The 144,179-nt window shown below is 45.5% G+C and overlaps 1 long non-coding RNA gene across 1 annotated transcript; it reads left to right on the forward strand.

Moving 5' to 3' along the window:
- Window positions 1-18,562: 18,562 nt before the first annotated feature.
- On the forward strand, window positions 18,563-79,985 carry LOC134970176 (uncharacterized). Its single transcript, XR_010189712.1, has 2 exons — window positions 18,563-18,846; window positions 79,128-79,985. It is a non-coding gene; the product is annotated as an uncharacterized LOC134970176 (long non-coding RNA).
- Window positions 79,986-144,179: the final 64,194 nt, after the last annotated feature.

The following is a 144,179-nucleotide window of genomic DNA, read 5'->3' on the forward strand; positions in this document are numbered from 1 at the left end:
GATCCCTGAAGTTTGGGTGTAACTTCTAATGTGCCACACATATGATGCAACCCCCTGGTCCTGACCATTGCAAGAGCGTTATAAGTCACTTATTGGCTAACGATGCTGTATCGGCACAGCGAACACACATATACAATGGACGGCCCGTTCTCCTGATATCAAGAGAATGGGCTGAAGATTGTATAGGTGTATACCCATCTTAAGTTGGTTCCAATTTCATCACAACAGAGCTATGTACATTCTTGACATAAAGGTTCAGTAAATAATACTTGTTTGACTTCAGACCCCTCATTTTATTAAACCACTCTGAAATATTTCTATAGGATATTGTTAAATTACATTCTTTAGGCAGCAAAAATATTAGGATTACACATATTTTTTTTAGCTTGCTGTTCAGTTTATTTTGAGGAGTAGGTGGGTGATAGCCAGGCCCAGGAATACATGTTCTGACTTTAAGACTGTTCGAGACATTAATAATCCTTGACCTTAACAGACCCAGCAATTGTAACAATGAACAAACTGCTTTGTCTCTTTCATGGCCTTTCCTAAAAGGAAATATATTTTTAGAATATGACATTCTTTGTGAAAACTGTTCATACATTGAGTGATTCACAATAGGATCTACTGTATGATACCATAAATTCCAATGTGTTAAAAAAAATGACAACATAAGTACTGCACACACATTTGTGTAAATGTTTACAAACTTTGACAGAATTTAAGACAGCGATCTCATCAACAAAATTAGATGTTTATTTTAGTATAAAGTATTGTTGTAGCTATAGGTAGAAGCTTAGTAATTACTATTTCTCCTTTGTCTGTTTCATCATGTTGCTATTATATGACTTCTAATTCTGAAGAGTTTCCACAGTGTCATGTGACTACCTCGGCAACCACATGGCATATGATGTAGTGAGCGGAGATGCTTTGGTACGTCCCTTTGGTCTCTGTATACCCCTCCTACTCCCCCTGTCACATTAACATAGTAGCTATTTGGTCTTAGAGAGACTCCACTACCCAAGAGCAGTTCATTTACTAAAATTCTAAAGGCTCTCTTCAAGTTATGCACAGGTCCGTGGTATACAGGACTGGAGTAACACTTGCCAATGAGGGAGCAATGAATGATGCAATGTAGTTTGCAATACAAGGATTGATAGATTGGCAGACAATGGTGACATACAGGAGATAAAAGCAGATGGGGCCGATTGAATTGTTTTGGACATCTAAAAATACCATCTAAACGGGACTGTTTAGACACCCAAACAATTGTCACTATTTAATTGTTGTTTGGGTGCACATGCATATCGCACATGTCGCGCCCAAACAGACCGGGTTTAGCCACCTAAAACAGCTAAACCCGTCTAAACTCCTGCTTTGGGCATCGAAACTCCCATTTGGATGCCCAAAATGCAGAGTTTGCTCACATTTTTTCTTGTACTTCAAGAGGCTGCAAGAAAAAAATGGGTCCTCTGCGGCTACTGGGCACCCGAGCAGCAGAACAATTGAAATGCTGCCATCAGATGTCATCTAGTGGTGGCAGCGAAAACAACAATTGAATCACCCCGAAATGTCAGCCTCGTGGCTACTGGCTGTCTAAACGGAGCAACAATGAAATCACTCCGTATTGTGCCCCCTAGTGGTAGCCACGGGGTAAAATAATTGAATCGGCCCCTAAGATTCACTTGAAGACAGACAGAAGAACAGAAGGATAAAGCAGTAATCATGATCTAAGACCCAATAATTGTAATATCTTATTGCTACTATATGTGGTAATAAGAAATGAGTTACTTGTAGTATAAAAAAAATGGATATGGGGACAGGGGCGTATTAATGGTCACATCACTACTATATCAAGAACCTCTGCAGCCAGGATGTAGTCCCGGGCTGCAGGGCTAAGTGTTTAATGCTGAGGACCGGGAGCCTAACTTCCAGCACCCCAGCACCTACCAAGTGCTGAGAGGGAAAGTGTGTACAGAGCTGCCTGCTGGGGGAACTGGGAAAACCAGCTCCCAATTTAGCGATTTTAGCAGTTGATCCTCAATGCACTGCGGGAGACTACCAGCACTTCACAGGCTGAAGGAGGGGGAACCCTGCCCAGCACTGTGCACCAGGCACTATGTGTGAGTACTGGGGACTGGGAGAGTAGCTCCTGGTACAGCCAGCAGAATGGTTGAAGTCCCAGCATTGGGACTGTACTGTGTGTCTAAATAAAATGTATAAATGAATAGTGAAAGGTATACGCAGCACTAAGGCTGGAAAAACAGATCCTGAGCTGCAATACTGCAGTATGTAAAGCCTGATGATGAGCACTAGGAGCAGATTGTATGTATTTTACAAGGTATTTAAACTGTATTTTAAAGCTTCCCTGGTGGTCTAGAAGGATCCGTAGCCCTCTGTGGGCTGATGGTTCCCTCTGTCCCCCTCCCAGGGAATCAGTATGGCTTCTTCTGCAGCCCAATGCCTGAAAGTGTTATGAGCAGGTGCAGAGGGAGCTAGCCAACACATCTAGCTAATTATTTCCCTGGAGCCTTAAAAAGCTTCAACATGGTGGCCAGAAGACTGCTGGCTGGGGATCTGGTCTATCTGTCTATTGAGCCCAAATTTGTCCATAGAAGGTAGGGAGGACCCCCTAGCAGAATACCAGAAGGAACATCCCCCTTCTCTAGACATTCTGGCACCTGGGTGGTGATAAGTACATCAGGTGGCCTCAGGCACAGAGGAATGACCACTCCCCATTGTCCATTACAGACAATGTTATATATGTGCCTATCCAAGGAATGCACTTACTGTATCTTGATTTGGTAAAAAGTTAAACCACAGGACGGGCTAACCCCCTGTGGTATTGGATATTGGAACCAGATGAACAGAGGACACATGAGACCTTTGTGTGTGTATCCTCTGTGACATCAAGAAGGATTGTACCTCTGCTGTAACATCTGTATGCTCTGAATAGTCCCTAGCACCTTTGGTGATGGGACTTATTCTTTTTAAAGACTTTTGAGCAATAAAGAGCTCACCTTAAGACGTGGTATCATGTGACCACCAGGATAGCGTGAAATGCTATTCCATTCAACGGAGTGGGTGGAGTCAGTAACAGACAGTTGCTGACAGTAAGAGGGAATCACAACCTGAAAGTGATTGCAGCCCTGTTCAATAAAAAGCAACATATAAAGCTTAGAAACATAAAAGGATGGTAAGAATTGCATATACAGTACAGTAAAGTAAGAGGCAGGAAAAAATAATTTTATTTGCAGAAACCAAGATTTAACCTGTAAATGTAAGGCAGTTTCAAACCATCATGCTCTTTTGGAAACAGTATATATTGTTTTGGTGTAAAGTTGTCACAATGTTGCTGATCATTAACGTCGACATTGACCGAATGTTGACATCGGAAATGTTGACTTTGTCATGTCACCTAGGGTTAGTTTACAGTTAGGATTAGTGTTAGGATTCGGGTTAGGTTTAGCATTAAGTTTACCATTAAGGCTAGGGACATACTGTAGGGGTCTATTTATTATTAAATATTTGCAACAAATTCCCAGAAAACACCTGTTTTGGGAGGATAGCTGCAATTATTTAGTACCACCCTAATATACAGTATTACAGAGATATATCTGTTGTGATCCCTCCATTCCCAACAGCAGTTGCAGTCCCCATAGGTTTCTATGGGGGATACGATGCTGTCAGATTTATGAAGAGTTTGACCCCCGCAGCTAATGCCATCTGAAGATGGCATTTGCCTGGTGCAGCCTATGGGCTACAGACTGCAAAACAGCCATCAGAGGTGTCCTCCGGAACCCTCCCCAGCAATGGCCGCTGCGCATGCGTGGTCAGTACACTATGTATGTGCAGCAGACCGGATACCACTCCAAGCACATCGCAGGGACTGGACTCTGTAATACATGCCGGCAGAAAAATCACAAACTGCAATGGAATTTTGGGCACTGAAATCGCTCCCAGATCGCATTGAGTATGTGATAAATTAAATAGACCCCATAATGAGAAAAAAAACAGCATGTCATCAATCTAGAAATGTCGTCATTAGAGTATATACAGTGTCACCAGTAACACTTCTCTTACAGGGTACTACTATCCAGTACTACTGTATTAAGGCGATTTACATCAAAATCTTGACTACAGTATATGACTAGGAAACACTTGTCAGACGTTTTCTGAAAGACGTTTTGTGCAGATAAGAGGAACCTCAGTTTACATTTACCTGAGAAAGAGAGAAAAAGCTTGTGTCAGGGAGTGAAGCCATTTAAAGTAAACCTTTGGAAAGGGGAGAAGTCATTTGGAGAAAACCTGTGACAGGGAGAGAGGTTTATGTAACTGAGTAACTGTTCCAATTCAAATTATATATGACAGGTGACAAGTACTGAAAAGTACAGTCAGGAGCCAGAAGTTTACCCTTTTCCCCAACTCACACACTCTAATTAAATATACCCAAAGTTTAGGTAGAGACAGACAGTTTTAAGATCAATAGACCATTTTTACATATGTATCCCTTGATGATCGATAGCTCACTAGTCAAAATCCCTTCTTTCAACCACCCAAATGAACTTTAATAGAGGAGGGGACCCGTGTGCAGGCTCCGATTGGGCCCCCTCCTTTCTGGTGGTGCAGTAGACTCTGGCATTGTGCAAGAGTCTACTGCCCATGTGCAGGTCTTCAGAAACAAGGGCATCTCCATAACGCATGCACAAATTGACCGGAAAATGGCCTCTGCGGGTATTTCTCAAATAATTTCTGCAGTTCTGCAGACAGCACCAGGCTGACAGAGTGGTAAGTATAATTAAATGGGTGCAGGGTGTATGGTGTGGGCCCCCCTGTATCTGGGGGCCTGTTTGCACTGCACACCTTGCACCCATTATAGATATGACAGTGCAAACAACCCATTTAATAATTTCCTATTGAAAGTATCAGCATGGGGCAATAATTAACATTAAGTAGAATATTCTGAGAAAGATACAATCCCACAGCAGTGGCCCCAAAATTAAACAAGGGGGGAGTTTCCTGATTAATCATTCCTTGGTGAAAGAGTTTTGATCACCAGTCAATAAATACAGTGATATTAGTGAATATAGAATAATGGGTGGCAGCCAGGGGCACTAAGAGAAAGGGGTGGTCCTAAATACTCCTGCCTGTTGGAGAGGCCAGGGCCAGTTGCTGAAGTGTCAAACATTATCCTTCATTTTTGGAGAAGGCATGGCCATGCTTCCTAGAATTTACCCAGGCCTAACACCCCCGCCGCTGCCGTAACCAGGCCACTTGGTTTTCTCAATGGCCCTGGGTAGAGATCAGATCCTATCCCCCTTCCCCAAGCTTTAAAATCACCATACACTATTCCGCAAACGAGAAAAAAATAAAAATGAACTAGAAGCTGACACTTCCCTTTCCGTCACACTACTTAAAAAACAGGTAACTCTGGGGAGTCTCTCTTTGGTTATTATCTGTTCATCACTAAGGGGTCTATTTAAGCTTTGGATGGAGATAAAGTGGACGGAGATAAAATACCAGTCAATCAGCTCCTAACTGCCATGTCACAGGCTGTGTTTGAAAAATGACAGTTAGTAACTGATTGGCTGGCACTTTAACTCCGTCCACTTTATCTCCACCCAAGGCTTAGTAAATAGACCCCATACTGTAGGATCACCAAACCAGGAAGTACATATTGGTGTGTATGAAAGTACTTGCTGCATATATGCGCTCATGTAATTCAATGGGGTACACAAATGGGGTACCATTCTTTTCAGTAGACCAGAAATGTATAACACACCCACTTTTTAGCTGTTTGTACAATATCATTTTGTACATCAAAAATATTGAATAATTACTTTACTATGCCATGTCCTGGAAACTATTGTACATAACATACTTGGATTAGAGACAGGTACTGTACCAACCTTTAATTTGATTTGTGTAGTTGCCTTCCCTTATATTTTGTGCAACCAACATAAAGCAGAAAAATAATGCCTTGGCAGTGAATGGGGTTAAACACACCCAGGTAACAATGATATGGAGACTTGATAAGCATCTAATGTTCTAAGTTGCAAAAAAGAAAAAAAAAGGTGTGATTAATTTAACAAGCTACTAGACCGTAATATGATAAAAGTATTTTAAATTGTGCTTGCTATCCCAAATTCGTGTGTTAATTGATCTCTTCATCCACAGTGTTTTGCATAGTTGATAAGACTAACTAAACATATAAGATCTTAAGCTTGTGAAGGTGAGAAGAAATCAACGTAAATGACTTGTAATGCCCTTGTGTAGATATTATCTGTATTGTCCTACAACACCAAGCTACAGAGGGCATGATCAGAGATGTGTAAAAACAGCAGGTACTATGCCACAAGTTAAGCACATCATTATTTTCATCACAATAACTGGTAAATTGGCTGTCGGATAACAACTCTTGCATAATTCAAGAATTGCCTTATTAGAAAAAAGCTAAACTATCTAATTTGTTATGTGATACCACGGGCTCTATGGGAGCCAATGGATGTTGTAGATTAGGAGGTGGAGCCACAACATGCAAGAAAAGAGACAAGCCAGCATCAGAATAGTGAGTCACTGGTTGCAAACGTGCAGTGGAGTTACAGAGATGCTGAGGAGCAGAGCAGGAGAGCAGGCTGCGGTACCACAGATCTGAAGAGAGAGACTGAACTTGCGACAATGCTGAAGTGGTGCAAAGTGATAAGCACCACTGTATACCCACTGATAGTGAAAGCACCATTCCCAACAGGAACCGTTGCACAGCACCAGAAGAGTGAGGCAAAGGTCCGGGGACAGTGTGTCAGTTACAGGGAACTGTAGCTAAGGTCCATGGAGCTGTATGAGTAAAAGCTGTAAAAGGAAGATATCCCTACTGAGAACTGTTTAAGCACTACTGAGAGATAATAAGTCACTCTTTAGAGAGCCTGAGAATTTCTGAGAGATACAGGGAATTATTGGAAGCAATTGAGAACTATTGGAAATATATTGAGATATTGAAACTATTTTGGGAAACATAATGAAAGTACAGAAAAGCCAATTGAAGTTTTTCTGAACAGGTGTCTATATATCTTTTTCAATTTCCCAGCGCAGCCACAACTTCCCCTTTGTTTATGTCATTAGTTAGACCAAGCAGCAATACTTGGTTTTTGCTGGTTTGCAGCAGGTGTTAATTGAATTAAATCACATTCAACCTTATACTAGCACAGAGACGGGAGATGCTTCATTGCTAAAAATGTGCAGACAGCATGATATATGTGTCTTGTCTGAGTTTCTACTGACTCAGTGACTAAGTCTGTGTAAATAGAGGAAGCCATTTTGTGAGAGAAACATAAGCTGTTTAAAAAGCACTTTCGGCCTGAGTTACTGATGCTGTAAAGTGCTGAAGATAACTGTGCTATTAAAGGTGAACTGTCTTGATTAAGCCTTATCATTGGAAAACCAAAGCTATTGTTTCTCTGGAATCAATTACTCCGATTTGAGACTAAAATGATCTTTCTCCTGGATAGCCTGCACCCCAACGGATTGAATGAATCCAACAGCTACATATCCTTCTTCACATGATTTGTCTAGTAGGATAGTGCTATTGCAGACGATATTTACTTATCATATCGATCTAGAAGCGTACTTACTTTCCCCAAATTACCAGCTTCTCAAATTTTAGACACCAATTCAGAATATCCATACTGTCTGTGATCATAGAGTGCAAGGTTTCGTATTCATGAAGACTAACAACTATCCGAAATGGGAGGGGGGGGGGGGACATACACACCTCCTGCAATATATGCTTATTATCTTTTGTCTTGATGTTGGTCCATTTACTTTTACCAACAATGAAATGAGTACAACGATCTTATTTGATATAATTAAAGTGGAACTCATGTTCCACAACATTTAATCATAACACCACTTCACTTTTGGAACATATCAACTCAAGCACCATTAAAGTCAAGATATTCACTATTTCCCTTTTCACACCTTATTTTAAATTTGATCACACACTGGTTTTGCACATAGCACTATTCCTTCACCTAATCACTCTTATACACTATCTATTCCTCCCCCTTTTCTTCCTATATAATTTTTTCCTGCTTACAATGAGAGGGTCTTCATATATTCTGCATCCATTCTCTTCTTTATCATCCCTCATCACCACTCTATTACTCATCATCACCATATTTATAATTTTCACTACACTGAAATATTTTATTGTGACAAAAAATTAATTGTTCTCTAGACTGTCACGTTGATACATTACAACAGGGCTGGCCAAACCGGTCCTCGAGATCTACCAACAGTACACATTTTCCAGACTACCTAGCTGGTGCACAGGTGTAGTCATTACTAATTAAGATGTGCTGCATTCATTCCTAACTGACAATTCTACAGATCTCCAGGAGGCCTGGAAAACATGAACTGTTGGTAGATCTCGAGGACCGGTTTGGCCAGCCCTGCATTACAAGGTACACTTAACCCTATCAATTAGAACATTTGATTGGCTCTTTTCGGATAATTTTGGATCATCATTATCATGATATGCCGTGTGTCCATGTATATTCATGAAAATAATTCAATATACATATATATACATAATAAAGAATACAGTTAATTATGTTATGTAAACTATAGATTCTTAACAGCTTTTTAATGTATAATTCCTTATATGGTCTAATGTAATATGAAGGGCACTTACCAATTACATACATCTAATTATGCACATTTAAAATATAGAATATGGATAGATTTCTAATGTATACAAACTTCTCTTTTTTGGCACTACTGATGAATTTTATTGGGCATTTCTTACATTGAATGTATACACTTACCTGATATAATTGATCCGAGCAACCCTGTATGATCAGTGACTGGAATATATGGTATGATGGGATATCGATTAATTTCCATAACTAAAAAAAATAAGAATTTACTTACCGATAATAAGAATTTACTTACCGATAATTCTATTTCTCATAGTCCGTAGTGGATGCTGGGGACTCCAAAAGGACCATGGGGAATAGCGGCTCCGCAGGAGACTGGGCACAAAAGTAAAAGCTTTAGGACTACCTGGTGTGCACTGGCTCCTCCCCCTATGACCCTCCTCCAAGCCTCAGTTAGGATACTGTGCCGGGACGAGCGTACACAATAAGGAAGGATTTTGAATCCCGGGTAAGACTCATACCAGCCACACCAATCACACCGTATAACTTGTGATCTGAACCCAGTTAACAGCATGATAACAGAGGAGCCTCTGAAAAGATGGCTCACAACAAATAATAACCCGATTTTTGTAACAATAACTATGTACAAGTATTGCAGACAATCCGCACTTGGGATGGGCGCCCAGCATCCACTACGGACTATGAGAAATAGAATTATCGGTAAGTAAATTCTTATTTTCTCTGACGTCCTAGTGGATGCTGGGGACTCCGAAAGGACCATGGGGATTATACCAAAGCTCCCAAACGGGCGGGAGAGTGCGGATGACTCTGCAGCACCGAATGAGAGAACTCCAGGTCCTCCTCAGTCAGGGTATCAAATTTGTAGAATTTAGCAAACGTGTTTGCCCCTGACCAAGTAGCTGCTCGGCAAAGTTGTAAAGCCGAGACCCCTCGGGCAGCCGCCCAAGATGAGCCCTCTTTCCGTGTGGAATGGGCTTTTACAGATTTTGGCTGTGGCAGGCCTGCCACAGAATGTGCAAGCTGAATTGTACTACAAATCCAACGAGCAATCGTCTGCTTAGAAGCAGGAGCACCCAGCTTGTTGGGTGCATACAGGATAAACAGCGAGTCAGATTTTCTGACTCCAGCCGTCCTGGAAACATATATTTTCAGGGCCCTGACTACGTCCAGCAACTTGGAATCCTCCAAGTCCCTAGTAGCCGCAGGTACCACAATAGGCTGGTTTAAGTGAAACGCTAAAACCACCTTAGGGAGAAATTGAGGACGAGTCCTCAATTCTGCCCTGTCCGTATGAAAAATTAGGTAAGGGCTTTTATAGGATAAAGCCGCCAATTCTGAGACACGCCTGGCTGAAGCCAGGGCTAACAGCATTACCACTTTCCATGTGAGATATTTTAAGTCCACAGTGGTGAGTGGTTCAAACCAATGTGATTTTAGGAACCCCAAAACTACATTGAGATCCCAAGGTGCCACTGGAGGCACAAAAGGAGGCTGTATATGCAGTACCCCCTTGACAAACGTCTGAACTTCAGGAACTGCAGCTAGTTCTTTTTGGAAGAATATCGAGAGGGCCGAAATTTGAACCTTAATGGACCCTAATTTTAGGCCCATAGATAGTCCTGTTTGCAGGAAATGCAGGAAACGACCCAGTTGAAATTCCTCTGTAGGGGCCTTCCTGGCCTCACACCACGCAACATATTTACGCCAAATACGGTGATAATGTTGCACAGTTACATCCTTCCTGGCTTTGATCAGGGTAGGGATGACTTCATCCGGAATGCCTTTTTCCTTCAGGATCCGGCGTTCAACCGCCATGCCGTCAAACGCAGCCGCGGTAAGTCTTGGAACAGACAGGGTCCCTGCTGGAGCAGGTCCTTTCTTAGAGGTAGAGGCCACGGGTCCTCCGTGAGCATCTCTTGAAGTTCCGGGTACCAAGTCCTTCTTGGCCAATCCGGAGCCACGAGTATAGTCCTTACTCCTCTCCTTCTTATGATTCTCAGTACCTTGGGTATGAGAGGCAGAGGAGGGAACACATACACTGACTGGTACACCCACGGTGTTACCAGAGCGTCCACAGCTATTGCCTGAGGGTCCCTTGACCTGGCGCAATATCTGTCCAGTTTTTTGTTGAGGCGGGATGCCATCATGTCCACCTTTGGTTTTTCCCAACGGTTCACAATCATGTGGAAGACTTCTGGGTGAAGTCCCCACTCGCCCGGGTGGAGGTCGTGTCTGCTGAGGAAGTCTGCTTCCCAGTTGTCCACTCCCGGAATGAACACTGCTGACAGTGCTATCACATGATTTTCCGCCCAGCGAAGAATCCTTGCAACTTCCATCATTGCCCTCCTGCTTCTTGTGCCGCCCTGTCTGTTTACGTGGGCGACTGCCGTGATGTTGTCCGACTGGATCAACACCGGCTGACCCTGAAGCAGAGGCCTTGCCTGACTTAGGGCATTGTAAATGGCCCTTAGTTCCAGGATATTTATGTGAAGTGACGTTTCCATGCTTGACCACAAGCCCTGGAAATTTCTTCCCTGTGTGACTGCTCCCCAGCCTCTCAGGCTGGCATCCGTGGTCACCAGGACCCAGTCCTGAATGCCGAATCTGCGGCCCTCTAGAAGATGAGCACTCTGCAACCACCACAGGAGAGACACCCTTGTCCTTGGAGACAGGGTTATCCGCTGATGCATTTGAAGATGCGATCCGGACCATTTGTCCAGCAGATCCCACTGAAAAGTTCTTGCGTGGAATCTGCCGAATGGAATCGCTTCGTAAGAAGCCACCTTTTTTCCCAGGACCCTTGTGCATTGATGCACTGACACTTGGCCTGGTTTTAGGAGGTTCCTGACTAGGTCGGATAACTCCCTGGCTTTCTCCTCCGGGAGTAACACCTTTTTCTGGACTGTGTCCAGAATCATCCCTAGGAACAGCAGACGTGTCGTCGGAATCAGCTGCGATTTTGGAATATTTAGAATCCACCCGTGCTGTCGTAGTACTACTTGAGATAGTGCTACTCCGACCTCTAACTGTTCTCTGGACCTTGCCCTTATCAGGAGATCATCCAAGTGAGGAATAATTAAGACGCCTTTTCTTCGAAGAAGAATCATCATTTCGGCCATTACCTTGGTAAAGACCCGGGGTGCCGTAGACAATCCAAACGGCAGAGTCTGAAACTGATAGTGACAGTTCTGTACCACAAACCTGAGGTACCCTTGGTGAGAAGGGCAAATTGGGACATGGAGGTAAGCATCCTTGATGTCCAGAGACACCATATAGTCCCCTTCTTCCAGGTTCGCTATCACTGCTCTGAGTGACTCCATCTTGAATTTGAACCTTTGTATGTAAGTGTTCAAGGATTTCAGATTTAAAATAGGTCTCACCGAGCCGTCCGGCTTCGGTACCACAAACAGCGTGGAATAATACCCCTTTCCCTGTTGTAGGAGGGGTACCTTGATTATCACCTGCTGGGAATACAGCTTGTGAATGGCTTCCAATACCGCCTCCCTGTCGGAGGGAGACGTTGGTAAAGCAGACTTCAGGAACCGGCGAGGGGGAGACGTCTCGAATTCCAATTTGTACCCCTGAGATACTACCTGCAGGATCCAGGGGTCCACTTGCGAGTGAGCCCACTGCGCGCTGAAAATCTTGAGACGGGCCCCCACCGTGCCTGAGTCCGCTTGTAAGGCCCCAGCGTCATGCTGAGGACTTGGCAGAAGCGGGGGAGGGCTTCTGTTCCTGGGAAGAGGCTTGCTGCTGCAGTCTTTTTCCCCTTCCTCTGCCCCGGGGCAGATATGAGTGGCAGTTTTTTATCGGGGGAAACCCACGCTTCATCACACACCTCATTTAATTCATCTGATTCAGGAAAAACTACGGGTAGTTTTTTCACACCCCACATAATACCCTTTTTTGTGGTACTTGTAGTATCAGAAATGTTCAAAACCTCCTTCATTGCCGTGATCATGTAACGTGTGGCCCTACTGGAAAATACGTTTGTTTCCTCACCGTCGACACTGGAGTCAGTGTCCGTGTCTGGGTCTGTGTCGACCATCTAAGGTAACGGGCGCTTTAGAGCCCCTGACGGTGTTTGAGACGCCTGTACAGGTAATAACTGATTTGCCGGCTGTCTCATGTCGTCAACAGTCTTTTGTAAAGTGCTGACACTATCACGTAATTCCTTCCATAAGACCATCCAGTCAGGTGTCGACTCCCTAGGGGGTGACATCACTATTACAGGCAATTGCTCCGCCTCCATACCATTTTCCTCCTCATACATGTCGACACAACGTACCGACACACAGCACACACACAGGGAATGCTCTGATAGAGGACAGGACCCCACTAGCCCTTTGGGGAGACAGAGGGAGAGTTTGCCAGCACACACCAGAGCGCTATATATATACAGGGATAACCTTATATAAGTGTTTTTCCCTTATATAGCTGCTGTATAGATTTATCTGCCAAATTAGTGCCCCCCCTCTCTTGTTTTACCCTGTTTCTGTAGTGCAGGACTGCAGGGGAGAGTCAGGGAGCTTCCCTCCAACGGAGCTGTGAGGAAAAATGGCGCCAGTGTGCTGAGGAGATAGGCTCCGCCCCCTTCTCGGCGGCCTTTCTCCCGCTTTTTTAAGGAAAAATAGGCAGGGGTTAAATGCATCCATATAGCCCAGGAGCTATATGTGATGTATTTTTTGCCATATAAGGTGTTTTTATTGCGTCTCAGGGCGCCCCCCCCCAGCGCCCTGCACCCTCAGTGACCGGAGTGTGAAGTGTGCTGAGAGCAATGGCGCACAGCTGCGGTGCTGTGCGCTACCTTATTGAAGACAGGACGTCTTCTGCCGCCGATTTTCCGGACCTCTTCAGTCTTCTGGCTCTGTAAGGGGGCCGGCGGCGCGGCTCTGGGACCCATCCATGGCTGGGCCTGTGATCGTCCCTCTGGAGCTAATGTCCAGTAGCCTAAGAAGCCCAATCCACTCTGCACGCAGGTGAGTTCGCTTCTTCTCCCCTTAGTCCCTCGGTGCAGTGAACCTGTTGCCAGCAGGATTCACTGAAAATAAAAAACCTATACTTAAACTTTTTACTAAGCAGCTCAGGAGAGCCACCTAGTGAGCACCCTTCTCGTTCGGGCACAAAAATCTAACTGAGGCTTGGAGGAGGGTCATAGGGGGAGGAGCCAGTGCACACCAGGTAGTCCTAAAGCATTTACTTTTGTGCCCAGTCTCCTGCAGAGCCGCTATTCCCCATGGTCCTTTCGGAGTCCCCAGCATCCACTAGGACGTCAGAGAAAATTCTATTTCTCATAGTCCGTAGTGGATGCTGGGGACTCCGAAAGGACCATGCTGGGGACTCCGAAAGGACCATGGGGAATAGCGGCTCCGCAGGAGACTGGGCACAAAAGTAAAAGCTTTAGGACTACCTGGTGTGCACTGGCTCCTCCCCCTATGACCCTCCTCCAAGCCTCAGTTAGGATACTGTGCCCGGACGAGCGTACATAATAAGGAAGGATTTTGAATCCCGGGTAAGACTCATACCAGCCACACCAATCACACCGTACAACTTGTGATTTGAACCTAGTTAACAGCATGATAACAGAGGAGCCTCTGAAAAGATGGCTCACAACAATAATAACCCGATTTTTGTAACAATAACTATGTACAAGTATTGCAGACAATCCGCACTTGGGATGGGCGCCCAGCATCCACTACGGACTATGAGAAATAGAATTATCGGTAAGTAAATTCTTATTTTCTCTAACGTCCTAGTGGATGCTGGGGACTCCGAAAGGACCATGGGGATTATACCAAAGCTCCCAAACGGGCGGGAGAGTGCGGATGACTCTGCAGCACCGAATGAGAGAACTCCAGGTCCTCCTCAGCCAGGGTATCAAATTTGTAGAATTTTGCAAACGTATTTGCCCCTGACCTAGTAGCTGCTCAGCAAAGTTGTAAAGCCGAGACCCCTCGGGCAGCCGCCCAAGATGAGCCCACTTTCCGTGTGGAATGGGCTTTTACAGATGTTGGCTGTGGCAGGCCTGCCACAGAATGTGCAAGCTGAATTGTACTACAAATCCAACGAGCAATCGTCTGCTTAGAAGCAGGGGCACCCAGCTTGTTGGGTGCATACAGGATAAACAGCGAGTCAGATTTTCTGACTCCAGCCGTCCTGGAAACATATATTTCCAGGGCCCTGACTACGTCCAGCAACTTGGAATCCTCCAAGTCCCTAGTAGCCGCAGGCACCACAATAGGCTGGTTTAAGTGAAATGCTGAAACCACCTTAGGGAGAAATTGAGGACGAGTCCTCAATTCTGCCCTGTCCGTATGAAAAATTAGGCAAGGGCTTTTATAGGATAAAGCCGCCAATTCTGAGACACGCCTGGCTGAAGCCAGGGCTAACAGCATTACCACTTTCCATGTGAGATATTTTAAGTCCACAGTGGTGAGTGGTTCAAACCAATGTGATTTTAGGAATCCCAAAACTACATTGAGATCCCAAGGTGCCACTGGAGGCACAAAAGGAGGCTGTATATGCAGTACCCCCTTGACAAACGTCTGAACTTCAGGAACTGAAGCTAGTTCTTTTTGGAAGAATATTGACAGGGCCGAAATTTGAACCTTAATGGACCCTAATTTGAGGCCCATAGACAGTCCTGTTTGCAGGAAATGCAGGAATCGACCCAGTTGAAATTCCTCTGTAGGGGCCTTCCTGGCCTCACACCACGCAACATATTTACGCCAAATGCGGTGATAATGTTGCACAGTTACATCCTTCCTGGCTTTGATCAGGGTAGGGATAACTTCATCCGGAATGCCTTTTTCCTTCAGGATCCGGCGTTCAACCGCTATGCCGTCAAACGCAGCCGCGGTAAGTCTTGGAACAGACATGGTCCCTGCTGGAGCAGGTCCTTTCTTAGAGGTAGAGGCCACGGGTCTTCCGTGAGCATCTCTTGAATTTCCGGGTACCAAGTCCTTCTTGGCCAATCCGGAGCCACGAGTATAGTCTTTACACCTCTCCTTCTTATGATTCTCAGTACCTTGGGTATGAGAGGCAGAGGAGGGAACACATATACTGACTGGTACACCCACGGTGTTACCAGAGCGTCCACAGCTATTGCCTGAGGGTCCCTTGACCTGGCGCAATATCTGTCCAGTTTTTTGTTGAGGCGGGACGCCATCATGTCCACCTTTGGTTTTTCCCAACGGTTCACAATCATGTGGAAGACTTCTGGGTGAAGTCCCCACTCCCCCGGGTGAAGATCGTGTCTGCTGAGGAAGTCTGCTTCCCAGTTGTCCACTCCCGGAATGAACACTGCTGACAGTGCTATCACATGATTTTCCGCCCAGCGAAGAATCCTTGCAACTTCCGTCATTGCCCTCCTGCTTCTTGTGCCGCCCTGTCTGTTTACGTGGGCGACTGCCGTGATGTTGTCCGACTGGATCAACACCGGCTGACCCTGAAGCAGAGGCCTTGCCTGACTTAGGGCATTGTAAATGGCCCTTAGTTCCAGGATATTTATGTGAAGTGACGTTTCCATGCTTGACCACAAGCCCTGGAAATTTTTTCCCTGTGTGACTGCTCCCCAGCCTCTCAGGCTGGCATCCGTGGTCACCAGGACCCAATCCTGAATGCCGAATCTGCGGCCCTCTAGGAGATGAGCACTCTGTAACCACCACAGGAGAGACACCCTTGTCCTTGGAGACAGGGTTATCCGCTGATGCATTTGAAGATGCGATCCGGACCATTTGTCCAGCAGATCCCACTGAAAAGTTCTTGCGTGGAATCTGCCGAATGGAATCGCTTCGTAAGAAGCCACCATCTTTCCCAGGACCCTTGTGCATTGATGCACTGACACTTGGCCTGGTCTTAGGAGGTTCCTGATTTGGTCGGATAACTCCCTGGCTTTCTCCTCCGGGGGAAACACCTTTTTCTGTACTGTGTCCAGAATCATCCCTAGGAACAGCAGACGTGTCGTCGGAATCAGCTGCGATTTTGGAATATTTAGAATCCATCCGTGCTGTCGTAGTACTACTTGAGATAGTGCTACTCCGACCTCTAACTGTTCTCTGGACCTTGCCCTTATCAGGAGATCGTCCAAGTAAGGGATAATTATGACGCCTTTTCTTCGAAGAAGAATCATCATTTCGGCCATTACCTTGGTAAAGACCCGGGGTGCCGTGGACAATCCAAACGGCAGCGTCTGAAACTGATAGTGACAGTTCTGTACCACAAACCTGAGGTACCCTTGGTGAGAAGGGCAAATTGGGACATGGAGGTAAGCATCCTTGATGTCCAGAGACACCATATAGTCCCCTTCTTCCAGGTTCGCTATCACTGCTCTGAGTGACTCCATCTTGAACTTGAACCTTTTTATGTAAGTGTTCAAGGATTTCAGATTTAAAATGGGTCTCACCGAGCCGTCTGGCTTCGGTACCACAAACAGCGTGGAATAATACCCCTTTCCCTGTTGTAGGAGGGGTACCTTGATTATCACCTGCTGGGAATACAGCTTGTGAATGGCTTCCAATACCGCCTCCCTGTCGGGGGGAGACGTTGGTAAAGCAGACTTCAGGAACCGGCGAGGGGGAGACGTCTCGAATTCCAATTTTTGTACCCCTGAGATACTACCTGCAGGATCCAGGGGTCCACTTGCGAGTGAGCCCACTGCGCGCTGAAATTCTTGAGACGGGCCCCCACCGTGCCTGAGTCCGCTTGTAAGGCCCCAGCGTCATGCTGAGGACTTGGCAGAAGCGGGGGAGGGCTTCTGTTCGTGGGAAGAGGCTGTCTGCTGCAGTCTTTTTCCCCTTCCTCTGCCCCGGGGCAGATATGAGTGGCCTTTTGCCCGCTTGCCCTTATGGGGACGAAAGGACTGAGCCTAAAAAGACGGTATCTTTTTCTGCTGAGAGGTGGCCTGGGGTAAAAAGGTGGATTTCCCAGCCGTTGCCGTGGCCACCAGGTCCGATAGACCGACCCCAAATAACTCCTCCCCTTTATACGGCAATACTTCCATATGCCGTGTGGAATCCGCATCACCTGACCACTGTCGCGTCCATAACCCTCTTCTGGCAGAAATGGACATCGCACTTACTCTTGATGCCAGAGTGCAAATATCCCTCTGTGCATCTCGCATATATAGAAATGCATCCTTTAAATGCTCTATAGTCAATAATATATTGTCCCTGTCCAGGGTATCAATATTTTCAGTCAGGGAATCCGACCAAGCCACCCCAGCACTGCACATCCAGGCTGAGGCGATTGCTGGTCGCAGTATAATACCAGTATGTGTGTATATACTTTTTAGTCATCCATACCAAACCCTTTGTGGGGAATAATTGCCATTTTCTATACTCTTGGTGCATAAGCAATTAGGAAATAACACTTCAAACACAAGGACAAACAAAAAAAATACAATTTGTTACATTGTGTTATTAATTAAACTCTGGTTTGTGCAAAATCGCAACCAAAATGAGGTTTTAAAATACACAAATCACACATATATTGTAGTGCAAAGCATGCAGTTTATAACAGTCTTCTTAAAATCCACAGTCTGATTAAAATAATACAAAGAAGATACATAAGACACATATCCTGTGTCAGATGTACCCTCTTTGTATTATTATAATCATTGTAGTCCGCATGTACTACATTTGGGAGGCACTGACAGCTAGTGCCTCCTGTAACCAGTGGGAACGGGACAAAGCGGGGGGCGGGGCCATGTGCTGGGCTGTAAAAGCCCATTACAAAAAGAGTGGAAAGCGGCACTTATACAAGTGCCTCGCTAGCAGGGAAAGCACGCCCCTGCTAGCGAGGCACCTGTGATTGGACAGCGGATCCAGTGCTGGATCCGCTGGTCCAATCACATAGACGCGGCGTGGAGAAGTGGCGGCGGGACACGTCAGGCACTGCTCCAGCTGCAGCGCGCCGGGATGCCGAGGAGACAGAGTGCATGCGGCGCTGACTATGAGCGGCTCCCCCCTCCCTGCCTCCTTACTCACAGCACTGTTCTTGCAGCGGTACATGGAGAAGGGGGGGAGAGCAGAAGACAGCACCGCGAGAGCCAGGTGCAGAGAGCTGGGAGTGCTTTATGCAGCGGGCGGCGCTAACTCCCTTCCTCCACTGCTCTCTCCCAGGGAGCAGCACTGACACCTCTGCGGAAGGCACATATGCCCAGGCCAGGACCCAGGTGAGGGGGGGGTGAGTGAATGAAAGTAACGTGGGAAGGGGGGCAGCTCACACCCACAGATCACCAGAGACCCCCCCCCCCTCCCCCCATGACAGGGCTGCAGGGAGTAGTAGTGGAAGGGGGGGGGGGGGGGGGGGGGGCACTGTACACCAGCTAGTGTCGGGCTGGCTTTGGAGCCTGCTGCTTGATGGTGAGAGGTTATTTTTATAAAAAAAGGGGCGTGGTCACATATCCGTGATTAAGCCACGCCCCTGACTGTGCCAAGTCTCCTGCGATCTGACTGCTACTTTGTTGACACTGGCACCTGCAGTGTGAGCTGGCACCTCCAGCCTGGAGGTACCTACTGTGGTAATGTGTGTGTGCCTCAGTGTGTCTGTGTGTCTCAGTAAAAGTGCGAGTGCCTCAGTGTAAGTGTCAGTGTGCGTGTCTCAGTATGAGTGTGTGCGCCTTAGTGTGAGTGTCAGTGTGTGTGTCTCAGTATGAGTGTGTGTGCCTCAGTGTGAGTGTCAGTGTGCGTGTCTCAGTATGAGTGTGTGTGCCTCAGTGTGAGTGTCAGTGTGCGTGTCTCAGTATCAGGGCCGGCTCTAGGCACGTTCGACTAGAGCGGCCGCGCGGGGCGCCACCCTTAATGGGCGCCGCGCGCTGGCGCCGCCATAGTCTTACCTGGAGCCGGCCCTGTACACTGCTGGCAGCTCTCCCCACCGTCCCCGGCCTTTCAAAACTGTGCGCTGCGCGGCGCCGGCGTCTGACGTCAGACGCCGCGCAGCGCGCACCAAGCAGCCGGGAACAGTCGGTGGCCCTCAGGCTCAACAGCAGCACGTCCCCTCCCAGCGTCGCCGCAGGTATGTTGGGATCGTCGGGGCCGGGCACTGGCACTGTGTGTGGGGGCACTGGCACTATGTGGGGGCATTGGCACTGTGTGGGGGCATATCTGCACTGTGGGGGCACTGGCACTGTGTGGGGGCATATCTGCACTGTGGGGGCACTGGCACAGTGTGGGGGCATATCTGTCGCTGTGGGGTCATATCTGCACTGTGGGGGCATTTATGAATCTTGCACTGTGGGGGCATTGGCACTATGTGGGGGCATTGGCACTGTGTGGGGGCATATCTGCACTGTGGGGGCACTGGCACTGTGTGGGGGCATATCTGCACTGTGGGGGCACTGGCACTGTGTGGGGGCATATCTGCACTGTGGGGGCACTGGCACAGTGTGGGGGCATATCTGTCGCTGTGGGGTCATATCTGCACTGTGGGGGCATTTATGAATCTTGCACTGTGGGGGCATTTATGTATCTGGCACTGTGGGGGCATTTATCTGGCACTGTGGGGGGCATTCATTTATCTGGCAGTGCGGGGGGGGCATTTATCTGTGCACTGTGAGGGGGCATTAATGTATCTGGCACTGTGGGGGCATTTCTGGCACTGTGGGGGCATATCTGCGCTGTGGGGGCATGTATGTATCTGCACTGTGGGGGCATGTATGTATCTGGCACTGTGGGGGCATGTATGTATCTGGCACTGTGGGGGCATGTATGTATCTGGCACTGTGGGGGTATTTATGTATCTGGCACTGTGGGGGTATATCTGCACTGTGGGGGCACTTATTTATCTGGCACTGTGGGGGGCATTTATTTATCTGGCACTGTGGGGGCATATCTGGCACTGGGGCATATCTGGCACTGGGGCATATCTGGCACTGTGGGGGCATATCTGGCACTGTGGGGGCATATCTGGCACTGGGGGCATTAATGTATCTGACACTGTGGGGGGAAATAATGCATCTGGCACTGGGGGCATTTATGCATCTGGCAATGTGTGGGCATTTATGTATCTGGCACTGGGGGCATTTATGTATCTGGCCCTGTGGGGGCATATCTGGCACTGTGGGGGCAATTTTATATATGGCACTGTGGGGACAATTTTATATATGGCACTGTGGGGACATATCTGGCACTGTGTGGGCATTTTTATATCTGGCACTGTGTGGGCACTTATGTATCTGGCACTCTGTGGCCATTTATGTAGCTGGCACTGCTGGGGGGGGCATGTCGCGTGTAGCTGGCACTGCTGGGGGGCATGTCGCGTGTAGCTGGCACTGCTGGGGGGCATGTCGCGTGTAGCTGGCACTGCTGGGGGGCATGTCGCGTGTAGCTGGCACTGCTGGGGGGGCATGTCGCGTGTAGCTGGCACTGCTGGGGGGCATGTCGCGTGTAGCTGGCACTGCTGGGGGGCATGTCGCGTGTAGCTGGCACTGCTGGGGGGCATGTCGCGTGTAGCTGGCACTGCTGGGGGGCATGTCGCGTGTAGCTGGCACTGCTGGGGGGCATGTCGCGTGTAGCTGGCACTGCTGGGGGGCATGTCGCGTGTAGCTGGCACTGCTGGGGGGCATGTCGCGTGTAGCTGGCACTGCTGGGGGGCATGTCGCGTGTAGCTGGCACTGCTGCGGGGCATGTCGCGTGTAGCTGGCACTGCTGGGGGGCATGTCGCGTGTAGCTGGCACTGCTGGGGTGCTTGTCGCGTGTAGCTGGCACTGCTGGGGGGCTTGTCGCGTGTAGCTGGCACTGCTGGGGGGCTTGTCGCGTGTAGCTGGCACTGCTGGGGGGCTTGTCGCGTGTAGCTGGCACTGCTGGGGGGCTTGTCGCGTGTAGCTGGCACTGCTGGGGGCCGTGTCATGTAGTGTTCCCGCTAGGCGTCTGTGGCTAGGCAATGTGTCTCAGTGCTGTGCCTGGCGCAAAGTGTATAGGAGGTTCTACCTGGTGCAGTGTGTATTAGCTGCACTACTGTGTGGTGTAATGCAAATTGCCACTATTATGTGGCCACGTACCTTCCCCACGAAGTAACTCCCCTTAATTTTTGCTGCGCGCCTTCGGCGCGCACTGTCCATTCTTTGACATATAGGTATGGGAACAACAAGCAGTATGTACATCATTTTGCCCTCCTAACTTAAAAATGTGCCCTCCCTGTGATCAGCACCATGCCCTAAAAAGTGAACACTATCATGTGTAGCTGGCACTGCTGCGGGGCATGTCATGTGTAGCTGGCACTGCTGCGGGGCATGTCATGTGTAGCTAGCACTGCTGCGGGGCATGTCGTGTATCTGGCACTATACTGGAGACATTGTGTGTAAGGAACACTACTGTGGCTATGTGTAAGGCTGCTAATTGTGTGAAAATATGTTTATAGTTTGATGATATGAAGTTATGAGACCACGCCCACTTTTCCAGAGGCCACACCCACTTTTCCGGAAGCGCGCGCGCCTTCGGCGCGCGCATGGGGGGGGGGGGGGGGCGCTTTTACATTTTCTCGCTCAGGGTGCTAGTAGGCCTGGAGCCGGCCCTGCTCAGTATGAGTGTGTGCGCCTCAGTGTGAGTGTCAGTGTGCGTGTCTCAGTATGAGTGTGTGTCTCAGTATGAGTGTGTGCGCCTCAGTGTGAGTGTCAGTGTGCGTGTCTCAGTATGAGTGTGTGTCTCAGTATGAGTGTGTGTGCCTCAGTGTGAGTGTCAGTGTGCGTGTCTCAGTATGAGTGTGTGCACCTCAGTGTGAGTGTCAGTGTGCGTGTCTCAGTATGAGTGTGTGTCTCAGTATGAGTGTCTGTGCCTCAGTGTGAGTGTCAGTGTGCGTGTCTCAGTATGAGTGTGTGCGCCTCAGTGTGAATGTCAGTGTGCGTGTCTCAGTATGAGTGTGTGTCTCAGTATGAGTGTGTGTGCCTCAGTGTGAGTGACAGTGTGCGTGTCTCAGTATGAGTGTGCGCGCCTCAGTGTGAGTGTCAGTGTGCGTGTCTCAGTATGAGTGTGTCTCAGTATGAGTGTGTGTGCCTCAGTGTGAGTGTCAGTGTGCGTGTCTCAGTATGAGTGTGTGTCTCAGTATGAGTGTGTGCCTCAGTGTGAGTGTCAGTGTGCGTGTCTCAGTATGAGTGTGTGTCTCAGTATGAGTGTGTGTGCCTCAGTGTGAGTGTCAGTGTGCGTGTCTCAGTATGAGTGTGTGCACCTCAGTGTGAGTGTCAGTGTGCGTGTCTCAGTATGAGTGTGTGTCTCAGTATGAGTGTCTGTGCCTCAGTGTGAGTGTCAGTGTGCGTGTCTCAGTATGAGTGTGTGCGCCTCAGTGTGAATGTCAGTGTGCCTGTCTCAGTATGAGTGTGTGTCTCAGTATGAGTGTGTGTGCCTCAGTGTGAGTGACAGTGTGCGTGTCTCAGTATGAGTGTGTGCGCCTCAGTGTGAGTGTCAGTGTGCGTGTCTCAGTATGAGTGTGTCTCAGTATGAGTGTGTGTGCCTCAGTGTGAGTGTCAGTGTGCGTGTCTCAGTATGAGTGTGTGCCTCAGTATGAGTGTGTGTGCCTAAGTGTGAGTGACAGTGTGCGTGTCTGTACCTCAGTGTGAGTGACAGTGTGCGTGTCTCAGTATGAATGTGGGCACCTCAGTGTGAGTGTCAGTGTGTGTGTCTCAGTATGAGTGTGTGCGCCTCAGTGTGAGTGTCAGTGTGCGTGTCTCATTATGAGTGTCAGTGTGTGTGTCTCAGTATGAGTGTGTGTGCCTCAGTGTGAGTGACAGTGTGTGTGTCTCATTATGAGTGTCAGTGTGTGTGTCTCAGTATGAGTGTGTGTGCCTCAGTGTGAGTGACAGTGTGTGTGTCTCATTATGAGTGTCAGTGTGTGTGTCTCAGTATGAATGACAGTGTGCGTGTCTCAGTGTGAGTGTCAGTGTGCGTGTCTCAGTATGAGTGTGTGCGCCTCAGTGTGAGTGACAGTGTGTGTGTCTCATTATGAGTGTCAGTGTGCGTGTCTCAGTATGAGTGTGTGTGCCTCAGTGTGAGTGACAGTGTGTGTGTCTCAGTATGAGTGTCAGTGTGCATGTCTCAGTATGAGTGTGTGTCTCAGTATAAGTGTCTGTGCCTCAGTGTGAGTGACAGTGTGCATGTCTCAGTATGAGTGTGTGTGCCTCAGTGTGAGTGTGTGTGCCTCAGTACAGTGTGAGTGCTTGTCAGTGTGACATTGTGGACAGAAAAGCATAAATTGAATGTCTGCAACAGGATCCCCACCCTGAGCCTCTGAAAATATCTCAAACAGATGCAAATGGATGGTTATATCATGAAGTACTGATATAAAGCCAACTACCTAATTTATAAGCCCAACAGAGCAGATGTATAATACGGGTTGGTGGTGCTCCCCAGAGCCAAATAAACAGAGAGAATACACTTAGAAGAAAGAATGCTCTTTTTTGGGGGGCACGCTTGAAAATGTCCGCAGGGTTGTAAATGCACACTTAGAAAAAATTAAAACATAACTTTTATTATTCCATCTTAAAAAGAGTACAGTTCCCCAAAATACTTAGACATACCAAACATTGAATTAAATCAAACGTAAAAGTGACCTTTAATGTATACACAATTTGTTGATCACATAATCCGATAATCACTACTCTAGTCATAAATGACAATACCAATTAATGTTTTACGCCAAAAAGATCTGAAATGTTTACAAATGACTGAAACTGCACATGTAATATAGGAGCAATTCCAACTGGGACCTCATTCATTATCCGCATAACACTCGGTCAAAAGCATAAATACAAAAAACAAGTTAATTGGCATTAATGATCCTTAATCATATTGCTCCCTAACCGTCAATTATTGTGATATTTGAAAAAGATCACATAAATATAAAATAATGTAAAGTTAGAGTAACCCAATATGGAAAAAACACAATTGTCACCTCAATTAGTAAAGTATTGAGGTCCTTTAGAATAACAGTATAGGCTTGTATTAGAGAGAACAGTATTCATTCACCTCAATTGATCAAGCATGAGCGTCCCAGGAGCAACAATGGTGGTCATTCCGAGTTGTTCGCTCGTTGACGATTTTCGCTATATAGCGATTTTCCGCTTACTGCGCATGCGCAATGTCCGCAGTGCGACTGCGCCAAGTAAATTTGCTATGCAGTTAGGTATTTTACTCACGGCATTACGAGGTCTTTTCTTTGTTCTGGTGATCGTAATGTGATTGACAGGAAGTGGGTGTTTCTGGGCGGAAACTGGCCGTTTTAAGGGTGTGTGTGAAAAAATGCTGCAGTTTCTGGGAAAAACGCGGGAGTGGCTGGAGAAACGGGGGAGTGTCTGGGCGAACACTGGGTGTGTTTGTGACGTCAAACCAGGAACGAAACTGACTGAACTGATCGCAGTGGCAGAGTAAGTCTGGAGCTACTCAGAAACTGCTAAGAAATTTCTACTCGCAATTTTGCGAATCTTTCGTTCGCAATTTTGCTATACTAAGATACACTCCCAGAGGGCGGCAGCTTAGCGTGTGCAATGCTGCTAAAAGCAGCTAGCGAGCGAACAACTCGGAATGAGGGCCAATATACTGTACGCTTGTGATAAAGATAACAGAAACGCTGATGTGTTCTAATTGCTAAAACGTTTGTTGCTTATGTAAGTGGTAGCAACACTGTTATTTTATGATTGCCACATTGTTAGAATTTTTTGTTGAAGAAAGCGATTGATACAATTTGATTCAGCAGATTGTGCAGTAACATAGTTATTTGCATAGGTATTTCCAGTTAAAACAGGAATACATAATTGTGTACCTGCACTGTATAATGTACTGTAAATAAAAAAAATAAGACAGACAGAACACTTCTGCTGTTGGTGTTAGATGCCGATCGTAACCCTGATGCCAAAGGACAGTGCAGGGAGACTACAACAAATTCGCCAATGAGAGAGTGCTGAAAAATAGGAAAAAATATTGAGCTAATATGTGAGGTAAATTACCGAGAGTGTAGTACAGTATATAGTGATAGAGGGTCCCTTCTGCTGTCTGCGTTAGGGGGAACGGGTCACCCTGATACTAAAAAGCTTTTCCGTGTGCCCTTCACGATCGCTGATAAGAGCAGGACCAGAAAAAAATGTGTGCATTTACATCCCTGTGGACATTTTCAAACGTGCCCCCCAAAAAGTGTATTTTCAGTGTGACATTGTGTGAGCTCACCCGTGCTGTTCCACGGACCCCGGGATGTACTGTTTATGTTGTATTTTATATTGTGCTATACCTAGTGTCACCTTCTCCGTGTAACCCACTACTGTCATCCTCTCCACAGCATCACCCTCTCTCTGGCACCCACTTCTGTCACCCTCTCCCTGTCTCCCAATGCTGTCAGTGTCACCTTCTCTCTGGCACCCACTTCTGTCACCCTCTCCCTGGTGTCACCCTCTCCCTGTCTCCCAATGCTGTCAGTGTCACCTTCTCTCTGGCACCCACTTCTGTCACCCTCTCCCTGGTGTCACCCTCTCCCTGTCTCCCAATGCTGTCAGTGTCACCTTCTCTCTGGCACCCACTTCTGTCACCCTCTCCCTGTTTCCCTAATGCTGTCAGTGTCACCTTCTCTCTGACACCCACTTCTGTCACCCTCTCCCTGGTGTCACCCACTCTGTCACCCAATGCTGTCAGCATCACCTTCTCTGTGTCACCCAATGCTGTCATCCTTTCCCTGGTGTCACCCTCTCTGTCTCCCAATGCTGTCAGTGTCACCTTCTCTCTGTGACCCACTGCTGTCACCCTCTCCCTGGCATCACCCTCCCCCTTAATATTTATTTTTTATATTACAAAATTTACAATATATTAGCCGCCTGCTCATCACAAGTTTGGCAGTGGCTGCATCGCACTGAGATGCAAATTAGCGGCAGGGGGGCCAGGATGGTTGATGGCGGCAATTTTGTAGTAGATTGGCATAGGCAGCAGCCATTAGCAGCAGCAGCAGTGGGTATTGGCTTGTGGGGCAGTAGCAGACATCAGCTCAGCGGTGGTAGGGGTCATCGGTGGGCCTCAGCGTACATTATGGCTGCAGTGCCTCACCAGCCACTGACCTCACCGCACGCCACTGCTTTTTAGGATATTTTCCAGCTTCCTATCAGCTGGTTCCTTGAGGGCGGCCGTATCAGGAGACGGTAACGCCACTTGTTTTGATAAGCGTGTGAGCGCCTTATCTACCCTAGGGGGTGTTTCCCAACGTGCCCTAACCTCTGGCGGGAAAGGGTATAATGCCAATAATTTTTTAGAAATTAGCAGTTTTTTATCGGGGGAAACCCACGCTTCATCACACACCTCATTTAATTCATCTGATTCAGGAAAAACTACGGGTAGTTTTTTCACACCCCACATAATACCCTTTTTTGTGGTACTTGTAGTATCAGAAATGTTCAAAACCTCCTTCATTGCCGTGATCATGTAACGTGTGGCCCTACTGGAAAATACGTTTGTTTCCTCACCGTCGACACTGGAGTCAGTGTCCGTGTCAGTGTCTGTATCGACCTGAGGTAACGGGCGTTTTAGAGCCCCTGACGGTGTTTGAGACGCCTGTACAGGTATTAACTGATTTGCCGGCTGTCTCATGTCGTCAACAGTCTTTTGTAAAGTGCTGACGCTATCACGTAATTCTTTCCATAAGACCATCCAGTCAGGTGTCGACTCCCTAGGGGGTGACATCACTAACACAGGCAATTGCTCCGCCTCCACACCATTTTCCTCCTCATACATGTCGACACAACGTACCGACACACAGCACACACACAGGGAATGCTCTGACAGAGGACAGGACCCCACTAGCCCTTTGGGGAGACAGAGGGAGAGTTTGCCAGCACACACCAGAGCGCTATATATATATATATAGGGATAACCTTATATAAGTGTTTTTCCCTGATATAGCTGCTGTATATATTTATCTGCCAAATTAGTGCCCCCCCTCTCTTGTTTTACCCTGTTTCTGTAGTTCAGGACTGCAGGGGAGAGTCAGGGAGCCTTCCTCCAACGGAGCTGTGAGGAAAAAATGGCGCCAGTGTGCTGAGGAGATAGGCTCCGCCCCCTTCTTGGCGGCCTTTCTCCCGCTTTTTTATGGAAAAATTGGCAGGGGTTAAATGCATCTATATAGCCCAGGAGCTATATGTGATGTATTTTTTGCCAAAAAAGGTGTTTTTATTGCGTCTCAGGGCGCCCCCCCCCCAGCGCCCTGCACCCTCAGTGACCGGAGTGTGAAGTGTGCTGAGAGCAATGGCGCACAGCTGCGGTGCTGTGCGCTACCTTATTGAAGACAGGATGTCTTCTGCCGCCGATTTTCCGGACCTCTTCAGTCTTCTGGCTCTGTAAGGGGGCCGGCGGCGCGGCTCTGGGACCCATCCATGGCTGGGCCTGTGATCGTCCCTCTGGAGCTAATGTCCAGTAGCCTAAGAAGCCCAATCCACTCTGCACGCAGGTGAGTTCGCTTCTTCTCCCCTTAGTCCCTCGGTGCAGTGAGCCTGTTGCCAGCAGGTCTCACTGAAAATAAAAAACCTACTTTAAACTTTTACTCTAAGCAGCTCAGGAGAGCCCCTTAGTATGCACCCTTCTCGTTCGGGCACAAAAATCTAACTGAGGCTTGGAGGAGGGTCATAGGGGGAGGAGCCAGTGCACACCAGGTAGTCCTAAAGCTTTTACTTTTGTGCCCAGTCTCCTGCGGAGCCGCTATTCCCCATGGTCCTTTCGGAGTCCCCAGCATGGTCCTTTCGGAGTCCCCAGCATCCACTAGGACGTTAGAGAAATATATTTTTTATTATTCATTTATTTTGGAGATACTTACCTGCTGGGATTGATTCGATACTTATGTATAACAAACTTTTTGGAATAAATTGAATTCATAATCACAATTATCCATTTATATTTGATTACAAGGGATCTGTATATTATACAGGTTACAGGGTAATATCAGCACCGAACGGGCATACTCATAACAATATCATGGGTAAAAGCATTCAATATCTAAAGTGAGTAATACCTGAGCTTCCCACACATACATGAATCTTTATGGTCAATGACATTGTAGGATTAACCTCCAGTACTAATGTGTAATATATAACGAACGATCATGATTTTAGATACACAGATGAAGGGGTACTGGCATCTAGTGGCATGCAGGAACACGGCGCTGCTAGTAGCCGTTACCATGGGAACCAAAACATGCTACGATTGGCTACATGAATCACATGACCAAGGAAGCTTCACTATGATTGGCCAATAACCTCACGTGATTACCTGATCCATACTGATTGGGTGACGGGGAGAGCTTAAATTTTACTCCAGGAGAGGCAATCGGGTTCAGCCCTGACGAAGCTGTCAGAGTACGGCGGAACACGCGTGTGGGCAGTGTGTGTCCGCGTGCTCTCTATGCCCTCGTTCTAAGAAAAGCAATTGAATGTTTAGTCAGTCTTGATTTACATGTATAGTTAATTCCAAAAATCGGAGCACAGACAAGCAGGCAGATGATCCTTTCTAATTATAGAGATCTGTATCCCTATCCTCTGGTCTAGGCAGACATTTAGTGACAGTTTGATTAACACTATATTAATGTTTCAGCCGTTCTGCTATTACATCATAGAGAGATAGTAACTGCACCAATTTAATCTAGGTCCGCTATGTGTCCAAGGCAGTCAATTGATGGCGATATAAGGCACCTGTAATATAGATACAATATTTTGACATTATATCATATAGGTACAGCAGTTGCACTAATCTAGGGAATGTGCGATGTTTATCTATATTAGTATATGAGGCACCTGTGGTACTGAGCAATTGATACAAAAACAATAAATGTTTCAATAGAATCTCTGAAACCACCCAGGAGCTGCAAAGATACATTTGTGTTACAGTCTGATAAACACAGATGGTATCCGTTCACATGGTCGACCATGTTATGGTCGACAGTCATTAGGTCGACCACTATTGGTCGACATTGATATGGTCGACATGGACACATGGTCGACACATGAAAAGGTCGACATGAGTTTTTTAACTTTTTTTTCTTTTGGGAACTTTTCCATACTTTATGATCCACATGGACTACGATTGGAACGGTAAAGTGTGCCGAGCGAAGCGGTAGCGGAGCGAAGGCACCATGCCCGAAGCATGGCGAGCGAAGCGGTGCACTAATTGGGGTTCCCAGTCACTTTACGCAAAAAACGACACCAAAAAAAGTTAAAAAACTCATGTCGACCTTTTCATGTGTCGACCATTTTCATGTGTTGACCATGTGTCCATGTCGACCATGTCAATGTCGACCAATAGTGGTCGACCTAATGACTGTCGACCATAACATGGTCGACTATTCATACCGGAACCAACACAGATACAGTATATGAGGTATTTGTGGTTTAGAGCAATTGATACAAAAACAACTAATGTTTCAATGAGAATCCCTGAAGTCACTCAGGAACTATGAGGACATATTTATGATACAATTTAACAAATATAAACACAGTATATACCTCAATATTACGTACAGCCACACTGAGTCTGCACTGGAAAATGTTACAATCTAGAGTATACAGTGCAGATTAAATTTATACGTTTATCCCGAATTGTGATGACATATTTGGGGACACGTAAAAATTATAAATATTTAACTCCTATTTTTGGAGGCATCTGGCCTTTTAGGGTTACGTGTACAGTGTGACTATCTGACTTCCGCAGTAATATTATTTAAATGCTATTAATATATTAATATCTGCGGAATAAGGGAGACACTCATCTTTTACCACATACTGTATATCAGAATTAGAGTTATATTGAATCGTACTAATAAATTCTGATACTGTATTAACATTAGTAAAATTAAATTGATGAATATTACTACTGAACTATACATGATGTCTGACATGGATATTCTATATATCTGCAGGGAGTCTTATATAAGCCACATATATAATTATTAAAATCTATTTGGGATATATGAATAAAATTGAGTGATATCCTTAATAGTTACAACAATTATACTAGTACTGGTACAGTAAATGTGACTCTTTCTGGATATTTATTTTCATTATTCTGAGGTGTTGGATACCAACATTCTGATTAGTTTACCACGGTAACAATCAGATATCAGATATCAATAGCATATCAATATTTCTGAAATAAGGGAGATATTCACCCCTCATGGTACATTAAATGTCAATCCTGTACCCATACTAAACTTAATTAAATCTTGATTTGCACCTATCTCGTCTGGAAATAAGACGATATATTAATAATATTGAGAAATCCACAACACCTGCAGAGTGTATTATCAGTACCATCAGTATTACTATAAGTGGCTTATAGGACACATTGGAGATGCAATACTGACAACTAGATAAATTGACAGACTGACTGTGAAAAAGAACGATACCATATGTGTTTGGGCATTTAGAATAAGACACGCTGACACATATTTTAATCTCGAATCACCTTTATTCCAATTACACTTTTTGTATTTTATGTATATGTCAAGATTTTAACCTCTATGTTTCGCTCATACTCGTAGTTTGTGTGTCTATTATTCTCACACTTTTTAATTTTATAATAATAAAAGTTAAATTTTATGAAATTTCAAGTGGGTGTGACAACCAGGTCACCTTCCCTCTCGTGCATCGACAATACAGCCCTTTCTTTTTCTTCCATTCTCTGGAATCAAGAAAGATCAGCATTAGATGCTAATCCATTATTTTTGCCTATTGTGGATCACAAATACATGCATATTGGGGGTCATTCCGACCCGATCGCTCGCTGCAGTTTATTGCAGTGCAGCGATTAGGTCGGAATTGCGCATGCGCTGGCGCAGCAGTGCGCCTGCACATGCGGGATGGCCAAAGGCCGTCGTTCAGTAGCGATCACCTCTGCCTGATTTAAGCCACCGTTTAGGGGGCGTTAATCCACCATTTAGGGGTCACGGTCCGGCCAATGCAGGTGTGGCTGGACCGTTGGGGGCAGGCCGCGGCGACTGCGTGACGTCTCATGCAGTCGCTGCGGCCAGTGGCAGCGATGATCAACTCCCGGCCAGCCGCAGGAGCTGCGCTGGCCGGGAGTTACTCCACAAATACAAAAGCATTGCCACTGTGCGATGCTTTTGTATTTGTGCGGGGGTGGGACTGACATGCGGGCCAGACTAGCCCTGTGCTGGGCATCCCCCCACATGTCAGGGAAGATGATTGTCGCTGTGCTAAATTTAGCACAGCTACAATCAACTCGGAATGACCCCCATTATGGGGTAGTGGGGTAGATGTTTGACCAGGCGTTATGGGGTAAAGTGGTATCAGTGCACGTTATATGATTACATGGCTTCTCTGCCATTTATTATTGTGGCAATGTGCGGTAAATGAAAGGGGCGCTGTGCAACTCTGTCATTATCAGCACTGCTATGTACAAGATAGAGCCCTGATGTGCCTGGCAATGTATGAACAGTCAGTGGCACTGATCTTTCCAACAGTGGCAGCTATCGATATCGACAGCTGCAGCTGTCATTGCCCCATTCACAGCCACTGTACCTGGCTGTTGTGGCTGCTGAGTTCTGGGCTGCATGAGAGATCTCATGATGGTTGCAAGATCTCTTGCATGTTCAATGGAGCTGACTGGGCAGTGAGACACAGCGCGTGAGCACTAGGATGATGCACTGTGGGGGTCTGACATGGATCACCAGAGGAGGGAGTTTTTACTCCCCCACTCCGGTAGCTAAGATGTTAATACAGCTCATCGGCATTGGTTCCTGCTTTGTCTTGGTGAATTGGTGGGTAAGCCTTTAAATTTGGCCATGATTATGCGAAAAGCCTCATATTGCAAAATGTATAATTATTCGAATTAGTAATGTTTAAATAGTGTACCGGCACTTGTTCTCTTAGTGTGTGCCACTATGGAAACTATACCAAAATTAGTCAATTAGAGTCGGTGGTCCTGAAACACCCCTGTCCCCTCTTATATAAAGGGGCCCTGTTCTTTGCAGGCTATGTCCTCTCTTATTGTTGGCCAAGTCACTATGTTGTGACCCCCAGGCATTGGCTGGCCACATCCCTTAAGCATGGGCCCCTACCACTACATTCCTTGGTGGGCCCCAATCCAACACTGACTGTGGGTTCACAGGGAAATGTGCATGGTGGTTAGTGTAAAATAATACTTTATTTAATGAAAGCTTTGCTCTACAGGTGTAGCTATGCTCCTCTAGCCTGTATCTCACCGTATTCGTGGACAGACAGGCATGGCAAATGTGTCTGCCATTAGGACATGTGTGTGTGTCTAAGTACACACAATGGGTATACGGCCTAATTCACACCTAATCACAGCAGCAAAATTGTTCTCTAATGGACAAAACCATGTGAACTGCAGGTGGAGCAGATATAACATGTGCAAAGAGAATTAAATTTGGGTGGGCGTGTTCAAACTTAAATCTAAATTGCAGTGTAAAAATAAAGCAGCCAGTATTTATCCTGCACAGAAACAAAATAACCCACCCAAATCTAACTCTCTCTGCACATGTTATATGTGCCTCACCTGCAGTGCACCTGGTTTTGCCCATTAGAGAACAATTTTGCTGCTGCGATCAGCACCCATGTGTAATCACAGTCCAGTGAGAACTGGTTGATGGAATTGGGGGTTATGCAGATTTGGATGCAAGTGTAGACTAGACAAACCTGTTTGACACACACACACATATATATATATATATATATATATATATATATATACACAGCCAATGAATCGGTGTTACGCACACCAGTGCTAACAGGAGTATACCGGTGTATGAACAGAGAGGGAAGCGAAGCAAACGAACTCACAGACAGTATAACATAACATACACAGGAGGTGATGGAATAACTAATAAACACAAAGTGAACGGAGAAGCCCAAAGGCTCAGGAATTGAGTGTCTCCCTAGTGTCAGGAATGCTCAGATGGAATAGAGCGGACAATGAAGCGATGTGTAGTGATTTAACATGTGGAGCACCTGAAATGATGTTGCTAAGAGCAACAGAAAAAACCCCAAAGGGTTACCAATGGGTTTGGGAATAAACTCCTTGGTCAGAGATAGAAATATAGACACAAGGAAAGTATCCACAATCCTAACCCCCACTTGCAGGGCACAGGTTCAGCTTACTGCACCTAAACTGACACCTGGACGCCCTGCACAGTGAGGAGGATTAAGCAGGCAGGTCTGAGAGTACAGCCGCAAACCTGCTGGGTTCACAGAATAGCAAAAGAACCCCAGCAGGTCAAACAACTGACTCCAGTCTTACTGCTAGGTCCGGATTGGCAGAATGAAGTACCGAATCTCAAGGCCTATTCGCAGTAAGCAACAAGTAAATACAAAGTCACACAGTACTAGCTAACTCTCTGGAACTGACTAACAAACAAAGATTCAGCAGCATTTGCCTAGCCTGAGAGGATGGTTTATATAGCAGGTGCTGTCCACGCCCCACTCAGACCTCACAGACTGTGAGCACAAAACCAGCGCCGGATTCCCTGCCGTGCACAGAGCCTGTAACCACTACACAGTAAAAACCCGGACCGGAGTATAAGCTGCGCTCAGGTTACTTCGCTAACACTTGCCTCCCGGTTGCCATGGCGACATGGCAGCACAGAGCAGGAGATCCTAACAGTACCCCCCCTCTGACGAGGGGTCAAAGAACCCCTACCACCGGGTTTATCTGGGAACTGCGAGAAGAAGGAGCGTATCAGTCTGGGGGCATGAAGATCACAACTGCGCACCCACGACCGCTCCTCCAGGCCATACCCCTTCCAGTGCACCAAAAATGACAGCCGACCCCGAACCATCTTGGAGTCAAGAACCCTTTCAACCACAAACTCCCTCTGACCCCGTATCAGAAGAGGAGAAGGTCTTCCACTGGAAGAAGGATTACTAACCGCCCGTTTTAAAAGGGAACAATGAAATGTTTTATTGATACCCAATGAACGGGGCAGATCTAACTGAAATGCCACCGGATTGATAACCCTGGTGATCTTATAAGGGCCTATGAACCGGGGCCAAACTTATGAGATGGCTGTCTCAACTTCAAATTCTTGGTGGACAACCAGACGAAGTCTCCTAATTTGAAGCTGCAGGGTCTTCTCCGCTTATCAAAAACCCTTTTGGTCACTAATGACACAGACACAAGGGTTTCTTCACTTTCCTCCAAATACCCCTAAGGACCGAAACAACAGAGGAACCACCAGGCGTGGAATCCAGGGGGTCAAAAGCATTGGCCTTAGGATGATGCCCATACACACAAAGGAAGGGAGAGATCCCTGTAGCAGAGTGAGCCGCGTTGTTATAGGCAAACTCCGCCATGGACAGATGAGCAACCCAGTCAGTATGACACTTGGAGACATAACACCTGAGGAACTGCTCCAAGGACTGGTTCACCCTCTAAGTCTGCCCATTAGACTGTGGATGGTAGCCTGACGACAAGCTCACAGAAATCTGGAGATCAGAACAAAATGCCCTCCAGAATTTGGCCACAAACTGGGATCCACGGTCAGAGACCACATCAAGTGGCAACCCGTGGAGGCGCACAACATGCTGCATAAATAACTCAGACAGGCGTCTGGCCGATAGCAACCCAACCAGTGGAACGAAATGCGCCATCTTCGAAAACCTGTCAACGACAACCCAAATGGCTGTCATCCCCGAGGATTTGGGCAAGTCCACCACAAAATCCATGGAAATGTGGGTCCATGGCTTAGACGGAATAGAGAGTGGATGTAATGGGCCGACAGGAACCCCTCTAGGAGTTTTATTTCGGGCACAAACGTCACATGCCCGAACCCACTGATCCACATCCTTAGCCACCGAGGGACACCACACCACCCTAGACAGCAACTCCCGAGTTCTGGCAATACCCGGATGCCCTGCCGACCTCTTGCATTGGAATTCCAGGAACACTCGCTGTCTTAACCTAGGAGGCACAAACAAGAGACCTACCGGAAGGTCTGGAGGAGCCTGCTCCTGTGCTCTAAGGACTAATGACAAGAGGTCCTGGGTAATGCCCACTTTAATACATGATGGGGACACAATGGGCAATGGCTCCTCGGTGGTCTCTTGAACTGGAGCAAAACTCAGCGAGAGTGCATCAGCCTTGATGTTTTTTGACCCAGGACGATATGTTATCAAAAAATTAAAGCAAGCAAAAAACAAAGCCCATCGTGCCTGCCTGGCATTGAGCCGCTTCGCTGACTCTAAATATGCCAGATTCTTATGGTCGGTGAGAATTGAGACCACAAACTTAGCCCCCTCAAGCCAGTGTCTCCACTCCCCGAGTGCATCCTTTATAGCCAACAATTCCCGGTTACCCACATCATAATTCATCTCGGCAGACGAAAATTTACGAGAAAAGTAAGCACAGGGATGAAGGCGATTATCAGACACCCCCATCTGAGAGAGCACTGCCCCAATACCTATCTCAGAGGCATCCACTTCTACCACAAAAGGACGCTCTGGATCTGGGTGTCGCAGCACCTTGGCCGAGACAAATGCCCTTTTGAGACGGGCAAAGGCCGCTTTGGCCTCACAAGACCAGTGAGCAACATCCGCCCCTTTCTTAGTGAGTGCCACCAAGGGCGCCACTATAGACGAAAATCCAGCGATAAACCGTTTATAAAAATTCGCAAAGCCCAGAAAACGCTGAAGCGCCTTCAAACTAGTGGGCTGCACCCAATCCAGGACTGCCTGTACCTTAGAACCCTCCATTTGGAAACCTTCTGAGGAGATAATATACCCTAGAAATGCGATTTGCTGGACTTCAAACTCGCACTTCTCCAGCTTCGCCCCAAGCTGGTGGTCTCTGAGTTTCTGGAGGACTAAGCGTACATGCTTCCGATGTTCCTCCAGGGAATGAGAGAAGATTAGGATGTCATCTAGATAAACAACTAAGAATCTATCCAAATATTCCCTGAGCACATCGTTCATGAATTCCTGGAAGACTGCCGGGGCATTAGAGAGCCCAAAAGGCATCACCAAATATTCATAATGCCCTGAGTGGGTATTAAAGGCAGTCTTCCATTCATCCCCCTCTCTTATTCGGATTAGATTGTAAGCACCGCGTAGGTCAATCTTAGAAAAAATGGTGGCAGTACGAAGCTGGTCAAACAAAACCGAAATGAGAGGCAGTGGGTACGAGTTTTTAATCGTGATACGGTTCAATACCCTGAAGTCGATGCAGGGTCGCAACGAACCGTCCTTTTTACCCACGAAAAAGAACCCCGACCCAACTGGGGACTGTGAGGGTCTGATAAATCCCTTAGCCAAGTTCTCCTGAATGTACTCTGCCATAGCCTGAGTCTCAGGACGTGACAGGGAGTACAACCTGCTCTTGGGAAGCTTAGCATCCGGCAACAAATCAATGGCACAGTCATAGGGGCGATGGAGAGGTAGTACCTCCGCAACTTTTTTGGAGAACACATCCGCAAAATCTGCATAACATCCTGGCAATCCTGGCAAACTTAGCTGCGAGAGCCTGACTGGAAGGCTCAAGCAACTCCTGAAACAATCACTACCCCAACTAAGAATCTCCCCAGAGACCCAGTCAAATTGAGGGTTATGGGCCCTTAACCAGGGTAACCCCAAAACCAATGGGGCAAAAGAACAGAAAGTCACATAAAAAGACAATTTTTCAGAGTGTGTGGCTCCAATAAACAAAGGAATTTGGCTGGTGCAGGAGGTAATTTTACCCTGGGACAATGGTTCCCCGTTTAAACCACAGATCTCAATCTCTGATGCCAAAGGTACTGAGGGAACAGAGTGTTCCAGGGCGAATTGACGGTCCATGAAAACCCCATCAGCCCCACTGTCAACAAAGGCCTCAGTCTTGACAGTTTGACCGAGGATCTCCAAAGTCAACGGAATGAGAAAAGTCTTTTTAGGAAATTCTGACTTCTGGCCTGACAGGATATTTCCCATCACCCTCAGGCCCTGAAGTTTTCCGTTTTTTCTGGGCATGATACTACAACATGACCTTTATTCCCACAGTACAAACACAAACCCTGCTATCTCCTCCGCGTCTTCTCACGCGAGGAGAGGCGGGTAGCCCCAATCTGCATAGGCTCCTCGGAATATTCCTCAGAGTCTGAGGTTCCCTTGGGAAAAAAGGAAACTGCGGTCTCCCTTTCAAGCCTACGCTCTCTCAGCCGTCTATCCACCCGGATGGATAACTGCATGAGCTGATCTAAGCTATCAGGCGAGGGATATTGTACCAGTTGGTCCTTTATCTGGTCAGAAAGGCCCCTTCGGTACTGGTTTCTCAGGGCTGGGTCATTCCACTGGGTATCATGAGCCAACCTCCGAAACTCCGTACTATAAACCTCAGCTGGCCGTCGCCCTTGCTTAAGAACCGTAATCTGAGCCTCGGCTGAAGCCATCTTGTCAGGGTCATCATACAAAATGCCCAGTGCCGTAAAAAAAGCATCAACACTTTTAAGCGACGGACAGTCAGGCTGTAACCCATATGCCCAGACCTGTGGGTCTCCTTGTAGCAAGGAAATCACCATGCCCACCCGCTGAATCTCCGACCCAGAAGACTCGGGCCTAAGCCTGAAATATAGCTTACAGCTCTCCTTGAAACAAAAGAACTGCGAGCGATCTCCAGAAAAACGATCCGGGAGATTTACTTTCGGCTCCTTAACCCCTGAACTTGCCACTGCTGCTGCGGGAGCTCCGCTAGCGGCCTGCGGGGTGTTCATTTTAATGGACATCTCATTAAATTGTCGAGTCAGGACCTGCACCTGATCGACCACCTGTTGCAAAGTATTTTGAGGGGTATGCTCCATATTCCCACAAAATTTCAACAGGAGTAAGGCTGCTGAATATGTTACGCACACCAGTGCTAACAGGAGTATACCGGTGTATGAACAGAGAGGGAAGCGAAGCAAACGAACTCACAGACAGTATAACATAACATACACAGGAGGTGATGGAATAACTAATAAACACAAAGTGAACGGAGAAGCCCAAAGGCTCAGGAATTGGGTGTCTCCCTAGTGTCAGGAATGCTCAGATGGAATAGAGCGGACAATTAAGCGATGTGTAGTGATTTAACATGTGGAGCACCTGAAATGATGTTGCTAAGAGCAACAGAAAAAACCCCAAAGGGTTACCAACGGGTGTGGGAATAAACTCCTTGGTCAAAGATAGAAATATAGACACAAGGAGAGTATCCACAATCCTAACCCCCACTTGCAGGGCACAGGTTCAGCTTACTGCCACTAAACTGACACCTGGACGCCCTGCACAGTGAGAAGGATTAAGCATGCAGGTCTGAGAGTACAGCCGCAAACCTGCTGGGTTCACAGAATAGCAAAAGAACCCCAGCAGGTCAAACAACTGACTCCAGTCTTACTGCTAGGTCCGGATTGGCAGAATGAAGTACCGAATCCTAAGGCCTATTCGCAGTAAGCAACAAGTAAATACAAAGTCACACAGTACTAGCTAACTCTCTGGAACTGACTAACAAACAAAGATTCAGCAGCATTTGCCTAGCCTGAGAGGATGGTTTATATAGCAGGTGCTGTCCACGCCCCACTCAGACCTCACAGACTGTGAGCACAAAACCAGCGCCGGATTCCCTGCCGTGCACAGAGCCTGTAACCACTACACAGTAAAAACCCGGACCGGAGTATAAGCTGCGCTCAGGTTACTTCGCTAACACTTGCCTCCCGGTTGCCATGGCGACGTGGCAGCACAGAGCAGGAGATCCTAACAATCGGTACTCACTCCAAATAATGTTTAATGCCCTGGTGCCATCCGGAACATATTCATGTATATCATATACCCAGCAAGCGGCGGCACTCAGAGACTGGTCTCAGCAGGTAAAGTGCATAAGTGCAAGAAAGTGCTTTAATGAAATCACTTCATATCCTCCAACGTTTCAGGGCCACAACACCCCTTTTTCAAGGTGATACAAATTCAAATGTGACAACACATACCTTTATAAAGAAGACCCGCGAACGGGACGAGCTCCCGGCCCTGAGGGTGAACCACGCCTCCTGCCTGGCCCTGCAGTGCTGTGTGATGATGTACTTCCCCCCCCCGAGGTTGTGGTGACACCGGCTTCCTGGAAACCAGGGTTGGTAACGTCGCCATGGCAACCTGCGCTTCCTAGCAGCCAGGCGCCTAGCGGAACCATTATTCGGGGCTGGAATAATATGAAATAAACAATTTATGTGACACCCTTAATGTTGTAAACACTGAATTAATGGCCCTCATTCCGAGTTGTTCGCTCGGTATTTTTCATCGCATCGCAATGAAAATCCGCTTAGTACGCATGCGCAATGTTCGCACTGCGACTGCGCCAAGTAACTTTGCTATGTAGAAAGTAATTTTACTCACGGCTTTTTCATCGCTCCGGCGAACGTAATGTGATTGACAGGAAATGGGTGTTACTGGGCGGAAACACAGCGTTTCAGGGGCGTGTGGCTGAAAACGCTACCGTTTCCGGAAAAAACGCAGGAGTGGCCGGAGAAACGGTGGGAGTGCCTGGGCGAACGCTGGGTGTGTTTGTGACGTCAACCAGGAACGACAAGCACTGAACTGATCGCACAGGCAGAGTAAGTCTGGAGCTACTCTGAAACTGCTAAGTAGTTAGTAATCGCAATATTGCGAATACATCGGTCGCAATTTTAAGAAGCTAAGATTCACTCCCAGTAGGCGGCGGCTTAGCGTGTGTAACTCTGCTAAATTCGCCTTGCGACCGATCAACTCGGAATGAGGGCCCATATACACTACACCAACGTGTAATGCTGTAAACAGAGAATCAACATACAAAAAAAATCAATGTATAATAGATAAAAACAGTTGCTTACTGTAGCTGCGCCTGCCTTGTATATACAACAGCTTTTATATCAATAGTTTACAAATAACTTAATGTCTAGAGGACAACTGGACAGTCATACTGAATCCTTTTCCCAGCCTGGAAGCTATTACTAGGTAAAACTACAAATTAATAACATCTATGTCAAAAGGCACTAACGTCCCCTCACAATTAACCCCTATCCTTGTATCTTCTGGGTCATAAATAGATCTATTGGAACGTATTCCATTGGATTTTATCATTAAACCCTGCCGGTTTAAGGGTAAAAATCCATCTGGCCTCTTTACGTAAGAGTTGACCTCCTCGGTCTCCCCCTCTCAGAATTTTAGGAACATGGTCAATAATTTGAAATCTTAGGTCATTCAGACCATGTTTCAACTCTGCATAATGCCTTGCCACCGGTTGGTCTGACATTTTACCTGACAGGGCACTTTTTACTGCTGATCTATGCATAGCATGTCTCTCCCTAGTATTTCGTACTGTCTTGCCCACATATTGTAAATGGCATGAGCAGGTAATTACATACACAATATGCGACGTGGTGCAAGAGAGAACATGATTAATTTTAAAAGATCTGCCTGTCGTACTTGAAGTGAAGGAAGACCCCGTTTGTAAGTCGTTGCAAGTCTTACAACCCAGGCAGCAATAGCAGCCCGGTGGTTTAGACAAAACAATTGTGCATGAAGATGCCTCAAATCCAGTGATATCCGTATGTACCACATGATCTTTGATGCTTTTACCTTTGGTAAAGCAAGTGAGAGGACATCTGTTTTTGAATGTCGGTAAACTTTTATCTGTAGCCACTATAGGCCATAACGCCTTAAGCGCTCAAGGAACAACTGGGCTGGTTATATTGTATTTGGTGACAAAAGGTATAATTTGCTGATCTGTTTTAATTCTAGGTTCTAACAAGCCTACCCTGGGCATGGCCATTACTTCCAATTTACTCCGCATTAATTCGGTGCGGTTGTAACCTCGTGCGGTAAAGCATTCCACCACTAAAGAAAGTGCTTCATCCATCTTGTTGCCGTCACTGGTAATCCTGGCAGCCCTTATGAGCTGAGATCGTGGGAGACCCTTCTTTAAAGCCCTTGGATGATGACTGTTATGGTGCAAAAGTGTGTTTTTATCTGTGGGTTTATAATAAACCTCCGTGTATATTTTGTTATTTTTTATACACACCTTCATGTCCAAATAATTAATGGACTCTGAATCACTCTGAGCTGTGATTCTGATGGATGAGGGTCTATTGTTGATCTCAGTTACCAACCTGTCAAATCTATCCTGGCCCCCCGTCCAGAGGATAAAGATATCGTCAATATATCTGGAATAGTACAAGATATATTGACTGACTTCAGAAGTATTAAAAAACATTTCCTGCTCCTCCTGCAACATAAAGACATTAGCAAAGGATGGGGAGACATTGCTCCTCATCGCACATCCGCTTGTTTGGCAAAAAAATCTGCCATCAAAAAGAAAATAGTTTCTAACCAGAGTGAGCTCTAACAACTGTAAAAACAAATCAATGTCTATTGTAGTCATATTCTCACTAATCAAAAACGATCTCATTGCTGCTAGTCCAAGTCCATGAGGTATACTAGTGTAGAGGCTACAAATGTCTATTGTGCAAATTAGCGTGCCAGCTGGAATGTCCTTCACTGTCATGAGGCGTGTTAAAAACGAGGTAGTATCCTTGATGAACTTTGGTTGTTTCAAGATCAGCGGCTGTAATATGCCATCCAGAAAAATCGAAATGAGCTGATAAAGTGACTGCTGTGCAGAGATTATAGGCCTGCCTGGTGGCCTACTAATACTCTTATGGATCTTGGGTACGGTGAAAAAAACTGGTACCTTGGGGTGCTCTTGTTTCAGTGCCTGACATAGTTTATCCGAAATTTTCTTAGATCTTAATGCTTGATCAAGGATGGAATCTATTTCTGTTTTAAAGCTTATTGTTGGGTCAGTAGACAATGGTTGATATACTGATGCATCGGATAGCTGAGTATAAATCTCTGCTTTGTAATCAGTTAGATTTTGAATAACTATCCCGCCCCCCTTATCGGCGGGGTGGATTACTATATCCTGATATGATCCCAGTTGTTTTAAAGCTGTAAATTCGGATTTAGAGAGATTAGAATTGACACTAGTGTATGCCATGGCATACTTGCTGACGGATTCGTCCATTTGTCGTCTCACAGTTTTTATAGATGGATTATTGGACTGTGGGTCAAAAGTGGATCTGTGCCTAAAGTGCTGGTGCGGATCAGTGGTAACTTTCACCTCCTGGTTTTGAAAAAATTCTTGCAATCGCATCTTGCGGGCAAATCTGTGCAATTCCGTCTGCCATTCAAAACCATCAAAACTGTTGGTAGGTGTAAAGGAAAGTCCGTTATTAAGCACTTTGATTTCTAGGTTACTTGTCTGTCAGACAGATTAAAAATTAAGTCCTCTTCCTGATGGCAGCATTTCTCTATCCTGTTGATCTGGTTTCCCCTGCGGGTGGGCGTCCTCTTGTTTTTACGGGTTCCATTGGAACCGGGGAGGTCCCTAAAGGGATCGAGCTATTGCTGTCAGAGGGAACTTCTGATTCTGCCACTGCAAACTCATTATCGCTATTTGATGTGGCAGAATCTTTATGCCGCAGCTCTTGGCGATTGCGCCAGCTATGTTTAGCCCTATGGTTGTATGGCCTGTGGTTACCAGGCTCACCTCCGGAACCCCAGCGATACACTTTATTGTTTTCATAGTCTTCCTTAACGATCTGGTGTTTGTTGCGTTTGAATTTAATCAGTTCTTTCCTGTGGTTCTCACATTGGGTTTGTAATTTATGTAAAAGATGCTGGCTAGTTTCCAACATTAAAGTGTCCTTGTGCTCAGTCTCCAACTCTTGTATCCTTTCTCTGGTCACCTTTAGCTCGCGCCCCAATTCCTCTATTACTAGTAACACCAAGTTGAAGCTGCATTTATTTAAAATGCCCATCCACTTGGTACAGAACTCCGGATAGAAACAGCCAATCGTTGGCACGTTGCATATTCTAAACTGGCGTGGGATCATCTTGTCCCGAAAATAGTCCGATAGCGAGATGCCATGCATCAAATAATCTGTTTCTCGTCTCTTTAATTTATGCAATTGATGGTAAATATCATCCATGCTGAGACCTTTCTCAGTTTCTGCCAGTTCCTCAGTGAACAGCAATCTTGCTGCGTCAGCTTCAGTGAAGCTGTACATGTCAGCTGTGTTAGTGGTCATGGTGCTGATAGCGTCACGCAGGTTCACAGCGTTTAATAAAGAAATAAAAGTGTCCCAGTGTCTTAAAGTGTATAAGTGAGTGCAAAAGTGCTCGTGCTCAGTCCTTGGTACTTCACCTCTCATAAAGCGTAGGCTGTGCCAGATGATAAATGAACGTATTCAATTTATAAACCTTTTCAAATCCTGAGCGGTGCCTTATTCCAAATGAGGGACGCAGTCAGCCGACCGGGTCCTTCCAAACACATACAGCCAATGAATCGGCACTCACTCCAAATAATGTTTAATGCCCTGGTGCCATCCCGAACATATTCATGTATATCGTATACCCAGCAAGCGGCGGCACTCAGAGTCTGGTCTCAGCAGGTAAAGTGCATAAGTGCTTTAATGAAATCACTTTATATCCTCCAACGTTTCGGGGCCACAACGCCCCTTTTTCAAGGTGATACAAATTCAAATGTGACAACACAAACATTTATAAAGAAGAAAGACCCGCGAACGTGACGAGCTCCCGGCCCTGAGGGCGAACCACGCCTGGAAGCTATTACTAGGTAAAACTACAAATTAATAACATCTATGTCAAAAGGCACTAACGTCCCCTCACAATTAACCGCTATCCTTGTGTCACATAAATTGTTTATTTCGTATATTATTCCAGCCCCAGATAATGGTTCCGCCAGGTAGTGCCGTAACTAGGCATTTTAGCGCTGTGTGCATGAAACGGCATTGGTGCCCCCTCGTGTAAAACACGTGCAGTACGCGCCTTAGGCGCGTGCAAAAATTTTAGGGGTGTGGCTTCATAGGGAAGGGGTATGGCCACAAAATAATACCAATTCATACTACGGTGCACAGTAGTCTCCATTATTCAAATTACGCTACACAGTAGCGCCACTACACCAGGTAGAGCCCCTTTTACACATTACGGCAGACAGGCCCCGTTTTTACACATTGCGGCAGACAGCGTCCCCTTTTTACAAAATACAGCAGACAGTCCCCCTTTTTACACATTACGGCAGACAGCATCCCCTTTTTACAAATTACGGCAGACAGCGTCCCCTTTTTACACATTAAGGCAGACAGCGTCCCCTTTTTTACACATTACGGCAGACAGCGTCCCCTTTTTACACATTACGGCAGACAGCGTCCCCTTTTTTACACATTACGGCAGACAGCATCCCCTTTTTACACATTACGGCAGACAGTGTTCCCCTTTTTACACATTACGGCAGACAGCGTCCCCTTTTTACACAGTACGGCAGACAGCGTCCCCTTTTTACACATTACGGCAGACAGCATCCCTGGCAGGCACCCCTCCTCCCCCCACACGCTGATTGTTGGCCTCAGTAGTCAGTACTGCTGGAGGTGAGGCCAACAATCAGCATGTGGGGGGAGGGGGCGCCTGCCAGGACAGTGCTGCTGGAGGTGAGGCCAACACTGGCAGGCGCACTGATTCATTCACCAAGTGACGATTGACACACCCCCCCCCGAAGGCACCACTCCTCTCTGTGTGGCCGCTGGGGAGCTGGCTGGAAGTGAAATCCAGTTCACGCGGTCCACTGCGCTGCGGCTGCCTGTCTCCTAGTCCTTAGGCTTAGCCGGTCAGGCAGTGGCATAGCCCGCTCAGTCTCCCAGCCTCCGCGTGCTGCTGCCTGCTGGTCACATGCACAGTGCAGGAGGAGGGAGGGGGGGCTACTGCTGGCGTGATCCGGCTCTGGTCCCAGCGGCAGCGGTCAAATCAGCCCGCTGGGGCCGGGCCGGCACAAATGAAAAAAAAAAAACTGCGACTGAGTTGTGACACAGCGCACTATGCGCTCCCACCACAAGTGCGCTGTGTGCAAGGCACACTTAGCACACACCAAGTTACGGCTCTGCCGCCAGGTGCCTGGTTGCTAGGGAATGCAGGTTTCCACGGCGACGTTACCAACCATGGTTTCCAGGAAGCCGGCGTCACCACAACCCCGGGGCGGAAGTACGTCATCACACAGCACTGCAGGGCCAGGCCGGAGGCGTGGTTCACCCTTAGGGCTGGGAGCTCGTCCCGTTCGCGGATCTTTCTTCTTTATAAAGGTATGTGTTGTCACATTTGAATTTGTATCACCTTGAAAAAGGGGCGTTGTGGCCCCGAAACGTTGGAGGATATAAAGTGATTTCATTAAAGCACTTTTTTGCACTTATGCACTTTACCTGCTGAGACCAGACTCTGAGTGCCGCTGCTTGCTGGGTATACGATATACATATATATATATATATATATATATATATATATATATAGGGAAAATGAAGTTGTCTGCACTCACAATTCAAGACAATTATTGCTGGGGTGTCACTCAATATTTCATTAGATCAAAGAAGCATTCCTTTTTCCATGAATATATAGAATTCCTGTATAGAGTGCACTCACCAGACGGATTCTGTAGCCAACAGGGTTTTAATAGGACATCATGTACAATATCATACCGACGTTTCGGTCCTTATTAGGACCTTTGTCAAGGTTCAATAGATACCCATACAGCTTATCTATATATAGCCATCACCTTAATTACAAAGTATGTAAAAAACCCCGACACAGAACATATATAACATACACACAAACAAACAAACATACACTTAGTATAGTGTTTAATCAGGCCCACTTACATTCACTGGTATACCTCTCATCCATCCCCTGTATTAACCGGGAGGACCGTTGCTCATTGCTTCCCGCCTCGCCCGTTGTCGCTGCTGAACCGCACGCTGGGGGAGGCGGAAGTGTTAGCAGCACTGTTTGGAGCGCACCCACGTGTTCCCGTCACGTGGTGCACTCAACATCCAATAACGTCTATGATGGTACTTGCACGTTACTTACGCGTCATCACGTCTAGCGTGTATCTCATCGCGTCATGTGACACACTCGTCGCCCGGTGACGCCGTCACCTAGCATCCAGAATAGTATATTTACATAATAAACTACATGGCAACCAAGAGCCGGTATACCCATCTTCGATACTTATTGCACATTGTAAGCGGGACTGAAGGCCACTAGATAAAACGATTGGAGAACATAATCCGCATTGAGAACCATATACAACACATCAATCACTAGACATAGTATGGATCATGCACAGAGATAGGTAAACACAGGCCGGAACACACCAACTATTGAATCCAAACAAAAAATAATAAAAAATAAAAAATGCAAAAAATAAAAAATAATAAATAATAATCATAGGCTCTATTCCACAGCGGGGCCTTAAGTCCAACAGAAGATGTCCACAGCCAAATTTTATAGAAAGATGCTGTAATGAACTGCATCATTGAGACCCTTTGGTAGACAGTATCTAATCTCTGTATCCAATATGCCTCACGGCGTAGAAGAATCTTGGCACGATCACCACCCCTAGAGAGCGGTGGTATTCTGTCTATCACCATATATCGTAAAGCCGTCAATTGGTGTTGATGTTGTACAAAATGACGTGCTACTGGTTTATCCGATCCACCAGCTTTTAATGCCAATCTGATATTTGAACGATGGTTGGTAATTCTTTCGCGGAATGACCTGATCGTCTTACCCACGTATACAAGTGAGCATGGGCATATCAGAATATAAATCACATAATCAGATGTGCACGTCAATCGGTATTGTATTGATATCCGTCTACCATCATGAGGGTGTGGAAAGCTGTCTCCTGTTAACATACTTCTACAGGTTGTACAATTCGGGCACTTATAGCATCCCAATTTCCTACTGGGTAGCCAGTTATCTATTTCTTTGCCAACCGACTGTTCAGGGCGCATGAGCATATTCCGTAGGTTCGGTCCCCGTCTGTATGCAATCAACGGTTGCTTAGGAAGCGCCTCCTTAAGTACACCATCAGTAGCCACAATGCCCCAATTTTTCTTAATGGCAGATCGTGTGGCAAAACTGCCAGTATCATATGTGGTAAGGAACACAAAAGAATTTTTGCTGTTTTCCGGCACGGATCTCTTGCCAACCTTATGGCGATGTTCAGCCAATTTCAGGCATCGTTCGATAACGTCAGGGTGATATCCCCTATCCAGGAAGCGATGTTGCATTTCTGTAAGTTGGTCTTTAAGGATCTCTGTATCCGAATTATTTCTCATCCCTCTGATAAACTGGGAAATTGGTAAACTCTCTTTAAGTGGCTTTGGACCGCGATGGGGAGTAACATAGCCCCGGCGTATGCAAATCTGTATATGGATGAATACGAACAACATTACATATTACCGATGTTTGGGGGTAGTATCGGTTACTATAAACGCTATATCGACGATATATTTCTATTATGGTCTGGTGATAGAACTGCACTGGAGAGTATGGTATCGCACCTCAATTAACTAGATACACCGATTAGATTTACTATGGAGTGTGACTCTAAAAGTATTAACTTCTTGAATGTTACCGTGTTCGCCACAGATAGGGGTTATGGATTTAAATTGTATAGGAAGGTCATAGACCGGAACACACTGTTACATTACAGCAGTTACCATCCAAAGCCACTTAAAGAGAGTTTACCAATTTCCCAGTTTATCAGAGTGATGAGGAATAATTCGGATACAGAGATCCTTAAAGACCAACTTACAGAAATGCAACATCGCTTCCTGGATAGGGGATATCACCCTGACGTTATCGAACGATGCCTGAAATTGGCTGAACATCGCCATAAGGTTGGCAAGAGATCTGTGCCGGAAAACAGCAAAAATTCTTTTGTGTTCCTTACCACATATGATACTGGCAGTTTTGCCACACGATCTGCCATTAAGAAAAATTGGGGCATTGTGGCTACTGTTGGGTGTACTTAAGGAGGCGCTTCCTAAGCAACCGTTGATTGCATACAGACGGGGACCGAACCTACGGAATATGCTCATGCGCCCTGAACAGTCGGTTGGCAAAGAAATAGATAACTGGCTACCCAGTAGGAAATTGGGATGCTATAAGTGCCCGAATTGTACAACCTGTAGAAGTATGTTAACAGGAGACAGCTTTCCACACCCTCATGATGGTAGATGGATATCAATACAATACCGATTGACGTGCACATCTGATTATGTGATTTATATTCTGATATGCCCATGCTCACTTGTATACGTGGGTAAGATGATCAGGTCATTCCGCGAAAGAATTACCAACCATCGTTCAAATATCAGATTGGCATTAAAAGCTGGTGGATCGGATAAACCAGTAGCACGTCATTTTGTACAACATCAACACCAATTGACGGCTTTACGATATATGGTGATAGACAGAATACCACCGCTCTCTAGGGGTGGTGATCGTGCCAAGATTCTTCTACGCCGTGAGGCATATTGGATACAGAGATTAGATACTGTCTACCCAAAGGGTCTCAATGATGCAGTTCATTACAGCATCTTTCTATAAAATTTGGCTGTGGACATCTTCTGTTGGACTTAAGGCCCCGCTGTGGAATAGAGCCTATGATTATTATTTTTTATTTTTTATTTTTTGCATTTTTTTATTTTTTGTATTTTTTTATTTTTTATTAATTTTTGTTTGGATTCAATAGTTGGTGTGTTCCGGCCTGTGTTTACCTATCTCTGTGCATGATCCATACTATGTCTAGTGATTGATGTGTTGTATATGGTTCTCAATGCGGATTATGTTCTCCAATCGTTTTATCTAGTGGCCTTCAGTCCCGCTTACAATGTGCAATAAGTATCGAAGATGGGTATACCGGCTCTTGGTTGCCATGTAGTTTATTATGTAAATATACTATTCTGGTTGCTAGGTGACGGCGTCACCGGGCGACGAGTGTGTCACATGACGCGATGAGATACACGCTAGACGTGATGACGCGTACGTAACGTGCAAGTACCATCATAGACTTTATTGGATGTTGAGTGCACCACGTGACGGGAACACGTGGGTGCGCTCCAAACAGTGCTGCTAGCACTTCCGCCTCCCCCAGCGTGCGGTTCAGCAGCGACAACAGGCGAGGCGGGAAGCAATGAGCAACGGTCCTCCCGGTTAATACACGGGATAGATGAGAGGTATACCTGTGAATGTAAGTGGGCCTGATTAAACACTATACTAAGTGTATGTTTGTTTGTTTGTGTGTATGTTATATATGTTCTGTGTCGGGTTTTTTTTACATACTTTGTAATTAAGGTGATGGCTATATATAGATAAGCTGTATGGGTATCTATTGAACCTTGACAAAGGTCCTAATAAGGACCGAAACGTCGGTATGATATTGTACATGATGTCCTATTAAAACCCTGTTGGCTACAGAATCCGTCTGGTGAGTGCACTCTATACAGGAATTATATATATATATATATATATTTATATACATTCGATTCAATTAAGCAGCAATGCCACATTGGCGAACTGTGGCCTAATACACTATGAATCATTACTGAAACTGAACTTGCTATTTTCTCAAAACTGCTACCGCTAAAAATCACATGTGAAGAGCTTCCCAGAAACACAAAAACTGAGAACCTTCAACAGTTGCAGCTGACCCATGCCTACTCAGAATAATGCAATTGCAGTCGCACCAGGCGTCATGTTTTCATCACAGTGATCGCAGCTGATGTCGATGCATGCTCCCACAAACACCATGTTCCCTCCCACAAACGGTCACTTCCTGCCAATCACTTTGTGGTCACACTTCACTGGGCTTGCGATTCAAACACACGCAATGCGCTCACACCGCATGCGCATTCTGACGATAATTTCACACAATTTCTGTTTTGCAATTTAGCGATCTTTGCTGAAATTGGACTCTGTGTCATAAATTGCCATATACAATGTGTGCCAGAGTTTTGCATGTTCATAAATGACACAGTGTTCTGTGACTGATCCAATGTCCCCACAGAATTATAATTCAAAGTAAAAAACAATACCATACTTTCGAAAATACTTCTGCAATGACCAAAGGTACCAGCTGATAGATGGAATAAAACTTCAAAGTAACCGTACGCTGAATCTCGAGGCAATTTTCAAGTTCTATAAGATGATAATTAATTTGCAAGCAGGGGCTGTACTTACAGGTTGCAAATTAGTCACCATGTCTGTTGCTGCACTTGTAACAAACCTACTTATAATTCTAGATGTAAGGAACATTTTTGAGGAGCTGTAGAAGTGTAATTACACACAGCAGTTCTTAAATCTGCCACCTCTCAGCTGCTTGTTTTATTATAATCTTCCGTAATTATATGGCACCAACATATTCAGCAGCACTGTACAATCAGAGCAGTTATTATGTTCTTACTGTTTATTTTAAATACTAAATACTTTCAACTGTTTAGATTTTCTGCAGCATATAAACAGAAAGTGAGTTTATAGATCACTGAGAGTGAAGTAAGGCAGACATCTACAGTATTTTGTCTTGGTTTTACAGTACACTGTACAGAAAATATTTATTATAGACTGCAGCTAAGCATTGTTTTTTATGTTATGTTCTTGCTCAGAGGCAGTTTATGAAACTCAATGTCGACCAAATGGAGTCGTCCTATTGATTGTTGACCTAATTAAGGTCGACCTAATGATCCACACCCTATCTAACACAGTCCCTAGTCATAGTAAGATCATTCATGATGCAACATACTGTAGGTTCCTGCCTAGGGCTCATTGGGCACTGAAAGGCCCAAATTGGCCTAACACTATTTTGCATTATTTGTAGAAGATAGGGGGAATTCTAAAAGCAAAATATTACAAGAGCTCACGTGATTACATGTCCCATTCAGCTTAATCTAGTACTGGGGCTGATTGTGAGCCCGGTTGGGACGAGGCTGTGTCTTTTTCTGCAGTTGCGTTTGTGTACCTCCATGTGTCCGAATGTGCAAGGGTGAGAGAGACGCTGAAATACCACTTGGTACGTCTGTAGACACACCATCTGTCACACCATCGAAACTGCAGTTTCTTCATATGAGAGTATAGCCTGCTTTGTGAGCATCTGTGTACATAACTGCTTTCAGCGACATGCCTGTGACACTCCCATAAGATGCAGCATCTCAGTGCATCTTTGTAGCTGCCCCTTGTAACCTGCCAGTCGGCGTCCAGAAGTTTCCCTGGTATTTCTGCTACCGTGCAGCCAAATCTGTACTGCAACTCTGTACATGGGATGCAGTCAATTTACCTCCAATCAAAATCCCAATGGTCGAAATCCCGACAGCAATTGACCGACGTTCAAAATCCCGACAAGGTCAAAATCCCGACATGGACAAAATACCGACATTTAAAATACAGACAAAGTCAAAATACCGACATGTAAAATGCCAAGAGGTGAAAATGCCGAAATTAGTTTTTCATGATTTTTTCATTGAAACCGACTTGTTCATACTTTACCATCCCAGTGGACCTGGAGGGGGAATATAACAGTGTGCCGAGCGCAGCAAGGCACCGTGCCCATAGCGCGAGCCATGCAAGGGGACGCGGTACACTTATATGGTGTCCATGTCGACCTGTGTCGACACACAAAAAAACAATATAAGCACATGTCGGTATTTTGACCTGTCGGCATTTTACATGTCGGTATTTTGACCTTGTCGGGATTTTGACCGTCGGTCAATTGTTGTCGGGATTTCGACCGTCAGGATTTTGATTGGAGGTATTTCATACCGATCCCCTGTACATGTGTACTATGAGCATTGTGCTCCCATGGACAAACTATGAAAGTCCAAAGATGTTGGTACACGCTGCCGCTACCTACGTCCTCATAGACCACCTGAACCCTGGGAAGTCAGAAGTGCAAATGCCATTTTCTGACCTTGTGTGTCTCACTGCACAGTAAAGGCCCATGGCTTACCATCTGAAGACAGCAGAGAATGTCAGTGACCTGTTTTGCTGTTAGGGCAAAGTGTTGCTACTCGTTATTGGAAGTGCTGAACATCAGACTATTCCTTTCTGAAGGGACGCGGTTATGTGACCACTGGTAGGGAGACCGCCGGTCACAATACTGACGCCGGGATCCCAAACACTGAATAGCCATGCCGACCAACAGGGACTATTCCTACTCCTGGGTTTTTTAAAGTGGTAATCATTTACATGGCAAGACCAGGCTGATTTTGCCATGTAAATAATTGCCACTTTAAAGAAATAGGAGAAATCTCCCAAAATCTCTCACTTTCTGATTCTCACACCTTATTACATTCCCCCCCATACTTTAAATTATTATTGAAGTAGAGGTCCAGGTGGGAGGGGCGGGGGCATGGCACTATGAATCACATCATTGCGGTCCCACCCCCCAATATTTTGCCGCAACACCCTGCATTAAAGTAAGTTTTGCCTTAATGACCTGATTCAAAGTGAATCTCATCTTCATATCACCCACCCACGCCACCGGAAGTGGTGGGATGTGAGAATTCGTGAGTCTCCCTGAAAGCCCAGGAGAGAGGCGAGTATGATGCATTCCCAGCTGGATGAACATGGCTACATAAAGTTTTGCACAGTAGTTCCTCCCACAGAAGTAAAGTGAGAAATTGCGTATAAGTGGCAAAGACAATTACATTTGCATTGGATGACAGGGAATAACTAGATATCAGGGGGCCCAAAAGCAAAATTTTTATGTTGTCCATAAAGTTTTTAAGGGGAGATGTAGCAAACTTTGTAGAGAGATTAAGTGGAAAGACAAAGAACTAACCATTCAGTTTCTAACTATCATTTTACAGGTTGTGTTTTAAAAATGACAGGAGCTGATGGATTGATTGATTGATTGACTGATTGATTGATTGATTGATTGATTGATTGATTGCTATGTTATCTTATTTATCTCTCCAAGCTTTGGTAAATCTCCCCCTTAGAGGGGAACTCTCTTCAATCACTTACCTTATAAGCCTGTCCTCCCATCTCTTTATGCTATATGCTAATCTGTTGTGCTCTGTGCTTCCTGCTCTGAGAGGTAGGGAACCTCGGAGCTCCCTTCCCCAATACATGGTGGAGCATGAAATTAGGGTGCTGCATATTCTCTGTGCTGTCAGCAGTGGCAAATTTCCCATTAGGCACATGAGGCACTTGCCTAGGGGCGGCATCTGTTGGGGGGCGGCACTTGGTCGCTTGTGTTGGTGCTATCAGCCCACAAAGTACCAGTAACTGTAGAATATTTTCACTGTAATGTACCATATGCCAGCTTGAATGGAGTGTAAATGGGTAGGACATGCACATACTGCCCCTGTAAGCTGTCCTACTTAGTAAATATGTACACATAATTAAAAATGAAAAAAATGCCATAGTTAATTGATTTTTCTTTATTATTCTATTAAATTGGCTATCATCACATGAGGGGCTATAATTATTATAACCAATCAATGAAAATAATAAAATCAGGCAGGCGGGGGATGGCCGTTACTGTTGTGCCTAGGGGTGCCCTCACCCCTAAATCTGCCCCTGGCTGTCAGCAGTAGGCGTTCATAAGTTCCCTGCTGCTTGTAGACACTGGGGGTAATTCCAAGTTGATCGCAGCAGGATTTTTGTTAGCAATTGGGCAAAACCATGTGCACTGCAGGGAGGCAGATATAACATGTGCAGAGAGAGTTAGATCTGGGTGTGGTGTGTTCAATCTGCAATCTAATTTGCAGTGTAAAAATAAAGCAGCCAGTATTTACCCTGCACAGAAACAAAATAACCCACCCAAATCTAACTCTATCTGCACATGTTATATCCGCCCCCCCCCCCCCTGCAGTGCACATGGTTTTGCCCAATTGCTATCAAAAATCCTGCTGCGATCAACTTGAAATTACCCCCACTATTCAGCACTCTGATGGAGAGCAAGGCCTGAAACAGCACAGCTAGTAGCTGCTGGGCCCAGGAGCCACAGCTCCCTCTGCTGTTCATGTTATATCCGTGGTGCACATCCATATATCGAAAGGGGAACAAATGTCCCTTTCTGATGTTTCTTGTTCCTCTTTCCATTTCCCTTTCACACAGAATTACAGTTTCAGTTTTCATGATATTAGCTTGTCTGCACACTTGCACGGATGTGATACGTTATACCGGCAGATGGGATGTCAGCTGTCAATATCCCGACAGCGGCATCCCGTCCGCCAGAATGCAGGCAGCGAGCGAGCGCTCCCCACAGGATCTACTCCCACTGTATGGGTGTCGTGGACACCTACGAGTGGGAATAGCCCTGATGCCCCAGGATTCCGGCTGGCGGCATTAATTTGTCTTGCCTTACTGAAAAGGTCCTGTGAATAATATCTCTTCCTTTAAAAACAAAAGCTTGTTTTTGCACCTGTCATACCTTTTCTGGCTCTAAGTGGTCTATTCATGAAGCAGTGAAAAGTGTGGAGAAGTGAGCCAGTGCAGAAGTTGCCCATGGCAACCAATCAGCTGCTCTGTATAATTTTATAGTATACAAATTATAAATGTTACTTCAATGTTGACTGGTTGCCATGGGAAACTTCTCCACTGGCTCACTTCTCCACTCTTTTCACTGCTTCATGAATAGACCCCCAAATGACTCTTCACTTTCCTTGGTTTATTGAAGAACTTCAAAGAGAATTCCAAAAGTGTGAATAACAGTATTCTGTCCCATTCATTACACTTCCTCTGTGTGTCTGAGTGGTTGACTAAAACTTTATTAACAGATTTGAGAGTGTTAAACATCAGATAATGGGGTTTATTCATGAAGCAGTGAAAAGAGTGGAGAAGTGAGCTTGTGAAGAAGTTGCCCATGGCAACCAATCATCTGCTCTGTACAGTTGTATAGTATGCAAATTATAAATGTTACTTCAATGCTGATTGGTTGCCATGGGCAACTTCTCCACTGGCTGATTTCTCCACACTTTTCACTGCTTCATGAATAAACCCCAATGTGAAGTATATTTTATGTCACCCAGTAAGCAGCTGGCATTTTGTTGTCTCGCAACTGGCGCGCCGACATCTGTGATGCTTGTATAAAAAAAAAAGGTTTGTGCCGAGTACCTTTCTTTTAATCAACACAATATAAAATCAATGTAGAGTTCCTTCCTCTTGACAAAGCACTGCTGTACAGCAAAAAGGAAATCCTTTCCAGCCCGAAACTCTAAGGTTGACATCAGTGACCTAACAAATGACAAGGGAAACACTAAGCTATTATACCTTTGTATGGAATCACACGGGAACGCTCAAGGTTGAGGTTGCATAAAGCAAAACATTTCTTTAAAGATGAGGTGTGCTTTTTTAACATATATCATTGTGGCATGGCATAAGAAGAATGTTGCTACCAATTCCTTTTTACTTTTAATTCTGGAAATTGAACTACCAGCCTAGGACGCATCAGGAGGCTGTGCTTATTAATTTTATGTGCGACACAGGTATATCTGTGTGCCAGTGACGTGCGGTGAGGTCAATGGCTGGTGAGGCACTGGCTAATAACAGGGTCGGATTTACACCAACGTACAGTGTATGAACCAGATGGTTCTGTGGGCATTATACAAAGGTGCAACAGTATCTACTGTATATAAAAGTTGTGCCTAGGGAGTCCAATCACGGGCCGTTTTTCAATCCCGGGATTCGGGATTGAAAAAGGTCAATTCCGGTATTCCCGGGGTACCTGGGATTGGCTAGGGGAAAAAAAGAAATAAGATATACTCTCCCTCCTCAGGTCCGGCTGTCGGCGAGTCTGGGCGGCGGTGCTGTCAGCAAGGCTGAGCGGAAGGCAGCGGTTGACCTTTAACATCACATCACACTTTGCAGTGCTCACAGCCGGGGGCAGGGTGAACTGGGCAGCGTCTGAGCCGCATGCAGTACCAGCTCAGACGCTGCCCGGCATTAAAATAAAGTATTGGTTCGAATCCCGGGATTGGAAGCTCCAATCCAGGGATTCAATCCAGACCAACTTTAGGCGAAAATTCCGGGATCCCGCAGATCCCGGTCCCGGGATTAGCCACCCTAGTTATGCCACTCTCACTTTACAGATGTTATACATGTAGTAGATTTATAAAATCGAGGAGAGTAATGTAATGTAATGAAATTAAACTATAACCATTTTATTATGATTTTTTCCTAACTGTCCTGTGGCATACGCAGCTGGATCTGCGTTCATCTGTGCACATGCTGAGTGCCACCCAGCACTGGGCAAGATCACCCAGCATGTGTGCGGCCACCTCCCGATGCGTCCGCAGTTTAATTGTGGACGCATCATATCTGGGGTTGAACCCTGGCAGCGCAGCCAGGATGCGCTGTCAGATGGTCAGCGGGTATTTTTTGTATCAGAGCTCCTTTTTACACATTACAGCAGGTAGAATCCCTTATTTACACATTAGGCAGGCAGAGTCCTCTTTTTTACACATTAGACAGGCAGTCCCCCTTTTTACACATTAGGCAGGCAGAGTCCTCCATTTTACCCATTAGGCAGGCAGAGTCCCCCTTTTTTACACATTACAGCAGCAGAGTCCCCCTTTTTTACACATTAGGCAGGCACAGTCCCTCTTTTTACACATAAGGCTGGTTGAGTCCCCCTTTTTACCCATTATGCAGGCAGAGTCCCACTTTTTTACACATTACAGCTGCAGTCCTTTTTTTTACACATAAGGCAGGCAGAGTACCTCTTTTTACACACAAGGCAGGCAGAGTCCCCCTTTTTACCCATTAGGCAGGCAGAGTCCTGCTTTTTTACACATTACAGCAGCAGAGTCCCCCTTTTTTACACATTACAGAAGCAGAGTACCCCTTTTTTACACATTACAGCAGCAGAGTCCCCCTTTTTTTCCACATTAGGCAGCAGGGTCCCCGTTTTTTACACATTAGGCAGGCTGAGTCCCCCTTTTTAACCATTAACCAGGCAGAGTCCCGCTATTTTACACATTAGGCAGGCTGACTCCCCCTTTTTACACAAAAGGCAAAGTACCCAATTTTACACATTAGGCAGGAGGAAGGGAGGGGGAGAGAGGGAGGGGGAGAGAGAGAGGAAGAGAGAAAGCGAGAGAGAGAATCTTAATGAGTGAATTCTACTTACATATAACCAGCTGCCAGGCGTCTCCTCTTCTCCTTCTCACCATATGCTGTGCTTTTTGCACTTTCTGCGCAGGGCATTGTGGGGATCCTAGCACGCGAGTGGGGTCGAAGCTGCAGCGCTGCCCGGCTACCTATATGAGAGGTAGCCGGGCAATGCATCGGGGTACCGGCCGGTGTAGGCGGGGGTACGTGGGTTGGACATGTACCGGGAGCTGGCGGCTTCACTCCCGAGTACCTTGCAGCAGCGGTGGTGGCGGAGATAGGCGGCGGCGGGAGGCCGGAGATAGGCGGCGGCAGTAAGTAGAGAGATAGCGGTCGTACGGGTGGGGGGGGGGTGATGCCAGATGGTGCGCCCTCAGTGCATCTGTGCTGTGGACAGGGCACCAATTGCACACACCTAGCTATGGCCCTGGTGACAGGTTACAGTCACAGCTCAGTGCTACAGCCGCTGTCCAATCACATCTGCTTTCCTGACAGGGGCATGCCTTAATGTGGACTGAAGGCACGTCCCTGTCACTGAGAGGCAGATGTGCTAGTGCTGCTTTTCCCCACTTTTTTCAATGGGCTTTTCCAGCCAGTAGCTTGGCCCCACCTCTTGCCCACCTCCAGCCTTAGCTAGCTTTCTATTATCAGCGTGAGGCACGGCTCTCGCTGCCTCCCATCCACTCTTGCTTGTGCTTTCTCTGCAAAAATAGTATAGAAAAATACAAAGCAGAAATTTATAACACAGAATCTGTGTTATAAATAGCTTCTTTATATTATTTTAATCATTATGACAGGGTAGGCACCGCCTCCCCTGCCTCCCCTGACTGAACGTCCCTGCTGTGTGCGACTGAGTCTGTTTATGCAGCACAGCGGAACTTTCAACTTGCCATGGAAAAAAGCTGTGGGAACTGCATCATAGTACTTCATATGCACACAGATATACAAGTGTCGCACATCAAATTAATCAGCATAGTCTCCTGGTGCATCTTAGTCAGTGTTGTGGTTTAGATGCATTTTCGGCAAAAAGACCCCCAACGCTAGCAGAGTCTTGCAGGACCTGGCACCGAGAGGGGCTGTTTGTCGTGGCTGCAGCAATGATGTATGAGTACACATCTGTGAAGAGAAAGCTCATATCATTCTGACTATACCCTGAGGAACATCATTCAGGGGGAGTCTAAAATTACATAATAAAATCTGTTTTCCTAGGTGGAGGGGGCGTGACCATGTTAGAGGGATGTGACTAGTGCTTTAGAATATCCCATCTTCCTCCAATGTATACTGTGCATAGGACTGTCTTCATGTTGTTTTGAACTAATAGGCTACACAAGGCAGGTCCGGACTGATCATCAGGTGCGTCTGGCTAATGTCAGAATGAGCTGATGGACCAGTCCAGCCACACAGAAACCAGGGCTGGCTGGGCAGTGCAGCCTCCCAGCTCTCTGCTCAGCTTCCCAGCACATGGAGACCAGGGCTGACTGAGCAATGCAGAAACATGGGGACATGCCACGAGGCCACGCCCCATGAGTACCCTTGTCAAACCTGGACTATTGCAGAGCCCCAGTCCATCCCTGATACAATGTAATGTCCCATCTTTATTGATTCTGCTTCAGGTCATGCCCCCTTCTATACAGTCTAACTCAGGTCATGCCCCCCTCTCTACACTGTAACTCAGGTCATACCCCCTCTCTACACTGTAACTCAGGCCATACCCCCTCTCTACACTGTAACTCAGGTCATGCCCCCTCTCTACACTGTAACTCAGGTCATACCCCCTCTCTACACTGTAACTCAGGCCATACCCCCTCTCTACACTGTAACTCAGGTCATGCCCCCCTCTCTACACTGTAACTCAGGTCATGCCCCCCTCTGTCTACACTGTAACTCAGGTCATACCCCCTCTCTACACTGTAACTCAAGTCATGCCCCCTCTCTACACTGTAACTCAGGTCATGCCCCCTCTCTACACTGTAACTCAGGTCATGCCCCCTCTCTACACTGTAACTCAGGTCATGCCCCCTCTCTACACTGTAACTCAGGTCATGCCCCCTCTCTACACTGTAACTCAGGTCATGCCCCCTCTCTACACTGTAACTCAGGTCATACCCCCTCTCTACACTGTAACTTAGGTCATGCCCCCTCTCTACACTGTAACTCAGGTCATGCCCCCTCTCTACACTGTAACTCAGGCCATACCCCCTCTCTACACTGTAACTCAGGTCATGCCCCCCTCTCTACACTGTAACTCAGGTCATGCCCCCCTCTGTCTACACTGTAACTCAGGTCATACCCCCTCTCTACACTGTAACTCAGGTCATGCCCCCCTCTGTCTACACTGTAACTCAGGTCATACCCCCTCTCTACACTGTAACTCAGGTCATGCCCCCCTCTGTCTACACTGTAACTCAGGTCATACCCCCTCTCTACACTGTAACTCAGGTCATGCCCCCCTCTCTACACTGTAACTCAGGTCATGCCCCCCTCTGTCTACACTGTAACTCAGGTCATACCCCCTCTCTACACTGTAACTCAAGTCATGCCCCCTCTCTACACTGTAACTCAGGTCATGCCCCCTCTCTACACTGTAACTCAGGTCATGCCCCCTCTCTACACTGTAACTCAGGTCATGCCCCCTCTCTACACTGTAACTCAGGTCATGCCCCCTCTCTACACTGTAACTCAGGTCATGCCCCCTCTCTACACTGTAACTCAGGTCATACCCCCTCTCTACACTGTAACTCAGGTCATGCCCCCTCTCTACACTGTAACTCAGGTCATGCCCCCTCTCTACACTGTAACTCAGGCCATACCCCCTCTCTACACTGTAACTCAGGTCATGCCCCCCTCTCTACACTGTAACTCAGGTCATGCCCCCCTCTGTCTACACTGTAACTCAGGTCATACCCCCTCTCTACACTGTAACTCAGGTCATGCCCCCTCTCTACACTGTAACTCAGGTCATGCCCCCTCTCTACACTGTAACTCAGGTCATACCCCCTCTCTACACTGTAACTCAGGTCATGCCCCCTCTCTACACTGTAACTCAGGTCATGCCCCCTCTCTACACTGTAACTCAGGCCATACCCCCTCTCTACACTGTAACTCAGGTCATGCCCCCCTCTCTACACTGTAACTCAGGTCATACCCCCTCTCTACACTGTAACTCAGGTCATGCCCCCTCTCTACACTGTAACTCAGGTCATGCCCCCCTCTGTCTACACTGTAACTCAGGTCATACCCCCTCTCTACACTGTAACTCAGGTCATGCCCCCTCTCTACACTGTAACTCAGGTCATGCCCCCCTCTGTCTACACTGTAACTCAGGTCATGCCCCCTCTCTACACTGTAACTCAGGTCATGCCCCCTCTCTACACTGTAACTCAGGTCATGCCCCCTCTCTACACTGTAACTCAGGTCATACCCCCTCTCTACACTGTAACTCAGGTCATACCCCCTCTCTACACTGTAACTCAGGTCATGCCCCCCTCTCTACACTGTAACTCAGGTCATGCCCCCTCTCTACACTGTAACTCAGGTCATGCCCCCCTCTCTACACTGTAACTCAGGTCATGCCCCCTCTCTACACTGTAACTCAGGTCATGTCCCCTCTCTACACTGTAACTCAGATCATACCCCCTCTCTACACTGTATCTCAGGTCATACCCCCTCTCTACACTGTAACTCAGGTCATGCACCCTCTCTACACTGTAACTCAGGTCATACCCCCTCTCTACACTGTAACTCAGGTCATGCCCCCTCTCTACACTGTAACTCAGGTCATGCACCCCTCTCTACACTGTAACTCAGGTCATACTCTCCTTGCATTCCCTATAATTTGCCCCATGTTTGCATATATCCTACAAGGCTTCACATCTTGCCCTTCAGACCTCTTCTCTATACTACTACACCTCTCCTGTCCCCCCTCTTTCTCATTCTTCCTAACACAGTTACCAGCCTACCACTGCACAGTCTCACCCTCCTCAGTTTTTCCTAAAGACCACTAAGTTCATTGTCCCATGTTCCCCATAATGTATGTTACCACTCCTTCTACTTTTACGGGCAGGGTCTTCAGTAATATGCCTTTTACAGCACAGACAGCCACATTATAAGCAAAAATTATTATACTGTATGAATGTTGGGGGGTGGGAATGTCCGAATTCCTCGGTACAGCCCTGACTGAGTTAGTTATAATTAACTAGGAATTGGAAGGTAAAGGATGGCAAGAACAGTGACTTGGGAATATTCAGTGACATGGACATTGGCCCTCATTCCGAGTTGATCGCTCGCTAGCTATTTTTTGCAGAGCAGCGATCAGATAGTCGCCCCCTCTAGGGGAGTGTATTTTCGCTTTGCATGTGTGCGAACACTTGTACAGCCAAGTGGGACGAAAACTTTTTTTTGCAGTTTCTGAGTAGCTCTGGACTTACTCAGCCCTTGCGATCACTTCAGCCTGTCCGTTCCCGGAATTGACGTCAGACACCGGCCCTGCAAACGCTTGGACACGCCTGCATTTTTCCAAACACTCCCAGAAAACGGTCAATTGCCACCCAGAAACGCATTCTTCCTGTCAATCTCCTTGCGATCACTGTGCGAATAGATTCTTCATTTAATCCATTGCCCAGCAATTATCCGCTTTGTACCCGTACGATGCGCGTGCGTATTGTGCTGCATACGCATGCACAGTAATAACCTGTTCGCTGCGCTTCGAAAAACGGCAGCGTGCGATCAACTCGGAATGACCGCCATAGTCTCTACCCTCTGTTCAGAAACTTTACATATACAGTATGATACCGTTTGTTCTACTGTAGGTAGTAATTGACAGAGATCTACCATGTAGAACAGCAATTTATTCTACTAGAAACTATCTGGTTTAAGATTTGTAATTTCACTGAAGTATACAAGTTAGCTCATGATAAAGGTTACCATAAATTGGGTTGGTGGGTATTTTGTTTGTTTTTTATTTTTTTTGTTATTTTATTTTTATAATATACATCCGATCCCTTTAACATTTGCAATATTGATTTATGTCATCCCTGAGTTGTTTCAGCTAGCTGGTGGAAATAATGCCCAATCAACTTTAACAACTCACAATCCTGGTTTTAAATGGTGCTCAAATTACATATAACATAGTGAGATGCTGGATCTCGGTACAAATTATAAGACATTCATCTTAGGAACAAACATTCCAAAGTCTGGAACAGATAGGCATTGTTGTGCCGCATCCTGACACAGTAAAGGATTAGAACGAGATGATGATGCATTGTGACAAACACTAAAATATCTTCCTGTGTGATTGACTCTATCCACAGACTACTGCGCTTGTATTATCCGTTTCACAAAGGCAGGGATGTGTCTATGATTCAGCCCTAATCTGCTGAAGAGGAGGAAACAGACTCAGAGAGGAAATGTCTGATCACAACTTGCTGATTAAACACTTCATAAAAACATCCACTTTTAATCATTATATTTAGCCAAGTGATGCCTTGTTTTTAAATGACATTATGGTGAACGTCACTGAGCATAGCGCAAATAATGATGAGCTGGATTCAATACAAACACTTCTTCTACATTAAGCAAGCTATACACTTACCCAGTGCGACATTTTAGGCAGTAAATTCTCAACTATGGATAAAACAAATAAAACCAAAGAGGGGAAGCAAATGGGAAACAAAAAGTATTTATCAGATCATCACTAAAAGTTTTAAAAGAGTCAATTAACCTACAAAATTAAAATAGTCCATGTTAGCAGCATCTCCACTACCTTACTCAGGGGGCTTATGTATCAAACCTTGGAGAGAGATAAAGTGAGAGAGAAAGGGGTCTATGTACTAACATGAGTTAGCGGTAAAAAAAACCCCGCTAAAGGCAGAGAAAATCCATGTACATACCGCTTCTCGATATCTACTGTTGATTTTTCTATACTGTACTGCTGCCTGCGTTAGCTAGATGTGCTTATTTTTCAATGTTATCACGCTCTTTAAGTACTTAAAGGGGTCAATTTACTAAACCTTCTAAAAATGAAAAGTGTTGATGTGTCCATAGGAACCAATCAGATTCTATCTATCATTTCATTTTTGCATCCTAGAAAATGATAGACAGAATCTGATTGGTTGCTATGGGCAACATCACCAATTTTCATTTTTAGTAGCTTTAGTAAATTTACCCTATTCCTGTTGAGTGTAGTAATGCATTTCCGGCGTCCTTTCTGATTGTTTTGTGTTTTGTCAATAAAGATTGTCTAAAAAAGTTCAGTTCTGCTATTCTTTTGATTCTGCTCTTCTTATGTTAACACGGACGTTGCTGGACTTTTAATTGGTGGACGGGTTTCGCCAATGTGTAGAAACTAGAGATGAGCGGGTTCGGTTCGTCAAGATACAAACCCCCCCAAACTTCACCTATTTTACACGGTTCCGAGGCAGCCTCGGATCTTCCCGCCTTGCTCGGTTAACCCGAGCGCGCCCGAACGTCATCATCCCGCTGTCGGATTCTCGCGAGATTCGTATTCTATATAAGGAGCCGCGCGTCACCGCCATTTTCACTCGTGCATTGGAGATGATAGCGAGAGGACGTGGCTGCGTTCTCTCAGTTTCTGTGTTCAGTGTGCTGCAAATATCTGTGCTCAGTGTGCTGCAAATATATGTGCTCAGTGTGCTGCAAATATCTGTGCTCAGTGTGCTGCAAATATCTACGTTCTCTGCCTGAAAAACGCTCCATATCTGTGCTGCATTGTAGTATATAGTAGGAGGACAGTGCAGAATTTTGCTGACCACCAGTATATATATATAGCAGTACGGTACAGTAGTCCATTGCTCTTCTTCTGTGTCGTCAAGTATACTATCCATATCTGTGCTGCATTGTAGTTGTGCGCAGTATTATAGTAGGAGGACAGTGCAGAATTTTGCTGACCACCAGTATATATATATAGCAGTACGGTACAGTAGTCCATTGCTCTACCTCTGTGTCATCAAGTATACTATCCATCCATACCTGTGCTGCATTTTAGTTGTGCGCAGTATATAGTAGGAGGACAGTGCAGAATTTTGCTGGCCACCAGTATATATATAGCAGTACGGTACAGTAGTCCATTGCTCTACCTCTGTGTCGTCAAGTATACTATCCATCCATACCTGTGCTGCATTTTAGTTGTGCGCAGTATTATAGTAGGAGAACAGTGCAGAATTTTGCTGACCACCAGTATATATATAGCAGTACGGTACAGTAGTCCATTGCTCTACCTCTGTGTCGTCAAGTATACTATACATCCATACCTGTGCTGCATTGTAGTTGTGCGCAGTATTATAGTTGGAGGACAGTGCAGAATTTTGCTGACCACCAGTGCCGTTTCTTGCGGCGGGCGAGCCATGCAACCGCACGGGGAGCCCGCCGCAGCACTACTTAAGCACTTTGAATCCCCCCTCCCCTCTCCTCCCGAGTGCCCAACTCGGGGGGCGGGGTTTCGCGGAATGACGCGTTTGCGTCGTGATGTCACGATGCAATCGCATCATTCCGTGAAACCCCGCCCCCCGAGCTGGGCACTCGGGAGGAGAGAGAAGGGGGAGCCAAGCTGGCCGGAGGCGCGCAGACGAGGGAGAGGCAGCTGAAGAGCGGGAAGAACCGCTTCAAATGTAAGTCAGCCCCTCTCACTCTCTCTCCCTCCCCCCCCCCCCCCCCACCTGCCGTACTGTGTAAAATGGGGACACCTGTCTGCCGGAATGTGTAAAACGGGGACACCTGTCTGCCAGAATATGTAAAATGGGGACTCTTGCCTGCCGGAATGTGTAAAATGGGGACGCAGTCTGCCGGAATGTGTAAAATGGGGACTCTTGCCTGCCTTAATGTGTAAAATGAGGACGCCTGTCTGCCGGAATGTGTAAAATGGGGACACTTGCCTGCCGTACTGTGTAAAATGGGGGCACGTGCCTGCCGCAATGTGTAAAATGGGGGCACGTGCCTGCTGCAATGTGTAAAATGGGGACACTTGCCTACCGTACTGTGTAAAATGGGGGCACGTACCTGCCGCAATGTTAAAATGGGGACACTTGCCTGCCGTACTGTGTAAAATGGGGGCACGTGCCTGCTGCAATGTGTAAAATGGGGACACTTTCCTGCCGCAATGTGGAAAATGGGGACACTTTCCTGCCGCAATGTGTAAAATGGGGACACTTTCCTGCCGCAATGTGTAAAATGGGGGCACGTGCCTGCCGCAATGTGTAAAATGGGGACACTTGCCTACCGTGCTGTGTAAAATGGGGACACTTGCCTGCCGTACTGTGTAAAATGGGAGCACGTGCCTGCCGCAATGTGTAAAATGGGGACACTTTCCTGCCGCAATGTGTAAAATTGGGGCACGTGCCTGCCGCAATGTTTAAAATGGGGACACTTGCCTACCGTGCTGTGTAAAATGGGGACACTTGCCTGCCGTGCTGTTTAAAATGGGGTCGTGTGCCTGCTATAATGTGTAAAATGAGGACTTTTTTTTAAAACAAAGCCACGCCCATTTTAACGAGACCACGCCCCTTTGACGGGAGCACGCGCGCATGCTTTTCCTCTTTATATCTATGGGGGGGCACATTTTGTCTTATGTGAATGGGGGGGGGGGGGGGGCGCATTTTTAAATCTTGCACTGGGAGCCAAATTGGCTAGAAACGGCCCTGCTGACCACCAGTATATATATAGCAGTACGGTACAGTAGTCCATTGCTCTACCTCTGTGTCGTCAAGTATACTTAGAACAAAAGTTTGGAGTTTCTTACTAGGCGCAATACGAAGCAGCCACACTGTTGATCTAAGTGATACACCAATGACTTTACACAATATAAACAATGGAAATTCGATAAGACAGAAACAGCGCTAGGTATAGGAAGAAAAATATCTACTCCCCTGTTCAAATGAGTTCCTTGTTATCTTTACAGATGAGGATTCAAATGACATGAAAAAAAGACAAACACAAAAAAAATAGTGTAATCCCGTTACAATATTCCACAATATTTCAACACTTCTTAATGGATTCCTGGAGCTCTACCACCACCATTCCTATATGTGTTTATTACCGGGGTTACCCCCTATGCAAAACACACTCGAGTGCTGATATAATAAGTTGAGAATAATATAGTCCTGTGATGATATTCCACAGTATTCTGGTGCTTCTTAACACGTTTCTGAAATTATCCCACCACCTGTGTATAACTGTTCTTGGGGTTGCCCCCTTACACAGAGCACTCACAAAAAAGGTTTTTTTTTAAAGGCTTGAAACCACCATACAGATAAATGTGTCGGGGTTCCCCCTTCTACATTCGACTCACTGTGGTCCACTTGACTTGATTGCATGTAATAAACACCTCAGGCGTCTTCCTCATTAGTTCCACATCAACTCCGTTTTTTATAGAGGGCGATCACCACCAGATTGTATAAAAATGACAAATTTTATTCCACAAAATTGGAATGATCTCCAAAACATACAAAATGATCCATAAAAACACAGAAAATTTACATAAAAAGGTGACCCTTTGTGCCCGGTTAGGAGAGACTTATTTCCCTAGATGTTAAATGGATCCAAAAAATTGGGGGGGAAAGTCTCACCGCTTTTCCAGACAGGTACACCATGGAAAGAAGAAGTCCCACCGACGCGTTTCGATCCTATAGAGGATCTTTTTCAAGGTATGAGGGACTCCTGTACAATCACAACTATTTATACCACTCCTTCAATCTTTCCACCAATGGCCTGTTGAATTGATACAAAACCAGCATTTCTCAATTTCCCTATAGCTAATACAATGATTTCCTATTCTAATACACGTTTCAGGGTTGTCCCGATTCCCGCCCCCACATAGGCGTTATCTCCAGAATTTCCCGCCAAAAAGGGGGCCATCCCCTTTGCCAACCATCCGCGTCAGACCTCCGCTACCGGAAGTACCTAGACGCGAGTGCCCAGCTTCTTCCTCCAACCAATTCCCTCACATCGGCCGAGCTAGAATGCCAGCCGGAACCGGAAGCATCCCCACATCCGGTCACGTCATCTCCTGTAATCGCTGCACAATGTGGCACGGACCTAGCTGTTTAATTCCCTTTTCATCTTCCCGGAAGTGACGTCACCGGATGTAGTGAGGCGGCCATTTTCCCGGGGTCCTCCACAACATGACATCTTTTTATCTTTGTTTAAAATGTCCATTTCCTCCATTTTCAATTGGTCCATCTTCTCATGTTCTTTATCTTTATATTCTATAGCCACAATAGTCCTTTGTAATAAGTCCATTGTTAAATGCTGAAATAAATAAAAATATACATAGACAGAAGATGTTGAATCGATATATAACATATTCCAAAACTATCACAAAAAAACATTTTACTTCAAAATCACTGTTCAGTCCCCCAGGGATTAGATGTGGAACTAATGAGGAAGACGCCTGAGGTGTTTATCACATGCAATCAAGTCAAGTGGACCACAGTGAGTCGAATGTAGAAGGGGGAACCCCGACACATTTATCTGTATGGTGGTTTCAATCAAAGAAAGAGACATAATGAAATGCCTTTTAAAAAAAACCCTTTTTTGTGAGTGCTCTGTGTAAGGGGGCAACCCCAAGAACAGTTATACACAGGTGGTGGGATAATTTCAGAAACATGTTAAGAAGCACCAGAATACTGTGGAATAAAAAGAACGAGAGACTGTATAGGATAGAGTGAATATAAGCACCCTGTTTGTTATGTAGCTAAGCTAGTTAGAGCTGGTTTTTGTGTTGATATTTTTTAATAGGTGTTGATGTATGTCAGTTAAGCATTTATCCAATAGGGAGTAGTTAGGTAGGCGGGTTCCCTGTTTGTTAGGTAGCTAAGCTAGTTAGATCTGGTTTTGTGTTGATATTTTCTAATAGGTTGTTAATAGATGTCAATCAAGCATTATCCAATAGGGAGTAGTTAGGTAGGCGGGGTAGATTAGTTTATTTAAGTGCTGGCAGAGGATTCAAATTCCTCTTGCCATTTTGTGATCCCTGGGGCTGGTAAATTATTTAGTATCACTCCACAGGTGTTTCATATACTGCTAATTGGTTTAAGATAAATTTATTCCTTGATAATATTATTAACACTTACGTAGTTAAGCATATTAAATTTGGTGGCTTGTATATTGGAGGTTTATTTGGTAAAAAGAAAAAATTGTGAGGTAATTTTAAGGGTTAGGCTTAGGTAGGGTTTTTGCTGCCACTTAAGTACTTTAGGTATTATAATGCCTCGCCCCCGCCGCAGTGCGCCCCCTCCCCGCCGCTTGGTTGAGGTATCCAGACCTCTTTCTGCAGCCGCTGCCTCTCCGGCCGTGAGGGGAGCGCGGCGTTTCTCTGTGAGGGGAGCCGGTCACGCGGCTTCCAGCACTCGCGCGGCTCCGTCGAAGGCAGCGGTGACGAGTCACCCGCCTCCCTCTCCGTCTCCCTCAGTGCTGCGGGCCTGGCTGTCGGGAGCGACAGCCAGCCCTGCGAGCACGCCCCGCCGGCCATCCCCAGCATTAAGCAGCGGGTCTGGTGCGTCGGTACCCGCTGCTCCAAGCCCCGCCCCCGTTGCCATGACGACGGACCCGGCGGCCGTTAGCCCCTCTCCCACAGCTTTAGGAGCTGGGGAGGGGAGAGCAGTGGCAGGGATAGGCGAGCAGCCATTAGTAACCCAAGGGAGAGGCAATATATTAGCCTCTCCCATTGTCGGTGAAAGTAATAATAATGTAAATGTGGTGGGGGCAACAGGGAATATGAGGAGTTCCCCAGGGCCTGCAGTGGCAGGTTTGGGTACGGCAAGGAGATTGTTTGCAATCCCCCCCCCCTCCCCCTTTTTCCCATCAATTTAATGTGCAGACAAGGGGGAATGTTCAACTCCAGCAAGGGTCCTGGTCCCCGTATTTTAGTCAAGGGGCACAAGAAAATGTCGCGCAGCTGCCTTTAACAAGACAGCAGCATTTCTTTAACCCTCAATATACCCAGCAGTTAGGTAATTTATATCAACCGTTTGCTTTTCCACAGTTTATGCATATTCCGAGAACCCGCAGGCGGGCCCTCAATATGGGCATTGGTTTCAGCCTGCGCCTAATCAGTTTATGGGTGTTCATCAGATAGGGATGCCGCCTCTGCCACAAGTTCCTCCACCAGCTAGACCCCCATCACCAGGGCGGTCAGAAAGTCAAGCAAACGTGCACTCTCAAGCACGCGCATCGTCGGTAGCAGCCGATGGGTCAGACGGGGCGGGGCAGGCAGGAAGTAACGCTGTTTTATTGAGTCCGCAGGTGTTAGCGTCTCACGCAGCTTCGTTAGATTCGTCAGCAGACGTTGGGATTTCGCAGGATCAACAATCATCGAGTCAAGTTGCGGCGGGCGCGTCGCACAACGTGGGACAGGAGACCGCAGGAGACGCAGGCGAAGGTCCTTCTGCATCAGGAGCTGGTAAGATAATTACAGAAATTCAGCTTAGCGCAAAATCTTCGCATTCTGACGAATCGTCGGATACGTCTAGCTCGCTGGAGAATCCGCGTAAATTTATGCGGACATTCGTTCAGCATCTTAGGGGAAAGCGTAAGGTTTCAAAGGGAGGGCGCAGTTTAGCGGGCAGTTCGGCTCCAGATGCGTCAGGCGATAGTGTGCATTGTGCAAATACGGCAATATTGAGGGGAGTAAGGTCTAAGGTGAGGGAGCGTATAAAAAAAGGGCGCTTCGTAGATATGTTCGCGATTACACACGAAGCTAAAAAGGCTCTGGATACAGCAAAGGTCGGGGGGGGCGGTGGCAGAAGAGGCAAGGAGGAGTTATCCCAATTGGCTTACGGGGATGTACATTTTTGCGGCTTGTTATATAGAATCTCGTCCATCGGAGTTTCTTAACGTGATTAAATATCTACATCTTATTCATAATATGTTTCTGACGGCTAGGCATAATGTTTGGCGTCAGTACGACTAATTATTTAGGAAGAAGCAAGACGGTCAGAAATTGCTAAGTTTAGGTTTCAAAGATGTAGAGGTTTGGTTGGAGGTAACTCATAGTAATAGGTCTTTTACAGAGTCGATGGGTCGTAAACAGCCCTTTCAGTTTAGACCAGGCTTTAACACAGGAGGAAGAGGAAAATGTTACGCGTTCAATAACGCGCAATGCAGTAGGGGAACAACATGTAGATATAGACATATCTGCATGCTGTGTGGCGGAGGTCACGCAGCAAAGGATTGCAGCAGGTCCGCAACTCAATCAGGGGGTAGAGGGGAGCAGAGGGCCGCTAATAGGTAAAGCCGAGTCCCCAGTAGATGTAGTAGTTTTAGAGCGTTGGTTGGACCGCTATCCTCTCAGGGAGGAGGCGGCATTTTTATTGCAAGGTTTTAAGTTAGGTTTTAAATTGCCAATAGTTAGGCCAGTATTAGTTTTAGCCAGGAGGAATCTTAAATCAGCTAGAGATTATCCAGAAATAGTAAGAGCCAAAATTGCTGCTGAAGTTAGTTTGGGGCGTATGTGTGGACCTTTTAAAAGTCCGCCTTTAGCTGAATTTTGTGTTTCACCATTGGGGGTAGTTGCAAAAAAGGAGCCGGGTAAATTTCGGATAATTCAGCACCTTTCCTATCCGGAGGGGGGCTCAATAAACGAGGCTCTGGACCCTTCTTTGTGTAGCGTTAAGTATCAGTCTTTTGAGGAAGCCGTTGATATGGTTCAAGGTTTTGGTGTAGGAGCTATGTTAGCAAAAGTGGATATAGAGTCGGCTTTTAGATTGTTGCCGCTGCATCCGGATTCATTTAAATACATGGGTTTCAAGCTTGAGGGCCAATTTTATGTGGACAGGTGTTTGCCGATGGGCTGTTCAATTTCGTGTTCTTACTTTAAATGTTTTAGTTCATTTTTACAGTGGTGTGTGAAGGCTGGCACAGGTCAGACAGGAGTCGCTCATTATTTGGATGATTTCTTGTTGGCAGGCCCTGCGAGTAGCTCGGCATGTAATGAATTGCTGTTTTCGGTTCAAGCTCTTTTTTCAGTAATGGGTGTACCGTAGCTAAGGAAAAAACAGAGGGGCCTGTGACCCGTTTATCTTATCTGGGTATAGAGATTGATACTGAAGCAGGCCTTTGTAGGTTGCCAGCGGAAAAAGTGAATGGTTTAAGGAGTTTATTGGAGAATTTTATTTCTGCAAAAAAGATGACTCTGAAGCAGGTACAATCACTTCTGGGGTTATTAAATTTTTCTTGTAGGGTCATTCCAATGGGAAGGATTTTTAGTCGAGGCTAGAAAGAGCCACTGCAGGGGTTAAGAAATCGCACCATTTTATTTGCATTTCAACGGACTTGAAAGAAGATTGTAAGGTTTGGTTAGAATTTTTGAGAGAATTTAATGGGGTTTGTATTTGGCTGCAGGAAGAAGTGAGCAACAGAGATTTGCAATGTTTCACAAATGCATCAGGGTCCCTAGGCTTCGGTGCATATTTTGAAGGTGAATGGTGTGCGGAAGCTTGGCCTGAGGAATGGCGTAGGAAAGGGCTTACTAATAACATGCTTCTACTTGAGCTTTTTCCAATTATTGTCGCGGTGGAGATATGGGGCTATAAGCTAGGTAATCAAAGGGTTTTGTTTTGGTGCGACAATCTAGGGGTAGTTCAAGCGATCAACAACCAAAAGTCTTCATGTTATCATGCGTTGAAGTTGTTAAGGCATTTAACTCTTAGATGTATGCAGAAGAATATAGAGTTAAGTGCTAGGCATGTGCCTGGGGTGAGGAACGAGATAGCGGATGCTTTGTCCCATTTTCAATGGGATATATTTAGAACATTAGCTCCAGCGGCTAGATTAGAGGGTTTGTCATGTCCTAAATTTGTATGGCAGATCATCAATCCGGCATGAAAGCGTTAGCATTGAAGGCATTGGCACCTGGGACGTTGAGATCGTATTCTGCAGCATGGAATGAGTGGCAGGCGTACATGAATTCGGAAGGTGGTGGTAAGAGTGTACAGGATGTTATGTTAGCGTTTGTATGGTTAGGGCATGAAAAGGGTCGTTCTAAAGCGGCTATGTCGGGTGCTTTAGCAGGAATTTCGTATTTTTCACGTTTAGAAGGGTTGATCGACCCAACTAAATCTTTTATGTTATCAAAGGCAATGAAGGGGTGGTCTAAAGAGCAGGCAAATATAAGAGATGAGCGTAGGCCAATTGACATCGAGCTTTTGAGAGATCTAATTATGGCCGTTTTGGGTATTGCGATAGGAGAGTTCGAGGTTAACCTTTTTAGTTTGGCATTTGCAGTGGCCTTTTTTGGTGCATTAAGAGTAGGTGAACTAGTTGCAAAAAACAAGGGTTCAGTTGATACGGGTATATTGTTGAGTAATGTAGTAGTTAGGAGTGATAAGCTTCTCATCAAGATACACCGGTCCAAAACGGATCAGTTGGGAAGGGGTAAATGGATTTCTGTCCCTATGCATTTGGAGCCGAGCATCTGCCCAGTAAGATTAGCTGAGGCCTTCGGGCGAATTCGTCCGAAAGGGGGGGATCAGTGGTTGGTACATAGGGATCGGAGTCCTTTATCTAAATTTCAATTCACGAGTATTTTTAATAAATGTTTAATAGCATTGGGCCTTCCATTAGAGCATTACGGGACACATTCTTTCAGGATAGGAGCAGCGACTTGCGCAGCTGTGGCAGGCTCTTCCAAGGAAGAGATTAAGAGGTTGGGACGGTGGAAGTCAGATGCTTACAAGCGTTATGTTAGAGGGGATAAGTTGCATTAATAGAGGCATCCTGCGAGTTTGTTATTTAGGAAACCCAGGGCCATAAGCTACCCGCCGTTAAAGGGGGATTGGAGTTCTTTTCACCTTTTCCCTCACAAGAATTTTTGAGGTTTGGTGTCGTTCACCTCCATCTGGGTCGCCAAAATAACTAAGTTTTATCCCTCCCTGTTTTTAAAGGTTTGTTGAATCATAATTTAAATAAAATATTATTTGTTTTGCTGTTTTTTCTGCAGGTTTTTTGACATTGTCAAGCCGGGTGTGGATTGTGGGTCATTCATATGTCTATTGGGCCAGTAGGCACAAGGCATCTAAGGCGTTCCCTTTTAAAGTGAGGTGGATAGGTATAAGGGGAATGAGATGGAGCAATTTATTGAGTGTGCTTTGGGATGGCGAGAAGAATTGGGGTGCCCCTGATTGCTTGTTGATACACTTAGGAGGCAATGATTTAGGTACTTGTAAGGGTATAGAGTTAATTAACAGCATAAAGAAAGATTTTCAAATAATTGCAGAACATTGGCCGGCGGTTAAGGTGGTGTGATCAGAAGTGGTACCGCGTAGATTTTGGAGGGGCACCCAAGGGGGAGTGGCCTTAGATAAAGTAAGAAGGAAGCTCAATGCCGCAACCTCCAGATTTGTTATTAGTTTAAAAGGGAAAGTGGTTAAGCATTACGAGAAGGTAGAATTGTACAGATTAGATGGAGTGCATTTATCTGAAGATGGTTTGGAGTTGTTTGTCACAGCATTGTTGAAAGGCTTAAACGAATTGTGAAGGTAGGCTGTTGGTGGCGGTTTCGCAGTCTGGAGTCTTCGAATGTGGCGGAAAGCAGTGCTATTCGGCGGCTCAATTTAGCGCAGCAGAGCTTGGCTAGCATTTCCCCTTTGAGAAAGGCGAGTCGGTCACTACCTCAGGGGAGGACCAGGTCACCATCTTAAGGAGGGACCAGCACTGTGCTAATTAAGGGGAGATGGTTCTACCCAGGACGGACTGCGCAAGGGGCGGAAACTCCGCCCCATTTATTTAAAGTTTCAAAAGTTTTAAGCCATGGCCGAGTTGGCACTGCTTTTTTCGCCACCGGTGATTAATAATTCTAATTCCAATTTAATAAATTTGGCTGTGACCTCCAATTTTTCCAATCTATACAGTTGTACGTGTCATTATTTCTAGGTTATTGGTTCTAGTTTGCATAATAATAAAACATATGGGTGACTTAAAAAGAACGAGAGACTGTATAGGATAGAGTGAATATAAGCACCCTGTTTGTTATGTAGCTAAGCTAGTTAGAGCTGGTTTTTGTGTTGATATTTTTTAATAGGTGTTGATGTATGTCAGTTAAGCATTTATCCAATAGGGAGTAGTTAGGTAGGCGGGTTCCCTGTTTGTTAGGTAGCTAAGCTAGTTAGATCTGGTTTTGTGTTGATATTTTCTAATAGGTTGTTAATAGATGTCAATCAAGCATTATCCAATAGGGAGTAGTTAGGTAGGCGGGGTAGATTAGTTTATTTAAGTGCTGGCAGAGGATTCAAATTCCTCTTGCCCATTTGTGATCCCACCCACCCACCCAGCAATTTATATTCGTGAATTGTGTTTTTCTTTCAATGTGCTTTGAAAGTTTTTTTTTATCGTTGGAATAATAAGCTATAATTATTCCAGCAAGTGCGAGGCGCAGCGGGCGGAAAGCAGTGCTATTCGGCGGCTCAATTTAGCGCAGCAGAGCTTGGCTAGCATTTCCCCTTTGAGAAAGGCGAGACGGACTGCGCAAGGGGCGGAAACTCCGCCCCATTTATTTAAAGTTTCAAAAGTTTTAAGCCATGGCCGAGTTGGCACTGCTTTTTTCGCCACCGGTGATTAATAATTCTAATTCCAATTTAATAAATTTGGCTGTGACCTCCAATTTTTCCAATCTATACAGTTGTACGTGTCATTATTTCTAGGTTATTGGTTCTAGTTTGTATAATAATAAAACATATGGGTGACTTATCATCACAGGACTATATTATTCTCAACTTATTATATCAGCACTCGAGTGTGAGTGTTTTGCATAGGGGGTAACCCCGGTAATAAACACATATAGGAATGGTGGTGGTAGAGCTCCAGGAATCCATTAAGAAGTGTTGAAATATTGTGGAATATTGTAACGGGATTATACTATTTTTTTTGTGTTTGTCTTTTTTTCATGTCATTTGAATCCTCATCTGAGAAGATAACAAGGAACTCATTTGAACAGGGGAGTAGATATTTTTCTTCCTATACCTAGCGCTGTTTCTGTCTGATCGAATTTCCATTGTTTATATTGTGTAAAGTGATTGGTGTATCACTTAGATCAACAGTGTGGCTGCTTCGTATTGCGCCTAGTAAGAAACTCCAAACTTTTGTTCTAAGTCTATTTGTTTACACCAAGGAGGTTCTATAACTGGTGCAGCAAAATGTTTAACTTTAGAGAAAGTAGAAAAATTAGACTAGATTCTCTCTTCAACCCCGTGATAGATAATATTGAGGTCACAGATGTGGATTTGGAAACCATGATGTTAAAACTTGAAAAGGACATCATGAAGGAAAGCAAAATCTGGTGGGAGATTGCATTGTTGGAAAAATACATTTCACACCAGATGATTCCAAAGGGTCTAAAAATAGATAAAAAAAAACCCTCCTTTACATCTACCTCAGAGGGATTTAAGAGAGAATGGCAATGGATTGTGGATAAATGCTCCAGCTCATTAATGGGACTCATTGTAGAAGAAAGAGGGCGTGAGTTAAAGAAATTGGAGGAGGAGATTGAAAAAAGTAGAGCCCTCATTAGTCCTTTTGTAGAATCAGCAGAATATAAGGAGAAAGAGAAAGATATTGAATTAAAGTTAAAAAGGACAGAGAAAGTCTTGAAAGAGAAAAAACTAAGAAAGTTTCAAAGGGATAAGTGTTTATTGAATGAGGAAAACCTTAATGAGGAAGGATACACAACACCCAAGAGAGGCATACAATGAAGGAAGAGGGATGTAAGTAGGGACAATGATTATGAGGATAGGGGGAGGAGAACATATAGACCCCAATCCCAAAGAATCCCTCGTCAAAGATAATATAGGAGGATAGATCACTATATACCAGAGAGAGATAGAGATAACGGATTTGTACGAGAGGAGAGAAGGCAAGGGAACAAAGGGCCCTATCAATACCCACATAGATATGGTCAATATCAGACCAATAACTATTCCATATCAACAAGGAATAGATATCAGCCTTTAGACAATGGGAATTGGAGGACAAACAGGTATCAATCACGAGAGGAGGGAGAATGGAACACATAGGCAATCTCATTTTTTAGGGCAAGACAGGAGATATCGGAGAGACAATTTAAAACAAGGACGGGGAAAAGGGGAGGGAAAAGAAACCCCCTAAAAAAACACAAAAAGAAGAAGACAAAAATAGGAGAACATGTAATGAGGAGTGTTGAAAGTAGGGAGGATTCGACCCAAGGTGTAGAAAATGCTTGTAAAAATGAAGGAAAAGTAAAAATTTTCAACTTAAGCACCCATAATTTATCAGTCCAGGAAAGGAGCCTTCTGGAGAAAGGTCTGAAGTATGCCCCTGCTGCCAAATGTAATTCATTTGATGTCTTTGTGGACCTTCAAAAGTTCACTAGGAAATTAGCTATTAAGAAATTTTTTCTTACAAGAGAGGGAGATAAAGACGTAAGGGAACAGGAGGGAGGGTCTATTACCCCATTTAAACCCAGGTCTACGTTTAATCCCTCATATTTGAAAGGTAGCTATATAGATGCCTTTAGTAGTCAAGTTTTAGAAGACATCAGAGGGATAAAAAAGAAAAAGATTAGATATAATTTGAATTGGAAAGAGAGACAAGCATTGAAGGATTTATCCAAAAACAAAGAAATAATCATCAAACCCGCCGATAAGGGCGGGGGGGTCGTGGTCATGAACATCACTGACTACGAAAAAGAGGTCTTTAGACAACTAGATGATAGGGGTACATATAGGAAATTGAGGAATGACCCTACAGATACCTTTTTGGCTGAATTGAAGGTACTCATTGACATCTATGAAAAAAATGGGACCATAAGCGATACAGAAAGAAAATTTATCATTACAGAGGAACCAGTAATACCAGTCCTGTATGTACTCCCTAAAATTCACAAATCTCTGACTAATCCCGCGGGACGCCCAATAGTCTCGGGAATTGAATCCATGACAGCGAACTTGTCCCAATTTATTGATTATTATTTGCAGCCCCTTGTTTTAAAAAACAAATCACATCTAAAAGACACAGCAGCTTTTCTGAATGTATTGGAGGGTATTACGTGGGAAGAGGGTCTATGGTTGGTGAGCGCGGACGTCAGTTCCCTGTATACGATCATTGATCATGTGCAGGGAATAGAGGCAGTTTCTGGTCATTTAAAGAACACAGAATATAGTGCAAATCTACTAGAACTACTCTTAAGGAGTATTGAATTTATACTCCACCATAATTATTTTCTATTTAAAGATGATTTTTTCGTACAAAAGAGAGGGACGGCCATGGGCACCAGGTTTGCTTCGAGTTATGCCAACATATTTATGGGTTGCTGGGAGGAGGAGAGAATTTGGAGCAACAACCCATTTGGAGCAAACCTGGTGTCCTGGTCACGATATATTGACGATATTTTTTTCGTCTGGAAGGGGGATTTGAAAAATTTGGAGTTGTTTTGTAAATATCTTAATGGAAATGATAAGAACATCAAGTTGTCATTTGAGAAGAGTCAGATGGAAATAAATTATTTAGACATAACTGTATATATTAAAGAGAATATGATACACACTAGAAACTACAGAAAAAATACAGATTCCTTTGCTTATATTACGTCTGGAAGCTGCCATCACGTTAATTGGCTGGAATCTATCCCTGGTGGGCAGCTTAAACGTTTAAGACATAATTGTTCAGAAATGAATGTGTTTGAGGAACAGGCTGCGGATATGAAATCTATTTTCAAATCATGCGGATATAACTCAGACAAAATAGAGAATGGTATGGAAATTACAAGGAAAATAAACAGAAAAGATCTATTAAATACTACAGGAAAAAGTAAGGAACAAAATGACAGATATGCCTGGGCGTTCATAACTGACTTCAACACACAACATAAAGAACTTGAAAATGTTCTTAAAAAACATTGGCCATTGTTATTGAGGGGTCCAATAATAGGCTCCATAATCCCTAGTAAACCAAGTTACATATATAGAAAGGCCTCCAATTTGAAAGATCATTTGGTACACAGTGCACACCTGAACCAAGACAGGAATATAGGACAAATTATGTCGATTGGATTTTACAGGTGTGGCACCTGTATAGGGTGCAAAAATATTAGAGGAAATACAACAAAGAAATGCGAAGTGGTTATGATTAATGATAATACACATAAGATAAAGGAATTTATTACAAGTACTAGTAAAGATATTATATATGCTGTTGAATGTACATGTAACAAATTCTATATAGGGAGAACAACGAGACCCCTGAAAGTAAGAATAGGGGAGCACCTCCGTAACATCAGGAAGGGGTTGGAAACTCAATCCCTTTCTTCACATTTCAAACAGAATCATAATTGTGATACAGGCCATATAAAAAAATTTTTTGGCTTGAAACAAATTAGGAAGGATAAAAGGCATTGTAATATTACAAGTTCTATTGCTAAAAGTGAAATGAAAATGATTTTTCAATATGGAATCCCTGGGGGACTGAACAGTGATTTTGAAGTAAAATCGTTTTTGTGATAGTTTTGGAATATGTTATATATCGATTCAACATCTTCTGTCTATGTATATTTTTATTTATTTCAGCATTTAACAATGGACTTATTACAAAGGACTATTGTAGCTATAGAATATAAAGATAAAGAACATGAGAAGATGGACCAATTGCAAATGGAGGAAATGGACATTTTAAACAAAGATAAAAAGATGTCATGTTGTGGAGGACCCCGGGAAAATGGCCGCCTCACTACATCCGGTGACGTTACTTCCAGGAAGATGAAAAGGGAATTAAACAGCTAGGTCTGTGCCACATTGTGCAGCGATTACAGGAGATGACGTGACCAGATGTGGGGATGCTTCCGGTTCCGGCTGGCATTCTAGCACGGCTGATGTGAGGGAATTGGTTGTCGGAAGTAGCCGGGCACTCGCGTCTAGGTACTTCCGGTAGCGGAGGTCTGACGCAGATCGTTGGCAAAGGGGATGGCCCCCTTTTTGGCAGGAAATTCTGGAGATAACGCCTATGTGGGGGCGGGAATCGGGACAACCCTGAAACATGTATTAGAATAGGAAATCATTGTATTAGCTATAGGGAAATTGAGAAATGCTGGTTTTGTATCAATTCAACAGGCCATTGGTGGAAAGATTGAAGGAATGGTATAAATAGTTGTGATTGTACAGGAGTCCCTCATACCTTGAAAAAGATCCTCTATAGGATCGAAACGCATCGGTGGGACTTCTTCTTTCCATGGTGTACCTGTCTGGAAAAGCGGTGAGACTTTTTTCCCCAATTTTCGGGATCCATTTAACATCTAGGGAAATAAGTCTCTCCTAACCGGGCACAAAAGGTCACCTTTTTATGTAAATTTTATGTGTTTTTATGGATCATTTTGTATGTTTTGGAGATCATTCCAATTTTGTGGAATAAAATTTGTCATTTTTATACAATCTGGTGGTGATCGCCCTCTATAAAAAATGGAGTTGATGTGGAACTAATGAGGAAGACGCCTGAGGTGTTAATTACATGCAATCAAGTCAAGTGGACCACAGTGAGTCGAATGTAGAGGGGGGAAACCCGCCACATTTATCTGTATGGTGGTTTTAATTAAAGAAAGAGACATAAAGAAAGGCCTTTAAAAAAAAAAACCTTTTTTGTGAGTGCTCTGTGTAAGGGGGCAACCCCAAGAACAGTTATACACAGGTGGTGGGATAATTTCAGAAACGTGTTAAGAAGCACCAGAATACTGTGGAATATCATCACAGGACTATATTATTCTCAACTTATTATATCAGCACTCGAGTGTGAATGTTTTGCATAGGGGGTAACCCTGGTAATAAACACATATAGGAATGGTGGTGGTAGAGCTCCAGGAATCCATTAAGAAGTGTTGAAATATTGTGGAATATTGTAACGGGATTACACTATTTTTTTTCTGTTTGTCTTTTTTTCATGTCATTTGAATCCTCATCTGTGAAGATAACAAGGAACTCATTTGAACAGGGGAGTAGATATTTTTCTTCCTATATCTTTCGTCAAGTATACTATCCATGTCTGTGCTGCATTGTAGTTGTGCGCAGTATTACAGGAGGACAGTGCAGAATTTTGCTGACCACCAGTATATATATATATATATAGCAGTACGGTACAGTAGTCCATTGCTCTACCTCTGTGTTGTCAAGTATACTATCCATTCATACCTGTACTGCATTTTAGTTGTGCGTAGTATATAGTAGGAGGACAGTGCAGAATTTTTCTGACCACCAGTATATATATAGCAGTACGGTACAGTAGTTCATTGCTCTACCTCTGTGTCGTCAAGTATACTATCCATCCATACCTGTGCTGCATTGTAGTTGTGCGCAGTATTATAGTAGGAGGACAGTGCAGAATTTTGCTGACCACCAGTATATATATATAGCAGTACGGTACAGTAGTCCATTGCTCTACCTCTGTCATCAAGTATACTATCCTTCAATACCTGTGCTGCATTGTAGTTGTGCGCAGTATTATAGTAGGAGAATAGTGCAGAATTTTGCTGACCACCAGTATATATATAGCAGTACGGTAGAGTAGTCCATTGCTCTACCTCTGTGTCGTCAAGTATACTATCCATATCTGTGCTGCATTGTAGTTGTGCGCAGTATTATAGTAGGAGGACAGTGCAGAATTTTGCTGACCACCAGTATATATATATAGCAGTACGGTACAGTGGTCCATTGCTCTACCTCTGTGTCGTCAAGTATACTATCCATCCATACCTGTGCTGCATTTTAGTTGTGCGCAGTATATAGTCAGAGGACAGTGCAGAATTTTGCTGACCACCAGTATATATATAGCAGAACGGTACAGTAGTCCATTGCTCTACCTCTGTGTCAAGTATACTATCCATATCTGTGCTGCATTGTAGTTGTATGCAGTATTATAGTCGGAGGACAGTGCAGAATTTTGCTGACCACAAGTATATATATAGCAGTACGGTACAGTAGACCATTGCTCTACCTCTGTGTCGTCAAGTATACTATCCATTCATACCTGTGCTGCATTTTAGTTGTGCGCAGTATTATAGTAGGAGGACATTGCAGAATTTTGCTGACCACCAATATATATATATAGCAGTACGGTACAGTAGTCCATTGCTCTACCTCTGTCGTCAAGTATACCATCCATCCATACCTGTGCTGCATTTTAGTTGTGCGCAGTATATAGTAGGAGGACAATGCAGAATTTTGCTGAACACCAGTATATATATAGCAGAACGGTACAGTAGTTCATTGCTCTACCTCTGTGTCAAGTATACTGTCCATATCTGTGCTGCATTGTAGTTGTGCGCAGTATTATAGTAGGAGGACAGTGCAGAATTTTGCTGACCACCAGTATATATATATAGCAGTATGGTACAGTAGTCCATTGCTTTACCTCTGTCGTCAAGTATACTATCTATCCATACCTGTGCTGCATTTTAGTTGTGCGCAGTATTATAGTAGGAGGACAGTGCAGAATTTTGCTGACCACCAGTATATATATATAGCAGTACGGTACAGTAGTCCATTGCTCTACCTCTGTGTCGTCTAGTATACTATCCATCCTTACCTGTGCTGCATTTTTGTTGTGCGCAGTATATAGTAGGAGGACAGTGCAGAATTTTGCTGACCACCAGTATATATATAGCAGTATGGTACAGTAGTCCATTGCTCTACCTCTGTGTCGTCAAGTATACTAGCCATCCATACCTGTGCTGCATTTTAGTTGTTCATAGTATATAGTAGGAGGACAGTGCAGAATTATGCTGACCACCAGTATATATATCTATATATATATATACATATATATTATATATATTTATCTCTGCATCATGTGCTGTTTGTGGACTATTATTTGAAGTGCCATCCTGTCTGACACTGCAGTGCCACTCCTAGATGGGCCAGGTGTTTGTGTCGTCCACTTGGGTCGCTTAGCTTAGCCATCCAGCGACCTTGGTGCACCTCTTTTTTCCTTTGCATCATGTGCTGTTTGGAGACTATTTTTTGAAGTGCCATCCTGTCTGACACTGCAGTGCCACTCCTAGATGGGCCAGGTGTTTGTGTCGGCCACTTGGGTCGCTTAGCTTAGCCATCCAGCGACCTTGGTGCACCTCTTTTTTTCTTTTCATCATGTGCTGTTTGGGGACTATTTTTTGAAGTGCCATCCTGTCTGACACTGCAGTGCCACTCCTAGATGGGCCAGGTGTTTGTGTCGGCCACTTGGGTCGCTTAGCTTAGCCATCCAGCGACCTTGGTGCACCTCTTTTTTTCTTTGCATCATGTGCTGTTTGGGGACTATTTTTTGAAGTGCCATCCTGTCTGACACTGCAGTGCCACTCCTAGATGGGCCAGGTGTTTGTGTCGGCCACTTGGGTCGCTTAGCTTAGCCATCCAGCGACCTTGGTGCAAAACTTTTTTTCTTTGTATCATGTGCTGTTTGGGGACTATTTTTTGAAGTGCCATCCTGTCTGACACTGCAGTGCCATTCCTAAATGGGCCAGGTGTTTGTGTCGGCCACTTGGGTCGCTTAGCTTAGCCATCCAGCGACCTTGGTGCACCTCTTTTTTTCTTTGCATCATGTGCTGTTTAGGGACTTTTTTTTGAAGTGCCATCCTGTCTGACACTGCAGTGCCACTCCTAGATGGGCCAGGTGTTTGTGTCGGCCACTTGGGTCGCTTAGCTTAGCCATCCAGCGACCTTGGTGCACCTCTTTTTTTCTTTGCATCATGTGCTGTTTGGAGACTATTTTTTGAAGTGCCATCCTGTCTGACACTGCAGTGCCACTCCTAGATGGGCCAGGTGTTTGTGTCGGCCACTTGGGTCGCTTAGCTTAGCCATCCAGCGACCTTGGTGCACCTCTTTTTTTCTTTGCATCATGTGCTGTTTGGGGACTATTTTTTGAAGTGCCATCCTGTCTGACACTGCAGTGCCACTCCTAGATGGGCCAGGTGTTTGTGTCGGCCACTTGGGTCGCTTAGCTTAGCCATCCAGCGACCTTGGTGCACCTCTTTTTTTCTTTGCATCATGTGCTGTTTTGGGACTATTTTTTGAGTGCCATCCTGTCTGACACTGCAGTGCCACTCCTAGATGGGCCAGGTGTTTGTGTCGGCCACTTGGGTCGCTTAGCTTAGCCATCCAGCGACCTTGGTGCACCTCTTTTTTTCTTTGCATCATGTGCTGTTTGGGGACTATTTTTTGAAGTGCCATCCTGTCTGACACTGCAGTGCCACTCCTAGATGGGCCAGGTGTTTGTGTCGGCCACTTGGGTCGCTTAGCTTAGCCATCCAGCGACCTTGGTGCAAAACTTTTTTTCTTTGTATCATGTGCTGTTTGGGGACTATTTTTTGAAGTGCCATCCTGTCTGACACTGCAGTGCCATTCCTAAATGGGCCAGGTGTTTGTGTCGGCCACTTGGGTCGCTTAGCTTAGCCATCCAGCGACCTTGGTGCACCTCTTTTTTTCTTTGCATCATGTGCTGTTTAGGGACTTTTTTTTGAAGTGCCATCCTGTCTGACACTGCAGTGCCACTCCTAAATGGGCCAGGTGTTTGTGTCGGCCACTTGGGTCGCTTAGCTTAGCCATCCAGCGACCTTGGTGCACCTCTTTTTTTCTTTGCATCATGTGCTGTTTGGAGACTATTTTTTGAAGTGCCATCCTGTCTGACACTGCAGTGCCACTCCTAGATGGGCCAGGTGTTTGTGTCGGCCACTTGGGTCGCTTAGCTTAGCCATCCAGCGACCTTGGTGCACCTCTTTTTTTCTTTGCATCATGTGCTGTTTGGGGACTATTTTTTGAAGTGCCATCCTGTCTGACACTGCAGTGCCACTCCTAGATGGGCCAGGTGTTTGTGTCGGCCACTTGGGTCGCTTAGCTTAGCCATCCAGCGACCTTGGTGCACCTCTTTTTTTCTTTGCATCATGTGCTGTTTGGGGACTATTTTTTGAAGTGCCATCCTGTCTGACACTGCAGTGCCACTCCTAGATGGGCCAGGTGTTTGTGTCGGCCACTTGGGTCGCTTAGCTTAGCCATCCAGCGACCTTGGTGCACCTCTTTTTTTCTTTGCATCATGTGCTGTTTTGGGACTATTTTTTGAGTGCCATCCTGTCTGACACTGCAGTGCCACTCCTAGATGGGCCAGGTGTTTGTGTCGGCCACTTGGGTCGCTTAGCTTAGCCATCCAGCGACCTTGGTGCACCTCTTTTTTTCTTTGCATCATGTGCTGTTTAGGGACTTTTTTTTGAAGTGCCATCCTGTCTGACACTGCAGTGCCACTCCTAGATGGGCCAGGTGTTTGTGTCGGCCACTTGGGTCGCTTAGCTTAGCCATCCAGCGACCTTGGTGCACCTCTTTTTTTCTTTGCATCATGTGCTGTTTGGAGACTATTTTTTGAAGTGCCATCCTGTCTGACACTGCAGTGCCACTCCTAGATGGGCCAGGTGTTTGTGTCGGCCACTTGGGTCGCTTAGCTTAGCCATCCAGCGACCTTGGTGCACCTCTTTTTTTCTTTGCATCATGTGCTGTTTGGGGACTATTTTTTGAAGTGCCATCCTGTCTGACACTGCAGTGCCACTCCTAGATGGGCCAGGTGTTTGTGTCGGCCACTTGGGTCGCTTAGCTTAGCCATCCAGCGACCTTGGTGCACCTCTTTTTTTCTTTGCATCATGTGCTGTTTTGGGACTATTTTTTGAGTGCCATCCTGTCTGACACTGCAGTGCCACTCCTAGATGGGCCAGGTGTTTGTGTCGGCCACTTGGGTCGCTTAGCTTAGCCATCCAGCGACCTTGGTGCACCTCTTTTTTTCTTTGCATCATGTGCTGTTTGGGGACTATTTTTTGAAGTGCCATCCTGTCTGACACTGCAGTGCCATTCCTAAATGGGCCAGGTGTTTGTGTCGGCCACTTGGGTCGCTTAGCTTAGCCATCCAGCGACCTTGGTGCACCTCTTTTTTTCTTTGCATCATGTGCTGTTTAGGGACTTTTTTTTGAAGTGCCATCCTGTCTGACACTGCAGTGCCACTCCTAGATGGGCCAGGTGTTTGTGTCGGCCACTTGGGTCGCTTAGCTTAGCCATCCAGCGACCTTGGTGCACCTCTTTTTTTCTTTGCATCATGTGCTGTTTGGAGACTATTTTTTGAAGTGCCATCCTGTCTGACACTGCAGTGCCACTCCTAGATGGGCCAGGTGTTTGTGTCGGCCACTTGGGTCGCTTAGCTTAGCCATCCAGCGACCTTGGTGCACCTCTTTTTTTCTTTGCATCATGTGCTGTTTGGGGACTATTTTTTGAAGTGCCATCCTGTCTGACACTGCAGTGCCACTCCTAGATGGGCCAGGTGTTTGTGTCGGCCACTTGGGTCGCTTAGCTTAGCCATCCAGCGACCTTGGTGCACCTCTTTTTTTCTTTGCATCATGTGCTGTTTTGGGACTATTTTTTGAGTGCCATCCTGTCTGACACTGCAGTGCCACTCCTAGATGGGCCAGGTGTTTGTGTCGGCCACTTGGGTCGCTTAGCTTAGCCATCCAGCGACCTTGGTGCACCTCTTTTTTTCTTTGCATCATGTGCTGTTTGGGGACTATTTTTTGAAGTGCCATCCTGTCTGACACTGCAGTGCCACTCCTAGATGGGCCAGGTGTTTGTGTCGGCCACTTGGGTCGCTTAGCTTAGCCATCCAGCGACCTTGGTGCAAAACTTTTTTTCTTTGTATCATGTGCTGTTTGGGGACTATTTTTTGAAGTGCCATCCTGTCTGACACTGCAGTGCCATTCCTAAATGGGCCAGGTGTTTGTGTCGGCCACTTGGGTCGCTTAGCTTAGCCATCCAGCGACCTTGGTGCACCTCTTTTTTTCTTTGCATCATGTGCTGTTTAGGGACTTTTTTTTGAAGTGCCATCCTGTCTGACACTGCAGTGCCACTCCTAAATGGGCCAGGTGTTTGTGTCGGCCACTTGGGTCGCTTAGCTTAGCCATCCAGCGACCTTGGTGCACCTCTTTTTTTCTTTGCATCATGTGCTGTTTGGAGACTATTTTTTGAAGTGCCATCCTGTCTGACACTGCAGTGCCACTCCTAGATGGGCCAGGTGTTTGTGTCGGCCACTTGGGTCGCTTAGCTTAGCCATCCAGCGACCTTGGTGCACCTCTTTTTTTCTTTGCATCATGTGCTGTTTGGGGACTATTTTTTGAAGTGCCATCCTGTCTGACACTGCAGTGCCACTCCTAGATGGGCCAGGTGTTTGTGTCGGCCACTTGGGTCGCTTAGCTTAGCCATCCAGCGACCTTGGTGCACCTCTTTTTTTCTTTGCATCATGTGCTGTTTGGGGACTATTTTTTGAAGTGCCATCCTGTCTGACACTGCAGTGCCACTCCTAGATGGGCCAGGTGTTTGTGTCGGCCACTTGGGTCGCTTAGCTTAGCCATCCAGCGACCTTGGTGCACCTCTTTTTTTCTTTGCATCATGTGCTGTTTTGGGACTATTTTTTGAGTGCCATCCTGTCTGACACTGCAGTGCCACTCCTAGATGGGCCAGGTGTTTGTGTCGGCCACTTGGGTCGCTTAGCTTAGCCATCCAGCGACCTTGGTGCACCTCTTTTTTTCTTTGCATCATGTGCTGTTTAGGGACTTTTTTTTGAAGTGCCATCCTGTCTGACACTGCAGTGCCACTCCTAGATGGGCCAGGTGTTTGTGTCGGCCACTTGGGTCGCTTAGCTTAGCCATCCAGCGACCTTGGTGCACCTCTTTTTTTCTTTGCATCATGTGCTGTTTGGAGACTATTTTTTGAAGTGCCATCCTGTCTGACACTGCAGTGCCACTCCTAGATGGGCCAGGTGTTTGTGTCGGCCACTTGGGTCGCTTAGCTTAGCCATCCAGCGACCTTGGTGCACCTCTTTTTTTCTTTGCATCATGTGCTGTTTGGGGACTATTTTTTGAAGTGCCATCCTGTCTGACACTGCAGTGCCACTCCTAGATGGGCCAGGTGTTTGTGTCGGCCACTTGGGTCGCTTAGCTTAGCCATCCAGCGACCTTGGTGCACCTCTTTTTTTCTTTGCATCATGTGCTGTTTTGGGACTATTTTTTGAGTGCCATCCTGTCTGACACTGCAGTGCCACTCCTAGATGGGCCAGGTGTTTGTGTCGGCCACTTGGGTCGCTTAGCTTAGCCATCCAGCGACCTTGGTGCACCTCTTTTTTTCTTTGCATCATGTGCTGTTTGGGGACTATTTTTTGAAGTGCCATCCTGTCTGACACTGCAGTGCCACTCCTAGATGGGCCAGGTGTTTGTGTCGGCCACTTGGGTCGCTTAGCTTAGCCATCCAGCGACCTTGGTGCAAAACTTTTTTTCTTTGTATCATGTGCTGTTTGGGGACTATTTTTTGAAGTGCCATCCTGTCTGACACTGCAGTGCCATTCCTAAATGGGCCAGGTGTTTGTGTCGGCCACTTGGGTCGCTTAGCTTAGCCATCCAGCGACCTTGGTGCACCTCTTTTTTTCTTTGCATCATGTGCTGTTTAGGGACTTTTTTTTGAAGTGCCATCCTGTCTGACACTGCAGTGCCACTCCTAAATGGGCCAGGTGTTTGTGTCGGCCACTTGGGTCGCTTAGCTTAGCCATCCAGCGACCTTGGTGCACCTCTTTTTTTCTTTGCATCATGTGCTGTTTGGAGACTATTTTTTGAAGTGCCATCCTGTCTGACACTGCAGTGCCACTCCTAGATGGGCCAGGTGTTTGTGTCGGCCACTTGGGTCGCTTAGCTTAGCCATCCAGCGACCTTGGTGCACCTCTTTTTTTCTTTGCATCATGTGCTGTTTGGGGACTATTTTTTGAAGTGCCATCCTGTCTGACACTGCAGTGCCACTCCTAGATGGGCCAGGTGTTTGTGTCGGCCACTTGGGTCGCTTAGCTTAGCCATCCAGCGACCTTGGTGCACCTCTTTTTTTCTTTGCATCATGTGCTGTTTTGGGACTATTTTTTGAGTGCCATCCTGTCTGACACTGCAGTGCCACTCCTAGATGGGCCAGGTGTTTGTGTCGGCCACTTGGGTCGCTTAGCTTAGCCATCCAGCGACCTTGGTGCACCTCTTTTTTTCTTTGCATCATGTGCTGTTTGGGGACTATTTTTTGAAGTGCCATCCTGTCTGACACTGCAGTGCCACTCCTAGATGGGCCAGGTGTTTGTGTCGGCCACTTGGGTCGCTTAGCTTAGCCATCCAGCGACCTTGGTGCACCTCTTTTTTTCTTTGCATCATGTGCTGTTTGGGGACTATTTTTTGAAGTGCCATCCTGTCTGACACTGCAGTGCCACTCCTAGATGGGCCAGGTGTTTGTGTCGGCCACTTGGGTCGCTTAGCTTAGCCATCCAGCGACCTTGGTGCACCTCTTTTTTTCTTTGCATCATGTGCTGTTTTGGGACTATTTTTTGAGTGCCATCCTGTCTGACACTGCAGTGCCACTCCTAGATGGGCCAGGTGTTTGTGTCGGCCACTTGGGTCGCTTAGCTTAGCCATCCAGCGACCTTGGTGCACCTCTTTTTTTCTTTGCATCATGTGCTGTTTGGGGACTATTTTTTGAAGTGCCATCCTGTCTGACACTGCAGTGCCACTCCTAGATGGGCCAGGTGTTTGTGTCGGCCACTTGGGTCGCTTAGCTTAGCCATCCAGCGACCTTGGTGCACCTCTTTTTTTCTTTGCATCATGTGCTGTTTAGGGACTATTTTTTAAAGTGCCATCCTGTCTGACACTGCAGTGCCACTCCTAGATGGGCCTGGTGTTTGTGTCGGCCACTTGGATCGCTAAGCTTAGCCATCCAGCGACCTCGGTGCAAATTTTAGGACTAAAAATAATATTGTGAGGTGTGAGGTGTTCAGAATAGACTGGAAATGAGTGGAAATTATGGTTATTGGGGTTAATAATACTATGGGATCAAAATGACCCCCAAATTCTATGATTTAAGCTGTTTTTGAGGGTTTTTTGTAAAAAAACACCTGAATCCAAAACACACCTGAATCCGACAAAAAATTTTCAAGGAGGTTTTGCCAAAACGCGTCCGAATCGAAAACACGGCCGCTGAACCGAATCCAAAACCAAAACCCGAAACATTTCCGGTGCACATCCCTAGTAGAAACCCGACCAGATGTGAAAAAGAATCAAAGCATTCTCGCCAAATGGGTGAGTTTACGTTCACCCTTTTCTGCTGGTGTCATCTTAATAATAATCGTAGTAGACGGCTCCTGCTTCTTAACGGTAAATGACAAAGCACGGCCAGCAAATTTGCAATGTTAAGTGCAGGCTTGCTACATATCCCTGAAAGTACCAAACAATCAGCTCCTAACTGTCATTTTTCAAACATTGAAAATTGCAGTTAGAAACTGCTTTGAGTAGATCAGGTTTTCCCTGGCCTGGTAGAGGCAAAGTTTAAAATGCTCTGATATCCACATCTGGACTGTTGCAGGTGAAAGTTACAGGGATAAATATTGCAGGCAACCGAAAGATCTTGTCCAATTTGCCATTGGATTGGATTTAAACTAAACTCCCTTTGTTAGGGCACCCTGCAAGTGTTACATGTACCCCATAGTTATATAGTAAGACTCATTGGGGGTCATTCCGAGATGACCCTCAATGAGTCTACGATCAATCACACTGACTTGTGGGGGGCTGCCCCCCCCCCGCAGAAGTGCAAATGCGTCCCACAGCGCCGATGCCTTTGCACTTCAACAGTAGCTCCCGACCAGCGCAGCTTTAGCGTGCTGGCCGGGAGCTACTCATCGCTCCCCGGCCTGCAGCAGCTGCGTGTGACGTCACGCAGCCGCTGCGGCCCGCTCCTCGTTCAGTCCAGCCATGCCTGCGTTGGCCAGACCGCGACCACGAAACGGTGGCCAAATGCCGCCGTTCCGCCCTCCCCCACCCAGTGACCCCCTCTGCCTGTCAATCGTAGCGGCCCGACGACCTTCGGCCATCTGGCATGCACAGTTCTGACCCGATCGCACCGCTGCGATAAACTGCAGCATGTTATCGGGTCAGAATGACCCCCATAGAGCGGAATGCACCAAACATCACATTCACATCCAACCAGTCGCAAGCATAAGAGTATTTATTAATGTGTACGCTTGAAGACAATCATAAATGAGAGCTCTCCCAGTAAAATCTGTCCTTTGCGATTGAAGGACTTCCAGGTTTAGGAGAGCCGCATGCACCGCGGGGAGTGCTCGGAGGGATACCTCCCAAGAGGAAACATGAAAAAAAGCCCATAGACTTCTGTCAGGTAGTGCCTACAGATGGCATTGCCCACTGCATCCAAGCTCCAGAATCTATCACACTCCAGAGCTTGATGCACATGACAAAAAAGTGTCCAAATATCCAAAAATACAATTTCAGAGGTTTGACTGCAGTTTTAGCTTTGATGTATTCCGCCCCTAGTAAGATTGGGTGGGTGTGCGTGGGGGGGGAATCACAGATTCACCAAGCAAAATATTTTTCTAAACTCTGTTGATCAACTGGAAGGCAAACAAATATCCCATACTGAGGCTGTTACCATTTTAATGATAAATCATCCCTATAATGCCCTATAATAAGTATAAATAGCATTTAATACACAACGGAATTTGCTGCGCTATATAAGAAACTGTTAATAGATAAATAAATAAATAGTCTAAGACTCTTTAAAAAGTCCCCATCTACCCTTTGCATAAAATTTTGCTCCAGAACTTCCCTATTAATTTACTATTGCAGTTACCTGAGCTAAATTCATTAAATGATGAGAAACATGCTTTTAAAATACCAGTTAATTGGTGCAGCACGGCCAAGTACAATACTGGATTACGCTGAACACTCATGAGCAAAGCATTTTGTTTTGGGTGTACGGTTCATGCTATCCCAGGGTAGTGTGACAGATAGTCTTCAGTACATTAATGCATTACTGAGTGTACTCTGCAATCAGCATAGGATCCATCTATATTCCAGTAGTCTGATGCTGACTCCATACATTTTGCAGAGGGAACACAGAACAAACTGTTATAAAAAATGTACACGAGCCAGAGGGTATTATTAACTCTACCCACTTTGAAAGTAGCCAATACACTAGCTTCACTGCGGTCCCTGAAGGCTTCAATACATGTTTAATATGACAGCATTGTAATCATCATCCCAGGAGAGATCTTTGAAAAACGCTCACTTGTTACTTGCTCAGCCACACTGAATAATTAATGAAACAAAAACTTAAAAGCCAATTTTTCTATACTGCTGCAAGCCATGCACAATATTCTTAACAAAAGAAAACAGTACAACCTTAATGTACATAATGAAACAAGTGAAAAAAATAATAAACAAAAGTAAAAATAACTATAAACTTGAAAACAGTGCATCTAAAAAACCATGTTGCGGGCCTGATTCAGAGATAGAATCTGCTGCATCTGCACGAGCACCCATTGGCGGAGTCACGGGCGCAATAACATGCAAACGCTACTTCCAGCCTACCCTTTGTGCCCTAGCATGCGCTGGGGAGTGCTGTTCCCGAAACTTCCATTTCCAGTGTGCAGTTTCAACAGCGGTGGTTCTACACAGACCGCGATCGGCATACCATCTCATCCACCATCGATATTTGCACTGGCCTATGTCAGAAGCATTGTCTCCTCCTGACTTCTATGGAAGTGGCTAAGCGCCTCAAAACACAGCCTATAGCCATTGACACGCACTCAACACTCCCATAACACGATCACATGGTGGAGATTGTCTGTTTTCACTTCGGGCCAACTCCCAGGAACGCCCATCGCCTGACATCTCCATTTCTGATACCACCGATCCCATACGCAACTTTGTGCCTGCACCGTAGGGGGTTTCCAGAAATATTGCGCAGTAGAAATAATCGCTCAACTGCACCAACATCGGTATTGCATTCAGTTAACATCCACCTCAGTCCCAGAGTTGTCTATTAATACGATACATGACACATTATAGGATGCTTGAAAATGAAAAAAATTTCCTGAAAGATAGCAGTGATAACGTAACGCAGAGACCTCAGCCATCCCCAGCCACTTTGAACCTTACAAACTTTTTAAACCAATCATAATTCTTTCTGTCAAATATTTTTCTGACCCTCATATTACACCAAGGGGGTGAGAACCCGTATGCTGGCAGCGCAACTAGGCTGTCGAAGTCAAAATATATTGCAGTACACACGTCACGTACAAACTACACACAGATGGCCTCCGTGCGCGTACTTGTTCTGCCGTGCGTGCGCGTATTCACAATGGTTGCTCCCACGGACCTGCGTATTAGCGCGTGGTATGAGTAATTACGGTAGTGTTTGTAATCGCATGGAAAAGCCTTAAAAAACACATTACATATTTAATCCAAATAGTGCACAATGGACACATAGGCCAATATTTACTAATATTCGTGTTTGAGTCGGTTTGTGTAGTGTTTAAACTCGTTTTGTATCGGGTGCATTTTCATGCAACTTTTTGAATCCATATACGCAAAGTTACTAAGCATTCGAGTTTATTGTTTTCGTGTTTCCCGATGTCAGTCGTTTTTTTTTCCACATTTCCGGCCGTCATTGGGGGTAATTCCAAGTTGATCGCAGCAGGAAATTTTTAGCAGTTGGGCAAAACCATGTGCACTGCAGGAGAGGCAGATTTAACATGTGCAGAGAGAGTTAGATTTGGGTGTGGTGTGTTCAATCTGCAATCTAAATTGCAGTGTAAAAATAAAGCAGCCAGTATTTACTAGAGATGTGCACTTTAAATTTTTCGGGTTTTGTGTTTTGGTTTTGGGTTCGGTTCCGCGGCCGTGTTTTGGGTTCGACCGCGTTTTGGCAAAACCTCACCGAATTTTTTTTGTCGGATTCGGGTGTGTTTTGGATTCGGGTGTTTTTTTCAAAAAACACTAAAAAACAGCTTAAATCATAGAATTTGGGGGTCATTTTGATCCCAAAGTATTATTAACCTCAAAAACCATAATTTCCACTCATTTTCAGTCTATTCTGAATACCTCACAGCTTACAATATTATTTTTAGTCCTAAAATTTGCACCGAGGTCGCTGGATGACTAAGCTAAGGGACCCTAGTGGCCGTCACAAACACCGGGCCCATCTAGGAGTGGCACTGCAGTGTCACGCAGGATGGCCCTTCCAAAAAACACTCCCCAAACAGCACATGACGCAAAGAAAAAAAGAGGCGCAATGAGGTAGCTGTGTGAGTAAGATAAGCGACCCTAGTGGCCGACACAAACACCGGGCCCATCTAGGAGTGGCACTGCAGTGTCACGCAGGATGGCCCTTCCAAAAAACACTCCCCAAACAGCACATGACGTAAAGAAAAAAAGAGGCGCAATGAGGTAGCTGTGTGAGTAAGATAAGCGACCCTAGTGGCCGACACAAACACCTGGCCCATCTAGGAGTGGCACTGCAGTGTCACGCAGGATGGCCCTTCAAAAAAACACTCCCCAAACAGCACATGACGCAAAGAAAAAAAAGAGGCGCAATGAGGTAGCTGTGTGAGTAAGATAAGCGACCCTAGTGGCCGACACAAACACCGGGCCCATCTAGGAGTGGCACTGCAGTGTCACGCAGGATGGCCCTTCCAAAAAACACTCCCCAAACAGCACATGACGCAAAGAAAAAAAGAGGCGCAATGAGGTAGCTGTGTGAGTAAGATAAGCGACCCTAGTGGCCGACACAAACACCTGGCCCATCTAGGAGTGGCACTGCAGTGTCACGCAGGATGGCCCTTCCAAAAAACACTCCCCAAACAGCACATGACGCAAAGAAAAATTAAAGAAAAAAGAGGTGCAAGATGGAATTGTCCTTGGGCCCTCCCACCCACCCTTATGTTGTATAAACAGGACATGCACACTTTAACCAACCCATCATTTCAGTGACAGGGTTTGCCACACGACTGTGACTGAAATGACGGGTTGGTTTGGACCCCCACCAAAAAAGAAGCAATTAATCTCTCCTTGCACAAACTGGCTCTACAGAGGCAAGATGTCCACCTCATCATCATCCTCCGATATATCACCGTGTACATCCCCCTCCTCACAGATTATCAATTCGTCCCCACTGGAATCCACCATCTCAGCTCCCTGTGTACTTTGTGGAGGCAATTGCTGCTGGTCAATGTCTCCACGGAGGAATTGATTATAATTCATTTTAATGAACATCATCTTCTCCACATTTTCTGGAAGTAACCTCGTACGCCGATTGCTGACAAGGTGAGCGGCGGCACTAAACACTCTTTCGGAGTACACACTTGTGGGAGGGCAACTTAGGTAGAATAAAGCCAGTTTGTGCAAGGGCCTCCAAATTGCCTCTTTTTCCTGCCAGTATAAGTACGGACTGTGTGACGTGCCTACTTGGATGCGGTCACTCATATAATCCTCCACCATTCTTTCAATGGGGAGAGAATCATATGCAGTGACAGTAGACGACATGTCCGTAATCGTTGACAGGTCCTTCAGTCCGGACCAGATGTCAGCATCAGCAGTCGCTCCAGACTGCCCTGCATCACCGCCAGCGGGTGGGCTCGGAATTCTGAGCCTTTTCCTCGCACCCCCAGTTGCGGGAGAATGTGAAGGAGGAGATGTTGACAGGTCGCGTTCCGCTTGACTTGACAATTTTCTCACCAGCAGGTCTTTGAACCCCAGCAGACTTGTGTCTGCTGGAAAGAGAGATCCAAGGTAGGTTTTAAATCTAGGATCGAGCACGGTGGCCAAAATGTAGTGCTCTGATTTCAACAGATTGACCACCCGTGAATCCTTGTTAAGCGAATTAAGGGCTCCATCCACAAGTCCCACATGCCTAGCGGAATCGCTCCGTGTTAGCTCCTCCTTCAATGTCTCCAGCTTCTTCTGCAAAAGCCTGATGAGGGGAATGACCTGACTCAGGCTGGCAGTGTCTGAACTGACTTCACGGGTGGCAAGTTCAAAGGGCAGCAGAACCTTGCACAACGTTGAAATCATTCTCCACTGCGCTTGAGACAGGTGCATTCCACCTCCTATATCGTGCTGAATTGTATAGGCTTGAATGGCCTTTTGCTGCTCCTCCAACCTCTGAAGAATATATAGGGTTGAATTCCACCTCGTTACCACTTCTTGCTTCAGATGATGGCAGGGCAGGTTCAGGCGTTTTTGGTGTTGCTCCAGTCTTCTGTACGTGGTGCCTGTACGCCGAAAGTGTCCCGCAATTCTTCTGGCCACCGACAGCATCTCTTGCACGCCCCTCTCGTTTTTTTAAAAATTCTGCACCACCAAATTCAAGGTATGTGCAAAACATGGAACGTGCTGGAATTTGCCCATATTTAATGCACACACAATATTGCTGGCGTTGTCCGATGCCACAAATCCACAGGAGAGTCCAATTGGGGTAAGCCATTCCGCGATGATCTTCCTCAGTTGCCGTAAGAGGTTTTCAGCTGTGTGCGTATTCTGGAAACAGGTGATACAAAGCGTAGCCTGCCTAGGAAAGAGTTGGCGTTTGCGAGATGCTGCTACTGGTGCCGCCGCTGCTGTTCTTGCGGCGGGAGTCCATACATCTACCCAGTGGGCTGTCACAGTCATATAGTCCTGACCCTGCCCTGCTCCACTTGTCCACATGTCCGTGGTTAAGTGGACATTGGGTACAGCTGCATTTTTTAGGACACTGGTGACTCTTTTTCTGAGGTCTGTGTACATTTTCGGTATCGCCTGCCTAGAGAAATGGAACCTAGATGGTATTTGGTACCGGGGACACAGTACCTCCAACAAGTCTCTAGTTGGCTCTGCAGTAATGATGGATACCGGAACCACGTTTCTCACCACCCAGGATGCCAAGGAGTCAGTTATCCGCTTTGCAGCAGGATGACTGCTGTGATATTTCATCTTCCTCGCAAAGGACTGTTGGACAGTCAATTGCTTGGTGGAAGTAGTAAAAGTGGTCTTACGATTTCCCCTCTGGGATGACCATCGACTCCCAGCAGCAACAACAGCAGCGCCAGCAGCAGTAGGCGTTGCACGCAAGGATGCATCGGAGGAATCCCAGGCAGGAGAGGACTCGTCAGAATTGCCAGTGACATGGCCTGCAGGACTATTGGCATTCCTGGGGAAGGAGGAAATTGACACTGAGGGAGTTGGTGGGGTGGTTTGCGTGAGCTTGGTTACAAGAGGAAGGGATTTACTGGTCAGTGGACTGCTTCCGCTGTCGCCCAAAGTTTTTGAACTTGTCACTGACTTATTATGAATGCGCTGCAGGTGACGTATAAGGGAGGATGTTCCGAGGTGGTTAACGTCCTGACCCCTACTTATTACAGCTTGACAAAGGCAACACACGGCTTGACAAATGTTGTCCGCATTTCTGTTGAAATACTTCCACACCGAAGAGCTGATTTTTTTGGTATTTTCACCAGGCATGTCAACGGCCATATTCCTCCCACGGACAACAGGTGTCTCCCCGGGTGCCTGACTTAAACAAACCACCTCACCATCAGAATCCTCCTTGTCAATTTCTTCCCCAGCGCCAGCAACACCCATATCCTCCTCATCCTGGTGTACTTCAACACTGACATCTTCAATCTGACTATCAGGAACTGGACTGCGGGTGCTCCTTCCAGCACTTGCAGGGGGCGTGCAAATGGTGGAAGGCGCATGCTCTTCACGTCCAGTGTTGGGAAGGTCAGGCATCGCAACCGACACAATTGGACTCTCCTTGTGGATTTGGGAATTCGAAGAACGCACAGTTCTTTGCAGTGCTTTTGCCAGCTTGAGTCTTTTCATTTTTCTAGCGAGAGGCTGAGTGCTTCCATCCTCATGTGAAGCTGAACCACTAGCCATGAACATAGGCCAGGGCCTCAGCCGTTCCTTGCCACTCCGTGTGGTAAATGGCATATTGGCAAGTTTACGCTTCTCCTCCGACAATTTTATTTTAGATTTTGGAGTCCTTTTTTTACTGATATTTGGTGTTTTGGATTTTACATGCTCTGTACTATGACATTGGGCATCGGCCTTGGCAGACGACGTTGCTGGCATTTCATCGTCTCGGCCATGACTAGTGGCAGCAGCTTCAGCACGAGGTGGAAGTGGATCTTGATCTTTCCCTAATTTTGGAACCTCAACATTTTTGTTCTCCATATTTTAATAGGCACAACTAAAAGGCACCTCAGGTAAACAATGGAGATGGATACCAGTATACTTATGGATGGACGAGCGACTGCCGACACAGAGGTAGCTACAGCCGTGGACTACCGTACTGTGTCTGCTGCTAATATAGACTGGATGATAATGAGATGAAATCAATATATATATATATATATAATACACTAGTACTGCAGCCGGACAGGTAGATATATTTATTATGTAATGACTGATGACGGACCTGCTGGACACTGTCAGCTCAGCAGCACCGCAGACTGCTACAGTAAGCTACTATAGTAGTATGTATAAAGAAGAAAGAAAAAAAAAAAACCACGGGTAGGTGGTATACAATTATGGATGGACGAGCGACTGCCGACACAGAGGTAGCTACAGCCGTGGACTACCGTACTGTGTCTGCTGCTAATATAGACTGGATGATAATGAGATGAAATCAATATATATATATATAATATCACTAGTACTGCAGCCGGACAGGTATATATATTTATTATGTAATGACTGATGACGGACCTGCTGGACACTGTCAGCTCAGCAGCACCGCAGACTGCTACAGTAAGCTACTATAGTAGTATGTATAAAGAAGAAAGAAAAAAAAAAACCACGGGTAGGTGGTATACAATTATGGATGGACGAGCGACTGCCGACACAGAGGTAGCTACAGCCGTGGACTACCGTACTGTGTCTGCTGCTAATATAGACTGGATGATAATGAGATGAAATCAATATATATATATATATATAATATCACACTAGTACTGCAGCCGGACAGGTAGATATATTTATTATGTAATGACTGATGACGGACCTGCTGGACACTGTCAGCTCAGCAGCACCGCAGACTGCTACAGTAAGCTACTATAGTAGTATGTATAAAGAAGAAAGAAAAGAAAAAAAACCACGGGTAGGTGGTATACAATTATGGATGGACGAGCGACTGCCGACACAGAGGTAGCTACAGCCGTGGACTACCGTACTGTGTCTGCTGCTAATATAGACTGGATGATAATGAGATGAAATCAATATATATATATATAATATCACTAGTACTGCAGCCGGACAGGTATATATATTTATTATGTAATGACTGATGACGGACCTGCTGGACACTGTCAGCTCAGCAGCACCGCAGACTGCTACAGTAAGCTACTATAGTAGTATGTATAAAGAAGAAAGAAAAAAAAAAACCACGGGTAGGTGGTATACAATTATGGATGGACGAGCGACTGCCGACACAGAGGTAGCTACAGCCGTGGACTACCGTACTGTGTCTGCTGCTAATATAGACTGGATGATAATGAGATGAAATCAATATATATATATAATATCACACTAGTACTGCAGCCGGACAGGTAGATATATTTATTATGTAATGACTGATGACGGACCTGCTGGACACTGTCAGCTCAGCAGCACCGCAGACTGCTACAGTAAGCTACTATAGTAGTATGTATAAAGAAGAAAGAAAAGAAAAAAAACCACGGGTAGGTGGTATACAATTATGGATGGACGAGCGACTGCCGACACAGAGGTAGCTACAGCCGTGGACTACCGTACTGTGTCTGCTGCTAATATAGACTGGATGATAATGAGATGAAATCAATATATATATATATAATATCACTAGTACTGCAGCCGGACAGGTATATATATTTATTATGTAATGACTGATGACGGACCTGCTGGACACTGTCAGCTCAGCAGCACCGCAGACTGCTACAGTAAGCTACTATAGTAGTATGTATAAAGAAGAAAGAAAAAAAAAAACACGGGTAGGTGGTATACAATATTATATATATATTATATACAATTATATATATATATATATATATATATATATATATATATATATTAAACTGGTGGTGATTATTAAACTGGTGGTCAGGTCACTGGTCACACTATCAGCAACTTGCAAGTAGTACTCCTAAGCAGACAATCACAATATATATTATACTGGTGGTCAGTGTGGTCACAATGGCAGTGTGGCACTCTGGCAGCAAAAGTGTGCACTGTACGTTATATGTACTCCTGAGTCCTGCTCTCAGACTCTAACTGCTCCCCACTGTCAGTGTCTCCCCCACAAGTCAGATATACATTATACAGTCACACTATCTATCTATCACTTCAGCAAGTAGTAGTACTCCTCCTAATGCTCCCCAAAATTACTACTGTGTCTCTCTCTACTCTAGTCTCACTCTCTTCTCTAAAACGGAGAGGACGCCAGCCACGTCCTCTCCCTATGAATCTCAATGCACGTGTGAAAATGGCGGCGACGCGCGGCTCCTTATATAGAATCCGAGTCTCGCGATAGAATCTGAGCCTCGCAAGAATCCGACAGCGGGATGATGACGTTCGGGCGCGCTCGGGTTAACCGAGCAAGGCGGGAAGATCCGAGTCGCACGGACCCGTGTAAAAAAACCTGAAGTTCGGGCGGGTTCGGATTCCGAGGAACCGAACCCGCTCATCTCTAGTATTTACCCTGAACAGAAACAAAATAAGTTATAAATATAACCCACCCGAATCTAACTCTCTCTGCACGTTATATCTGCCCCCCCTGCAGTGCACATGGGGGGTAATTCCAAGTTGATCGCAGCAGGATTTTAGTTAGCAATTGGGCAAAACCATGTGCACTGCAGGGGAGGCAGATATAACATTTGCAGAGAGAGTTAGATTTGGGTGGGTTATTTTGTTTCTCTGCAGGGTAAATACTGGCTGCTTTATTTTTACACTGCAAATTAGATTGCAGATTGAACTCACCCCACCCAAATCTAACTCTCTCTGCACATGTTATATCTGCCTCCCCTGCAGTGCACATGGTTTTGCCCAATTGCTAACTAAAATTCTGCTGCGATCAACTTGGAATTACCCCCATGGTTTTACCCAACTGCTAAAAAATTTCCTGCTGCGATCAACTTGGAATTACCCCCATTGTCATTTGCGTACGTGTTTTTGTTGGATTTGCAGGTTTTTGCACTAAGTTAAACGCAGCAGGGTTTTTTTTCCCAGCAGCCGCATTTTCACTTTCAGTTTCGATTTTCATCCCCGTTCGTGATTGGTTGTGTTTCAGATGGTAGGAGTGTCTGTGCGCAACCATATAAATACGCCCCAAACCGTCCGCACCTCGTGGGTTTAGTTAGTGGTGAGGAGGAGGGAGGTTGTGCTGTGGAGGTAGGTGATTTTGTGGTTTGGTGAGGAGTGTTGGTAGCGATTCCTGAGTGTGGTATTGTGTTTGAAAGTCGTCTTGTCATTATTGTTGTCTTGTATTTTGTGGTTTTGTCTCATTTTTAGTCCAAGTTATTTTTCTTTATAGTCCCTTGTCAGTGTTTGTGTGTGTGTGTGTGTGTGTGTGTGTGTGTGTGTGTGTGTGTGTGTGTGTGTGTGTGTGTGAGTTGTGTAGTGGTAGTGGAGGAGTGTGTTGTTTGTCTTTTTTTTTCCTGTGTTAACTGTTTACACACACAATTATGTGTGACTCAGAGGTGGAGGGTGTGAGTGAGGGGGAGGAGGTCGGTCAGGTGGAGGAGGTGAGTGTTAGTGAGGTGGAGGAGGTGGGTGAGGTTGCTGCAGCAGCCTCAAGTGACAGTGATAGTCAGAGTGCTCCGCAGCCACGCACCACTACTAAGACTGGGCGGAATGTTAAGTTTAGTTTTGCTGAAAATGTGGCATTGGTGCGTGAGCTGATGAAGTATCAGAGGCAGCTATTTGGGCCTGAGTCCGCCAAGGTGCCAACACGGAGGAAGACGGTGTTGTGGGCGAAAGTAGTTGCTGCTGTCAATAGTGAGGGGGTGGTCAAGCGGACGGAGGACACATGCCGCAAACGGTACTATGACATAAAGCGACGTGTCAAGTCCAAAATGGCCAAGGAGGCCAAGTCGGCTCGGCAAACCGGTGGTGGGCAGCCCTATATTGCAAGATATCTGGAGTATGAGGAGCCCATGCGGAGTGTCATACCTCCTGAAGTTGTCTCTGCAACCCATGTCCGGGATTCAGATAGGCCAAGGAAGAATGGTGAGCATGTGTTTTTTTTTTTTTTTTTTTATAAGTTGTATTTTGTAATCTGTGTCATGTGACGTTGCATATTACTCCCATCTTGAAGTGTGTGTTTGCAAATACATTGTTTTGGGTCATGTGTTAGCTAAAAGCCAATGTAACATCTTACTTTATTGTATGTCATGTGTTTTTCACACAGATATTTAGCATGTGTAGTTTGGACTTGTTGTGTCTCTGATTTGTCCTGCAATAATGTTTTCCTTTTGGCCGTTTTTTTCTTTAAAAAATATGACTATGTTTTATATATGTGTTCCATGTTTTTTAGAATTAAAATAAGTCGTTGTCATGTTAGAGGCTGGAGTACTGGAAAGTGGTTTGTAAACCACTTACATGTGTAAGGTCATCTTTACAGAAGGGTTTTTTTTGTATATAATTTTTTTTTTTTTTTTTTTTGCTTCTATTTGTTCCGTGACACCATACTGCATTTTTTTAAATCTTAACATTTGCTGTTTTTTTTGTGTGGTTATATAGTGGTAATGTGTATTTGGATTGCCACATCACAGAGCCAATTAGATATTGCATTTGTATTATTTTTAAAAACCATTCAAAATTAATTTGTGGGTTTTTTAAAAAAAAAAAACCCATTCCTTTAACTTGTGGCCTATGTCAGTGTCCTGTACATGTTTGCCTGTCTTGATGTTGCCATAGTGCATATTTTTAAAATTATAATTATTTGTTTTGGTATTTCTGCTCCTTATGTTTTTTAAAAATAAAAACCAAGCATTTCTAAAGGTATAAATGTTTATAAGCATAATGGGTGGATGTATACACAATAGCATGATTTATGAATATATCTCATTTTATACAGTGTCGGAAAAAAGCAGTACTACTCGTCGGCCAGTAAATCCTAACACATCTGATGATGATGACGCTGCGGAAGCAGGTAAAGTGTCCATTGTAGTATAGGGTATGCTTGTAAAGGAATGGCCATAACAAAATTGCACTTTCATTAAAAGGTCCATCAAAAGAAGTATGGAGCAGCAGAAGTGGCTCTTCTGTTAGACATCACCACAAGAAACCTGTGGCCTAAAAGAAAGCAAGGTCGTTTGTCCCGCCACAAACACAGCAGGCTACCCCGCCACGAAGATTATCGTCCGTATGTTCTGTCCCCCCACTCCAAATTTTGGACACACCTCCAAGACGTCATCCACACTCCCCTCATCTTGATTGTGAGTATCAAACTGAAAAAAAGTGTAAAATGTCAGGACATAATCATAATCAGTCATAACCGCATTAAGTCCAAACACATACAAAACCAAAATACTTTCCGCAGTAAGTAAAAGCTGATATGGAATCCAAACTAAATGACCTTGTCCACATCCAGTAAAGATATGTATGTCCACTTGAGTCATACAGTATGACATTGGGTGTAAGATGCTGCAACAAAAAAGCATGTTGGTTTGTTTGTAAAAAGTAAGTTTGTTTTTCCAAAAATCTCATGTGTGCTTAAGGTAACATTGCAAAATACCTACAAAAACATTACTATGTTTGTTTGAACAAAGCTATAAGGTAACACATTATGTATTGCAATGTTTATTTTATGCTCGAGTATGTGTGAGCTACAATAAAACTAAAGTGTTTGCTTTCACAATTAAGTAACCAGACACATTTGCCACAAGCAGGCATATGTATGTATTTAAGCTATGAGTGATGATGTTGCTAGGCAGAATAGTTGAAAGCAACAGTGATTGACATGTGTTCCATGTGTAGTGTTTTGTTTTCATTTCACAACCATATGGATAGCTAACGGAGATATGTTTAACATTTCAGCTTCGAGTCCTGGGAACAGCATCCCTCCGCAAAAACACCAACACAGTGACATGGAGGAGACAAACATCTTAGAAATGCAGCCATTAATGCAAGGAATGAGCCCCCCAGCACCTGTGAGTACACCACCACTGCAAAGTACACCACCCCCACCACAACACAGCCCAACAACACCAGGAACACAAGGCCCTGATCAGGTGTTTTGGACTATTTGGGCTAGACAGCAGGCCACTAATGAAGATTGCCTGCGTAAGCAGACACAAATGTTTGCAAGCCTACCATCTCACCTCAGAAGAATCTCTAGAAATCTGAGTGGACAAAATGAGCAAACAACCAGAATAGGCAATACCATGGAACTCATGCGTACAGACATTACACAGGTCATGGGCAACTTACAGCGTATAATGGAAGAACAGCACAGACTAATGGAAGAACAGCACAGACAACAGCAAAGTTATATGAGCATTTTTCAAAACAGTCAAAAGATTAATGAAAGCTTATTCAGAATAGTAGACAATCAAAATGCTGCTACACGTGAACTCAATGCCTCCCTCACTAACCTAAATGAAACACTCAGATGCATGCACCAACAGCAAACAACCAGCAGTTCTGGTACGACTACTCCAAATATCACGCCAGTCTCATCACCACCAAGACGGTCCACCAGAGCACGCCAACATGACAGTGCTAAAGGCAAAGGGCAGGACAAGCAGCCACCAAAAAAAAGTTACAAAAAAAAAAAGAACTTTTGTGATAATTAAAGTTAGCAAGTGTTTTTGATGCTTTACAAAATATCACACTTAGCTCCTTGCCCCTTTTTTAAACATCATTAATTATAAGTGCACCAAATTAATTGAGAAAAATAGTACGCACATTTATTCCTTTTCATTTATTTTGGGTATTGGAGGAGGAAAATGTTGATGGAGCCACACATACATGTTAGCAGGAAGTAAACTGACCACTTGATTTTTTTCTAATCATTACTCTTTCTAGATTCCAATCATTCTCTTTGCCTGCAGATACAATAATTGCCAGCCAGGCAGAATGTCTTTAACAGGAAGTAAACTGACCACTTGATTTTTTTTCTAATCATTACTCTGTCTAGATTCCAATCATTCTCTTTGCCTGCAGATACATTAATTGCCAGCCAGGCAGAATGTCTTTAGCAGGAAGTAAACTGACCACTTGATTTTTTTCTAATCATTACTCTTTCTAGATTCCAATCATTCTCTTTGCCTGCAGATACAATAATTGCCAGCCAGGCAGAATGTCTTTAGCAGGAAGTAAACTGACCACTTGATTTTTTTTTCTAATCATTACTCTTTCTAGATTCCAATCATTCTCTTTGCCTGCAGACAATCCAAATTACAATGTTAGTGATACATATCTTAGCTATCTTATCTATACAACATTACAAGATTAACACAATTGAGTGGCATAAAAAGCTTGTAATATGTTGCCTTTGTTTTTTTGGAAAAACATTGTACAAATGAGTATTGTTGGGACAGGTTTGTGTGTGCTAAAAATTATTAAGCATGTTTTTACACATGATGCTGAAACAAACAAATATGTACTTTAAAAAAAAAAATCTGTTTATAATAATGTATATGTGTGGCAAACTGTGTATTTACTTACACATCATCAAGTTTCCAGCATCAAACATTAGGAAACAAATTAATCCTGATTACAGTAAGTTTGTGAGTCTTAAATATGATGTTGCGTCACACATAGGGACACATGTATTCCTCAAGGCAAACATATTATATGTTGAGGATAGTTTTTTGGGAACACAGGTTCTCAAACTCGGCCATCAGGAACCCACACAGTGCATGTTTTGCAGGTCTACTCACAGAATCACAAGTGACATAATTAGCTCCACCTGTGAACCTTATTACATATGTCTGTGAGTAATTCATACACCTGTGCTTCTACTGGGTTACGAGAAAAACATGCACTGTGTGTGGGCCTGGGGGCCGAGTTTGTGAACCTGTGCATTAGGACATTACACACAATGATAAAGTGAAATACTAAATGGATGATGTGGGCTTGTAAGAAATTAGCACTGTAAGATTTCGAACACTTATCCAGACTTAATGCATGCCACTCATAATCTGTGGTTTTGATATTAAAAAGACACACAATACACATGCAACATTTGTTGACCATATAGCGAGGGTATGTTTGTATGTGTCAAGGAGACAGACACATTCTGAGTAATGGATTTTGACCAAAAAAACAAAACATCTATTTATGAAGACACAACAAATGAAATAAGCAAACCAAGCTTACCTTAGAAATAGCTATTGATGATGTGTTGCCTAACCTGCCTCCCTACATCAGTACTCCAAGTATCACCAGATGTCTCTAATTCCTCTGCTTGCTGGCTGCTTTCTTCCTCCTCCTCCTCCTCCTCCTCCTCAACATGTGGCAGATGTTGTTGCAAACACATGTTATGAAGAAAGCAGCAGCAGAACACAATTTGAGTCACCTTGGAGGGACTATACAACAAAAGGCCACCAGACTTATCCAGACACCGAATCTTAGATTTCAGCACACCAAAACATCTTTCTATCACATTCCGCGTGGACTTATGTGCATTATTGTAATTGTGTTCAGCAGGGGTATCAGGTCGGGACAATGGAGTTAGAAGCCAAGAGAAACAGCCATATCCTCCATCACCTAAAAGACAGATATAGTAACGTGATTCATGTGAAGATACAGCAATGCATAAGTAACACACTGTGGGGCAGATGTATTAACCTGTAGAAGGCATAAGGAAGTGAAAAACCAGTGATATGTGCAAGGTAATAAAGGCAGCAGACAATCTGATCCTACATGTTCATTTACATATTGGAGCAGATTGGCTGGTGCCTTTAACACCTTGCACAGATCACTGGTTTCTCACTTCCTTATGCCTTCTACAGGTTAATACATATGCACCTGTATTTGGGCAAAGTATACGCAAGCCTACACATATCAAATTACATACCCAGCAGCCATCCATCTGGCATTTGTCCGTCCTCAAACTTATCAAAGAGGGATGACTGACTGAGGATGAAGGAGTCATGGCAGCCCCCAGGGTAACCAGCAACAACACTCATTATTTTGAGATTTGCATCACAAACCACCTGCACATTTGTGGAGTGTTGAAAATGGCGGTTTGTATATATGTGCTGCCTGCCCCTAGGTGGTCTCAGCTGAATGTGTGTGCAATCTATGGCTCCAAGCACATTGGGCATGCCAGCCAGCTCATAGAAATCTACCCTGATGGCATGCCACTGAGACTCCTGGGTAGGGAAGCAGATTGAGGCCTCGATGTGTGGCTGCAAAACAGCCAAAACCTGTGTGAACATTTTAAAGAACAATAAACTTGAGATTTTAGGACAGAACTGGCCACCGAAAAATTAAAACAAACACAAAACAGAAGAGGTTGTTAGGTATACATCACCTGTGTTAAGATTCTGGAAAATGTGGGCTGTGAGATTCCTATGACATCCCCAGACACAGCCTGAAAGCTGCCAGTAGCCAGAAAGTGCAACACAGCCAGGAGTTTGTGCAGGCCTGAGACAGGGCGAGAGCGTGCTGTCTCGGGGTCTAGGCCCAGTTTGACAAGGTCATACAGACGGAAAATGTTGTTACGATTTAGACGGAACATCTGTATGACCTTATCATCGGACAATGCGTTCAAGTTTAAACGCCCCCTAAAAAAACGAGACCTGCGCAGCCTCCGCGGAACCTGTACAACCTGCTGACCATGTTGAGTTTCTTGGCCCTGGATACTTACAGGCTGATGTCTGAGTCTGAGGAATCCCACAGCACACAAAAGATCACTGGCCCACAGTCCTGCTGCCATTTCTGAGTGTAGGTGTTTTGAAATGGGCCTAACATCCTTTTATAGGCATCCTAATTCAGGTGTGAGTGATTTTTTATTTGCAACACATGTAAACATGACTGAAAAAAGCAGGTCTATTTTTTTGCCGCTTTTTTTAACGAATCGCAAAAAAATACGACCGCATTTGAGCCCTCAGAGACTAACACCCAAATACGAATGAATAGTGAATTCCCGTATTCTATGAAATAACAGCCGCGTTTGACCGATGGTCTATTCATTCGTATTTCGGGACGTTGTCATTCAAACCATTATGAATAGACCAAACACTGCCGAGATTGGTGCTTAGTGAATTCCCGGATTGGGACTTAGAAAAAAAAACACAAATCGACAAAACTCGGACTTTTAGTAAATATTGGCCATAGTTTCCCTGCACCACACCAGCGAGTTAGTCTTGTTTAAATGGTATAAGAACAAAGGGATTCACCTTTACAGGATAGGAGGGGACAGAACTAGGTTATAAGGTGGTGTTTGGTATCCAGCTGTAGGGTATTTTAAGAGCAATATTCTGGTATTAGTTTGCAGAAGATCGCACGCTCCTGAGAATAGTTATGTGCAGGAGTAGAATATAAATATTAACTGTATTTACTGTACACTTGATATGCGGCGGGAACCCAGAGGATAACATCTGCAACTGCACCTGGTCCAACTATTCAAACTGACCTATGACCTCTCCTGTACTGTAAATGACCATCGCTGTATCCAATGGACAAAGAGATTGCAGTTTCCATTGTGTTAGGTTTTGGACAAATGTATAAATAGCCAGCTGCAGCTCAGGTCACACTCTCAATCTCTGAAGGTCATCTACCTTGATGACTAAGGACCGGACCGGGAAGTGCAGGCGAAACCAAACGTATGTACCATTGACTGTAGCCATTTTCTTATTGTATTGTTATTATTGTAACCAAAAAGAAAATCACTTTTGGTTTAAAATTTAGTAACACTTCAGAGTACTGAGTGGGAGCTGCATTTAGATTTTAAGTTGTGGTGATTAGCAAAAGTTTATTGGATATTGCATGTAAACTTATATCAGCGCCTGAATTTATATCCACACACAGACGCAGGTGGGCCTATAAATTAGGTTGGTCCTGTGCGCCTGTGTGTCCATATAATTGTATTATTATTGTAACACCCTGCTAGTAAAGAACCGCTGGTGGGTCAGATACCAACATAGTCTTTTGAAATACAAATTGGTGTCGTGTCTCTCTTTCCCTGCTAGTGTTATATAAGTGTAATCTAGTCACACGTGTAGCTGCAAAGTGCTCACGGCGTGTCTTTGTGGGTGTACGCACCGCGTGTACTTTGTATGACCGTCGCGGCGTTTGTACGCAAAGTTCGTACACGGTGCGGGGCTTTGTGTGCAAACTGTGTAAAAAGTACGTAGGCTAAGGATTGATTACAGCGGCTGCAGCGGCTCCATGTTAAAGTGTATTGAATGTATTTTTAAAGTGTTGCTTTTAGTCCTGTAAGTAAATCAACATTTACAAGGTGCAGAGGGAGGGCCATGGAGGTGGCCTGGATCCTGTAGCGGCTGCAGCCCCTGCTCCTATTATAGCTATGCCTTTGCCCCAATGCACAGACTATCACTGCCAGGCACTTTATACAGACCCCAATGCACAGACTATCACTGCCAGGCACTTTGTACAGACCCCAATGCACAGTCTACCACTGCCAGGCACTTTATACAGACCCCAATGCACAGACTACCACTGCCAGGCACTTTATACAGACTCCAATGTACAGACTACTACTGCCAGGCACTTTGTACAGACCCCAATGCACAGACTACTACTGCCAGGCACTTTATACAGACCCCAATGCACAGACTATCACTGCCAGGCACTTTATACAGACCCCAATGCACAGACTATCACTGCCAGGCACTTTGTACAGAACCCAATACACAGACTATCACTGCCAGGCACTTTATACAGAACCCAATGCACAGACTACCACTGCCAGGCACTTTACACAGACCCCAATGCACAGACTATCACTGCCAGGCACTTTATACAGACCCCAATGCACAGACTATCACTGCCAGGCACTTTACACAGACCCCAATGCACAGACTATCACTGCCAGGCACTTTATACAGACCCCAATGCACAGTGTATCACTGCCAGGCACTTTATACAGAACCCAATGCACAGACTACCACTGCCGGGTACTTTATACAGACCCCAATACACAGACTATCACTGCCAGGCACTTTATACAGGCCCCAATGCACAGACTACCACTGCCGGGTACTTTATACAGACCCCAATGCACAGGCTATCACTGCCAGGCACTTTATACAGACCCCAATGCACAGAATACCACTGCCAGGCACTTTATACAGACCCCAATGCACAGACTATAACTGCCAGGTACTTTCTACAGTTAATTTTGCACAGTACATAGCAATGCCCAGTGACAGCAATTACACAAAATTAAGCAGAACTCTCAGCCATCACCAGCCACTTTGAACTTTGTGATCTTTTTAAATAAATCAGACATCTAACTGTTAACCATTTTTCAGACCCTCATATTGCACCAGCCCGGTTCTCACCCATACCCAAGCCAGATACTATTGATAGCCATCCCAAATGCACAAACCCCATTATTAGGCACTTTAATGGCCAGGTACCCAAGGCAGGCCCCATTGTCAGACACTTTAACTTCCCAATGCACAGATTCCATTTCCAAGCATTTTGCATTCTTACCAATGTACAGGCACCATTTCCAGGCAATATGCACTCCCTAATGATCCACTTAACCCATTGAAAGGCAATTGGCGCATAGGCTCAGAGAAGTCAATCATATATTAGAAGGAAGCACTCTTATTTTCCTGAGGATATGTTATACAGTATATAGCTAATTGATTAAAGTTACCAAACAACATAAGACAAAGTGAAATATTTGTCCATAAAGCCTTGAAAATGTTCTACAATCATTGGCTTTTCTGTCTGTACAGCATAAAATATATACAGGTTGAGTATCCCTTATCCAAAATGCTTGGAACCAGAGGTATTTTGGATATCGGATTTTTCCGTATTTTGGAATAATTGCATACCATAATGAGATATCATGGTGATGGGACCTAAATCTAAGCACATAATGCATTTATGTTACATATACACCTTATACACACAGCCTGAAGGTCATTTTAGCCAATATTTTTTATAACTTTGTGCATTAAACAAAGTGTGTCTACATTCACACAATTCATTTATGTTTCATATACACCATATATACACAGTCTGAAGGTCATTTAATACAATATTTTTAATAACTTTGTGTATTAAACAAAGTTTGTGTACATTAAGCCATCAGAAAAGAAAAGTTTCACTATCTCACTCTCGCTCAAAAAAGTCCATATTTCGGAATATTCCGTATTTCGGATATTTGGATATGGGATACTCAACCTGTATTTCCAACACAATGTCTTTTAATCATCAGTGGCCTCCTAGAGATAATTTCCTAGTGGGCATTCAATACTGTACTTCTCCCTGCATGTAAAAACTAATAGAAAGTATATTTCTTTAATATATTCCAAAGTATCTGTTTTCAAATATAACCGTCCAAAGACATCAGTGAGTTATTCTGGGCACTCACAGCCCAATCTCTCTTCTGCACTGGTTTCCTTTACAAGAAAGAAAAACATATATTTGTATGAAGACTTTAAAAAGCACACTGACTGCTGCAATAATGAACCCAGACTTTGGGCAGGGAACCACATGGGGGCACTTTCTGGAAGATGTCTTAGGCAATAATTCATTATTCTCAGATTCAAAGTGTCAAGGCATTCCCGCTGTAGTTCAGTACACAAAGCCAGCGTGGAGACATGCTACCCGTCTACTTCACACTGCGACCTGCCTGATCTGGGTCAGCTCACGCAGAGTAAGGAAGCCGGTAGGGAGGGAAGAAATAAGTAATTAAGATGTACTATCTAGGACAACACGTAGTAAACAAGCAGAAGGAACACAATTATTATCAACAACACAGAAGGTAGCAGTCTATGACTTGTGCTATTATGCAGTGTTATTTCCATGGACTTACTCATTAAACATTTTTATACATTTTATTGGTGTCGCAAGTTTGCCTTGTTCCAGTAAGCAGAACGACTGCTCATTAAGTTCATATGTAGCCTTAAAATTGCCATTTTCAATCTTGTCTTGCACCTGTGCTTGTAATAGGGGTGAAGTGGAAATGTTGGAGTACACGTAAGCTATCATAAAATACAGAAATGTATGATCATTTATAATTGATAGATTACATTTATTTACAAAATAGACATAGTGAAGTTTAGGACCAGGGGGCCATGCAAAAAATATAGGAGGGAGATGTAGCAGGAATGGTGAGTGAACAAAGGGTAGAAAATGTCTATCTTGGATCGGTATGCGATCCCGGCCGATAGATTGCTGGTGGTCACAATACCGACGCCGACATCCTAAAGGTCACGATACCAACAGGGCCGAGGTAAGTATTCAAACTCCCTCCTACTGCCCTAACCCTCCCTTACAGCAGCCTTACTCTAACCTCTCCCCTTAGTGCCTAACCCTAATTTTCCCCATTAGTACCTAAACCTAACCCCACCCCTCCTTTCCGCATCCTGCCCTGCCCCCTTGGTGCCTAAACATAACTAGTGATGTGCACCGGACATTTTTCGGGTTTTGGTTTTGGATTCGGTTCCGCGGCCGTGTTTTGGATTCGGATGCGTTTTGGCAAAACCTCCCTGAAAATTTTTTGTCGGATTCGGGTGTGTTTTGGATTCGGTTTTTTTTTTACAAAAAACCCTAAAAAACAGCTTAAATCATAGAATTTGGGGGTAATTTTGATCCCATAGTATTATTAACCTCAATAACCATAATTTACACTCATTTTCAGTCTATTCTGAACACCTCAGACCTCTCAATATTATTTTTAGTCCTAAAATTTGCACCAAGGTCGCTGGATGGCTAAGCTAAGCGACACAAGTGGCCGACACAAACACCTGGCCCATCTAGGAGTGGCACTGCAGTGTCAGGCAGGATGGCACTTCAAAAAAATTGTCCCCAAACAGCACATGATGCAAAGAAAAAAAGAGGCGCACCAAGGTCGCTGTGTGACTTAGCTAAGCGACCCAAATGGCCGACACAAACACCTGGCCCATCTAGGAGTGGCACTGCAGTGTCAGACATGATGGCAGATTAAAAAAATTGTCCCCAAACAGCACATGATGCAAAGAAAAAAAGAGGCGCAATGAGGTAGCTGTGTGACTAAGCTAAGTGACCCAAGTGGCCGACACAAACACCTGGCCCATCTAGGAGTGGCACTGCAGTGTCAGGCAGGATGGCACTTCAAAAAAATTGTCCCCAAACAGCACATGATGCAAAGAAAAAAAGAGGCGCACCAAGGTCGCTGTGTGACTAAGCTAAGCGACACAAGTGGCCGACACAAACACCTGACCCATCTAGGAGTGGCACTGCAGTGTCAGGCAGGATGGCACTTCAAAAAAATTGTCCCCAAACAGCACATGATGCAAAGAAAAAAAGAGGCGCACAAGGTCGCTGTGTGACTAAGCTAAGCAACACAAGAGGCCGATACAAACACCTGGCACATCTAGGAGTGGCACTGCAGTGTCAGGCAGGATGGCACTTCAAAAAAATTGTCCCCAAACAGCACATGATGCAAAGAAAAAAAGAGGCGCACCAAGGTCGCTGTGTGACTAAGCTAAGCGACCCAAATGGCCGACACAAACACCTGGCCCATCTAGGAGTGGCACTGCAGTGTCAGACATGATGGCAGATTAAAAAAATTGTCCCCAAACAGCACATGATGCAAAGAAAAAAAGAGGCGCAATGAGGTAGCTGTGTGACTAAGCTAAGCGACCCAAGTGGCCGACACAAACACCTGGCCCATCTAGGAGTGGCACTGCAGTGTCAGGCAGGATGGCACTTCAAAAAAATTGTCCCCAAACAGCACATGATGCAAAGAAAAAAAGAGGCGCACCAAGGTCGCTGTGTGACTAAGCTAAGCGACACAAGTGGCCGACACAAACACCTGGCCCATCTAGGAGTGGCACTGCAGTGTCAGACAGGATGGCAGATTAAAAAAATTGTCCCCAAACAGCACATGATGCAAAGAAAACAAGAGGCGCAATGAGGTAGCTGTGTGACTAAGCTAAACGACCCAAGTGGCCGACACAAACACCTGGCCCATCTAGGAGTGGCACTGCAGTGTCAGACATGATGGCAGATTAAAAAAATTGTCCCCAAACAGCACATGATGCAAAGAAAAAAAGAGGTGCAATGAGGTAGCTGTGTGACTAAGCTAAGCGACCCAAGTGGCCGACACAAACACCTGGCCCATCTAGGAGTGGCATTGCAGTGTCAGACAGGATGGCACTTCAAAAAAATAGTCCCCAAACAGCACATGATGCAAAGAAAAAAAGAGGCGCACCAAGGTCGCTGTGTGACTAAGCTAAGCGACACAAGTGGCCGACACAAACACCTGGCCCATCTAGGAGTGGCACTGCAGTGTCAGGCAGGATGGCACTTCAAAAAAATTGTCCCCAAACAGCACATGATGCAAAGAAAAAAAGAGGCGCACCAAGGTCGCTGTGTGACTAAGCTAAGCGACACAAGTGGCCGACACAAACACCTGGCCCATCTAGGAGTGGCACTGCAGTGTCAGACAGGATGGCAGATTAAAAAAATTGTCCCCAAACAGCACATGATGCAAAGAAAACAAGAGGCGCAATGAGGTAGCTGTGTGACTAAGCTAAACGACCCAAGTGGCCGACACAAACACCTGGCCCATCTAGGAGTGGCACTGCAGTGTCAGACATGATGGCAGATTAAAAAAATTGTCCCCAAACAGCACATGATGCAAAGAAAAAAAGAGGTGCAATGAGGTAGCTGTGTGACTAAGCTAAGCGACCCAAGTGGCCGACACAAACACCTGGCCCATCTAGGAGTGGCATTGCAGTGTCAGACAGGATGGCACTTCAAAAAAATTGTCCCCAAACAGCACATGATGCAAAGAAAAAAAGAGGCGCACCAAGGTCGCTGTGTGACTAAGCTAAGCGACACAAGTGGCCGACACAAACACCTGGCCCATCTAGGAGTGGCACTGCAGTGTCAGGCAGGATGGCACTTCAAAAAAATTGTCCCCAAACAGCACATGATGCAAAGAAAAAAAGAGGCGCACCAAGGTCGCTGTGTGACTAAGCTAAGCGACACAAGTGGCCGACACAAACACCTGGCCCATCTAGGAGTGGCACTGCAGTGTCAGACAGGATGGCAGATTTAAAAAACACTCCCCAAACAGCACATGATGGAAAGATAAATTAAAGAAAAAAGAGGTGCTAGATGGAATTGTCCTTGGGCCCTCCGACCCACCCTTATGTTGTATAAACAGTACATGCACACTTTAACGAACCCATCATTTCAGCGACAGGGTCTGCCACATGACTGTGACTGAAATGCCTGGTTGGTTTGGGCCCCCACCAAAAAAAGAAGCAGTCAATCTCTCCTTGCACAAACTGGCTCTACAGAGGCAAGATGTCCACCTCATCATCATCCTCCGATTCCTCACCCCTTTCACTGTGTACATCCCCCTCCTCACAGATTATTAATTCGTCCCCACTGGAATCCACCATCTCAGGTCCCTGTGTACTTTCTGGAGGCAATTGCTGCTGGTGAATGTCTCCACGGATGAATTGATTATAATTAATTTTGATGAACATCATCTTCTCCACATTTTCTGGAAATAACCTCGTACGCCGATTGCTGACAAGGTTAGCGGCTGCACTAAACACTCTTTCGGAGTACACACTGGAGGGAGGGCAACTTAGGTAGAATAAAGCCAGTTTGTGCAAGGGCCTCCAAATTGCCTCTTTTTCCTGCCAGTATATGTACGGACTGTCTGACGTGCCTACTTGGATGCGGTCACTCATATAATCCTCCACCATTCTTTCAATGGTGAGAGAGAATCATATGCAGTGACAGTAGACGACATGTCAGTAATCGTTGGCAGGTCCTTCAGTCCGGACCAGATGTCAGCACTCGCTCCAGACTGCCCTGCATCACCGCCAGCGGGTGGGCTCGGAATTCTGAGCCTTTTCCTCGCACCCCCAGTTGCGGGAGAATGTGAAGGAGGAGATGTTGACGGGTCACGTTCCGCTTGACTTGACAATTTTGTCACCAGCAGGTCTTTGAACCTCTGCAGACTTGTGTCTGCCGGAAAGAGAGATACAACGTAGCTTTTAAATCTAGGATCAAGCACGGTGGCCAAAATGTAGTGCTCTGATTTCAACAGATTGACCACCCGTGAATCCTGGTTAAGCGAATTAAGGGCTCCATCCACAAGTCCCACATGCCTAGCGGAATCGCTCTGTTTTAGCTCCTCCTTCAATGTCTCCAGCTTCTTCTGCAAAAGCCTGATGAGGGGAATGACCTGACTCAGGCTGGCAGTGTCTGAACTGACTTCACGTGTGGCAAGTTGAAAGGGTTGCAGAACCTTGCACAACGTTGAAATCATTCTCCACTGCGCTTGAGTCAGGTGCATTCCCCCTCCTTTGCCTATATCGTGGGCAGATGTATAGGCTTGAATGGCCTTTTGCTGCTCCTCCATCATCTGAAGCATATAGAGGGTTGAATTCCACCTCGTTACCACCTCTTGCTTCAGATGATGGCAGGGCAGGTTCAGGAATGTTTGGTGGTGCTCCAGTCTTCGGCACGTGGTGTCTGAATGCCGAAAGTGGCCCGCAATTCTTCGGGCCACCGACAGCATCTCTTGCACGCCCCTGTCGTTTTTTAAATAATTCTGCACCACCAAATTCAATGTATGTGCAAAACATGGGACGTGCTGGAATTTGCCCAGATGTAATGCACGCACAATATTGCTGGCGTTGTCCGATGTCACAAATCCCCAGGAGAGTCCAATTGGGGTAAGCCATTCTGCGATGATCTTCCTCAGTTTCCGTAAGAGGTTGTCAGCTGTGTGCCTCTTCTGGAAAGCGGTGATACAAAGCGTAGCCTGCCTAGGAACGAGTTGGCGTTTGCGAGATGCTGCTACTGGTGCCGCCGCTGCTGTTCTTGCTTCGGGGGGCAATACATCTACCAAGTGGGCTGTCACAGTCATATAGTCCTGAGTCTGCCCTGCTCCACTTGTCCACATGTCCGTGGTTAAGTGGACATTGGGTACAACTGCATTTTTTAGGACACTGGTGACTCTTTTTCTGAGGTCTGTGTACATTTTCGGTATCGCCTGCCTAGAGAAATGGAACCTAGATGGTATTTGGTACCGGGGACACAGTACCTCAATCAAGTCTCTAGTTGCCTCTGAATTAACAATGGATACCGGAACCACGTTTCTCACCACCCAGGCTGCCAAGGCCTGAGTTATCTGCTTTGCAGCAGGATGACTGCTGTGATATTTCATCTTCCTCGCAAAGGACTGTTGGACAGTCAATTGCTTACTGGAAGTAGTACAAGTGGTCTTTCGACTTCCCCTCTGGGATGACGATCGACTCCCAGCAGCAACAACAGCAGCGCCAGCAGCAGTAGGCGTTACACTCAAGGATGCATCGGAGGAATCCCAGGCAGGAGAGGACTCGTCAGACTTGCCAGTGACATGGCCTGCAGGACTATTGGCTTTCCTGGGTAAGGAGGAAATTGACACTGAGGGAGTTGGTGGTGTGGTTTGCAGGAGCTTGGTTACAAGAGGAAGGGATTTAGTGGTCAGTGGACTGCTTCCGCTGTCATCCAAAGTTTTTGAACTTGTCACTGACTTATGATGAATGCGCTGCAGGTGACGTATAAGGGAGGATGTTCCGAGGTGGTTAACGTCCTTCCCCTACTTATTACAGCTTGACAAAGGCAACACACGGCTTGACACCTGTTGTCCGCATTTGTGTTGAAATAATTCCACACCGAAGAGCTGATTTTTTTTGTATTTTTACCAGGCATGTCAATGGCCATATTCGTCCCACGGACAACAGGTGTCTCCCCGGGTGCCTGACTTAAACCACCTCACCATCAGAATCCTCCTTGTCAATTTCCTCCCCAGCGCCAGCAACACCCATATCCTCATCCTGGTGTACTTCAACAGTGACATCTTCAATTTGACTATCAGGAACTGGACTGCGGGTGCTCCTTCCAGCACTTGCAGGGGGCGTGCAAATGGTGGAAGGCGCAAGCTCTTCCCGTCCAGTGTTGGGAAGGTCAGGCATCGCAACCGACACAATTGGACTCTCCTTGGGGATTTGTGATTTAGAAGAACGCACAGTTCTTTGCTGTGCTTTTGCCAGCTTAAGTCTTTTCATTTTTCTAGCGAGAGGATGAGTGCTTCCATCCTCATGTGAATCTGAACCACTAGCCATGAACATAGGCCAGGGCCTCAGCCGTTCCTTGCCACTCCGTGTTGTAAATGGCATATTGGCAAGTTTACGCTTCTCATCAGACGCTTTCAATTTTGATTTTTGGGTCATTTTACTGAACTTTTGTTTTTTGGATTTTACATGCTCTCTACTATGACATTGGGCATCGGCCTTGGCAGACGACGTTGATGGCATTTCATCGTCTCGGCCATGACTAGTGGCAGCAGCTTCAGCATGAGGTGGAAGTGGATCTTGATCTTTCCCTATTTTAACCTCCACATTTTTGTTCTCCATTTTTTAATGTGTGGAATTATATGCCAGTATCAATGCAATGGCCTACTACTATATATACTGTGCACAACTGAAATGCACCACAGGTATGGATGGATAGTATACTTAACGACACAGAGGTAGGTAGATCAGTGGCCTTCCGTACCGTACTGCTATATATACTGGTGGTCACTGTGTCAGCAAACTGCAAAACTAAAATGCACCACAGGTATAGAATGTAGATGGATAGTATACTTGATGACACAGAGGTAGGTACAGCAGTGGCCTTCCGTACCGTACTGCTATATATACTGGTGGTCACTGTCAGCAAACTGCAAAACTAAAATGCACCACAGGTATAGAATCTAGATGGATAGTATACTTGACGACACAGAGGTAGGTACAGCAGTGGCCTTCCGTACCGTACTGCTATATATACTGGTGGTCACTGTGTCAGCAAACTGCACAATTGAAATGCACCACAGGTATAGAATGTAGATGGATAGTATACTTGACGACACAGAGGTAGGTACAGCAGTGGCCTTCCGTACCGTACTGCTATATATACTGGTGGTCACTGTGTCAGCAAACTGCACAACTGAAATGCACCACAGGTATAGAATCTAGATGGATAGTATACTTGACGACACAGAGGTAGGTACAGCAGTGGCCTTCCGTACCGTACTGCTATATATACTGGTGGTCACTGTGTCAGCAAACTGCAAAACTGAAATGCACCACAGGTATAGAATGTAGATGGATAGTATACTTGACGACACAGAGGTAGGTACAGCAGTGGCCTACTGTACCGTAATGCTATATATTATATACTGGTGGTCAGCAAACTGTGCAAAACTGAAATGCACCACAGGTATGGATGGATAGTATACTTGACGACACAGAGGTAGGTACAGCAGTGGCCTACTGTACTGTAATGTTATATATTATATACTGGTGGTCAGCAAACTGTGCAAAACTGAAATGCACCACAGGTATGGATGGATAGTATACTTGACGACACAGAGGTAGGTACAGCAGTGGCCTTCTGTACCGTACTCCTATATATTATATACTGGTGGTCAGCAAAATTATGCACTGTATTCCTACTATATACTGTCTACAATGCAGCACAGATATGGAGTGTTTTTCAGGCAGACAACGTATACTGGTGGTCACTGGTCAGCAAAACTCTGCACTGTACTCCTCCTATATAATATTATACTGGTGGTCCCCAGTCCCCACAATAAAGCAGCACACTGAGCACAGATATGGAGTGTTTTTCAGGCAGACAACGTATAATACTGGTGGTCACTGTCAGCAAAACTCTGCACTGTACTCCTGCTATATAATACAGCTGCTCCCCAGTCCCCACAATAAAGAAGTGTGAGCACAGATATATGCAGCACACTGAGCACAGGTATGGAGTGTTTTTTTTCATGCAGAGAACGGATAAAACTGGTGGTCACTGATCAGCAAAACTCTGCACTGTGCTCCTACTATATTATACAGCTGCTCCCCAGTCCTCCCCACAATTAAGCAATAAGTAAAGCAAGCACAAATATTTGCATCAACAATACACGGAGAGGACGCCAGCCACGTCCTCTCCCTAAAATTTCCAATGCACGAGTGAAAATGGCGGCGACGCGCGGCTGCTTATATAGAATCCAAATGTTGCGAGAATCCGACAGCGGGATGATGACGTTCGGGCGCGCTCGGGTTAACCGAGCCATACGGTAGAATCCGAGTATGCCTCGGACCCATGTAAAAAAGGGTGAAGTTCGGGGGGGTTCGCTTTCCGAGAAACCGAACCCAGTCATCACTAAACATAACCCCCACCCCGGTGGTGCCTAACCCCCCCCCCCCCCCCCCGCAGCCTAACCTTAACCTCCCACCCTCCAAGCAGCCTAACTCTAACAAATACCCCCAAGCAAAATACAAAACGTCGTGGCTATACTTATCTTTCGGCTGTCGGGATTCTGGCGTTGGTATCCTGACCTGTTTTGGATCCCGGCATCAGTGTTCTGACGGGTGTTGGGATTCTGGCGTATTTCGACTGCCAGGATCCCGACAGATGGTACCTTTAACGTATATGTCTATATATTTAAATGCATATTAGCAATCAATAATATATTTACACGTTTTCAATTGATTTTTTTTGTCTGGACTGTCATTAGAGATGCTCAAAAATGTCAACACAATTTGATGGTCAGAAACATGTTTGCAGTACATTCTTCAACAAAGAGGCATATTAACGCCTGGGGTAGCCCGTGTGCAGCCCCTTTTACTTTCTAACAGTGAGGCCATCTGCCCAGTAATATTCGGGAAGTCGGAGCTTGCATAGAAGATTGAATATGCTCTGGCTGTAGTCTTTGCTATCGCTATATATATGTCACTTTCTGAATATATCACCTGAACTATGGTGTCACTGTCACTTTATGTACCATAGCGACTCCATGGAACCTGTAAGGATTCTTATAGGGTGCAGTGTGTACGGTGTGGAGCCTCCCTATACACAAGGGCCCATGTGCACCCATTATAGGTACATCCCTACTTCAGTACACAACAACTTGATTTTGTGGTTTGAAATTTGCAGCTGGGAGTAATGAGGTTTGACGTTCTTGTTTGCCGTACACATTCCACGTTCACCGTTTACATTAATATAATTATTTTTAAATAATTCTAGATTTAAATACTATTTAAATAACATTTTTAAATAATTGCAAAAAAAAATTTGTAATTAAGTCTATTAGGCCCTACACACTGGCCGATTTTTTGAAAGACATGAACGATCTCGTTCATAAATGAACGAGAACTCGTTCATATCTTTCAGTGTGGAGACTCCAGCGATGAACGATGAGCGGCCCCGCGCTCGTTCATCGCTGGTCTCCCGTCGGCTGTGCATGCAGGCCAATATGGACGATCTCGTCCATATTTGCCTGCACTTCAATGCAGCCGCGTGACGGGGGGAGTGAATAAACTTCACTCCCCCCGTCACTGCCCCCCCGCCGCCAGGTCGCTCGTCGGCCGTATCTGCCTGTCAAAGTCAGAAAAATATCTCTATGCACACTACCATATTTGCACCTCACACAGGTCCGTGCTGCGCATGCGTACGCTCTCCCGTACGTGCGCATACTCACAGTCGCGGGCACCCGCAGGCGCACGGTATGCGTATTTACGGTAGAGTTTATGTGATCGTAGCGTGCGACTCAATCGTTACATATTTTCACTATATAATGTATTTTGTAGATCATGGTCCCTTTGATAGATTCTGAAAGTTTAGTTAACATAGCATGTTCCTGAACAGAGAGATCCCTCTTTGTATTGTACGAAGGGTCTAACAGGGGTCATACAGTGGTGTTTGGTACCCATCGGAAGAGTATTTAAATAGCAATATTCCGGTGTTGGTTTGGAGCGGATTAATCGCTCGTGCGAATAGTTATGGACATAAGAAGTTTATGTCCATTTACTATTATTTGTTCTTATTTAGTCATGCGGCGGGAAACCCAGTATCCCACCCACCTGAACAGTTGGAAGCAGTCACAGCCCACCTGTATGAATCAACCTATGACCTTTTGTTATAATGCGAAGCCGAATTCCTGTGTCCAATGAACAATGAGATTGTAGGGACCATTGAATTGCATTGTGTGTGGGGCATAAATAGGCAGGCCGACCATATCCAGTTCACTCTCTTCAACGGTTCTCATTGCTGATAATCGGGAGCTGGATATCGAGGCGCATGCGATCGTTTCCCCTTGTGCGTAAGTGTTTCTCCGCAACTATATTGATCTTCTTGTTATTGTGGGCCAATCTCTCTCTCTCTCTCTCTCTCCTCCTCTTTCTCTCCTATTTTCTCTTAAATAGTAATTGTATTATATTTCCTGTGTAGTAATCTGGTTAGGTAGTCTATGTTATATTGTAGTGTATGATTTGTATTTGTATTAATTCTTTTGCAAGTATATCATTCAAAATATATATATTAGGCGTTGGACCCTAAGCCCAGGTATCTGTGTAATTCTTATAGTGTTTAGTATTCTCAGAGCGTCGGTGACGCTCAAACAGCTTGTAAGTTAATAAGGTTATAGTGTGTTGCATTTACGCTCTATCATTACACTAAGGTCTTATTGCACAAGGCACTGTTTATGGTTTAGATACAAAGGTTTAACATTGTGAGCGTCAGCGCCGCTGGTGATCTCCTCGTGGTCCCGAGCGTCCGCTACGCTATAGCGAATCATTACGTTAGTCAGCAGCCAATAGCGTGCCTGCCTGTGATCTCTTGGCCGTGAGCGAACGTGACGCTTGAGCGTCTCGACTACGGCTAAGCGATTGTTACGCAACGTGCGTACCCTTACGGTACTTCATACGTAGATAGCGTACAGTGTTCTTAGACCCCATAAAGGGTATTATATAAGATAAATATTTAGCTTTATCAATTGCGGGCTCGTCCTGTCCTTCACATATCTGCACTAGGTAATTTCAGCAGACATTATCCAGCAGCAAAGGGCGGGAGATCATATTCCTCGTAGTGCTGTTTGGATAAGCGTCTGCTTCTCTTAGTAAAGGGTGCTGAAGGAATCCGGGAACCGGAGGTAAGAACAACACGCTAGTCTCTTTTAAAACTGTTTATTTTTCTGTCTTGCGTACACACGCACGCACACATATATATCTGCATTTCTTTTTTTTTCATTTGTGTATTTTCGTATATCACTCTCCTGTTTGCCAGTTTTATAGTTGATAAACGTGCTAAGAGAGATTTGCCGCTATTTTATAGTTTAAGAGTAAAGGTAATATAGTTAAAGTATAGACAAACACACAGCTGTGCCTGAGAGACAAGGCGAAGTCAGTGTGGTGCGTGGTAGATGATAAAGGATCATCTACATTGATAAAACGTATAAATTGTGTTACGGTGGATCTTTGCTTTGCGTACACGTGTCTCTAACAAAGGACTGAGACTTGTGTATGCAACCCAAGGGCCGACGCACGCAGCGTATATTACGCAACGGAGCGTACGGGTACGCCCACGTAACTCAAATCACAAGTGTTAATTTTTTTTCAACGCGATAAATAGCGCAACGCGGTAAATAACGCAAGGCGATAAATCGCGCAAATCTATTTTAACATTCGAAATTTAAATTAACAGATCCTTCTCCTAATTTGTAACACATCTGGTCTAAAGAGAAATTTCTGCGCAGAAATAGAAATAGAAACAAAAGTGTATATGTGGTGAGTGAGTGTTTGTTTTTACAATTTTTGAGGTTGAACCACAAGAAAAGTCGAGTTCTCGTGAGGTACATGCGTGTAAGTGACGTACATGGTGGATAGGGAGGCATCCCTGGTTAAAACATACAATTTGAGCATTAGAGTGTAGCAGACCAGGAGGTCATACTGTAACAGACCAGGAGGTCATAGCAGACCAGCAGGTTCAGGTACAGCAGACAAGGAAGTCCGCTATACAGTCCACAGGCACAACACCAAGAAAGGGTTGGTGCAACACCCATATAGGCCATACAAGCTCTGGCTGAAGGAATTCGCAGCCGCAATTTTCGATTCCACTGGTCGCTCCGTACATAAGATTAGTTGCTTATGTGCTGAACGATTGTACCGCACGTAATTGTGTGCATTAGTAAACCTGACCGGTACTATTTGTGTACGAAGGTCATAAACGCTATTTGTACATTCTAACGTGATTTGTGTAATTTTTTTTATTTTAAGGGAGGTTCGCTGCTCACTCAGGAACTATCCAACAACCAATAGTTACTGGAAAGAGTAAGTGTTCTTCGGATCACCCTCACAGGTTCCAGTAAATAGAGGTTCAGGTCGCAGGGGCCCTGGGTCGAGTACGCCAGCACCATATCGGTGTGATCAGGTCGTATTGGTCGGCGTGGGCGAGTGAGTGGGGTACTCGGTAAACCGCCACCGTCAGCCTATTTTGAACATTTTGGTTTGCGTAAGGGTTGGTTGAATAAAGCAACACCTTCGAACTATGGGGGCCACTTGTTCAGGTAGGGGGCGATCAACCTCGGTTCGGGTTGATTCAGTGAACCGACCAGTCGGGTCGGCAAGATACGTAATGTGTGAGAAATACGGAAGTCACACAGAAGCTTTATGTGATGAATGGGAGAGAATGACGGTACATGACGGGGAGAAATTCCCAAGAGTAGGTAGCTTCAGCACAGAAGTGTTAACGAATTTAAGGAGAAGGATATGTCTCATTAAATCAGCCAAGAGACGAATCAAACATTATGATTATTTACAGTTGTGGCAACAGGAGGGTGACATACAGAGAGGATTGGCTCAGGCGGCGGGATCTGGCTCGATCAGAAAACTGATAGTCACGGCCCCACCGCCACCATATATATCGGGAGAAAAATTGGTTGCGGAGAATGACGCATTAAGGTGTAACAAACAAACACTTAGCAACTGTGTAAATGTTAAAGATAATGTTAACCAATTAACCAATGCAAGTATTAACCCGTGCAAGTTGTACCCTGTTTTGAACTTTCCTCAGGAGTGTGATCAAGAGGACGAATCGGCAACAATTTCAGCGCTCTCTCTAGCAGCCACCATAGCAGAGACCACTGTAGGCACAGCTCAACCCCCGAGATTAGTAACGAAAGCCCCTAGCGGAGGGATAGGTGAGGTCGTATCAACGGGTAAGTACGGCACCATACACTATGCTGAAACTATGTCACCACAGCCTGTAGAATCTACACAGGATGAGGTTGTTAGAGTTAATCCTGTTAAGGTAATAGTAGTTCCAAATGGGAAAACAGACACTTCAGGAGTCACTCCTGTTAGGAACATTGCCATGTACAGCCCATTTTCCCGAATGGAATTAAGGACCATAGTGTCGGAATTCCCTGACCCTAGAAAAGACTTAGTAGCCAGCCAAAAATACATCAGAGACCTAGGTAACACTGTAGAGCCCAACAATAAAGACTGGCAGATATTGCTGAGAGCATGTTTACCCTCCAATGTCGACGCAGCTCAATTTTTAGCTGACTGTGGATTAGATCAGGATGTACCTCTTACAGATGTGTACAACAAAGACAATGTAAAAAGAATAAGCTTACAGTTAAAGGAGTATTTCCCAGCCGTAGTTAAATGGAACAAAATATTCTCCATTAAACAGAAGGAGTCAGAAACAGCTGCAGAGTATTTTCACAGAGCATTATCAGAAATGGCAAAATACACAGGCATAGAGGACATTAAAACAAACATAAATCATCGAGAAGTAGCAGTATCGGTACTGATGGATGGTTTAAAAGAGTCATTGAAGACTAGGGTACAGACCACACAACCATGTTGGCGAGGTCTGTCTGTGGCTACTTTGAGAGAGGCTGCTATTGATCACGATAGGAACATCACCAGACACAGGGAACAACAAGGTGATAAGTTAATGGCAGTAAGTATACAGGCCCTGACCACAAGGCAGCCTTTGTTTATATCACCAAACCCTGTGGGTAAGTCAAGTGTGGTTACTTGTTATTCTTGTCATAAACAGGGACACATGGCACGAGACTGTAGAATGAAGAATTCACGAAACTCATACCAACCCCCTAGACAACGACACGACACACGACATTGGGAGCAAGGTCCGCAGAAACGAAGTTATGAGCCACATACAGGGGAAACAAAAAGATACCCCCCGAACAGAGACTGGCAAGCCTCTGGTAGCTCCCAATTAACTCCATCACAAGTAGTTGCTGCCAGCGGGATTCAGGGAGGTCACCATACCCAATAGGGGTGTGGCCATACCTGTAATCTGCAGCCAGTAAAATTGATTGCAAGTCTTGGAAGTGAACCAGAAATTGCAATCAATGTAGCTGGTAAATCATTAAACTTTCTTGTAGACACAGGGGCGGCCAAATCAGTGATAAATTCGACAGTGGGCATGAGAACCACTGGTAAGGACAATTCCAGCCATAGGGGTAACGGGAGTAGTCCAGCACTACCCTGTTAGCAAACCAGCCGAGATCACAGTAGGGCCTTTACATACCAAGCATTCCTTTTTGCTGGCTGCATCGGCACCGACTAATCTCCTGGGAAGAGACTTACTGTGTAAAATGGGGTGCGTCATTTATTGTTGTTATGAGCCACGGCTGTGGCTCATTCCTGTTTTGCAGTTTTGTTCTGTATTTCATGTTATACTTCTGTTTATGTTCCCCGTGGGTGTCATGGGGTGCTCGGAGCTCACCCTTAAGGAGGGGATACTGTTATGAACCACAGGTAGTGGTTCATTCCTATTTTATGTTTATAAAGCTGTCTTGCATGCCAGGATTTCCTGTTGCTCTGTTTTAGAATACTCTTGTCTGCTGCCGCTGGTGAGTCTGTGTAATTGCAGCTTGTTCCCTTGTGTTCAGCCTCACCTGGCTGCTTATTGCATCTGGTCAGTTTGGAATCTTGCAACAAGGCAGCTGCATGGGATTATTAATTAGGCCTCTCTGTTATATGCTGGCTGTTTGCAATTCACAGATGCTGGTGATATTCCTTGGTTTGCAGTCTGCTTGAGTTCTGAGCTTGGTTCCTGCTAGTTCCTGAGCTTCCTGTGTCGATTCCTGTGTCAGTCCCTGTGTCGATTCCTATGTCTGATCCCGTGTACTGCCGTGAGGCGTTCCTGTCCTGAGGTCCAGTACCGTTGCCTGTGCAAGTTTCTGGCTTCTTGGTGTCCACCGGTCTGCCGTTTGGGATTCTGCCTGTCCTCCAGTTCTGAGAGTCTGTGTCAGCAGCATTGGGAGTTCCTGTCCGTTTGCCAGTATTCGTACCGGTTCCGTGAGTAGCGGCACTACCGCGTCCGTCGGCCTAGGCTGCTGTATTCCCTTATTATTTCTGTCACTGGTGTTTTGCAGAGGGTTCTGCTTATGCTGTCACCGCCGGTACACAAAAGTATTGTCGGCGTGTGGTCAGCATTTCCTTTGTTGTTCTTTTCCTTTGGCGGCAAGCCGCACATACTTTGGTTTTAGGTTTGTTAGTAGCCCCTGGCCTTGTTGTTTAGTCAGAGGGCCCCTTGTTATCACCCTGTCTCGGTTCACTCTTTGTCTCTCATTAAGACCTGAGGGGGCATCGAAGTTGGGCAGACGTAATCCGCCCTTCAAACGCGGCTGCCATGGGCTCAAGCAACCATAGTCTCGCAAGAGTGTACTGACAGCACGGGTGAGACAACGGAGATAGGGCGCCAGGGGCTATTCCCTTTCCATTCCCCTTTCCCAGCATTCAGTCCTGGTGCTCTGGACTCGCTTCATAACATCTCCCTTGTTCTGAGCACCAGGAACCTAACATTATCACCAGCCATACCACAAAAAAGAAATAAAACTCTTTTTTTCTTTTTTGGCCCAGTCCAGTGTCTAGTCTAGAATCCAGTCCGGTGTTTAGAATCCAGTCCGGTGTTTAAAAAAAAAAAAAAAAGTCTTGTTTTGTTTAGCAAAATTTAGTCTTGCCTTGTCTTGCCTTGTCTTGTCTTGTCTTGTCTAGTTTTAAATCCTCCTATGTCTACTATGCAAGCCCTGCAGGCATCTCTCGCAGCCCTGAACTCTGTATTCAGTGCTTTGAGACCAGAGCGACTAGAAGTTTTGCAGCAATCCCTAAAGCAACTGCAAAACCTACTGACTAAAATCTTGCTCATCTTGCCAGAAGTCGTTGAGAGTACATCTATCTCTAAAGAGACTCTTGTTCACAGTATGGTGACAAGAGAATCCTCTGGTTTAATTGAAGAGAAAAGATTTAAAAGTTTTCTGCGGCCCAGGCTCTCAGAAGAGGAGCGTCTGCGTCGCAGAAACTTAAACTTGTGCCTATATTGTGGGGGTTTAGGCCACTATCTGCAGACCTGTGAGTTGCGCAAGCCAAAGTGTGGTGACGAGTCTTGCCCTCTGGCCAAGTTGAGTCAGGATACAAGACCTACTCCTGTCTCTACTGTGGCAGAGGTACTTGTCACACAACCCACACTAAAAAGCTCTCTGTCCTATAATTGGGGTCCTTGGGCAAGGGAGCCCCATTATAGATTCAGGAATCAAAAAAAAAATGTTTTTCTCCTCTCTTGAGGTTCCTGTGGAAGCGGAGTTGCAAGCCCCTGGAGTGGTGCCCGTAGCCCAGGGTCCTGGAGTGGTGCCCGTAGCCCAGGGTCCTGGAGTGGTGCCCGTAGCCCAGGGTCCTGGAGTGGTGCCCGTAGCCCAGGGTCCTGGAGTGGTGCCCGTAGCCCAGGGTCCTGGAGTGGTGCCCGATGCTCAGGTTCTTGGTGCGGTACCCGATGCCCAGAGTGCTGGAGCGGTACCCGATGCCCAGAGTGCTGGAGCGGTACCCGATGCCCAGAGTGCTGGAGCGGTACCCGATGCCCAGAGTGCTGGAGCGGTACCCGATGCCCAGAGTGCTGGAGCGGTACCCGATGCCCAGAGTGCTGGAGCGGTACCCGATGCCCTAGCTTATAGAGGGACATCAAATATTATAGTTCAGGTGTCCATACCGGAAGGGGTCTCAGAAGCTGTCACCCCAGGTAGGGACTTGAAAAGCGCAACCCATGAAAGGGTCTCTAAAACCATAGTTCTTGAAGGGAACTCGAGAAGCAAAACCCCAGAAGGGATCTTTGAAGTAATATCTCCAAGTGGGGTCTCGAGAGACGCAGGCCCAAAGAAGGGTCTAGAAGTCGCTTCCCCAGGAAAGAACTTAAGAAGCATAGCATTAGTGGAGGATCTGAACGTTATTGCTTCAGCAAAAGTCCCGGAAGTCATAGTCCCGGGAGAACTTTCGATAATTATCGACTCAGAGAGGGAGGCCGATGGCCCGATCCCAGTCAGGGAGGCCAACGGCCCGGTCCCAGTAAAAGAATCCGAGGTGCTGGCCCCGGCGGGGTTCCCGGAGGCCACTGCCCCGGCGGGGTTCCCGGAGGCCACTGCCCCGGCGGGGTTCCCGGAGGCCACTGCCCCGGCGGGGTTCCCGGAAGTCTCTGCCCCGGGTGGGGTTCAGGAAGTCACTGCCCCGGGTGGGGTTCAGAAAGTCACTGCCCCGGGTGGGGTTCAGAAAGTCACTGCCCCGGGTGGGGTTCAGAAAGTCACTGCCCCTGGTGGGGTTCAGAAAGTCACTGCCCCGGGTGGGGTTCAGAAAGTCTCAGCCTCGAGTAAGGTCAATAATGACCCGGTCCTAGCAAAGCACTCCAGTCAGTCAGATGAGAAGGAAACAGATCCTGACTCTGATATCTCAACATCCATAATCTTTGATGGGGACTTAGCCCAGTTTTTGACACTTTACAAACACTATTACATTATTATGTTGTCTAGACCATTTCTGGGCATCACTTCAGAGAACATTGTGCTTTATCTGATTTATTCTTTTAGAGGAGAGCCTTTTGAGTGGGCGACCAGCCTAATGAAAGCTGAAGATCCCATTCTTCAGGATCCCTTAGCATTCAGTGATGCAATTATTAAAAGATATGGTTCCAAAGAAATTGGTTCAGGTTTCTCTAGGTCACCCGTCTTATATACTGAGAGTCCACCAAATACTGTAAACTCAGCACAAGAATCTCAGCCCGTTGTTTTGACTGCAGGATGTGCTTTTCTGACTTCTTCTTCTAATAATAGTACTTTACCAGAAAGTTCAGCTCCCAAGGGTAAGAGACCTGTCTCTGATTTGAACGCAGCCTTGCTGGGTGGTACCATCAGTTCAGACAATGTGTGGGGAATTACCTTGGTCAGACCTAAAGAGCTTTGTAAAAAGAAGAAGAAGAAGAAAAATAAATAATTTTTGACTCTTGCCTTGATAAAAAAAAAATTTTTTTTTTTGTTTTTTCCCCTTGTCTTGTGTCCAGTGGCCACCATCAAGGGGAGGGCACTGTTACAAGTTGTTGCTACAGCTTGTTTTTGTTTTCTTGTCTGTTAGACCAGTGTGTCAGGTTTTTTTTTTGTATCCCTTGTTCTGGATAGTCTGAATTTTGGGGTCTTTTGACCCCTCCTCAAGGGGGGGGGTAATGTTATGAGCCACGGCTGTGGCTCATTCCTGTTTTGCAGTTTTGTTCTGTATTTCATGTTATACTTCTGTTTATGTTCCCCGTGGGTGTCATGGGGTGCTCGGAGCTCACCCTTAAGGAGGGGATACTGTTATGAACCACAGGTAGTGGTTCATTCCTATTTTATGTTTATAAAGTTGTCTTGCATGCCAGGATTTCCTGTTGCTCTGTTTTAGAATACTCTTGTCTGCTGCCGCTGGTGAGTCTGTGTAATTGCAGCTTGTTCCCTTGTGTTCAGCCTCACCTGGCTGCTTATTGCATCTGGTCAGTTTGGAATCTTGCAACAAGGCAGCTGCATGGGATTATTAATTAGGCCTCTCTGTTATATGCTGGCTGTTTGCAATTCACAGATGCTGGTGATATTCCTTGGTTTGCAGTCTGCTTGAGTTCTGAGCTTGGTTCCTGCTAGTTCCTGAGCTTCCTGTGTCGATTCCTGTGTCAGTCCCTGTGTCGATTCCTATGTCTGATCCCGTGTACTGCCGTGAGGCGTTCCTGTCCTGAGGTCCAGTACCGTTGCCTGTGCAAGTTTCTGGCTTCTTGGTGTCCACCGGTCTGCCGTTTGGGATTCTGCCTGTCCTCCAGTTCTGAGAGTCTGTGTCAGCAGCATTGGGAGTTCCTGTCCGTTTGCCAGTATTCGTACCGGTTCCGTGAGTAGCGGCACTACCGCGTCCGTCGGCCTAGGCTGCTGTATTCCCTTATTATTTCTGTCACTGGTGTTTTGCAGAGGGTTCTGCTTATGCTGTCACCGCCGGTACACAAAAGTATTGTCGGCGTGTGGTCAGCATTTCCTTTGTTGTTCTTTTCCTTTGGCGGCAAGCCGCACATACTTTGGTTTTAGGTTTGTTAGTAGCCCCTGGCCTTGTTGTTTAGTCAGAGGGCCCCTTGTTATCACCCTGTCTCGGTTCACTCTTTGTCTCTCATTAAGACCTGAGGGGGCATCGAAGTTGGGCAGACGTAATCCGCCCTTCAAACGCGGCTGCCATGGGCTCAAGCAACCATAGTCTCGCAAGAGTGTACTGACAGCACGGGTGAGACAACGGAGATAGGGCGCCAGGGGCTATTCCCTTTCCATTCCCCTTTCCCAGCATTCCGTCCTGGTGCTCTGGACTCGCTTCATAACATCTCCCTTGTTCTGAGCACCAGGAACCTAACAATTGTACTCCTGAAGGTGTATTCTTGGACATACCTGAGAATCACGCTCAGGAAGTGCGAGACATGTTAGACTCCCCGTCAAAATTAATGTCACATACCATTATGACAAATAGGACTCCCTCCCAAGTAGAAGAAATGACATCTCAGATACCAGAGTCACTTTGGACTAAAGATGGACAGGACACTGGATTAATGGCAAACGTAGCTCCGGTAGTTGTACAAGTAAAAGATGGTAGGATAGCTCCAAAAATCCCACAGTACCCTCTGAAGCCAGAGGTGGAGTTAGGAGTGTATCCCGTAATAGAGCGCTTGCTACAACAGGGCATTCTGGTAAGAACGTCCAGCACTGCCAATAGTCCCATCTTCCCTGTTAAAAAGAGTGGGGGGAGGGGTTACCGGCTAGTGCAGGATCTAAGGGGGATTAACAAAATAGTTGAGAGTCAGTTCCCCGTAGTGCCAAATCCAGCTGTCATCCTAATGCAAATCCCTCCCACTGCGAAATTTTTCACTGTTATTGACCTCTGCTCCGCTTTCTTTTCGGTACCTCTGCACCCTGACAGTCAATATTTGTTTGCATTTACATACAGAGGAGTCCAATACACATGGACTCGATTACCACAAGGATTCATAGATAGTCCAAGTATATTTTCTCAGGCTTTGCATGATTGTTTACAGTCTTTCCAACCAGTGAGTGGATCAGTATTAATACAGTACGTGGATGATCTACTACTGTGTTCTGATTCATTGGAAGCATCCCTGAAGGATACGAAACAGCTCCTGTTTCATCTTTCAGACACAGGACACAAGGTTTCCAAAGACAAGTTGCAATTATGCCAAACTAAGGTAAAATATTTGGGACACTGTTTAACACAAGGACTGAGACACCTGACCGCTGATAGAATTCAAGCAATTAGAGACATGACTCTGCCACAAACCCAGCAACAGATCAGAACATTTTTAGGAATGTGTGGGTATTGCCGTAACTGGATCCCAGGGTTTTCCATCCTAGCGTTACCCTTGCAGGAGATGGTCTCCTCAAACAAACCTGATCGGATTTCGCATACAGACGAGTCTGAGACAGCATTTGAGAGACTTAAACAGTGCCTAACGCAGGCACCAGCATTAGGTATGCCTGACTATGGGAAACCCTTTGAACTATACGGAACAGAAAGTGCTGGTTGCGCGGCAGGCGTACTAACCCAAAAGCACGGTGATGCCAGCAGGCCGGTAGCATATTACAGCGCTCAGCTAGATACGGTAGCGCGATCCCTCCCCACATGCTTGCGAAGCGTTGCTGCGATAGCATTGCTAGTAACGAAAAGCGAAGACGTCGTGCTAGGTCACAACCTCACAATTCATACACCACATGCAGTGTCAGCCTTGTTAAATTCTGCACAAACCAGACACGTCTCATCAGCGCGGTTTACAAGATGGGAATTGGCACTAATGGCCCCCGTAAACATCACCATAAGGAGATGCAGTGCATTAAATCCTGCAACATATCTCCCAGGTGTGCCTGGACAGGCACAAAGGGTGGAGGATGAGAGTGGTGGGGAAGGAGAATTTAACACAAAGGAAGACACTCATGATTGTATGGAATATTTGACCCAAAATTTTACCGCAAGGCCTGACATCAGTGACAACCCACTGGAAGATGTAGAACTTACGTTCTACACGGACGGTAGTTGTCATAGACAGTCAGACTCGGGAGACTTGTGTACTGGATACGCAGTCGTAGATGACCAAGGCACCATAGAAGCGGAACCGCTAGGCCCACCTCACTCAGCCCAGGTTGCTGAACTGGTCGCCCTAACCAGAGCATGTGAATTGGCTAAGGGCAAATCAGCCAATATCTACACCGACTCTAGATACGCATTCGGGGTAGTCCATGATTTCGGAGCCCTATGGCGCCTCAGAAATTTCATGACGGCAGCTGGTACACCGGTAGCGCATGCAGCTCACATAAAAAGGCTTCTAACAGCGATACAGGAACCCGACAGAGTGGCTGTTATCAAATGTAAAGCACACACATATAGCCAAGACCCAGTATCACTTGGTAACAGCCGAGCAGACGAAGCTGCTAAATTAGCAGCTGCTACCCCCAGACAGACAGACACCACACAACTGATGGTATTTAATACCATCAACACACAGAAGTTGTGTGAGATGCAAAATTTGTGTTCCACACAGGAAAAGGCAGTCTGGAAGGCAAAGGGATATGGTCAGGAGTCCTCAGGACTCTGGACGGATGGACACGGTAAACCAGTGGCCCCCAAAGCATACCTTCCATGCTTAGCTGAGGCAGCTCACGGGCTGACTCATCTGGGCAAGGAAGGGATGTGCAAGTTGGTAAGAGCATATTGGTGTGCCCCAGGATTTTCTTCTCATGCGAGTAAAAGGGCAATGTCATGCCTTACCTGTCTGAGAAAGAACATCGGAAAGGCAATACCTACAGAACCATCTCATATCCCACCTGCCGGCGGCCCTTTCCAGGTAATACAGATTGACTTTATTCAATTACCCCCTTGTCGAAATTTGAAATATGTACTTGTTTGTATAGATGTTTTCTCAAATTGGGTCGAAGCATTTCCGGCGGCCACAAATACCGCTATGTTTACTGCTAAGAAAATTGTGCAGGAATTTGTATGTAGATATGGTATCCCTAGAATAATCGAAAGTGATAGGGGTACCCATTTTACAGGTGATGTCTTTCAAGGAATGTGTAAATTGATGGGAATTGATAGCAAGCTGCACACTCCATACCGTCCACAGGCGAGTGCGAAAGTGGAAAGAGTGAACAGCACTATTAAAAATAAACTGAGTAAAGTGATGGCAGAGACAGGATTGACATGGCCAGAAGCTTTACCCATTGTACTGTACAGCATCAGAACCACTCCCAGGTCCCCTCTTAATCTGTCTCCCTTTGAGATCTTGTTTGGTCGACAACCGCATGTTATGATTAACCCTCAGGATGATTTGAAGTGTAACAATGAAGTGACTGTAAAATACTTGATTAACATGAGTAAACAGTTGAGGAATCAAAATGATAATCTGAAGTTAGTGATTCCTGATTTACCAGATAGTAATTGTCATGACATTGAACCTGGGGATTATGTAATGATACGGAATTTTCTACGCTCAGGTTGCCTTATTGACAGATGGGAAGGACCATACCAGGTCTTATTGACTAGCACTACAGCATTGAAGGTTGCTGAGAGGGAGACTTGGGTTCATTCGTCCCACTGTAAGAAGGTTGCTGATCCAGAGAGGTCCCGTGATAAGGAACAGACGGTAGAGGTTGTATCACTGGAGTGTCTGTTCCAGGAGGATTGAGGCGGCACCTGAGCATTGAAAATCACAAGACCAAAAGCAGTTGTCGATCCCCTGTTCCCTTTTATTGTTTTTCTCCAACTTCCCATCCCCTCTCCCTCAAATTATTTTTTCCCCCTTCTCATTCTTCTCCGTTTCCTCCTACAAGATGGACTTGCCCCAAGAGACTGTGATCCGGATTTTCCTGTTGACCATGATGTTGACCAGAGCAGTCTGTTCCGGCGAGAGTACCATGGAGGTCGAGAGAGGTTCTGGAATGGGTTCTGATGACAGAGATGGAGGCGTAGTTTTCCAAGAACAACATAATCAACAAGCAAAGGCGAGTATCAGAAAACGATCCGATAGCATTGACCATAGAAGGAATTGTGAAGGATTGTTAGCTGAAGAAAACTGTATCTGTCGGCTCTGTAACAATGTCATTGAGGATGGGTGCATAAAGAAATGCCAATCCAGTTTTAATATCCATATGGACCGGCATCCATTGAGTGACTATCACTCCTTAGTGGGTAGTGTGTTAAATAAAACAGATTGTTGGGTATGCTCTCAAGTACCTCAAGGTCATAGCAAATCAGGGCTAGTACCATTTCCTTTAACGTTAGGGGAGGTACTTGAGTTAAGTGGTGGGAGACCGGTGGACAGGAGGTTTAATATCTCCAGCCCTCCTAGTTTGAAGCTCCACCAATACCATGTGGATAGGTCCCTATTATGTTTTAACATCTCCAATCCCCGAAAGCCGGGAAATTGGGAAGTGTCATGGAGTAATCAAACCATGACCTTTTCGCATAGAGCAGATAGAATGCCTACAGATACAGAGCTTATACGCCACATAGCCAGTAGAGGAAAATCTTTCCGGCATAGGTATACCTTAGGAAATAGGATTACGAGAGTTGGAGAGGTATCACCAGGATACTGTGCACATATCGTACAACCTGATACGTGTACTAAGCAGATGGAAGAATTAGGGTTAGGAGATTTCACATGGAAGGTGTGTAATATGGTTATGTCCTACTCCGTCCCATATGTTCTCCCCGATGATGCATATTTCATATGCGGGAGAAAGGCGTATAAGTGGCTTGCCCCAAACTCTGAAGGATTGTGTTATATTGGAAAAGTACTGCCTGAAGTAATGACTGTATCACATGACAAAATGAAAGACATACACCGTGTTGCCCAAACTCCTTATACTCACACCCATTACGAGCACGTAGTTAAACGGCACCTGATAGAAAGAACAGAGCATCCGGCCTCTGACATGATCCATGAATCCACCGGGATTCAGTTTCTAATCGCGTTAGATATCACTCGCACCGCTAGAGGAGTGTTGAATTATAAATACATATCTGCGCTCGCCAATTTGTTAGATAATATCACTGAAATGTATGATGACACGTTTAGGTATACTGGAAGAGAACTTCAGGCTTATAAAACAGAACTGGTACAGCATAGAATGGTTCTTAATTACCTCACAGCAGTGACAGGTGGATATTGTGTCACACTGGCAACACAATACGGCGTGAAATGTTGCACATATATTACGAATAGCACCGAGGACCCGGTCGAGGTCATAGACCAAAAGATGGACGATATTCTCCAACTGAAGTGGGAATTTCGCAGAAGACACAATCTCACTCTTGCTGCTGTAGGTAATGAGCTGACTGGTTGATGTCATGGTTGAACCCGCGAAATTGGTTCTCTGGTTTAGGAGACTGGGCTCAAGGAGTCATAATGGATGTTGGGAAGTTTCTCCTATGTATCTTAGGTGTTATCATAACGATTGGTTTGATATTTAGATGCGGTCAGGCTTTAATGAGGTGCAATCGTCGTACTAGGGTAATGAGTTTAAGGAGCAGGGAAACTGTAATTCCAATGGACTTGATTTATGACCCAAATGTAGAAACAATGATGTGATGAAAATGCGATTTCTACGGTCCGTTTCTTTCACCTGTTTTTCCGTTTCCTCCAAGGTAAAAAGACCCACTTGGACGAGGAATTTGATGAGCCGATATACAGACAACAGAGAGATTAAAGAAGAAGTTTTGACAACCTGATACACAGATTTTTGATGAACTATGCCATGGATCCCCAGTTTCCCTAGAAATTTAAAAATTACGCTAGCCCAACACTTTTGTTAATCTATGGACATTGACAGCTTTTGCTCGCACCTTATGGGCAAAAGCACAAAGAAGACTGCATTCAACAGACACCAAACAAGACCTCAATCGACGAATGTACATTTACCTGACATAGAATACCACCGCATTTACCGTAATTATGTCTTTTCTTCATCTCTACAACCCTCAGGTAATGACACACATAGTCGATAGGGAATACAGGCACAGATATCAGCAATCACATATATCCCCCATTCATGTATCATCAACTAAAATGTGCTCCCCCATTTTGTTACAACCAAAGCCGAAAAGAGCTCGGTAAAGTTTGACAGCCCATCCACAGACCCGTACCACGGGATAAGAAGGAATTCAAATGTATACTTCGCAATACCTCGAAGCTTGATGTACCACACGTACGGCACGATGATACATGACCCCCAAGCACGGATTCATACACACATGCTTCTGCTATCTCACTAGGTCATACCCTTTTCCTACCTTCTCCTCTCCTCCCCTACCCAACCATGTAAATGTATTAACCCCTGACATATATTTTTCTCTTTTTGAAATGTTTTAGAAGGTGGCAGTTATTGTTGACTGCCAAAGGGTGGACTGTCAAAGTCAGAAAAATATCTCTATGCACACTACCATATTTGCACCTCACACAGGTCCGTGCTGCGCATGCGTACGCTCTCCCGTACGTGCGCATACTCACAGTCGCGGGCACCCGCAGGCGCACGGTATGCGTATTTACGGTAGAGTTTATGTGATCGTAGCGTGCGACTCAATCGTTACATATTTTCACTATATAATGTATTTTGTAGATCATGGTCCCTTTGATAGATTCTGAAAGTTTAGTTAACATAGCATGTTCCTGAACAGAGAGATCCCTCTTTGTATTGTACGAAGGGTCTAACAGGGGTCATACAGTGGTGTTTGGTACCCATCGGAAGAGTATTTAAATAGCAATATTCCGGTGTTGGTTTGGAGCGGATTAATCGCTCGTGCGAATAGTTATGGACATAAGAAGTTTATGTCCATTTACTATTATTTGTTCTTATTTAGTCATGCGGCGGGAAACCCAGTATCCCACCCACCTGAACAGTTGGAAGCAGTCACAGCCCACCTGTATGAATCAACCTATGACCTTTTGTTATAATGCGAAGCCGAATTCCTGTGTCCAATGAACAATGAGATTGTAGGGACCATTGAATTGCATTGTGTGTGGGGCATAAATAGGCAGGCCGACCATATCCAGTTCACTCTCTTCAACGGTTCTCATTGCTGATAATCGGGAGCTGGATATCGAGGCGCATGCGATCGTTTCCCCTTGTGCGTAAGTGTTTCTCCGCAACTATATTGATCTTCTTGTTATTGTGGGCCAATCTCTCTCTCTCTCTCTCTCTCCTCCTCTTTCTCTCCTATTTTCTCTTAAATAGTAATTGTATTATATTTCCTGTGTAGTTATCTGGTTAGGGAGTCTATGTTATATTGTAGTGTATGATTTGTATTTGTATTAATTCTTTTGCAAGTATATCATTCAAAATATATATATTAGGCGTTGGACCCTAAGCCCAGGTATCTGTGTAATTCTTATAGTGTTTAGTATTCTCAGAGCGTCGGTGACGCTCAAACAGCTTGTAAGTTAATAAGGTTATACTGTGTTGCATTTACGCTCTATCATTACACTAAGGTCTTATTGCACAAGACACTGTTTATGGTTTAGATACAAAGGTTTAACATTGTGAGCGTCAGCGCCGCTGGTGATCTCCTCGTGGTCCCGAGCGTCCGCTACGCTATAGCGAATCATTACGTTAGTCAGCAGCCAATAGCGTGCCTGCCTGTGATCTCTTGGCCGTGAGCGAACGTGACGCTTGAGCGTCTCGACTACGGCTAAGCGATTGTTACGCAACGTGCGTACCCTTACGGTACTTCATACGTAGATAGCGTACAGTGTTCTTAGACCCCATAAAGGGTATTATATAAGATAAATATTTAGCTTTATCAGCCGTCGGGCACCTCGGCGGCGCATCGGGAAATGAGTAGGGCCCATTATTAAGCGCAAACATTACTGGCTTCAAAGTTCTAATTTAGTTGTTTGTGATGTAAAACAGTTAAAAGTGTTCCATCATGTTGTATCATACGAACTGGCTCAACCAGGGTGCATAATTTGTAATATTTCAATAGCAGAATATACAGTAAAAATCTAAATATATGAAAATCCTGAAAAATGTCAAGAATGTCAAGAAAAAAACATCAGTTGAAGCTTGAACTGTGAGATATGTAGCTCTCCCAAAGGGAACAGAGACAGCATACAGGTAACGTCAGAGACTGTTGTGTGTTCTCAAAGACAACATTAAACCAGATTATCTTCCCATAGTTCAATGTTAAAATTCACTGGTCCGAATTAAATCAATACTTAATTTTTATTTCCATAATAGTCTGCAATAATGGAACGTTGTATATTTTATGCATTTATTTTCAGAAGTACTGTAATGAAGGGCATCCATCTGTAATAACAGATCATGTAAGAAATGAACCATTCTGACAGGTTGTTTATCAACGTCAACACAATATGCGCACGGTAAAGTGGAATTAGACACTCGTGATGGGTTGGAACACTCACTGGTTAGGTTACAGTGTTTGACATAATATTTACATTGAGTTGAGTTTGGAAAGAGGATTCCAATGTATAAATATTCCAATGTATAAATATTAGAGATGTGCACCGGAAATTTTTCGGGTTTTGTGTTTTGGTTTTGGGTTCGGTTCCGTGGCCGTGTTTTGGGTTCGAACGCGTTTTGGCAAAACCTCACCGAATTTTTTTTGTCGGATTCGGGTGTGTTTTGGATTCGGGTGTTTTTTTCAAAAAACCCTAAAAAACAGCTTAAATCATAGAATTTGGGGGTCATTTTGATCCCAAAGTATTATTAACCTCAATAACCATAATTTCCACTAATTTTCAGTCTATTCTGAACACCTCACAATATTATTTTTAGTCCTAAAATTTGCACCGAGGTCGCTGGATGACTAAGCTCAGCGACCCAAGTGGCCGACACAAACACCTGGCCCATCTAGGAGTGGCACTGCAGTGTCACGCAGGATGGCCCTTCCAAAAAACACTCCCCAAACAGCACATGACGCAAAGAAAAAAAGAGGCGCAATGAGGTAGCTGTGTGACTAAGCTCAGCGACCCTAGTGGCCGACACAAACACCTGGCCCATCTAGGAGTGGCACTGCAGTGTCAGGCCGGATGGCCCTTCCAAAAAATACTCCCCAAACAGCACATGACGCAAAGAAGAAAAAAAAGAGGCGCAATGAGGTAGCTGTGTGACTAAGATAAGTGACCCTAGTGGCCGACACAAACACCTGGCCCATCTAGGAGTGGCACTGCAGTGTCACGCAGGATGGCCCTTCCAAAAAACACTCCCCAAACAGCACATGACGCAAAGAAAAATGAAAGAAAAAAGAGGTGCAAGATGGAATTGTCCTTGGGCCCTCCCACCCACCCTTATGTTGTATAAACAGGACATGCACACTTTAACCAACCCATCATTTCAGCGACAGGGTCTGCCACACGACTGTGACTGAAATGACGGGTTGGTTTGGACCCCCACCAAAAAAGAAGCAATTAATCTCTCCTTGCACAAACTGGCTCTACAGAGGCAAGATGTCCACCTCATCATCATCCTCCGATTCATCACCGTGTACATCCCCCTCCTCACAGATTATCAATTCGTCCCCACTGGAATCCACCATCACAGCTCCCTGTGTACTTTGTGGAGGCAATTGCTGCTGGTGAATGTCTCCATGGAGAAATTGATTATAATTCATTTTAATGAACATCATCTTCTCCACATTTTCTGGAAGTAACCTCGTACGCCGATTGCTGACAAGGTGAGCGGCGGCACTAAACACTCTTTCGGAGTACACACTTGTGGGAGGGCAACTTAGGTAGAATAAAGCCAGTTTGTGCAAGGGCCTCCAAATTGCCTCTTTTTCCTGCCAGTATACGTACGGACTGTCTGACGTGCCTACTTGGATGCGGTCACTCATATAATCCTCCACCATTCTTTCAATGGTGAGAGAATCATATGCAGTGACAGTAGACGACATGTCCGTAATCGTTGGCAGGTCCTTCAGTCCGGACCAGATGTCAGCATCAGCAGTCGCTCCAGACTGCCCTGCATCACCGCCAGCGGGTGGGCTCGGAATTCTGAGCCTTTTCCTCGCACCCCCAGTTGCGGGAGAATGTGAAGGAGGAGATGTTGACAGGTCGCGCTCCGCTTGACTTGACAATTTTCTCACCAGCAGTTCTTTGAACCCCTGCAGACTTGTGTCTGCCGGAAAGAGAGATACAACGTAGGTTTTAAATCTAGGATCGAGCACGGTGGCCAAAATGTAGTGCTCTGATTTCAACAGATTGACCACCCGTGAATCCTTGTTAAGCGAATTAAGGGCTCCATCCACAAGTCCCACATGCCTAGCGGAATCGCTCAGTGTTAGCTCCTCCTTCAATGTCTCCAGCTTCTTCTGCAAAAGCCTGATGAGGGGAATGACCTGACTCAGGCTGGCAGTGTCTGAACTGACTTCACGTGTGGCAAGTTCAAAAGGTTGCAGAACCTTGCACAACGTTGAAATCTTTCTCCACTGCGCTTGAGACAGGTGCATTACACCTCCTATATCGTGGTCAGTTGTATAGGCTTGAATGGCCTTTTGCTGCTCCTCCAACCTCTGAAGCATATAGAGGGTTGAATTCCACCTCGTTACCACTTCTTGCTTCAGATGATGGCAGGGCAGGTTCAGGCGTTTTTGGTGTTGCTCCAGTCTTCTGTACGTGGTGCCTGTACGCCGAAAGTGTCCCGCAATTCTTCTGGCCACCGACAGCATCTCTTGCACGCCCCTCTCGTTTTTTAAATAATTCTGCACCACCAAATTCAAGGTATGTGCAAAACATGGGACGTGCTGGAATTTGCCCATATTTAATGCACACACAATATTGCTGGCGTTGTCCGATGCCACAAATCCACAGGAGAGTCCAATTGGGGTAAGCCATTCTGCGATGATCTTCCTCAGTTGCCGTAAGAGGTTTTTAGCTGTGTGCGTATTCTGGAAAACGGTGATACAAAGCGTAGCCTGCCTAGGAAAGAGTTGGCGTTTGCGAGATGCTGCTACTGGTGCCGCCACTGCTGTTCTTGCTGCGGGAGTCAATACATCTACCCAGTGGGCTGTCACAGTCATATAGTCCTCAGTCTGCCCTGCTCCACTTGTCCACATGTCCGTGGTTAAGTGGACATTGGGTACAACTGCATTTTTTAGGACACTGGTAACTCTTTTTCTGAGGTCTGTGTACATTTTCGGTATCGCCTGCCTAGAGAAATGGAACCTAGATGGTATTTGGTACCGGGGACACAGTACCTCAATCAAGTCTATAGTTGGCTCTGCAGTAATGATGGATACCGGAACCACGTTTCTCACCGCCCAGGATGCCAAGGCCTCAGTTATCCGCTTTGCAGCAGGATGACTGCTGTGATATTTCATCTTCCTCGCAAAGGACTGTTGGACAGTCAATTGCTTGGTGGAAGTAGTAAAAGTGGTCTTACGACTTCCCCTCTGGGATGACCATCGACTCCCAGCAGCAACAACAGCAGCGCCAGCAGCAGTAGGCGTTACACTCAAGGATGCATCGGAGGAATCCCAGGCAGGAGAGGACTCGTCAGAATTGCCAGTGACATGGCCTGCATGACTATTGGCATTCCTGGGGAAGGAGGAAATTGACACTGAGGGAGTTGGTGGGGTGGTTTGCAAGAGGAAGGGATTTACTGGTCAGTGGACTGCTTCCGCTGTCGCCCAAAGTTTTTGAACTTGTCACTGACTTATGATGAATGCGCTGCAGGTGACGTATAAGGGAGGATGTTCCGAGGTGGTTAACGTCCTTACCCCTACTTATTACAGCTTGACAAAGGCAACACACGGCTTGACACCTGTTGTCCGCATTTCTGTTTAAATACTTCCACACCGAAGAGCTGATTTTTTTTGTATTTTCACCAGGCATGTCAATGGCCATATTCCTCCCACGGACAACAGGTGTCTCCCCGGGTGCCTGACTTAAACAAACCACCTCACCATCAGAATCCTCCTTGTCAATTTCCTCCCCAGCGCCAGCAACACCCATATCCTCCTCATCCTGGTGTACTTCAACACTGACATCTTCAATCTGACTATCAGGAACTGGACTGCGGGTGCTCCTTCCAGCACTTGCAGGGGGCGTGCAAATGGTGGAAGGCGCATGCTCTTCACGTCCAGTGTTGGGAAGGTCAGGCATCGCAACCGACACAATTGGACTCTCCTTGTGGATTTGGGATTTCGAAGAACGCACAGTTCTTTGCTGTGCTTTTGCCAGCTTAAGTCTTTTCATTTTTCTAGCGAGAGGCTGAGTGCTTCCATCCTCATGTGAAGCTGAACCACTAGCCATGAACATAGGCCAGGGCCTCAGCCGTTCCTTGCCACTCCGTGTGGTAAATGGCATATTGGCAAGTTTACGCTTCTCCGACGACGATTTTATTTTAGATTTTTGAGTCCTTTTTTTACTGATATTTTGTGTTTTGGATTTTACATGCTTTGTACTATGACATTGGGCATCGGCCTTGGCAGACGACGTTGGTGGAATTTCATCGTCTCGGCCATGACTAGTGGCAGCAGCTTCAGCACGAGGTGGAAGTGGATCTTGATCTTTCCCTATTTTTGGAACCTCAACATTTTTGTTCTCCATATTTTAATAGGCACAACTAAAAGGCACCTCAGGTAAACAATGGAGATGGATGGATACTAGTATACTTATGGATGACGAGTGACTGACGACACAGAGGTAGCTACAGCCGTGGACTACCGTACTGCGTCTGCTAGTATAGAGATGATAAAGATATAAAAAATATATATATATCACTACTGCAGGTATATATAATATAATGACGGACCTGCTGGACACTGTCAGCAGACTCCTAAACAACTAGTATGAAGAAGATAGAAAAAAAAAAACCACCACAGGTAGGTATACAATTATGGACGAGCACTGATGACACAGAGGTAGCCACAGCCGTGGACTACCGTACTGCGTCTGCTAGTATAGAGATGATAATGATATAAAAAATATATATATATATCACTACTGCAGGTATATATAATATAATGACGGACCTGCTGGACACTGTCAGCAGACTCCTAAACTACTAGTATGAAGAAGATAGAAAAAAAAACCCCACCACAGGTAGGTATACAATTATGGACGAGCACTGACGACACAGAGGTAGCCACAGCCGTGGACTACCATACTGCGTCTGCTAGTATAGAGATGATAATGATATAAAAAATATATATATATCACTACTGCAGGTATATATAATATAATGACGGACCTGCTGGACACTGTCAGCAGACTCCTAAACTACTAGTATGAAGAAGATAGAGAAAAAAACCCCACCACAGGTAGGTATACAATTATGGACGAGCACTGACGACACAGAGGTAGCTACAGCCGTGGACTACCGTACTGCGTCTGCTAGTATAGAGATGATAATGATATAAAAAATATATATATATCACTACTGCAGGTATAT

Source organism: Pseudophryne corroboree, chromosome 11 (assembly GCF_028390025.1).
Source record: "Pseudophryne corroboree isolate aPseCor3 chromosome 11, aPseCor3.hap2, whole genome shotgun sequence".
In the NCBI taxonomy this organism is placed as follows: domain Eukaryota; kingdom Metazoa; phylum Chordata; class Amphibia; order Anura; family Myobatrachidae; genus Pseudophryne; species Pseudophryne corroboree.